This window comes from Neovison vison, chromosome 12 (assembly GCF_020171115.1).
Source record: "Neovison vison isolate M4711 chromosome 12, ASM_NN_V1, whole genome shotgun sequence".
Classification (NCBI taxonomy): domain Eukaryota; kingdom Metazoa; phylum Chordata; class Mammalia; order Carnivora; family Mustelidae; genus Neogale; species Neogale vison.
In genome coordinates, this window is record NC_058102.1 from 6189564 (window position 1) to 6328500 (window position 138937).

Consider the following 138937-nt stretch of genomic DNA (forward strand, 5'->3'; position numbering starts at 1 on the left):
CTTAACCCACTGAGCCACCCAGATGCCCCAGGTGTCATGTATCTTAATTGGCAGACTTTGAGTCAGTTCAAACATCCCAGACATCATGAGGGTTTAGTATTATTTTTAGTATGTGTTTTAAGTGCTTTATTTGGGACATTCTTATACTCAAATCATTATTCATGGTTTAGCTGAAATTCACATTTAATCAGGCCTCCTGTATTTTTATTTGCTAAATCTGGCAACCTAGGTCCTGCACAGGTCACAGGGACCAGGGTACTGTCGGGGGTCAGAGAGTCCCAACCTGGACCCTGAAATTCTGCCCCGCTGTCAGCCTGAAAGCCTCATTTCCAAACTCCTACCCTGGTCTGTGGAAGGCGCTGGAAACTGCTGCCCACTTCTCTCCTCATTGTGGGCCTCAGTTTCCTCTTCTATAAAATGAAACTAAAGGTTTCTCCACCCTGTCTCTCAGCCCCTCCCCAGGATCAAACACCTGAGTGGGGTAGGGAATCCTCAGTGGACAGCACAGCGGACAGTGTGTGCCCAGAAGGCAAACCGGGCTGTGAGGAATTTCCTATTCTTCGGCTCCTTGGATCTTAAAGAATGATTAGGACAAAGGTCTTTTTTTTTTTTTTTTCCTTTCTTTCCAAGGCAACTAGGAAACCAGTTAAACCACCATGATGATCCTTGATTCAGGCAAGGAGCTTCGGCAGATGAGAAAACCAAGGTGGGGATGAAGACCTTCAGATCGCGCGGAAGTTACGGGATTGCTGGCGGACCCCGCAGCGCACACCAAGCGAACAGTCTGTCCCCTGCCCTCTGACCCAAAGGAGACTAAGAGATCTGCCGAGTAAACGCCACCCCGAACCTGGGATTAGAGCCTGAGCCAGAAAAAATAATAGCTGGAAAGGACATTATAGGGGCTGCTGGGGCAGTTGGACTGGGAACTGGGGACGACGAGGTCACAGTGTCGTGTCCGTGTTCAGTTTCCTGAATTGGATCATGTCACTGTGGTCTGTACAAGAATGGCGTTATTCTCAGGAGAAATGCGGTCAAGTGTTCAGAGGTGGAAGGTCATCTATCGGCGACTATAACTCTCCAAGGTGCTGCAAAAGAAAACAGCTTGGGGGGGCATCTGGGGGCTCAGTGGGTTAAGCCTCCGCCTCCAGCTCATGTCATGATCTCAGGGTCCTGGGATCGAGTCCCGCATCGGGCTCTCTGCTCAGCAGGGAGCCTGCTTCCTCCTCTCTCTCTGCCTCCTTGTGATCTCTTTGTCAAATAAATAAATAAAATCTTAAAAAAAAAAAACCAACAAAACAGCTGGGAAGGAAGGAGGAAGAAAGAGAGGGACAGAGAGGTCAAATGATGACAGTTGGTGAATCTGCTCGTTCATCCCACTGTTCTTTTTTTGGTAAAGATTTTGTGTGTGTGTGTGTGTGTGTGTGTGTTTATTTAGAGAGCATGAGGGGCTGCTCCCATGAGGGGCTGGGGCAGAGGGAGAAGGAGAGAGAGAAAACCTCAGGCAGACTCCCTGAGGAGCAGAGAGCCTGACGCAGGGCTCTTGCTCATGACCCCCACACCAGGACCTGAGCCGAAATCCAGAGGAAGCCACCCAGGTGTTCCCTCGTGGTACTATGCTTGCAATTTCTCTGAACATTGGGTATTTTTCCAAGTCTGAGGGCCCCCGAAAAGAAATATCAGAAGTAGAAGTGGTTTTGAAGGCACCGTGCCCTCCCCGACACCTGCAGCCCAAGGTTTCTCAGAGGAGGACCCTGAAAGGGGAAGGCCTGAGCCTGTCACACCGTGAATGGCAGTTAAACCTACCTTCTCGGTTTGAGTCTCAAGGGCAGGAGGGGGCCACCTAGTCAATGTCAACCCTGCTCTTTTCTGTGTGCCCCACATTCTCCCCAACACTATGGTCCCCCTTTAGACCTGAAGAGGTGAGCAGCTCCCACAGAGTCTATCCCTCTCTCTCCAAAGGAACAGAGCCATAGCTCCCTCAAACCGCATTGTCTACCACCCCTGAACGGACATCCCATCTCCCAAGATGCACGCAGGATCAGACAGGAGGGAGACGAGGGGAGCCCAGAGAAAAGGGGACAAGAGTCATAATGGTGGTCCCCTGGAAAGCAACAGGTACTTGGCCATTGTAAGTAGATCTAAAGGAAGGAAATCTTGGGAGTCGAGGCCCAGATTAATAACTGGGCAAGACAGGTGCACCCAGTCCCTTTTCTGGGCTGGGGCAGCCGGAGGACAGGATTGCTAGGCCTGGGGCCCAAGCCAGCTGGATGGTGTGGCTGCAACGGGTCTCTGGGGATATTGGAGTTGACACTACCTAGGGCTCAAACAAGTGTCCAGACCATATGGGTGTCCCAAGCAGACAAAATATGCCCCTAGTTTTGGCTTCAGCTTCAATTTTTGTCCACTTATGTACCAAGTCTGGCCTCCCCAAATTCATGTGTAGCCACGGACTGTGGTCTCACCGGCAAGCCGGAGCCAACACCCGTGTGAGGCCGGGCCTGGCAGGTGGGTCGCTTTCCAGAGACACTTACAGATGTAACTAGGAGTGGAATCTCTTTTTGTGCTTTACATACTGACGTGTGTTATTGAGTTGAGGTGTAAACACAGACAGGATTTATTACGGTGAAAGCAAAACGCTTCAACGATTTGTGTTGATTATGAACACTGTTAATTTTATATACAGAAAAAATGTAGAGGTTCCGAAAGATAAATAAAGAGAAGTGGAGAGTTAATAAAATCCTACGAAAGGCAGTAATAACGTGACGACTTCAGGAGGAAGGCTATTTCCTTCTTGAGTCTACAAAGACATCTAATAATTTAAATAATACTACAAGACAGAAAAATAGATTGTCTTAATTCTGATGTACCTCAATTTTTTTTTTAAGATTTTATTTATTTATTTGACAGAGAGAGATCACAAATAGGCAGAGAGGCAGGCAGAGAGAGAGAGGAGGAAGCAGGCTCCCTGCTGAGCAGAGAGCCCGATGCGGGACTCAATCCCAAAACCCTGAGATCATGACTTGAGCCAAAGGCAGTGGCTTAACCCACTGAGCCACCCAGGTGCCCACATTGTCTTAATTCTGATTTTGTGGGACCGTTTGCTGGACTAGCATTTATAGCCTTCGTCTAAATGGTACTTAAGTTTTGTTTGTGTATTGAATGCCATTTAAGGGATGAATCTTTCGAGGAAAATCCCTGTGTGGGAATTCTTCCTAGCTTGTGAGGATGGATGACCAAAAGGAGAAAGCCAAGTCAGTCACCTCCAGATTTCACAAGGAGAGCGAACTCCAACATCACATGTCCACATTTGTGATAATCATCGTCATTAAGGGATATGAAGAAAACCAGAGGTGACTGGGGAAAACAAGGAGGTCAGGGGTGATCTGCTCCTGGGCCTCAGTGGAAGGCGTCTGTGCACAAGGGCGCTTATCCTAAGAAGGACCTACCAGTGGGAAGTTACTGGCTGCACACTCTGAAGGCAAGCTTTCTGATTTGATTACTTCCTTCATAATATTAAAATTGTGTTCAGTAAGGGGGCACTGGCCTGGCTCAGTGAGGGGAGTATGCAACTTTTGATCTCAGGGTCCCGAGTTTGAGCCCCATGCTGGGCATAGATTACTAAAAAAAAAAAAAAAAAAAAAAAAAAGGAAAAAGAAGAAGAAGAAAATTGAGATCAGTAAAAATGAAATTATACCTGACTGGTCTTCTGTGACATTCACCCTTAGATCTTTCTCTGTCCTTCCCTCCATGCTGTCCCGTTGCCTTTCAAAACCAGCCCTTCCCTCCCCCACATGCCTAAGTCCTCCCCACATTTCCCCCCATCGCTGTGCCCTCCACCCAGGTCCCCACACTGCCTCATCCTGGCTTTACATAATCTCATTGTGCCCCCTGGTCCAGCTCCGGGCACAGTGAGCCTCTGGTGTTTGCGACCCGGTGTCTGTCCACCTTGCTTCTACCTCCAGGTTCTGTCCAGCTCCTTCTGCCTGGAAGGCTGAGTTCTTCTCTGCCTGGACAGCATCACATTGCAAGGACATGGGGCCGGCAGCCTGAGCAGTCAGACTAACAGAAGCTCACATCCCACAGAAGCTCACATCAGAGTCCAAGGCCGTTCCAGGAGGCCAAGGCCAGAGAGCCTCCCTGGAGCCAGCATGGGCTGTTCAGCTCACTCTTCCAACAAGTATTTACTGAGCAACCACTATACCCCTGGGGACTCCTGATTTTGGCTCAGGTCGTGATGGCAGGATTCTGGGATTGAGCCCCATCAGGCTGTGCGCTCAGCGAGGGGCGGGGCAGGCCAGAGGATCCGGCTTGAGAATTCTCTCCCTCTCCCTTTCTAATAAATAAATCTTAAAATAACAATAAGTCTTGCCCTCAGGGAGCCCACAGTCCCCTGGGATGCAGTGGGCCTGGGGACAGGCCACCCAGGAGGGAACACAGTGGAATGACTTCAGCGGCAGGAAGAGCTATTTGGCCTGCAGCCAAACAGTGAGCCGGGGGGGCGGCCCTGAGGCAGCTGGGGACAGTGTCCCGTTGAGAGGGAACAGCGGGTTCAAAGGCCTGGAGGGGGACGCAGCTAAGCAATGTCAGGACCGGGAAGGCCCGTGAGGCCCAGCGCCGCGCTAGGTGCCCCCGTCCGACTTTAGGCCAGGGTGGCCTGGCCGCTTCCGGATTTTCTGTTCCGGATCCCGTCGAGGAGGGGCGCCACCTTCCCTCTTTCTGGTGACAAAAGGGACCCAGAGAAGGCCGACGTGCGACCCCAGGCCGCCCCGCGGGCCGGAGCCCGGCTGCGCGCTCGCACGGAGACCCCAACGCCGCCGCCGGCCGCGGGCCACCTGCAGCGCGCGGGCAACTCCCCGGTCGCCCCTGCCCTGCGGCGGCGTGCGGGGCGGGGCCGCCTGGGTCCGCGCGGCCCCGCCCCTCCGCCGAGGTGACGCGACCGGGGGCGGGGCCTGGGCGCGGCGGCCCGACTGTCTCGGCAGCGGCGGAGGAGCACCGTGCGGCGCCACGATGGGGGCCCAGCTGAGCACGGTAGGCGGGGAGGGGCGCGGGGGCCCGCGGGGACGGGGGGCACGGGGACCCCACCCGGCCTACCCCGCCCCGCGCGTGTCCCGCGGGAGCCGCGACTCACGCCACGGCCCTCCGTCCCCGGGACCCAGCTCTCCCGACCCGGGTGGGGGGCGTGCGGGCGGCGGGCTCCGAGGGCGGGCACCCGGCTGTCGGACACTGGGCGCCCCGCCCGCTCGCCCGCATCCCACCCCGCCTCCATCCCTCCCGGTCCCGCCCGGTCCCGCCCTGTGGAGGGAGGGGCTGCGCCCGAGCCCTGCGGGTGCGGGTGGGAGAGGGTGTGGCGGGGAAGTTGGAGTGTGAGCGAGTGTGCCGGTGAGCGAGTGTGAGTGTGAAGGGGAATGAGTTTGAGAGCGCACGTGTGTGGCTGAGTGTGAATAAATGACACGAGGGGTGACGTGTGGGTGTGCACGAGAGTGCGTGGCAGTGTGAACGCACACGCGTTTGTGCGTGCAAATAGGCGGCTGGTTGAATAAATGAAGTGACTGGGTGTGAAGTGTGAGTGTGCACGAGAGTGAGCGTGAATGGGCATACGTTCGAGAGGGCAGATGTGTGGCTGGGTGTGAATCTATGGGCCGGGCGTGGTGGCCAGTGTGCGTGTGGACGTGTGCGGCCGAGTGAGCAGGCCGGAGTGAATGTGTGTGAGAGCGTCTGAGAGCACGTGGGCGTGGGAGTGCCGTCCGTGTGCACTCTGGCCTGGTGGCAGGGTCTGTGGCTTCTTGGGGCCTCAGTGACTCCGGGGCACCCTAGTCTGGCTGGAAGGGGCCCTGCGGGGCTGCCGGGCTGGGCTCGCCTCCCGCTCTCCGGGGAAGGCTAGAAGCTCACTGACTTGTGAGCCGCATTTCACACATGAAGAAATGCAGCTCACACTTGGTCACCTGCCGATGCCTGGCAGGGCCTGGATTTGTGGGCTCCAAAGTCCACCATCCTGCTGTCCCTTTTGGACTGGCTCAGGGCCTCCCCAGCCCCCCACACCTCTGCCCTTGGATTTCTCAAAAGCCCCCACGGTGGGGCTGGGACCCTGTGCTCCTTGAGGAGGCTGTAGCCAGAGGGCAGCTGCCCAGATCCCTGCACACACTGTGGTCCCGGGTGCTGGCTGGACACGGGGAGCAGGCCACAGGGCTGGCACTGAGGACGAGGCCCAGGGCCGCTTGCCTCCACTGCCGTCCCCACCCCAGGCACCCAGGGTTTGGAGGGCGCCTGCCTCCTCCCTCTGGCTCTGTGAGGCTCCTCCTCACGAGGCCAAAAGGCCTCTTGGCCTGGGTACTTGCTCATGAAGTTGTGGCCCAGCCCAGGACTCTGAGGGACATTTAGACCGAGCAGCAGCCTTGCCCAGGGTGAACCCGTGGGCATTACTCAGCTGCAGAGGAACGTGTTCCTCGACCCCTGACCCCCACCCCGGCTGTTTCCCTGCGATGCTTCTCACCTTCTGGCTGCCGGTGGTAGGATTTGTCACTGCGTCCCCAGCGTGTGGCTGCTCCATCCATTTTTGCCAAAGAGCCAAGGCTCCCTGGCAACCGCCTTGTGAGGGGCAGAGCCCTGTCTGGGGATCAGGAGACTCAGTAACTCCTCGGCCTCCTCTGCCCAAGGAGCCCGCTGAGCATTTAGCTGTGCTGGGGACAGGGGAGCCACTATCCCGGATGGCAGGCCAGTCCCCCTACATGCCCCCCCCCCGAGGTGGCTGGGCAGGAATGGCCCCTTCCTTTTGTGCCCTGCTGGGATTCCTGCTTAGCCCGAAATACCCACAGCAGACCTTAGCTAGGCCTCCTGGGCTCAGGCTCTACAGGGTCTGCAGGGGGCTGGCTCCAGCTCTGCCCACCAGACTGCTCTGGGGCGCCTTATCTGGGACATGCAGGCTCTGCAGGAGGCCTCCTCCCATGCTCCAGGGGGCCCCCCTGGTTCAGGGGTTGGCTCCGGAGTCTGTCAGCCACCTGGGGGGAACACTGGGGGACTGGCCAACCATCTAGGACTGTGGCTCCCTTGTCCCCAGCTCAGCCATTGAGTGCTCAGGGGGCCCTGACAGGCCGACAGGCTGCCATCACAGGTAGAGTCCCAGGCTTTCCACTGCTCCCTCCCCGCCCCACCCCCTCTCTGCCTAGTCGGTGGCCTTCATCCCTGGCCCCAGGAGAGCAGGGCTGTGTCTTCTCTGCTGAGAGCCCCATTGCTGTCCCCCTGCCCCTCCTCCTGAGTCCCCTTCCCCCACAGTTGCAAGCCAGGAGCCCCCCCTGCAGAACTTCCTCCACTCCCTCCCACTTCCTTCCACTTCCTGAGAAGGGGGCCAGGAGGGAGGTGGACACCCAGATCCCTGCAGGACAGCTGGTGGGCGACAAGGCAGGTAAGCCTCGGCACAGGGAGCTGGCGCCTGGGGTGGGCTCACCCTGCTCCCTCAGACCTAACCCGGGTAGAGTGGATGGCACATCCGGTCCCAGTAGGGAATTCCAGGGGCTGAGCAGCAGGGTGGGCTGCCCTGGGGAGGGTGGCAGAGTGGGGGCTGCCCAGCCCCTCAGCAGTGGTGGGTGTGCTGGGCGCTCCCTGGAGACATCCTGGGACTTTGGCTGCTGATTCCCCGAGGGGCAGAGCATGGCCTGGAGGGGCATCAGGTCAAGGTCTGGGAGGCAGGCACCTGTCTCCCAGACCCCCCCCCCCCCCCGTCCCCCAGTGGCTGCGGTGACCTGGTTGTACGTGTGGGTACGTGTGTGTGTCTGTGTAGGAGCAGCTCGGCTGAGCTGGAACTGGGGTGGGGCCTTGGGCTCAGCCATCTGCCTTCTGTTTCCTCTGGCCACCGCGTGCAGGGGTGGGAGTAGTGCCCTGGGCTGGGTGTGGGGGGCCGTGCAGAGCTCATTCCACTCCCAAGTTGCGGGAACAGAGCATGCCTACCCCTTGTGAATCTGGCGAAGTCTTCCATTTTTGGGAGCTGAAGCCTTTACCTTTCCACTGTACCCTTTCCCCTGGCTGTGTCTGTCTTCCCACTGGCTTGAGTTCCTCAGGGGCAGGGTCCCGTGGCTTGCGTCCCCCGAATCCGGCACGATCCTGGTGTGAAGTGTGCTTCCTAGGGTTTATGGCCTGAAGGACTGACAGCCCACAGCTGCCTGCCCGGATAGGAAGGTGTAGGCTTGCAGAAGTCCACCTCTGCTCTCCCCCGGGGCCCGCGGGCACAGAGAGACTGTTGTACAGTGACTCAGGGCGTGGACTTGAGTCAGATGCCTGGGTTCTGGCCCTTGGGCCAGGTCTGTCGTCCGGGCCTCTGCTTCCTTGCCTGGTTGGGAGTGGTAATAGCTCCCGTCTGTGGGCTTACAGGGTTATGAGAGATAATTAGGTGCTCTGTGTAGCCCAGTCACGGGGAGTGGGGACTAGAAGGAAGGCGGATGACATTTGTCAACTGCCCATGGGAGCAGCTCCTTCCGGGGCCGGGGCACTGATCCTTCCGGACCTCTGGAAGGCGGCCGTGCCCAGGGTGGGAGCAAGGGTCCTAGCCACCTTGGCCTGTGCTCCGTGAAGGGCTGTGGGTTTTTCAAAGGGACAGGGTAAACGGGTGCCCCGAGCTTGCCCAGGAGGGACCTGGCCTCTTGCCCTGGTTCCTGAAACTTCCAGACAAAATAAAGGGAGTCAGAGAACGGCCTGGGGTGGGGGAGGGGCCTGGATTTTTCCACAAATATTTTTCCACAAATATTTACCAAGTGTCTCTGAGGGGGGGCGTGTGCCGTGGTGAGGAGACACCCAGATGTCTTCCTCCTGGGGTTCCTGCTCTGGGGTCTGCTGTGGCACATCAGCTGTGACCGCACACGGGCCGTTTGAGCGCAGGCTGGCATCCGCGGTCCCCGAGGCTGGTACCTGGCCCCTGGAAGGACTCTGTGAGGGCTGCAGCCCGTGTTCAGGACTTGCCTTCAGAGCTGTTGACCTGGGAATCTTTGTCACAGCCAGTGTTTGTGGGCTTGGGGCAGGTGAGAGATAAGTGATAGAGGATTGGGGACCCAAGCCCAGACTCCACCCCGGGCCTTGATGCCTCAGTTTCCTCATTTGTCAAATGAATGCAGTGGGCCTGACTCTCACTGACTGCTGTGGGTCAGTGAGGAAATGCAAGGGAAGGCCTTTTGCTAATTGCAGAGCGAGCTGCAGGCCCAGGGGGTCTTATGTTATCAAACTTGGCCAAGGTCTGGGGAAAATAAAACTCCAGGGAGCACCAGACACAACTCCAGCTGGCCCTTACCGCCATTTCAGTCCATCTGCGGGGCTCCTTCCAATGGTGATTTCCTGCAAATGTAAGTTCACTCCACTCTCTCCCTAAACAGTGCTCCCAAAAGATAGGGCTTCTCTGATTGACTGGGAGGGGCTTGCGGCTTCTCCTCACCCCCACCGAGTTTGCAGAGGGGAGCAGGGGCTGTGGAAGTCCACTGAGGGCCAGGTTAGCTAGGGAGGGCCAGTCAAGGAAGATTTGATCTTTGACCTGGGCTCGGAGGGATCAGTAGGAGTTTCCTGTCTGGATGAGGGAAGAAGAAGGGCCGTTGGGGCAGAAGGAAGACTGTGCAAAGGCCTGAGGCAAGAAGGGCTTTTGGCCAGAGCTGTAGCCATACAGGAGGAATGTAGGCAGTGGGAGCCATCGTGGGTGTTTGAGGAGGGAGTGGGGGCCCCATTGGCTTGGCAATTGGGGCCTCATTGTGGGAGGCAGGACATGGGACAGTGGTGGGTGGGATTCGGGCCTCGGGCTCTGTGGCCAAGGCACCGAGAGCGCCCCTGTCCAGGGAGGTGGCCTGGGAAGAGCTAGTCGGGCCTGGTGCTGAGTCCTGGCTTCTCCCCTGACTTGCTGTAGGACGGACCACAGGCAAGTCACTTGAGGAACAGGGACAGTAATATCCCTTGTGAGTGTGGTTCTGAGAATTGGCTTTGGTGCATTAGGGGTGAGATACGGCCCTTCTCTGGGTTTGTTTCCTTATCTGTGACCTGGTGATGAACACGGTGCCTGCTGCCTGAGGCGGAAAGGAGGATTAGCGCAGGTTGCTCATTCACTGGGCAGTCCCAGCTTGGGATCGGTTGCCCTACCCGCCCTGTGTGAGGCCTTTTCCATCATCCCCCCATCCCCCCTACCTCCCCCGGCAATCCCCCCCAATCCCCCCCCAGCCCTAGATAGGACGTCCTCTTGCACTTGAAGAGGGCGGGGCCTAGAAAGGCTGAGGTTCTCCCCTTGAGGTCCTGAGCTGGGGTTTCAGACCTGGGCCTCCTGACCCCCGAGTCCAGGGCTGCCAGTCAGGCCCCTTAATGAGACCCAGGATGGGCGAAACACTGTGTGCTGTCTGGGATATGGTGGGGGCTGGGTAAATTGGCAGTGGCCAGAGACCCCTGCTGGGTGGCCCCAACCCCTGCTGTGATGGGCGGGGGGGGGGGGGGGTGTTGGGGAAGGGAGCCCTGGCTGGCTCTAGAGAGCCTTTCCTTCAGACCCATTAGTCACAGACCAGGGACTCTGTGGGGTGGGGCCTAGGCTGTACCCAGCCTGGAGGCCCTGCCTGGGAGAGAGGCCCATTGTTCTAAGCCCAACAAAGGGCCTGAAACCGGAGCAGCCACAAGGTAACTTGAAGCTGCTGGGCTGGTTCTGGGAACAGGGGCCATGGTGCTTCTGCCCTTCCTTCACGGGGGTATTCCATCTCCCCGCTGGCAGAGGCCCACTGAGGGCGGCAGGACAAAGTTCCTGTGTGTGCACCCACATTCCTCTGTGACCTGGACACCCCCATCTCAGCTCATGTCCTGGCTCTCCCAGAAGGTGGACAGAGCAGTCAGTCTTTCTTCTACAGATGAGAACACTGAGGCTCCGAGAGGCCTCAGCTACTCATCCAGAGCACCCTCCCTGGGTCGATAGAAAGTGGAGAATCCTGGCAAGGCTTCTAGGAAGCCAGGGAGCAGTGGGGTGGGCCTTGAGAGGCGAGGGTCCTCTCTCACCAGCCACTTCAGGTCTACGCTCTGCAGAATATGCTACCTCAAGAAGCTGTGTAATCGAAGAACTTGGCCCTGAGCTTCCTGGCAGTCAAGGCAAAAAGGGGAACTTGTATGGTGATGATAAGGAGAACACATGATCATTTGCTGAGAGAACTAAAGTTAGGGGGGTGTGTCCATGATGGCTAGAGAACAAAAATGTGAGCCAGCTTTCTGGAGAAGCAGTGTGGACTTTGGGATCTCAGCCTCACTGTTCGAACCACCAGTGTGGGCTCCTCCCCACCCCACACCCACTTTTTATTTTGAAATAATTTCAAACTTACAGTAAAGTTGCAATAATGTGTGAAGAATTCCTGTATACTTTTTGCTCAGACGGACCTTGTCACTAATGTAGTTAACGTTTACTGTATTTGCGTTATTGTGGGTGTGCGTATATTTCATTATTATTTAACTATATAAGAGTAAGGTATAGGTACAAAGCCCCTTTGTCCCTAAATACTTGAGTGTGTATCTCCTAAGGACAAAGGCCATTCTGTTGCCTTATTACAGGACAGTGATCAATTCAGGAAAGTGACATTGATGCGGTGCTCTTTTACCTTTTTTTTTTTTTTTTAAGATTTAAGATTTTATTTATTTATTTGACAGAAGAGAGAGAGAACACGAGCACAAGCAGTGGGAGTGGCAGGCAGAGGGAGAGGGAGAAGCAGGCTCCCCACCTAGACCACATCGTAGGACTGGATCCCAGGACTCTGGGATCATGACCTGAGCTGAAGGCAGATGCTTAACCGACTGAACCACTTAGGCGCCCCTGCAATGCCCTTATCTAATCCATGGGCCTTAATTCAGATTTCACCAGTTGTCTCAATATTGCCCTTTGTAGGGGCGCCTGGGTGGTTCAGTGGTCGAGCATCCCGATTCTTGATTTCAGCTCAGGTCATGGTCACGGAATGGGTCATGTCAGGCTCTGTGCTCTACAGGGAGCCTGCTTGAGATTCTCTCCTTTCCTCTCAGCCTCTCCCCTGCTTGTGCGCGCTCTCTCTCTCTGTCTCTCTTTGCTTCAAATAATAAATAAATCTTAAAAAAATATTGCCCATTATAGCTATTTTATTTCTGGCCCAAGATTATAATCCAAAGCCATGCATCACGTTCCAGTGCTCTGTCTCTTTGGCCTCTCTCTCGGCTTCCTAGAACTAACTGTAAGAGTCACCGAAAACTGGCATAAGACAGCAGACATTATTCTCTCACACTTCCTGAGGCCAGAAGTCTGAAATCAGTGTGCCGGCAGGGCCCCCTCTCTGGAAGTCTAGGGGAGGGTTCTTCTTGTCTCTTCCTACTTCCGGTGGTTGTCAAGAACGTTTAGCTTCCTTGGCTGTTGGCCCCTCCCTCCAGTCTTTGTCTCCGTCTTCAAGTTCACTCTGAGTCTTCTTTCTCTTATATGGACACTTGTCATGGGGTTGGGGACCCACCGGGATAATCCCTGATACTTACCCCCACATCCTTAGCTGGGTTGCATCAACAAAGGTCCATTATCGGTCAGGTCGCGTTCCCAGGATCCGGGTGGGTATGTCTTTGGGGGCCTCTGTTTAACCCACAAGAGCTTCCTTTAATGAGGACCGGTTCTCTGACCTTCCTTTGGTTTTTTTGTGCCATTTTTGAGTTATCCTGGGGAATGGCCCTTACTGTGTCCCTCGTGGTTAGAGGCGGATGAAATGATCCTATTTCACAGTTGGAGAAACAGCTCTGAGAGGCCGAGTGATTTGCCCTGGGACAAAACCTGCTAGAAAGGATGGGTGACCAGTGACCAGTTGTTAGCTTCTGCAAGGCTCTTCTCTCCAAGTAAACTGAAGTGCAGTGAGCTATCTGGCCAGGGAATTTGGGTTTTGTGTTTTTTAACCGGCGCTGGGTGGCACAGTCAGTTGAGTGTCCGACTCTTGGTTTTGGCTTGGGTCGTGATCTCGGGGTTGTGGGATCGAGCCCCGTGTAGGGCTCTGTGCTCAGCATAGAGTCTGCTTGGGCCTTCCTCTCCCTCTCCCTCTGCTGCTCCACCGCGTGCTCAAGTCTCTCCCCACCATAAATAAATAAATCTTAAAAGTAAGTCTACTTAAAAGATAGATAAAAATCTAAGCCATCTTTTAGGGTGTTGGTGAGGTTGATTGTGGGGGGTGGGGGACTGGCAAGGGGGAGCCTCTCAAGGTCACGTAGGAGAGGGAGCATGGGCCAGATGTTTAAGAGTGTGACTGGGGAAGCCAGTGGACTCAGGTTCACATTGCAGCTCCCCACCCGCCTGCTGTGTGACTCTGGGCAAGTAGGTTCACCTCTCTGAGCTGCTTGCTCATCTCTAAAGTGGTGCTGAACGACCATGTGGGGCTCATCACGGTTCTGGGCAGTAGACTCTCTGAGTTTCAGGGGTCCTTGCAAATCATCTGGTCCAATTCATTTCAGAGAGGGCAAGGGAATTAGCCAGGATCACACAGCCAACAAGGAGCAGAGAGCTCTCCATGCCCAGTTCAGTGCCTCAGCTGTCCCTCAAACCTGAAGGCAGAACTTCCAGGCTCAGGACGAGGGAGCAGGGAAGTTGACTAAAGGAAGGGAAAGAGGGAGGGAGCACAGATACTCAGTGCCCAAGATTAAGCACAATTACTTGAGAACTTTACTCTGAGCTTCCTGGCAGCCAAGTGAAAAGGGACACATGCTCTGTTATGTAGCTTTCTTTGTCCTGGTTCCTCTGGGAAATGGAGCTTTGCCAGTGACTTAGAAATACAACAACAGGTTTCAAGTGCCTGGGTTTTGTAACTTCTCCCAGCCGGCACCGAAGTGGATGCCGGGGTTCCCTGGATGAGGGTGGTGGGGAGAGGGTGCTCCTGGCAGAAGGGACAGCATGAGCAGAGGCCTGGAGGTGTGAACCAACTGTTGTGTTTGCGGGAAGGGCAGGTGGCAGGCCAGCTGACCTCGTGGCTCTCTCCCTGTCATTTCAGTTGGGCCACGTGGTCCTGTCCCCAGTCTGGTTCCTCTACAACCTGCTCATGAAGCTGTTCCAGCGCTCAGCCCCGGCCATCACCCTTGAGAGCCCGGACATCAAGTACCCGCTGCGGCTCATCGACAAGGAGGTGAGGGCCTGACACCCCGGGCTTGCAGCATCCGGGCCCACGGATGCTCCTCGCCCTCCCTGCCGACCCCGCAGAGCTTCTCGGCACCTGCCGTGTGCTCAGGGAACAAGTTCCTCTCCCCCCGAAATAGATCCTGTTGTCTGCCCATCTTTCAGATAGGGAAATTGAAGTGATGTCCCCTTCTAGGGCTACCAGTAAACAGGCGGAGGGGTTCGAACCCAGTTCTCTGACCACAGAGCCTGCTCTGCAAACCACACTCTATCCCACAGAAGTCCAGAGCAAGGGGACCCCTCAGGACTTTGGGATCTAAGCGCCCATTTAACAGATGGGAATACAGAGGGCAAGAGAGGAGCGGGGGGCATTGGAGGTCACACTGTTGAGTTAGGAGTAGAACGAGGACTCGGGCCTGCCCCTGCCTTGGTCCCAGGTGCTTCCCATCCCAGTGCCCCTTTCCTTAAAGCAAACGACTCCCCCCCTGCCTCCAGGGTCGCCTTCTCTGGGCTTGTGGGACCCTGGTACCTTCTGCCTCTGCAGATTCATGATCTTGTGGTCATCCGCCCCCTCTGGAAGGCTCACTCTTGCCCTCCTGTTTGACCCTTTCCCTTTTCAAAGATCTGATCATGATTTAAAACCATCCTCTCCTGCCTTTGCCCTGCCTCCCTACAGCAGCTGCTTTTCTCCCTGCTCTCCCTCCTCAGAGCCCCTCCCTGTTGCTATTTCTGGCCACCGCAGCTGCCTCGGAAGGGTGTGACAGGGAGAACTGAGTCATGGAGCGGAGAAAGTCACCTGCCAGGCCCTGGGCCCTGCCCCGTCTCCACCCTGAGCTCCGCACCCGTCTGAGGCCCCTTGAGGCTCAGAACCGGCAGGTCACAGACAAGTCAAAGAGAGGAAAAAGAAAAAAAAATCACCACTTCCCAGAAACTTTTATGAGGCTTTATCTTTTCAATATGTTTTATATATATTATATCCATTTTAATTCCAGAAGGAACGTGTGGCTTATATGTGCCCACTATAAACATTCTTTGTTAAGTATTCACATCCCCCCCATGCCGCCTCCGTATGGAGGGTCCCCTTCGCGGGCCGTGCGAGCCTTTTCCTGGGCATCCCGTTCATACACGTGTGATGTGTGCAGTTTTAGGCGTGTGTATACTTACTGTCACTTTTTTAAGAATCTGATTTTTTTCACCCAGCCATATAACACGGACACCTTACCACATCTCATCCAAATTATTTTTGACAACTGTCTAGCATTTCCCCATAGGGCAGTCATACAGTCGACCCGCCAGTCCCTTTTGATTGTCCGAAGCAGTTAAATCTGCTCCTTCCCCCACTAGAGCCTAGTGGTGGCTTTTGGGGGTCAGCGGCCGGGTCCGCTTTTTTTTTTTCTTTTTCTTTTTTCTTTTTTTGACAGAGAGAAATCACAAGTAGATGGAGAGGCAGGCAGAGAGAGAGAGAGGAGAGAGAGGGAAGCAGGCTCCCTGCTGAGCAGAGAGCCCGATGCGGGACTCGATCCCAGGACCCTGAGATCATGACCCGAGCGGAAGGCAGTGGCTTAACCCACTGAGCCACCCAGGCGCCCTGGGTCCGCTTTTTGATACGTTCGCTAAGCTCTCCCAGTGGTGCAGGGAGGCCCCCTGCCCCCACTGCTTGCCCTTCCTGGACCTGCTGACCCTCAAGGTCTCCCTGGAGCTCTGGGGGGTGGACGGGTCGGCTCACCCTGGCCATCAGCCCCATGCTGAGCCCTGCACAGACGTTAGCCTCATGACTTTGCTGGGCCCCGCCTCTGTCATCCAGCCCAGGAATTATCAGTGTTTTTCCCTGTTCCTCTTCTTCCCAAAGTTGTCTGGTGTGTGGGCTTCTGACCTTGAGCCCAGGACCAGTTGATAATCCTGGACTCTGCTCCCAGGAGGCCTGGGGGCTTAGTTTGCATGGAGCGCAAGGTTCACGGGGGAGGCCGCCTCGGGCTTGGGCTGGGGGTGCAGAGACCTCTGGGGCTGTCCTAGGGGGTGGCCGGGCTCTGGCTTTCTGCGATCCGGGCCTCCTGCCTCTGCTTGTCCGCTTCAGGAACGCTCAGAATGGTGCTCTGCTCCTTTGGAGGAGTCTGCTGTCCTCCCTCCAAGTGATGACGCTGTCCATCAGTGGACCTTGCCACGTCGCCTAGCCTCGTGTGTGCGCAGACCCGTGCTGGATAGTGGCCGGGTGCAGGAGAGACCCCCGCAGAGGCCTCAGGGAGCTGGGGCTCTGGGCTTATTCCCAGCTCTGACCACAGCTTACTGTGGGAGACTTGCCTCCCCGGCCTTGGGTTAAGTCTGCTTAACGGGGAGTGGGGGGCTTTGGTTCTGGCTCCTTGCTTGGCTGAGCCTGGCTCTTAACCAGCCTCTGCCCCACTCTGGGGGGGAAAACGGCCGTCGCCTGCCCACCCTGCGCAGGGTGGAGGTCTGGCTTAGGTCCCTTAGCTGTGGCTGTGACCTCGTGGGCAGTGGGGCTGGTGCACTTCTGCCCTGTGCAGCCCGCTGCCGTCATGGCCGTCCCACTTCTCGGGACTTTAAGCATCATCTGGAGCCCCTCTCTTGTGTCCCCGGCCCTAGCATACGGGCCTTGTCTCAGCCCTGCCCTTAGTTTGCCAGCCCAGAGCCCGAGGTCTTCCTGCCACCCCAGGACCCTGCCCAAGCTGATGGCAGGGTTGGATCCTCCCTCTTGCCCTCAGAATTTTCTGGGCCATCTGGCAGCCTCCCGTTGGGATCCTGAGTTCATTCCCTACCCTAATCCCCTTGCTGGGGGGTCCTGCCCTTCTCTGGGCCAGTGAGAGCAGAGGCACACGTGGTGCGTGTTTGACTCCGTGCCTATGCACACGTGCGTGCACACGTTGTACGTCCACACGTGACATCAGCGTCCCTTCTGGATGACGCGAGACGCGTCCAGAATGAGGGCTGGGGGCCGCTCTGCCGCACGTGCTAACAGCTCGGGCCTCTTCGCAGGTGATCAGCCACGACACCCGGCGGTTCCGCTTCGCCCTGCCGTCGCCCCAGCACATCCTGGGCCTCCCCGTCGGTGAGTGGAGCTGGGGGCTAGGTCAGAGAACTGGGAGCTTTGCACTTGAGTTAGGGAGAGTGGGGAAGTCTTCAAGGACCAAGGACAGCCACAAGGGCCCTTCAACGAGTGTGCGAATGAGAGGGGACATCCGTGGTGTCCCTGACAGCGTCTCTGGCCGGAGCAGAGCTGTGACAGCAGGAAGCTGGGACATGATGGGAAAGCCCTGTGGGGGCGGGAAGGGGGCCTGAGCTGAGGCCAGGCTGGCCTCTTGAGGACAGGGCAGGGCGCAGGGTGATGACTGACTAGACCCAGCACACCCTGCAGAGGTGGTCCGCAGACCCTCCGGGACCAGAAACCCCCATCTCGTCCTGCAGGCCAGCACATCTACCTCTCAGCTCGGATCGATGGAAACCTGGTCATTCGGCCCTACACGCCCGTCTCCAGTGATGACGACAAGGGCTTTGTGGACCTGGTCATCAAGGTGAGGTCTTGGGGCCGTGGCCTTGTGGGGGCCGGGGGGACCACATCCCCTATAACCCGGTCTCTGAGGGCCCGGTGCTCCCTCGTGCCGGGTTCTAAATGAAAGTGAACTGGAGTTTCCCAGCACAGGCAGGGGCAGCGGGCAGGGGCTGGGGTCCGGGAGGAGCAGCTTCAGCGAGGGTCAGCTGCAGAAGGGAAACCGGGAAGGTTGACCAGCTTGTGCAGAGCTCACTTGCCTGCCCTTGGACCGCCAAGGCCTGCACCGGGTGTCCGGCTGTGGCCGCAGGGGGCCCGCTCCGATGCGCTCAGTCACATGGTGTCGGTGACCAGCCGGTCCTTTCCCGAGCACGTTTTCCTAAGGGACAGCCCAAAGCCCCCTCAGGAGTGGTGTGAGGAGCTCGGTCGTCGTCTGGGGAGCTTGGCTCCCTCACGGGCGGAGTGGGTGCACGCTGTAGGGCAGAGGCAGCCGTGAGACCAGAGACAGCCAGCGAGGCTCTGAAGAATCACCGCACTGAGGGCCATCTGGGGGGCTCGGTCGGTCAAGCACCGACTGTGGGTTTCAGCTCAGGTCATGAGCTCAGGATTGTGCGACCGAGCCCTGAGTCGGGCCCCACGCGGAACGTGGGGTCTGCTTGGGAGTCTCTCTCCCGCTGCCCCTTCCCCACACTTGCACGTATGTGCTCTGTCTCTCACGTGCTCTCTCTTAAAAAAAAAAAAAAAAATCACATTTGAGTGGAAAGAGAAATGACAGTCGTAGGACAGTATACTTCTGTGAAATTAGAAGCAGAAGCTTTGCGGAACGACCCATGTTCCCAGACGGCCCGTCTGACACATGCTACCAGCCCAGGCCAGTGGGGGTGCGGTGTTGGAGACCCTCCCTGGAGAGGCCCAAACCCCCATGGCCACCCTGACCCCACACTCCTGGGGGCCGGGCTTACTCCTAACTGCACCGTGCAGGCCCCTCCCTGGGCCCATCATGGGTGGACGGACAGAGGCAGAGGCCCCTCCCGCTGGGCCACAGCTGAGGCCCTGGGCCTGTGAAGGCAGGAGGGGAGCTGGGCCCGGGCCCTCCTTAGCTTGGTGTCATTTCGACGATACTGGAGGCGCAGGCCCAGGCCCGGGAGCCTGTCTTTGCCTGGAGAGAGGACACCCTTGCTCCTGTCACACAGGAGACCGGGCACCGGGCATGGCACAGTGGGTCAGATGGGGTGATGGGAGCTGCTCCCCTGGGCTGAGACGTGGAGGCCAAGGACAGAGAGGAGGGAGAAGGACCTTCCCGGTGCCAAGGCCCTGAGGTCGGGAGGAGATGAAGATGCTTCATAGGACAAGAGGAGGGATGGCAGGGCGGTGGGGGGAGGGCAGTAGGGTTTGGGGGTTTGTCCAGAAGGAAGGGAAGCTGTTGAGGGTTCAAGCATCTGTTCTTGTTGGAATCATTCTAGCCGGATGTGGAGAAGGTATTAGGGAGTTGGGGGGGTGGCATCCAGGTAGAGGATGGGAAACTCAGGAAGACCGGGCCCCTCTGGCTCAGAGACCTTGCTCCCTGCTCCCCACTGGCCCTGGACAAAAGCCAGAGGGCTGGCCCGCACGTGGCTCTGCCTCTCCCTCCCTGTCCCTGCGCTTCCCCATGTGGACACCCCCTGTGCCCCGGGGGCCCAGGCCTTTTGGGCTGCCGGTCCCTCCCCAGCCGTCCCCTCGAGGCCCGGCACCCCAGCCCTGGGCGGGGCGAGCTGTGCACCGTCTCCCCATCTCTTTCTTGTAGAACTTCCTTTCTTTCAACGGGGAAGTCCCACAGGGCACAGGGAGGGAAGTTGTTCCAGAAACACTGTTTTTATGACAGCACAGAATGGAACAACAGAACAGGCAAGGGAGGGGTGGGGCTAAGCCTGCTTCCCGGAGCCTTGTCTGTGCTAAATTCCCAGCGTGGGAATCTCCCATCGGGAGGGGGCACGGAGACCGTTCTTGGCAGGACGTTAATACATCGAGCCCTCGGGTTGGGGCCTTGTTCCCCAGGCGGATGCTTGGTGTTCAGGGAGGGTGTTAGGGAAAGGCAGACTCCTGGGGGGCGGGCCTGCAGATGGGTGAGTTGAGATTGGTGGATGGGCTCTTACGTGAGAGAGCCACACACGGGCCACAGAGATCCCTAGAAGCCTCCTTCCCCCTGCGGCCCAGAGCTCAGCCCGGTGACCCTGAGAACAGGGCCCAGGACTGTGGGTGTGTCTTGTAGGTTTACTTCAAAGACACCCATCCCAAGTTCCCTGCTGGAGGGAAGATGTCCCAGTACCTGGAAAACATGAAGATTGGCGACACCATTGAGTTCCGGGGCCCGAACGGGCTGCTGGTCTACCAGGGCAAAGGTGATTTGGGTTGGAGTGCCCAGCCCCGGTGGGCTTGCTGAATGCTGGGTCTGCTGCTGTCTGGGTGGGGGACCCCTGTTGGGGGACCGGTTTCCTCGGCCGTCTCGGAGGGGAATCGGTCACCCCGGGGGTTGCAGACTGGCAGCCCACAGATCGGCTTTGTTTGCCTGAAACCCAGTAAGCGGAAGCATCCAGCCAGAGCACGTCTGGGTCCCCAGGCCCACCTCCTACCCCCGCACCGTCTGCGGTGGGAACGAAAGGCTCGTCCTCTGGCTTCTCTCGGCTGGCTCTGCCCCCATCCTGTCCGGCCCCAGGCGTGGCATGTTTGAGAGCTGGGGTCTCCCCTTCTCCCTTTTCTCCGCAGGAAAGTTTGCCATCCGTCCAGACAAGAAGTCCAGCCCCGTCATCAAGACAGTGAAGTCGGTCGGCATGATCGCTGGCGGGACGGGTCTGTGGTCCCAGAGCCCCTTGCTGAGCCCCTGGCAGGCGATGGCATGGGTGGGGGTCAGGGTCAGGGTCAGACCATGGGACGAGGCACAGATTATAAGCAGTTGTGAGCTCCCCGAGGGCAGGCCCCCAGGCCCGGTTGTCCTGGCACTTCCCCTCCATGCCGCCCCCTGCCTGTCTGACACTGGGCACTGGCACTGGGCCTGGGGGTACGTATACAGCAGGTGCTCACTCAGTGCGTGGGGGGTGCTGCTGTTTTGTAGGCATCACCCCGATGCTGCAGGTGATCCGCGCCATCATGAAAGACCCACATGACCCCACTGTGTGCCACCTTCTGTTTGCCAACCAGGTCAGTGGGTGAGCCTGAGACGCGCAAGCCAGGCTCCCGTGGGGAGGGGGTGCTGCTCAGGGGGTCTGGGCGGCTCCGGGGCTGGACTGTGAGGGTGCTCTGAGCACCCGGTGCGTGGGCAGCCTTCCCGCGGCCGGTGGGGGCCCGGCTTTTCAGTCTGGGGCCCGGTGTCTGATCTCAGTGGGGCTGCTTCAGGGGCCAAGGGCGCGAGGCACCTGGAGCCCTCCCCAACCTGGGATTTGCTCCCTGGCTGCTTCCTCCGAACCTCAGCACTCGCTCCACAGGCAGAGTCAGGGGCCTGCAGTGGAGTGGAAGACCGCCGGCCGGGCTGGGGGTTGGCCTGGAGCCCGAGGGGCCGAGAGCATAGCCACAGGCAAGGCCCTGGGCTGGGGCTGTTGGGGCTGGGCTTGGACCTGGTCTGTCTGACTCCCGAGCGCGTGTCCTCCCCACACCTGCCGGCTCTCTGCCCTGGCCTCTGGTGTGGCCTCGGATGGACCACGTGCCATCTCTGAGCTCCGCTCCCTCTCTGTAGAATTAGCTGATGAAGCAGGGTCACCCCAGGAGTCTTCGTAGATTCAGTGTTTTATGACTGAATATGTGGGTTTTGCAAAGTGGTCCCTGTTGGGGGAATGCCAAGGTGAGACACCTGTCCCCCAACAGTGTGGGGGCCACACCCAGGCCCACGGTGCCTCTCAGATACGTTTCTGGTCAGCTTATCCCAGGGCACCTCGGGCCCAGGCTCTGTCCTGTCCATCTGTAAGGTCCTTGGATTCCCACAGCTGCAGTAAACCGCCCTGAGGCCAACCAAGGTGGCTTTGATCGAGGCGGGTGGTGCATGGGAAGGGCCATTAATTCCAAACTGGTGGGTGTGGGAGGACCATGGTTCCACTCAGTGCTGCTGGACTAGTCTCCGGGGCCGTCAGCCCTGTGTTGCCCATACAGGGCATTCTGCGGCCCACTGGCCCACTAGCCAGGGTCTTGAAATTGCTCACTTTCTAGCTCGGATACCCAGAGAGGGACTTGACTGACCCGTCTCCCAGGAGGTAGTGGGACCAGGACATGAGCCAGAGCACATTTTATGAAAAATCACTGTATTTTAGAAAATTCTGTCCCGTTTTACATGTTTGCAAACCTTTCTAATGTTTGGTGTACTAGAAGCCGCTGGATTCCATACCTGTGTTTGCACGGGGTTGGGGTGATGTGGGAAGTCACATAGCCTTTGGAAGCTGCAGTGTGTGTCCGTGATGGCAGGAAAGTGCCAGAAAGCAAAGAAGTTGTTAGTATTATGTGAGGACAAAGTGTCTGTGCACAGCAGAGAAAGTTTTGAGAAGAAAGAAGGAAGAATCCAGCTCACTGGATGGGGCTTAGTAAAGCATCAATACCGGGAACCGTGGTTCCTGACCCGCACGTGACAGCCAGGCTTACTGGACCTAAAGCATTTCTGGTAACATATGGAGAGTCTGGACTGTGCTGGAACATGCTAGAACATGTAGGTATTTACATTTCAGTTAATGAGGATTAATTAAAATTTACAGCTTGCTTTCCTGATCTTCATAGCCACATTTCATGGGTTCTGTGGCTTGTGGTTACTGTGTGGGATAACAGATCTAGAACATTCCCATCCCCGTCACTGCAGGAAGTTCCACTGAACAGCTCTGGCCTAGAAACAGGCCTCGGTACATGCAAGACTTCACAGGTGGCACGTGTGGCATTTCAGACCTGAGGGAAGAGATGAAAGGAGTTTGGGGTTAGTTGCTATGAGTTTGGGAAACGCAGAATAGATCACCCTGCTTTAAGGTTTAGGTTAAGGAATGTACACGTAGAAAAGTGAAGCTTCAGGGGTGCTGGGTGAGCATTTTTATGGGTATCGAGTGAATGAATGGGGACAGGCCGTCTCAGTGAGAAGGGAGAGCCCGTCTGCTTACCAGTGAGATCGGTAAACAGCTGGGCAAAGTCCACGCTGCGTCACCAGTATGGAGAGAGTCTTTTCAGACTAGGATACAACTAGAGCCAGTGACAATCGTATCTTTTAATTTTTTAAAAATTTAATCATTTATTTATTTTAAAGATTTTTACTTATTCATTTGACAAGGAGAGACGCAGAGAGGGAACACAAGCAGGAGGAGTGAGAGAGGGAGAAGCAGGCGAACCGCTGAGCAGGGAGCCCGATGCGGGGCTCGATCCCAGGACCCCGGGATCATGACCTGAGCCGAAGGCAGAGGCTTTAACCCACTGAGCCACTCAGGTGCCCCGCGAAGGCAGAGTCTTAACGACTGAGGCACCCAGGCACCCCTTATCTTTTTTTTTAAATAATAGAAAATACAGGTGCCTGGCTGGCTCCTTTGGAGAGCACGGGACTCTTGATGTTAGGGCCATGGGCTCGAGTTCCACATTGGGCGTACAGATTACTTAAAAAAATGAATGAATGAATAAACTTTAAAATAAATGTGTAGAGGGGTGCCTGGGTGGCTCAGTGGGTTAAAGCCTCTTTCTTCGGCTCGGGTCGTGATCCTGGGGTCCTGGGATCAGGCCCCACATCAGGCTCTCTGCTCATCAGGGAGCCTGCTTCCCCCTCTCTCTCTGCCTTCTTCTCTGCCTACTTGTGATCTCTCTCTGTCAAATAAATAAATAAAATCTTTAAAAAAAATCTTTTTAAAAATAAATAAATAAAATAAATGTGTGGATACATAAAACGTGAGGGTTACTTCCCATCTGTCCTGCTGGCCAATATTAAATGGTTATTACCCGGAGCCGGTGAAGGCGTGGGAGAAGGGTCAGGTCTGGGCAGGCTGCTGCTGTGTGCGTTGCTGAAACCTGCGTGTTGGAATGCCTTACCCACGTGGAGATTTCTGCCTGCACTCCACTTTCCAAGATGTATCTAAGGAATGGGTAGGGCAGGGAGGATGGGCAGAGAGACGTTGTTTATGAAGGAGGGTGTTCCAGATGATTAAATGCCCTTCGGTGGGGAACCGGCAGTAGCTTTGTCCAGCGGGGGCTGGGCCGCCGGAAAAGGAGATGCGGGCGCTCAGAGGCCGATGCCACGTGGCGGGTCCGCAGAGTGTTCTGACCTTAGGAGAGCAGGCAGCAAGGTGGCATGCATGCTCTGATCCCATTTTTGTTAAAAAGAAAGTACAGGTACTTACTAGAAAGCGCAGTCTAAAAGATACACAGAAGATCCTAACACTCGTTATCTCTGAAGGCCATCCCGGGATTTTTCTTTAGCTCCATTTATTGGCATTTTTTACGCAGAGCTTGTCCAGCCTGAGCCCTGGCCCTGTCCTCACTCGATCAGGGCAGGAGGGCCCCACTGTACCCCTGAGAAATGGGAGAAACGAGGGGCGCCTGGGTGGTTCAGTCGATGAAGAGTCTGACTCTTGATTTCAGCTCAGGTCTTGATCTTGGGGTTGTGAGTTCAAGCCTGGTATTGGGCTTCACACTGGGCATGGAAAAATTAAAATTAAATTAAATTAAATATAAATAAATAAATAAAGAGAAAAGAATGGAAAAAACAGTCACTATCCTCCTCCCTGGGACCCGCAGAGGCTCGTGCCTTCTGCCTACAGCCCATTTCCTGGAGGGGAACACTGAGGACCGGGTACAGGTGTACCTTAAGCTGGGTTGGTCCTACCTGTTGGCAAGAGCCCTTCCATGCAGGCTCAGGCTCAGGAAACACTAATTGCTGTGGCTTCAAATGATCTGTCCTTTCCTGCCCGGTCCCTGCTGTGATCGGCGCCCCCAGTAGTCCCGTTTGCTGAGCACTTCCCGGTGCTGTTGGTCGTGTGGGGCGGAGAAAACGCTTCCCTGGATCTCCCGTGGTCTGCCTCCCTGGGGAGGGCCCTTCTGCTCCAGCCCAGGGCCTCAGGAGTGGTTCGTGAGTGGACAGAACCCTTTGGCGCCCAGTGTATCACAGTGCCTTGAGGTCAGTCAGGCCACCCCCCGGCCCTGAGGAGCCCCGTCTGTCTGGGAGTGACCTTGAGATGCACGAGGCAGAGAGGCCTGTGATCAGAGGGGCTGTGTGAGGAGTAGGTCGCTGATGCCCCTGGAGAGTCCAGGAAGGCTTCCTGGAAGAGGTGACACCAGGCTGAAGGACAAGGGCCACGTGGTGCCAACTGGACAAAGCCAGTGGGAGCAGAGAGTGGGGTGCTGTAGGCCACAGTGTGGGCGAGGCTGTGGAAGGAGCAGGAGTGATTTGGGGAATAGTTGTCTGCATTTCCCGATTTAAGACTATGCAGCCTGAGACACCAGAACATAAAGAGACTTATCGGAAGGATGAGGGACAGGTCACCGCTGTTTTAAGTGGGACAGTCGTGGTGCAGGTTTTGGCTTGTTTCCTCCCGGTCCTTCCCTGTTCTGTATTTGACTGCACCTGTGTTCAGCTCTTTGCTTCCTCCACTCCCTGTTATGTCAGGGCACATGTCCCCACAGCGGCAGGAAACATCTGGAATGAACATTGTCTGCAGCGTCGAGGTGTTCGGGCGAGATGGGGAGAACGGGGTGTGCGTTTCAGGGAGTCTGGGTCGGCTCCGCCAGGCTGCCGTCCTGCAAGCCTTGCCATGCGTGTGGCCCACGGTGGGTGGGATGGTGAGCCATCCGGGTGACAAGTGTCTCAGAGGCAGTCCTCCCTGACCTCTGGGCCCTGTTCCCCCCACCCCCAGACTGAGAAGGACATCCTGCTGCGGCCCGAGCTAGAGGAACTGAGGAACGAACATTCTGCTCGCTTCAAGCTCTGGTACACTGTGGACAAAGCCCCTGAAGGTGAGTGACGGAAGCCCTGAGTGGGCTGGGCTGGGTGGGGGGTGCCGGGCCTTCGATTCACCTGGTCTCCGGTGGTGCTCAGGGTGGCTTGGTGAGAGGGAGGTGGTGTGACCCCATCTCACAGATGAGGGACGGATCAGAGAGGGCAAGTAAGTGTCCCACGGCACCCAGCTAGGAAACACCGGCAGTGGGGCTTGAACTCACATCCTCCTCCAGAGCCTGAGGCCTTCTGCCCTTGGTGGGGGGCTTACTCTGGGGCAGGTCAGCAGGGTTACTGCAGTGGGTAGGGGCAGCTGCTCCTGCTGTGCCGTTTGTACCCTGTAAGGCATGTCACCATTTTCTCCCCAGGCCCTGGGCTGGGCTGATGTACAGTGACCCTCCTTCTGCCCCTCCGGTATGCCAAAGTCACGCAGGAGGCAGCAAAGGAGGGCTGCCTACAAAACCCAAAACAAGGCTGCCCCCTGGAAGTTAAGTTCGGCTTCATTCTCTGGCGGTGGGTAGAGATGTGGGTACAGGAAACACCTCAGTTTCGTTGCTGGGAGAAGGGCAGTATCTCAGGCTTCTTGGTCTGTGACGCTGGTGGTATTTGGCTCCAGGGTTGGGACACTGTGGGGAGTACTGTGACCGCAGCCCTGTAGATCAGCTCCTCTACTTTTCAAGAGAAGCAAGGACCTGCAGCTTCACTGGAAACTTCTAGATGTTGGAAACTGGACATTTTTGTAGCCTCCTCATGAGCCCCAGTGTGTGATCGGCCACCCTGCCCTTGCTTTGCCTCCCCCTTCCCCTGGGGCCCATGGTTCGCCGGGCTCAACCGTGGTGTGGGGAATGGCCCACCTCCGCTTCACCCAGAACCAAGCAGATGGGCTCTAGGGGCAGGTGCCCATCTCTTGAGCTGGGTCATCTGGGTCCATCTGGGAGAGAGGACCCCTCCTGGGGTAATCAAGCCGGGTCCCGGGCCTCCTGGCCAACAGCTAGGCGTAGGCGTGGATGGATTGAGGACCTGGCAGCAGTGCCCCCAGATCGGTTGCTGGCCGGCCAGCCTGGACCCGCCCATCGGAACCAGGCTCCTTGTCCGCTCTGTTCCTGAAACCGGCTTGGCCTGTGAGCTGATGTTCTAGCAGGGGAGGGGTAGGCAGCCAGGAAACAGATTTATTAGCAAAGTTACAGAGCCAAGTAGCAGCTGGTTAGTGAGACCGACAAAGTACTGTTGCCCTTGGGCAGCACCAGAATTCGGGGCACTGACCCCCATGTGCCGTCAAAATTCCACATGGAACTTTGACTCCCCCAAAATGTAACCACCCATAGCCTTACAAATCGCCCGTTAACGCTGATCTTGTTAGGTATGCATGGTGTTCTTACGGTACACTGGCATAGAGAGAAGCAAATGTTAACAAGAAAATCATAAGGAAAATCTGTCGATGGTACCGCACTAATGGCCAAAAGTACACATGTGAGTGGACCCTTGCAGGGGTGTGTGTGTGTGTGTGTCTGTTTCCCATCCCTGCTGTTCACGGGTCAGCTGTAGGGTCAGGCAGGGACGTCTGGCCAGGGCACCTGGTCCTGGAGTTGCTTCTTTTTCTAAAAAAGGAACGCGTTTCTCTCCTATCAGGGGTGGGATGTTTCCTCCCTGCTCCTCCTGGGGTAGGCTAGGCTTAGCACTCCTGGTCACGGAGGAGGGGGCCAGTGCTGACCCCTGGTGGTGACACATGGCAGTGCCACCCCCTGAGTGCCCCCTGCTGGGGACCATTGGAACAGTTACCCATTAGCAGGTGGGCAGTGGAGTTAACGTTTATTATTACCGTGACCCAACGCTCCAGAGGAGCTGAGATATGGCTACTGAGTTAGGTATCACCCAGTTCTGGGTGCTGAGAGAGGGCACAGTGGCCGGCGGGCTGGACTGGCGTGGACGTGAAGGAACAGGGAGTGGGGCGAGCTCATGTGGCAAATACAGCTGACCTGTGTTTCCCCACGAAAACACCTTCAGCATGCGTATAAAGAAAAATATACTCTTAAAAATAATCGTGGTAAAATTGAGCTAGCTTCTATGCCTGCACATTTTATACAATAGCAAGTAGAACTTCATCCCATGCAAGTTCTTAAAAACAGACTTAAACCTCCTCCACCTGATTCTTTCTTCCCCTACCCCTGCCTCTGGCAACCAGCAAAATCTCTTCTCTGTGTCTGTGAGCTTGGGGTTTCTTGCTTTTGGTGTTTTTTTTTTTTTGTCTTTGTTTTTATTTTTTTAGATTTTTGTTTTTGACAAAGGGAGACACACCAAGAGAGGGAACACAAGCAGGGGGAGTGGGAGAGGGGGAAACAGGCTTCCTTCTGAGCAGGGAGCCCAATCCGGAGCTCGATCCCAGGACCCTGCGATCATGACCTGAGCCGAAGGCTGATGATTAAAGACTGAGTCACTTAGGCTCCCCTTTATTTTTGTTTTTGTTTTTATTAATTATTTTTATTTTGTTTTTGTTTTTAAAGGAGTCCTCATAGAAGTGAGATCATACAGTATTTTGTCTTTCTGTTGGACTCATTTCTCTTAGCATAATGCCCCCGAAATCATCAGTGTCACCACAAACAGCAAATCGTTATTTTTTTTTTTTTTTAAGATTTTATTTATTTATTTGACAGAGAGAGATCACAAGTAGGCAGAGAGGCAGGCAGAGAGAGAGGAGGAAGCAGGCTCCCCGCCGAGCAGAGAGCCCGATGCGGGGCTCGATCCCAGGACCCTGGGATCATGACCCGAGCCGAAGGTAGAGGCTTTAACCCACTGAGCCACCCAGGCGCCCCTCGTTATTCTTTTCTGTGGCTGAGTTATATTCCATTGTATGGAAGGGCTTCAGGACAACCTCCCCCCCAACCCCCAAATGTGCCACTTAGGCATGTGGATTATTTTGAGCCGAAGGCACTTGAGACCCTGCTGGGCTCGAGAGAAACTTTTATCCTTTCCGTAACTGTACAGAAGAATCTAAATTGGGGGTCCTTCCCAGAATAAGGGCTGTTAATGGAGGTAGATTTTATCTGAATGACCCGTCTGGTACCACAGACATCAGATTACTGGACATCTGCTCTTCTTCTCGCCCTGTGAAATGCATTCCTTCCTTCCGAAATCGCAGACCCTTACCCCATCTCCTTCGTTCACGATGACATGTGTACCTCATTGTACCTGCCTTTGGACTGTCCGTGTTTGTGTGGATTCCCTGTGTATATGCTGTTAAATTCAATTTTCTCCTGTTAATCTCTCTCCTGTCCACTTGGTTCTTAGCCCAGCTCGAAGGCCCTTTGCAGGGACAGGATTTCCTTTCCCTGACAGTATGTATTTATTTAGTTATTTATAGATTTTATTTATTCATTTGACAGACAGAGATCACAAGTAGGAAGAGAGGCAGGCAGAGAGTGAGGAAGGGAAACAGGCTCCCTGCTGAGCAGAGAGCCCAATGTGGGGCTCGATCCCAGGACCCTGGGATCATGACCCGAGCCGAAGGTAGAGGCTTTAACCCACTGAGCCACCCAGGTGCCCCTATAACACACTTTCTTTACCCCTGTATCCATTGATGGACATTTCAGCTGCCTCCGTATCTTGGGTGCCGTAAAGAGTGCCGCAGGGAAGCTGGGGTGCAGATGTCTTTCTGAGTTAGTTTTCATTTTCTTCAGATAAATATCCAGAAGTGGAACTGCTGGATCCTATGGTGATTTTAGTTTTAATTTTTTTTTTAAAGATTTTATTTATTTATTTCACAGACAGAGATCACAAGTAGACAGAGAGGCAGGCAGAGAGGGAGGAAGCAGGCTCCCTGCTGAGCAGAGAGCCCGATGCGGGACTCGATCCAGGACCCTGAGATCATGACCCGAGCCGAAGGCAGCGGCCCAACCCACTGAGCCACCCAGGCACCCCTTTAGTTTTAATTTTTTGAGGGACCCTCTGCAGTGCTTTCTGCAGCAGCTACATGGGTTTGCCTTCCCAAACCCACAGTGCGCGAGGGTTCCTTCTCCTCCACATCCTCGTTGACACTTGTTTCCTGTCTTCTTGCTGACAGCTTCTGGCTGCTGGGAGGTGTGCACACAAGCAGGATATATGTGTGCTTTTGGATGGAATGTTCTATAAGTGTCTTAGGTCCATCTGGTCTGACATGTTCTTTAAGGCCAGTGTTTCCTTATTGATTTTCTGTCTGGGTGATCTATCCATTGACAAAAGCGGGGTATTAAAGTCCCTTGCTATTGGGGTGCCTGGGTGGCTCAGTCGGTTAAGCGTCCAACTCTAGATTTCGGCTCAGGTCACGATCTTGTGGTCTCTTGCAGTTGTGGGATCGAGCCCCACAGACTCAGGGCAGAGTCTGCTTCAGATTCTCTCTCCCTCTCCCTCCTGCTCACTCACTCTCTCAGATATATAAGTAAATAAATAATATTTTTTTAAAAATCCCTTATTATTGGGGCGCCTGGGTGGCTCAGTGGGTTAAGCCTCTGCCTTCGGCTCAGGTCATGATCCCAGGGTCCTGGGATCGAGGCCCACATCGGGCTCTCTGCTCAGCGGGGAGCCTGTTTCCCTCCCTCTCTCTCTGCCTGCCTCTCTGCCTACTTGTGATCTCTGTCTGTCAAATAAATAAATAAAATCTTAAAAAAAAAAAATCCCTTACTGGGCGCCTGGGTGGCTCAGTGGGTTAAGCCTCTGCCTTCAGCTCAGGTCATGATCTCAGGGTCTTGGGATCAAGCCCCGCTTCGGGCTCTCTGCTCAGCGGGGAGCCTGCTTCCCTTCCTCTCTCTCTCCGCCTGCCTCTCTGCCTACTTGTGATCTCTGTCTGTCAAGTAAATAAATAAAAATCTAAAAAAAAAAAAATCCCTTACTATTATTGTGTTGCTGTTCCTCTCTTTAGATCTATTAGTGTTCGCCTCATGTGATCCCGTCCTTCCGTGTGTGCACAGACACTGGCCGGTGTCCCATCCTGGCCGGCACGCCGCCTTTGTCTCTTCCTTACTCCAACATTCGTCGCGTTTCCGTACGCATAGAGTAGGTTTTTCCGGCCCTTCACTCTCCATCTGTGTGTGTCCTTACAAATACCTAGAGTGAGTGCAGATACCTAGAGTGAGTGTCTGGTAGGCCGTGTACGGATGGGTCTTGTTTTCTTCTAATTTTGTGCCGGTAACTTACGGTGTTACGTTTCAGGTGTGCAGGGAAGTGACTCAGCAGTTCTGTAGGGTCCTTCGTGCTCATCGGGATCCGTCCGATCCGTCCTCTTACCACCGGCACCTGCTGTTGGCCGATCCCCCACCCACTCCCCTCTGATAAACGTCTCTTTATTCTCCACAGTCCATTTTCTGGTTTGTGTCTGTTGTTGTTGTTGTTGTTGTTGTTTTCCTGTTTGTTTTGTTTCTTGAGTTCCATGTATGAGCCACATCATCCGGCATTTGTCTTTCTCTGACTGACTTCACTTAGCAAATTCTCTAGATCGTTCCACGTTGCAAGATCTCGTGCGTTTTATGGCTAATATTCCATTGTATGTACATACCACGTCTTCTTTACTCATTCAGCGGACGGACACTTGGGCTGCTTCCAGAATTTGGCTTTGTAAATAATGTGGCTATAAACACCAGGCTGCGTGTCTCCCTTGGAATGTTTTTGTATTCTCTGGGTAAATAACCAGTTGCGTGATTCTTGGATCATTTTTTAATTTTTTGCGGCACCTCCATACTGTTTTTCATAGTGGTCACCCCCGTGTGCCTTCCCACCCGCAGCGGCGAGGGTTCCTTTTTCTCTGCGTCCTCGCCGATGCCTCGTTTCCTTGTTTTTGATTTTAGAGTTTGTGACAGGTGTGAGGTCGTATCTCATTGCAGTTGTTTTTTTTGTTTTTTTTTAAAGATTTTTATTTATTTATTTGACAGACAGAGATCACAAGTAGGCAGAGAGGCAGGCAGAGAGAGGAGGAAACAGGCTCCCCGCTGAGCAGAGAGCCCAATGCGGGCCTCGATCCCAGGACCCTGAGATCATGACCCGAGCCGAAGGCAGAGGCTTTAACCCACTGAGCCACCCAGGCGCCCTCTCATTGCAGTTTTGATTTGCATGTCCCCGATGATGAGTGATGTGGGGCATCTTTTCATGTGTCTGTTGACCGTCTGGATGTCTCTGGAGATACGTCTGTTCATGTCTCCTGCCTATTTTTTAATTGGATTATTTGGTTTTGGATGTTGAGTTGTATCCGTTCTTTATATATTTTGGATACTAACCCTCTATCGGATAGGTCATTTGCAAATATCTGCTTCCATTCCGTACGTTGTCTTTTCGTTTTGTTGGTTGTTTCCTTTGCTGTGTAGGAGACTTCCATTTTGATGTAGTCCCAATAGTTTATTTTATTTTATTTTTTTTAAAAGATTTTTTTTTTTTTAATTTATTTGAGAGAGAGAGACAGTGAGAGAGAGCATGAGCGAGGAGAAGGTCAGAGAGCGAAGCAGACTCCCCATGGAGCTGGGAGCCCGATGTGGGACTCGATCCCGGGACTCCAGGATCACGCCCTGAGCCGAAGGCAGTCGTCCAACCAACTGAGCCACCCAGGCGTCCCACAAAGAGTTTATTTTTGCTTTAACTTCCCGTGCCTCAGGTCCCCTATCTAGAAAAGTGTTGCTGTGGCTGATGTCAGAGAAATTACTGCCTATGTTCTCTTTTAGGGTTTTTATGGTTTCAGGTCTCACATTTAGATCCTTAACCCATTTTAAGGGTTTGTGTCTGTGTGTGTGTGTGTGTGTGTGTGTGTGTTGAACAGAAATGGTCTGGCTTCATCCTTTTGCATGTAGCTGTCTGGTTTTCCCAACACCATTGGTTGAAGAGACTGTCCTTTTCCCCATTGGGTATTCTTGCCACCTTTGTTGAAGATTTATTGACCATATAACCTGTGTCTATTTCTGGGCTTTCTGTTGTGTTCCATTGATTTATGTGTCTGTCTTTGTGTCTGTATAGATAGGTCTTGTTTCTTCTGCACTCAGCCACTTTTGATTGGAGAATTTAGCCCATTTACAGTTAATGTAGATAGTGACAGACATGCACTTATTGCCATGTTGTTCATTGTTCACTGGCTGTTTTGTTCTGGGGGACCAGGCTGGGGCGGGGGGCCAGCACGAGCATTCGCTCTGGATCAGCCTCTTCATTCTTCAGTGTTTGTTGAAAGAAGGGAGAAATTCACAGCACACGAGAGTGACGGTCACGGGGAGGGGACTTGGGGCAGGTGGGCAGTCATGGGTCTGTCACACGGCCACACTAGGACTCACCTGGTCTTCTGCCTGCAGCCTGGGACTACAGCCAGGGCTTCGTAAATGAAGAGATGATCCGGGACCACCTTCCGCCCCCGGAGGCGGAGCCGCTGATACTGATGTGCGGCCCTCCGCCCATGATCCAGTATGCCTGCCTGCCCAACCTGGACCGCGTGGGCCACCCCAAGGAGCGCTGCTTCGCCTTCTGAGGGCCGGGCCCTGGCTGCTTGCACGCCCGTCCCGCGTACTCACTGTGCCCTGTCCACACTCACGCCTGCCACTGTTCTGTAACATCACTTCCTTCTCCCACATCTCATGCTGTGGCCCCGGGCTCAGCCTAGCCTGCCTGTGCTGGGCTGGGTATCCCGCTGAGCTCCCCCAGGGACCCCTTTGGGAGCAGGGTTCTCCTACACGTGGGCCGCCGCTGGCCACGTTCTGGGGCGGGTTCCTGTCTGGCCCTCATCGTTCTCACCAGGGATGCTGGGCGGGGCCCCGGCCCTCCCCTCCCTCCACCTCACCCACCCACACACTACTAGGCCAAGAAAGGGCTGCCAGCGCCATGCTCCGCCCACCCCTCCCAGGGCCGACCACAGTCTGCAAATAAACACAAACGTACAGGCAGCCCAGAGCGGCAGGTGCCAGGGATGCCCCAGCCACTGCCTCCGGACCCTCACCAGCCACCCCTCACTGCCTGCTCAGGGCCGTGGCCAGGCCTCAGCACCTGACACTACATGACAGGTAACACCCAAAAGTCCTCTGGGCAGGGGCCGTGGGGTTGGGAGTCTGCACCTCTACCCCAGGACCCAGGCAGGCCCCAGCCAGCAAGGAGCTGGTCCCCCTACCATCCCACCCCACCCCCGCAGGATGGAGTAGGAGGCGGGGCCTGGCCAAGGGCTCCTCTGGTGGGCACGAGGGCCCTCTGGAAGCCTCTGCATCTTCCCCAAAACACCGGAGCGTTCAGGCAGCTCTGGGCGTTCCCAGCTGTCAGGCCAGCAGTCTGGTGGCCCGCCTCGGGCCCTGGGCCGCCAGCGCTGATGGAGGAGCTAAGACATGTGTATTTATTCCTCTGTCCCAGAGCCACGCCTCCTGCTGCCTGCACCCCGGCAGAGGGGAGGTCTCGTCTGAGCAGCATTCTCAGTGACCTCGATGTTGCCTTTAGACAAGGGTGGGTTTGCCTCTTGCGTATGGGCTTTTTCAGAACCATTTATGAGCAGAAAAAAACGTTAAAATAAAACTTTGCTACTACTAACCCTTCTGCAGTTCCTGAGGCTCTGTGATTTGTGTCATTGTTGAGGGGGCAGCGGGAGAGGACACAGGAAGGGGCCCGGCGCTTATTTCTAATGTGTGTTGGTGTTTGTCCTGTATGGTTTGGACTGTACAGAAAACTATGCACAGGAAGAAAAAACTGGACATCCAGAGGCAGACGCCGGTTGCTCTGATGAAATCACATGGCCCATCGCGGCCTGCTGCTTCCCCCCTCATCAGGTGGGCTTTTCCCTGGGTTCACACATTCTCCATAAGCTCACGTGGATCATGATTTATTTGTAGCAAATCCCCTACCCTGGGACATTAGGCTGTTTCCAGTGGGTGGACTTTGTAACTAACAGTAGCCCTCTTCATCTCCTTCCAGACGATTTAAAAAATTTTTTAAAGATTTTACTTATTTATTTGACAGAGACACAGTGAGAGAGGGAACACATGCAGGGGGAGTGGGAGAGGGAGAAGCAGGCTTCCTGCCGAGCAGGGAGCCCGATGTGAGGCTCCATCCCAGGACCTCGGGATCATAACCCGAGTGGAAGACAGACACTTAACAATGGAAAAACCTGGGCGCCCTGATTTTTTTAAATGTTTTTTTAAAGGAGGCTCCACATCCAATGTTGGGCTTGAACTCACAAACTTGAGATCAAGAGTAGCGTGCTCTGCCAACTGAGCCAGCCAAGTGCCCGTCAGATGATTTTTTTGAGGCTAGATTCCTGAGACCGAAAGCCGGGTCAGGGCGTGTGGACCCTGGGAGTCCAACCTTGAGACCCTCCCTTTGGGCCCAGCCTCATTCGCATCATCTCAGCAGTGTGAAAAGCTCTCTCCAGCCCTGGGTGGTACAACTCTGTATGTCCCCCATTGTTTTCCCCTCTGGCCAGCCCTGAAAAGCAGGGAGAAATCACTGGCTTCCGTTTCTGCTGGAGACAACGGCCTTCAGGTTGGAGGTGGGTCCCCAGGTAAGGCAGGCATCAGTCTCTGTGGGAGGCTGCAAGGGGGACGCTAGCTTCCTTGTTCCTTCATGCACTGTTCCAAAGGCCGGAGACTCGGCTGCAGCTGCCCCAGCACGCCCTCTCCTACTCCTGGGGTGCCCGTGAGAAAGGTTTAAGACAGATGCTGGACGGTGTTGTGAGATGGTAAATGCCAAGACAGAAATCAGGCCACAGGGCAGCGTGGGAGTGAGGACTGCTCTCTTTTTAAAGAGACAATGAAGCTGGCCCTGCTGGGGTAGGTGTTCAAAGTGGGGGGAACAGCAAGCGCAGACGCCTTGTGTTTGGAACAAGCTTGTGGAATTACCTTCCCCAGAGCTTGCTGGTCACTCCCCAGAAACAGGTGGAAGAAAGCAGGTCGCTTACGGGACAGTGGAAATGAGGCTGGAACTGAAGCACACTAGATGTGCTCTAGAGGGAGTGGCCAGCAAGCGCAAAGGCCCTGTGGCAGAGACCTGCTGGACATCTCCAGGAACATCGTGAAGGCCAGCGTGGCTGGACTGGGGAAGAGAAGAGGATGGGCAAGAAGCTGAGCCTCAGACCAAGGAGTCCCTTTCTCCTCTCCTCTTACCTTCCATTCTGGCCTGGGCCCCAGGAGCAGGGCTGGGACTCCTCACTGGGCAGGAAAGGGCTTGGTCTGGTAATCCCTTCACACCTACTGTGTGCTGGGGACTGCAGAATACTGGGCTCACATTAGGTCTCCTCATCTGGGTCCCCTCCTAGAGGATGACAAAACAGGCTTGCGTGTCTGGCTTTGAATGCACACCTGTCCAAGCTCACAAGGAGCTGTCCCTGAGCTTAGAAGGGCAGGGATTGGACGTGGTCCCTACCCTCTCTCCTAGTCTCATGACCTTCCACCCTTTCAGACCTGACATCCTTTTAGAATAATATTTATAACCGCCTCTTTAGTATCCTGAAGTGGATTCACAGGTAACATCGCCAGCCTACACAGAGAATTTTTAAAAATCAGGGCGCCTGAGTGGCACAGTTGGTTAAGCCCCTGATTCTTGGGTTTGGTTCAGGTCTGATCTCAGGGTTGTGAGATCGAGCCCCGAGTCTGGCTTCATGCTCAGGGCAGTCTGCTTGGGTTCCTCTCCCTCGGCCCCGCCCCCTGCTCGCTCTCTCTCCAATAAATAAATCTTTAAACAAAAAATCAACACAAAGCTCCAACTCTATTATAAAAGAGCAAGAAAGGAAAGGAATTTAAAAATGATGCCCATTGCAGGGTGTAAATACTGCCCCAAGTCCCCCAGAAGGGGGGGTGGCTAGAGGTTTGCCCAGATGCCTAGTCCCTGGACCCTCAGCCCCAAATGCAGCCAGACGCCCAGTCTCTGGTGAAAGGCAGGTGGTTTTCCCAAGTGGGGCACGTTTCTTGGTCTGTTTCCAAAGAAAGCAGGACCAGACCCTTCAGCTACGGCGCAGCCGTGCTCCTGGCCATTCCATGTATGTTCATGCCCGGCAAAACGGCCCCGTGTCCTACGAGAAACGAAGCCCCACCTGGGAGAACTGTAACGGGTCTCTTTCCTCCTGGATCGTCCCAGGCCTGTAATGTCCCAGGCGCAGGCATTGGGAGGGCCCCTGTCCCCAGTCCCCCAACCTCCACCTGACCAGATTCCGAATCCCTGTCCTTGGGATAACCAGACACAAGCCCTGCAAAACTTTACACCCTGCGACATGCCTCCAGGGGAGGGCCACTGGGCAGGCAGCTGATGTCTGTTAACGACCTTATTGAACTGGCTTTAAAAATAACCTTTCACTTAATTACAGTTCACTTAAGGCGTGACAGGAACGTAAATCCCGCGGTCGTCCGCCCCCTCCCTTGTTCCTCTGCACCTGCGCTCCTCGGTCCAGCACCGGGAGGGTTGCCGAGGCCGAGCCGCGGCCCTGCCTTCCTCGTACCCGGTCCCAGCGTCCCTCCCATTCACTTCCAGGGAGAAAGTGAGGACGGAGGGAGGGATTAGCGGTCCCCTAGTACAGCTGAGAAGAGGAGGGCGAGCGAGCACCAGATCGCGGCGCAGGTGGGACCTGGCTTCCCTTCCTCCGTCTGGTGCCCAACCCCGACCCGCTGGCTTGACCAGCTCTTGCTACAGAGCGCCCGATGCGAGTTTTTTTTTTTTTTTTAAGATTTTATTTATTTATTTGACAGACAGAGATCACAAGTAGGCAGAGAGGCGGGCAGAGAGAGAGGGAAGCAGGCTCCCTGCTGAGCAGAGAGCCCGATGTGGGGCTTGATTCCAGGACCCTGGGATCATGACCTGAGTCGAAAGCAGAGGCCTCAACCCACTGAGCCACCCAGGCGCCCCCCGATGCGAGTTTTATGTGTGTTCTGACAACACAGGAACGCCCCTGGCATCGGTGCACTTAGAAATTAATAATAACAACTCGACAGAGTACAGTATATGCTCTTTGTTGCTCTAAAGACGTTGCGTGTATTTTTTTTTTTTTTTAACCGATTGATGCAACAAACATGTATGGAACACCTACCTCGTGCGGAGCTTGGCGCTGGGGTCCTGGGGCTTCTGCGTCTGGAAGGTTTTAACGATCGGCCCGTTTAAGCCTCGCAGCGACCTGTCCCTTGCCCCACTGTGTAGCTCGGGAAGACCGAAGCGCAGAGAGATGAGACGATTCGCTCGGGAAAGTGCTGCCGCGAGAAGGGCCGCTCGTGGGACGGGACGTCTCACCTCGTGAGCCACGAAGTGAGCACGCGGGCCCCCGCAAATAAGCAGCTGGCCAGACACCAGGCAGAAATTTCAGAGAACTGGGGGAAATGGCCAATCTAAGGTTCATGAGCCGTGCGTGAAAACGGATTTTGTCTGATCAAAAATAAAATGCGCCCGGGCGCCAGGGTGGCTCAGTGGGTTAAGCCGCTGCCTTCGGCTGGGGTCATGATCTCAGGGTCCTGGGATCGAGTCCCGCATGGGGCTCTCTGCTCAGCAGGGGGGGCCTGCTTCCCTTCCTCTCTCTCTGTCAAATAAAAAAAATGCGCCCATAAGTTGAGAAGATCAGGAAAACGCTGGGTGTCGGGGCAAGTCAGTACTAGGCCCTGTTTTGCGCCGCTAAAAAAACCCACAAAACTACAAGTTACTTAAAGTTCAACTCGCTCCCATCTCTCTACTTTTCCATGTTAAAAAGGGGACGGGCAGATCGCGACACCCAGGCATCCCGCAAAGTAGGCGGGTCACCTTAGGGGCAACCTTTACCCGCTCAAAAATTCGTCTCACATTAGCAGTGAGGATTCGGGCGTCACCCCGAATCGTTATTTTCCTTACTCATAAGTTTAAGGCATAAAGCGATACACGTGTTCCTCGCTGGGTAACGAATTCCATTCTCATTTGCCCTACGGTGAGCCTCAGAGTGGCCCGTTGAACGAAGAGCCCAGCTCCTTTCCAGTTTATCTTATTCATTTAGTTCATTGTTTCTGTCCCTTTCCATTTTATTTGTTCGCCGGGGAGGACCACCAGCGGTAGGGACTCCGACTACCGTATGCAGATAATCAGCTGGCGTCGCAAAGGCTCACGGAAGTTCTCCGCCCCTTCCGGTTTTTGCCCGGTGTGAGCTGTCGCGAGAGTTCATCCGCCGTACGCCGGAAGCAGCTCTGTGCTCCGTAGCAGGCGAAGGGGCGGGCTCGAGGGCCGAGGGCGTCTAAGCAGCTCGCGGGTCGCTCGGCGGTGCAAGATGGCGGACATCTCCCTGGACGAGCTCATCCGGAAGCGCGGGGCTGCGACGAAGGGGCGGTGAGTGGCCTTTTCTCCCTCCGGTGCTCGGGGCCAGTAGCCTAGCGGGGCTCGGGGCGGGGAGGGAGCGGCCCGGGAACGACGCGAAGCGCCGTCTGCGCCCGCCCCCTGCCGCAGCCGCGCTCCTCATTGGCCCTGCCCGGCCGCCGCCGCGGGCCCGGCCGCTCGGCGGTCCACACTGGTTGGAAGCGCCGTCGCTCGGGGGAGAACGGCGAGGCCGCTGGCGGCGGCGGCGGCGAGGCCGGGGCTCCCCACTCGTGGGAGCGGCCCGGGCGGGGGGAGGGGCTGGCTCCCGGGGGGAGGGCTCCAGAAGGTCTCCCCAGCGCAGCCCTCTCCCCTGCGAAGACTGAGGCGCTCGGGTCCCGCTGCTCCCCGATCTCCGCCGGACTTAGAGTTAGGACGAGTGAAGTTTAGCGGGGAAGTGACTTGCTCAGACTCTGTTACCGCCGAAGCTGAGACCTAGACCTTAACTTCAGACCCTGAGTGCGCTTCCCCGCCCCGCCTCTCAACACTCGCCTCCTTTGCGCGGCGTTTCAAGTTCTCCAAGCGCTTTCACGTAGCTCCTGTTCCATCTGCTCTTTTCCTAACCGTACCGGCCAGATACTGGTACCTTCCCCATTTTGCAGACGGAGAGCTTGAGGCCAGGAAAAGAAGTAGAGTGAGTGACTTGCCCGAGGCCACCAAGTGCTGAGAGTGGGGGCTGAGTGCAGTTTCGGAGCTGGCTGAGTTGGCCTCAGGCTGGGGCAGAACAAAACAAAACCAAAACAAAACGGGCGGGGGTGGAGGTTAGAGGTCATTGGTGGTTGTAGCTCCCCGTGGTCGGAGAAGACTCTTCTGGATCTGAGTGGGGAGATGATTTGCGGTGATGTGCCCCAGATTTCCTCTGGACCTTTAAATATTATTTGTCATTTGCAGCCTTTATGAGCTCTGGTTCACGTGCATGCAGAAGTGGGAAGGCGGCCGGTAGTTCTCCAGCGCACGTTGCACTAGTTCAGGTGTCTCTGTAAGCAGGCTGTAGAGATGTTAGATGGTGTTTTCTCAGACCTCATTCACTTAGCAGATGTTGACTAATACATCCCCAGTGCGGGGGGGCGGGCTAGAAAATAGATACTATCTGTTGCTAACTGAAATGTATCCCCCCGCCAGCCCCCAACCCCACATATCCACTGCACTTGCCCGCTGCCGCATACTTCACCAGCCCCCGCTTCACCTGGTTTCTGGTTCATAGCAGGCACACGGGAAGCATTAATTTGCTCAGCCATTCTCCGTGAGTGGTTCTTTCCTAGGTTTTCCCTCTAATAACTGGTGTGCAGTTGGTGCTGCGTCTTCTGGCCACGTCTGAGTCTGTCTGGGTTTCATAGGTTTGCTGCAGGGGGGCTGAATGAACCAGCTTCCCAGGATGTGCTCTTTCTGCCGTCACTCCCCTGGGTTCCCAACTGCAGGCTGGCTGTACTGTCTGTTGGGTCTGTAGTTTCTTGGCTCCCTTGTGTCCAGAGTCTGGTGTTGGGCGTTGGGTGGGGATCTGTGGGATGAATGGGGACTCTGCAGCCAGGCACACGTGGTGCCCTGGTGGGCCTGTTGTTGGGTTCTGTGCCTCCCTGGCAATATGCCTTCTGAGCCGGGCCAGTAGTGGTTTCTGGCAGGTAGTTGAGGAGATGGAAGTATGAGAATATAAAAATGTGTTTTATTTATTATTTTTAATCTTTTTTTAAGATTTTACTTATTTGACAGAGCGCCGGTAGGCAGAGTGGCAGGCAGAGGGAGGGAGAAGCAGGCTCCCCACTGAGCAGGGACCTCCCCTCCCCCACCTCTCAATGAGGGCCTCCATCCCAGGACCCTGGCGTCATGACCTGTGCCAAAGGCAGCTGCTTAACTGACTGAGCCACCCAGGGGCCCCAAAAATATAGATTTTAAAGTTTGTACCAAGTAGTGAGTGTTAAGGAAATGATGGCAGTTATCGTGGATCTTTCCTTTAAAGGGGTAGAAGCCTAAGCCCCTCCCCCGATGGGGGCCAGTAGGTACCTAGCCCTAGAGAGTGAGACTATGAAGTTTTGATTTCCTTCTCTCGCTTTCCACGTGGCTTTTTTTTTTTTTTTTAAAGATTTATTTGAGAGACAGTGAAATTTGTTTGAGAGACACACAAGAGCGGGGAGGGTCAGAGGGCGACAGGCAGACACCGTGCTGAACTGGGAGCCCAATGTGCCCGGCTTGATCCCAGGACCCTGAGATCATGACCTGAGCGAAAGGCAAATGCTTAACCCACTGAGCCACCCAGGCGCTCCTCCACATGATCTTATGCAAATTATTTAACTATTCCCTACCACTCTCATTTATAAAATGTAGACAATGTTTATTTTGTTAGGTGATTGTTAAGACTATAGTTGTTAGCTCTCATCATCATTATTGAAGGATTGTAAATAAGTGACATTTGAGTTTTCTGTGAGAGTATGTGAGAATATTGCCTTGCTGTTACCTGGAGACCGGATTGGAGGAATGTCGGGAGACTCTGCATGCTAGTTTGGCCTGTGCGCTGTGTTTGGATTAAACCTGGTGGAAACTTCATTTTTATTTTACTTGCACAGCCAGTGAAAACTACATCCAAGTCAAGAGCTGAAAGGTTGGGACGCCTGGGTGGCTCTGTTGTGAAGAGTCCTGGGATCAAGATCTGCATTGGGCTCCCTGCTCAGCAGGAAGCCTGCTTCTCCCTCCCCCACTTCCCCCTGCTTGTGTTCCTTCTCTTGCTGTCTCCTTCTCTTTCTGTCAAATGAATAAATATTCTTTTTTTTTTTTTAAAGATTTTATTTATTTGACAGAGATCTCAAGCAGGCAGAGAGGCAGGCAGAGAGAGAAGGGAGGAAACAGGCTCCCTGCTGAGCAGAGGATTCTGGGATCATGACCCAGAAGGCAGAAGCTTTAACCCCCTGAGCCATCCAGCCCCCCATAAATAAATAATCTTAAAAAACAAAACAGAACAAACAACTGAAAGGTCTAAGCTGATTTCAGTGAACAGCTTTCCTTTCCTACAGTAAGCCTGTTTCATCTTACCTGCTTCCTGGAAGAACTTTCCCCTTCCTGGGAGCTGTGGAATGGCATGGCGTAGAGGTCCCATGAAGAACGTTGTGCTTGGTCATTTAAGTAGAACCAGCGATGATCTCCAAAAACTTTCTTCCTGTTCGGGAACATAGCAGAAGAACCTGTGGCAGTGTGAATAACCCGTTTCCCCGCTGGTCACGGAATTGCTTGTTCTCTAGGTGGCCGTTCTGTGTTCATCGCACCTTGTAGGTCAAGAAAGGGGTCGTTGTCATTATGATTACCTGGGGCCCCAGTTAATTGTCAGAAGATTTCTGTGATTAATGTGAAGACGGAGAAGCGGAGAGTTTTGAGTGATACATCACTCAGCAGGTGAGACGCGGTCCTTCCCGGGGCCTAGCGTGGCTTTGGTGACTCTGTTGCTGCCCAAGACCCATGGATGATTCTCCCCAGGACAGCACGGGGTACCAGCTGCAGTGAGGGCCTGTTTTTTGTTTTGTTTTGTTTTAAGATATTTATTTATTCATTTATTTGAGAGAGAGAGCATGAGAGGGGAGAAGGTCAGAGGGAGAAACAGACTCCGCATGGAGCTGGGAGCCCGATGTGGGACTCGATCCTGGGACTCCAGGATCATGACCTGAGCGGAAGGCAGTTGCTCAACCAACTGAGCCACTCAGGCGCCCTGTGGGCCTGCTTTTGTCGTGTTTTTTTTTTTTTTTTTTTTTTTTCCTGAAGCTGCAAGTGTATTGCTGGTCAGGTTTGCAGAGTCGCCCAGTCTGGTTTGATTTGTTGAGCTCTCAGAAGATTGCTGTCTGTCCGTCCACTGCCGCCTCCTAGTTAGAGAAGGCTCATCTGAGGTGTCAGACAGCCTTGCTGGGAAGGTCGGACGTTGACTGTGGTGGGGTTGAGCACCTCCGGCCCCCCCGCCCTGTCTGGGGAGTCCTTGGAGCCGTGCGGAAGGGGGTTGGTCGGCTTTTCAGTTCAGGCCGGAGCTCTGGTCCTGGTGCTCATTGCTTGTTTCCTTGTTGAAATAAAATAAGGGAAATGTAGACCCAAACTAAAAAGAAGGAAGATTAGTTGTTATGTAACTTGGAGGGGAAGAAATAGAAATAGGATTTAACAAAACACCTGCACAAGACTCTCTTGGAGGGCTAGGGGATGGTGTCTTATTTCTCTGTGTCTGTGAAGCACCTAATCCAGGATCAACTCTCCATAATAGAATTAAACCGTTTTCTCCTTGTAAAGGTGACCTCAGCACACATAACTAACTCAGAGACCCCATGGATTAAAATCCACTTTATAATAATAATCCGGGGTCCCCGCCCCCCCACCAAGGGCCTGACTCTTTCGGAGTGCACAGCTGTCCAGCGCCAGCTCTGGGTGGAGTCTGGAGGAGAGTGCAGGTTCTGGGGGGGGCCCTGGCCCTCTCACCCAGAGCGCTCTTCCCAGCACCCCAGGAGCCTCCAGTGGGGCCCTGGAAGCGGGGCGGAGGTGCATTGTGTCCGTGTGGGGCAGTGCAGAGCCTCGTTCCAAATCTCCCCCACTCCTCTCCCCGACATTGACTGAGGCCCCAAGTGCAGAATGTGTTCGGGAACATCAGATAGCGTGTGCAGTGGGAGGTGAGGCTGCAGGCAGAAGCTGGGGCCAGACCAGAGGCTCCGCTGAGGGGCTGGGCTTTGTTAGGGAGCCCTCAGCAGTTCTTGGAGCAGGAGGGGAACACCACGAACTCTGTGTTTTGGAGACCCACTCCTAGCAGGAGTGTTTATTTGAAACATTCCTGATGACTAATGCCCGCCTTGTACCGGCGCTGCCGCCTGCTGGGATGAATAGGCGCCTTTTCATGCAAGAGGAGGAGCAGCGATGATTAAAAGCCTGAACACTGAAGCCCCTGAAGCTGGTCGTGAAAGGAGCTGAAAGGGTTGGCGGAGCCAGCGGACTGAATGGCTCAGATTGCCGGGAAGTAGCTTCCTCACGCTCCTGCGTCCCCAGCCATGTCCCCTCCCCGCCCCAGATGGCCCTCTTGTGCCTCTCACATAGAGAAAAAAGACCAGCACAAGGCATCTGGGCCATGTTCTGGGACCTGAATGGGCACGCTGGGCCATCCTGGGTGTGTGCACGCTCCCCCTCGGGTCCCTAGAGCCTGTGCGGTGGCCCAGGAGTCCTAAGCTGTTCTTAGCCTGGGGACAGCTGACCCCCTCTTTAACCCTTTAAGTTCTGGTCGTCACTTTTGCCCCATGCTGCATTTATTGGTGCTCTAACTGGGTGCGGGCAAGTCTGGTTGGACCTCTCGTCTGTTGAATGTGTGTAACAGCCGCATTCTCACAGTTGGAGGATGAAAGGAGGTTGGCGGGGCAGGGCAGGGGCTGTAGGATCCCTACACTTTGCAGGCGCTCAGGACCAGAAAGCTCTTTGAGCCTTTCTTTCATCTGCCTGGTGCAGGGTTGCCCCAGGCAAGGAGACGCAGGGTGCCGCCACCCCCAAGAGGCTTCTCATCCCGCAGGAGATGTGGCCTTGGCCTCGCATCCTTCAATTCCGCACAGTAAGAGCCTCCGCGGCAGTTGTGTCTTGGGTTCAACTGCCGAGGGAGGGCGCCCTGGACTGTGGAAGTGCCAAGGGAGAAGGTGGGGAACACTCTTGAGGGCAGGGGGCCCAGGGCGGGGTGCCCAGCAGGGCTGCGAGAGCCGGAGACTGCACGCCGTGGCCTGTGGGGGGCATCGTTCGCATGATCTGTGGCGTCATGCTTGGCTCTTCCCGCGCCCTCTCACAGCCTCGCGGTGCCTGGTTGTGTGTGGTGTCCCTGGAGACTTCCTTCCTTCTGCTCCTGGAGTAGGTGTCTTCCTGCCTCGCTCTTTTTGGTGACTTGATTTCCCAGCCCAAAGCCTCTGGCTTCAGAGTGGGAAGTGAAACAGTTTTATCCGGAGTACTTTCCGCTAACCCTGATTTTGTCGGGATCTGGGTAGTAAATGTTGATTAAAATCCTTTTCCCCATTTTATGAGTAGGCTTTCAGTAGTAGCTCCTGGTGTGAACTGAGAGCCTGTTGCATTTCTTCGATGGGCATCATCAACGATTGTAGGGAGCTGAAAGCATTTAAAAAAAAAAAAACTGTGGGTTTAATTTTTTTATTTTTATTTTATTAGTAAGTTCACGTGCCCTCCGCAAATTCCAGCGGCCCCTCAAGTAGCTGTAGGTTTCAGCGACGCTGCGAAGCGTAGCCCCACTCTTGTCAAGGCCTTGCAGACCATGAAACCGAGGCCGGGCCGCTCCAGGGGCGGATGGGCGCTGTCTGCACAAGCGCCGATTTCTTTCTCCCTATTTGTGCTTAGTGAACTCCCTAAACACCCCATTCCTTTTGGCCTTTTTTTTAACCCACTCCTTTGCAGGAGAAAACAGGACGGGGACCAACAAGTAGGGCAGCCCCCAGCCCCACCTTAAACCTAATCTGACCAATTCTGTAAATGACCCTTTCGCTCCCTCTTCCATCTGGTTCTTGTGTAGACCCCCTGGAAAGTATTTAAATCCTAAAGTAATGTTTCATTTCTGAAAGAGAAATGGAATGTGCATCACGGCCTTAGGTGATCTGGCGTACTGGAGGCAGCAGGTGTTTCCTCTGGTCAAAGGATAACAAGGTGAAGGTCCATATTGCCTTTCCTGGTACCTTGGGTGTGCTCCTGCGGTTGGCACAGGAGCTGGAGGACAGTCTCCTTCCAGTCGGGGGGGGGAACGGTGAGGTACTTGGAGCGCCCTCTGAGTTGCCCAGTGCGCAAGAGGGCCCGGGGGACCCCCGACACAGATGTGGGAAACCGTGAACTTGTTTGTTCAGTCGAGCTTTGCCTTCTGACACCAGGTCAGAGATTCTGAACGCTTCTGTCATCCATGATCACCTGTGGAGTCAAAATGCAGATGCCCACGCCTCAGTCCAGACTTGAGATTCAGCTGCAGGTGGGGTGTGGACAGCCGTGTTTTTAAGCAGTTCCACGGGAGTCTCCAGTGCCCAGCCGGCGTTCAGCACCACTTACAGAGCACTGTGCCCGTTCTCCAAGTCCAGTGGGGAGGAGAAAACAAGCAGATGTAGTTAGAGGCACAAAGGAGGCTTGTCTTAGAGGAATCAGGGAGGGAGGGTTTCCCTAAGAGGAGGTGTTGCCTTGGGAGCAGGAGTCCCCCAGGCAGGGCCCCCGCTGTGTGAGCGGTGGCGAGTGAGGGAGCAGCCTGCGGACCCCAGGAGGGGCGCTCCGGATTTACCTGGAGTGGTCTTTGCTTTCCTCACAAGCCACTAAAGGACCAGCAGAGGAGCCCCACAAGCAAATGGGGCCTATTGAATGGAGTGGGGTTTTTTTTCTATTAAGATTTTATTTATTTATTTGACAGAGCTCGCACGTAGGCAGAGAGGCAAGCAGAGAGAGAGAGAGAGAGAGAGAGGAGGAAGCAGGCAGGCTCCCTGCTGAGCCGAGAGCTGAGGACTCTGAGATCCTGACCGGAGTCTGAGGCAGAGGTTTTAACCCACTGAGCCACCCAGGCACCCCTGTTTAATGGAGTTTAGTTCATTTCCAATCTTAACAGTTTCTGAATTTGACATTCTTTTTGTTGGTAGCGTGCTAAATACAAAGGTGGTTTTATCCCTGATTCCTGGCACACTGTTCCTAAAACTCGTGGGAGTTCCCGAGTTCACGCGTAGTAGGAGCATCTTATGTTCTAATGAGGTGACGCCTGATGGGCCCCCGCATGGGGGCTTGGTTGCCAGAAAGACCTTGGCATCATTAGCTGGAACTTGGAGCCCTACCCCACTCCCCGGTCCCCAACCACCAGGGAGGGGAGAGGGGCTGGAAATTGAGTCAGTCATCATTGGCCAATGATTCAGTCAACCTTGCCTACATAACACCCCCCCATGGAATTGGGGGGAGCTTCTGGGTTGGTGAGCACAGCTATGTGCTGGAGGGTGGTGCACCCAGAGAGGATGTGGAAACTCACACCCTCCCCGCTCTCCCTGTACCTTATGCCTCTCTTCCATTTGACTCTGAATTGTAGCCTTTATAATAAACTGATAATAGTAAGTGTACTGTTTCAGCTGTATTCTATTAGCCATTCTAGCAAATTCTTGAACTTGAGGAGGGGGGGGGTGTCCCCTCGATTTTAGCTAGTCTGTCAAAAGTATGGGAAGCCCAGGACTTGGAACTGGCATCTGAAGTGCGGGGACTCCCGCGGGATAGCCTGTAGCCTGTGGGGTGTGTGCGGACTCTGGGTGGGTAGTGTCAGAATTGAATGGTAGGACACCCGGTTGGTGTCCAGAGAGTTCGAGAACAGTTGATGTGGGGGAAACACCTACATGTTTGGTGTTTGGAAACAATGGAGACAGTGGCTGGTTTTCTTTGCTACCAAGTCCTTGTGTCTTCAGTCTGCCCGTGGGCTTGCTCCTGCTTCCAGCCCCTGGGCAGGGGGCGTCCGCTGGCACTGGAGGCCTGGGCTGCTGAGGGAGGCTGGGGAATCCGTCATTAATCATTTTTTCTCCAAGGTGTTCATGCCACCTCACAGGGCGCTGACTGAGAGCACGGCCGGGGAAGAGCTTTGGAAATGGATGTTGCTCTTCAGGGGTATGGGGTTAGGATATTTGGGGGATGTGCTTTTTTTTCTTTTTTCTTTTTTTTCACTAGCATGATTTGTAGGTTATTGTCCCTAATGGTGTCTCAGAATACTTGGTCTGGGGAGAAAAACCGTCTTTTTTTTTTTTTAATAATTTTAATCCTTTTTTTTTTTTTTAAGATTTTATTTATTTATTTGACAGAAATCACAAGTAGGCAGAGAAGCAGTCCAAGAGAGAGGAGGAAGTGGGCTCCCTGATGAGCAGAGAGCCCGATGCGGGCCTCGATCCCAGGACCCTGGGTCCATGACCTGAGCCAAAGGCAGAGGCTTTAACTCACTGAGCCACCCAGGTGCCCAAAACCAGTTTTTGTTGTTGTTTTGGGTTTTTTTGGTAATTTATTTGACAGACAGAGATCACAGGTAGGCAGGGAAGCAGGTTCCCCGCTGAGCAGAGAGCCTGATGCGGGACTCGATCCCAGGACCCTGGGATCATGACCTGAGCTGAAGGCAGAGGCTTTAACCCACTAAGCCACCCAGGAGGCCCAGAACCGTCTTATCTAAGTGATAGAAACCACCAGGCCCTTCTTCCTAGTTTTCTTTGCAAGGCAAAGTTAAAGGCAATAAACCAGGAAAGAAGTTTCAGTGTAGGTTTAATTGTTTCCTGAGACAGCGAGCAGATGTCTGGGTTCTCCAGGAACTGCCCCCTGCACCCAAGATGACGACAGCCCTGCTTTCAGGGGCTGCTGGTGAGGACCCAGATCCGCTTCATACCCCCTCTGTTGCTTGCAGTTTGCATGCCAGACCGGGAGTTGGAGGTGTCCGATCGCGTGTGGGGGTCCAGCAGAGCCTCCTCAGCCCGCCCGCCCGCTCCGCCACCTTCCAGCAGAGGTTTGACGCCCGGCAGAAGATTGGCCTCTCAGACGCCAGGCTCAAGCTGGGAGTCAAGGATGCCCGGGAAAAGCTTTTGCAGAAAGACGCTCGGTTCCGGATCAAAGGGAAAGTACAGGATGCCCGAGAGATGCTGAACTCGCGGAAGCAGCAGAGCACGGCGCCCCCGAAGCCCCGCCAGGTGGCCGATGCCAGGGAGAAGATCAGCTTGAAGCGTAGTTCCCCAGCCACCTTCCTGAGCCCACCCATCGGGACGGTGACCCCCGCCCTGAAGCTCACCAAAACCATCCAGGTGGGTGCGGCTCTTGCCAGACATTCCTGGGGAGCCGGGAACAACTGTGGGTTCAGGCAGGGGGCGGGGGCCGAGTATTGGAGCCGAATGACAGTTCTCCCAGGTGTTTGTACAGTAACTGTATGAGGGAGGCAAGGATCTAGTCTCGTTTTGCAGCACTGACTTTCTGCAGTGAGCTAGCGATGCAGGGAAGCGGGGGAAAGGACAGACGCTCGTGGGGCGTGTGCTGTGTGGCGGGCATTTCACACATAGGACCGAATTTCTCTCACCATGACTCTGGGACCATTCCCGCAGTTTTATAAACGGCTGTCCTTCTCAGAATATGGGTCTTTGTGCCCAGAGTTAACACAGCCGTCAGTGGGAGGCCCAAGGGAGGAGCCTAGGCAGACCCAGCCCCTGGTCCGGCGTACCGGACGCTTGCACAGCTGCGGACAGAATGGAAACAGTATTTAACGTTCACAGTGACTTTGGGAACAGGAACAGCAGCAGCAGCTACGAACATTCACTGAGCCAGGCTCATGGAGCAAGACGACGCGGTGCCCTCCTTTGGCCACGTGGCTCGCTGGAGGTTACTGCGGGCCACAGCTGAGTGGCACCGTATTTCAAGTGCAGCGATTCCTTTCTCATGGAGAACTTGTGTGGCCCCCCAGGGATGAATCACGGTCTCTCTGTGTTTCTAGGTTCCCCAGCAGAAGGCCATGGCACCCCTCCACGCCCATCCTGCTGGAATGAGGATCAACGTTGTCAATAACCACCCGGCCAAACAGGTGCGAGAGCGTGTGGCCATGGCCGTGAGCGTGTGGCCATGGCCGTGAGCGTGTGCCGTGTGCGTGCGTGGGTGTTCTTTGAGGAGCTCCGCTGGGTGGATTCGCTGCGGCCTGGCCCGAGGCTCCCAGTGTGAAGAATTGGAGGAATTGCGTTTGGCTTTTGACAGTTTGAGTTTTACTTACTCTTATTTTTATTTTTTCAAAAATTATTTATTACAGAGAATGTGTTCAAGGGACGGGGAGGGGCAGAAGGAGAGGGAGGGAGAGAACCCAAGCAGAGTCCCTGCCAGGCACGGAGCCCATGACCCTGAGATCACAACCTGAGCCAAAACCATGAGTCGGACGCTCAGCTGACCGCACCCACCGGGAGTCCCTGCAGTTCATGAGTCGTCGTTGTCGTTGTTTTTAAACTTCTTACAGTGGTGAGGGGCAGGTGGATATGTAATGGGCAGAGAGGCAAATTGAAAGTCTTCTATTTTTTATTATTAAAGTAGCATGTGCAAAAGAATTACTATGTACTTAATACATACTTAGTATAGAACATTTGCAAAATAGAGAAAGATTACACAGGAAGAAAGAGTTCCGTGCTCCTGCTCTCCAGAGCCAACAGCTGTTGAAATTCTGCCCTGGCTCCTTCTGTTTCTTCGGTTTTTTATTTTTAGGTGTCATTGCTGTCTAGTTACTGCCTCGCTGTGGTTGTGTGTTCGCTGTTACATTATTACCCAGCTTTGTGTCCTCCTGTTTTCACTTTACAACACAAGTGCGTCTGTGAGTCCCAGCACTCGAAACGTTTGTAATAATTGCATAATCCATTGAGTTGGTCTTCGGGTTTACTTAAGCCGTCTTTCTCTAATTCTCACGGTTAGAAGTCCTTCTGTGAGCATCTTTGTGGCTAAAGCTCTTTCTGGGGTTTGGATTTCTATCTGTAGGCCAGACTGCCGAGGATGGACTTTCTAGGTAATATTATCTATTATCTAGGTAATAGTATCTATTTCTAGATAATAAACACATGTTCTAGGTGGTTCTAGGTGTTGCCTGCTGTGGAAAGGTAATTCTCACGTACCTGGAGGTTGCAGCACTTTGCTGGGCCCTGGTGGGTGGAGAGCCGGCCTGTGAGGATTGGACGCCCAGGCCAGTCTCCCCCGGGCCCCCATGCGCCTGCTCCTCCCTCCAGCCGGCTCCACATCTCTTCCTGTTCTTGCTCCAGGTGTCATTTCAGGACCTGCAGGCCCCATTAGCTTTTCTTTCTTTCTTCTCAGAATTTATATGATTTGGAGGAAGATGATGACTCTGTAGCTCCCATTCCTAGTAAACAGATGAAATATGCAGCCTCTGGCAGCTTTCTGCACCACGTGGTAAGGCATTTACGTTTTTCCTGCGCCCTGCGTGTGTTTGATCAGTGGATGGGAGTGGCGGTGGAGGATGTGGCCTTTCAGTTCAGAAATGTTTCTCCCTGCGGGTCTTGAGGTTTTCAGAGCTGATGCAGTCCCTGGTTTACAGATGCAGAGAGCAGGGTGTCCAGTGCTGTGCTGGCGGCCCCACGGCTAGTGGGGTGCAAAGCCGCAGCTTCCGCTTGCTGTTTCCCTGCAGGGGAAATGGGAGATCCCTGAGGATGGCATCGTGTTTTCCTTTGTGGCAGGACGTTCTGCATGTTCCCCTTCCCTCTAGAGTGGTCAGCGCCTCTGGCCATGTTTTTTTTTGTTTGTTCTACAATTTCATTTGTTTGACAGAGCCACAGAGCATAAGTGGAGGGAGTGGCAGAGGGAGAAGCAGGCTCTGCCCTGAGCAGGGAGTCGACGGGGGCTTGATCTCAGGACCGTGGGTTCATGACCTGAGCTGAAGGCAGAGGCTTAACCATCTGGGCCCCCCAGGTGCCCCTTTAGCCAGATTCTTTTTTTTTTTTTTTTTTTTTAAGATTTTATTTATTTATTTGACAGAGAGAGATCACAAGTAGGCAGAGAGACAGACAGAGGGGTGGGGGAAGCAGGCTCCCTGCTGAGCAGAGTCCGATGTGGGACTTGATCCCAGGAGTCTGGGATCATGACCCGAGCTGAAGGCAGAGACTTAACCCACGAGCAACCAAGCGCCTGTTCAGCCGCATTCTTGACACCAGGTTCCCTCAGTTGGTGTGTTAGCAGGAATAAGCTCTATTTGGCCTGTGTACTCCACCGGTGCAGCCTGCACGCGGGCGAGCTTGCTAGACTAGGCTGCTGGGCGGATCCCACGTAGAGAAGGAACGAGAGCAGCATCTGGGACCTTTAGGGTGGCCAGCAGCAATGGGTATAGCCCATGTCAGGGACGGCAGTCTGGAGGCACCCAAGCCAAGCTTGGCCTTAGGCCTTCAGAGACCCGAAGACTCCATTTTTGCCGCTGCATTGAGCGTGTGGACCAATTTCGTGGTTGCCGCTGAAGTTCTTAGAGTGCTGTGCGCAGCTGAACCGTGCTGACTTGTTACTAGGGGCTGGGCTTTTGCACTGGTTGAACTGCTAAGGTCCGCTGCCCAGGGAGTGGTCAGCAGGCTCAGGTCCTGGCTCACCCTACTTGGAAGAATGTGGTGTCTGTGAACTAGGATTTCCCTTCCCTCCTGCCCAGTAAGGTGGGTGCTGTTACTAGTCCTATTTTACAGGCGAGGGATCAGGCCCAGAGAGGTGAAAATATGTTCAGTATCATCCCGCGTATAAATAGCGGATCTAGGAGTCAAGCTTCCACAGTTGGCCTCCCAGGCCTCGTGTGTCGTACCGTACTGGTCGTCGGTAATCAGAAAGCAGCTTGAGAAGTGTGGGATCCAGCACAAGGAAGACATTTTGATTCAGAGAAGCCAGTGAATCACCCCGGCCCCAGGCTCTGCCTCTGGCAGCTGCATCCGGCCCTTCTTCCTGAGCCCGTAGCTGGCGGTGGGGGGCTTAAAGCAGCAGGACCACCTGCTGCTTCTGCCTCATACATCTTTTTCCTCAGACTCATTTCTAGCAAGGAGTTTCCTAGTTTATGTTTTCAAGGGACCACATCCCCGGTTAGGGGGAGCAGGGGAGGGAGGGAACAGTATCTGTTGGTCTGCACGACTGAGTGCCAGCGTGTCCCTCACGGTCTGGGAGCCGATCGGGCCGGGGCTGCCCATGGTGCCTCTGCGTATAGAAACAGGGACCGAGAAGTTGGGAGTCTGGACCTTCTGAAGAGTGGGTTCCTCTGCCAGGCCAGCTCAGAGCTGATGGGCGGCCAGTTTTGGTAGGAACGTATCTGGGAGCAAACTTGACTCTAAGCTTTTGGCCTTGTCATTCGCTCCAAATTGCAGAATTTCATAAAATTTCCATGGTCTGGGTAGGCCTGTGGCTGCATGGAAGGGTCTCACCAGGGGCTTCCTGCACTGGAGGGAGGCTTCTGTAAGCACGTGGGCAGACTGTGTTTCTCCGCTCCAGCCCCTTCCCTGGGGGAGGTCACTGGCAGCCTTTCTTGGCTCCAGATCTCTGATGGGGTTGGGGAGCTGGGAGCCCCTGGGGGCGAGGGTTGTCCGCTCCGTAGTGCTTCTCTCTCGTCTCCTTCTGTAGCTTCTCAGACTCCTCTCTGCCCGTTTGTCTAGGCCGGACTGAGCAGTTCCAAGTTCTCCGTGTCCAAGGCCCTCCCTCTCACCAAAGTGGTCCAGAATGACGCGTACACAGCTCCGGCCCTCCCCTCCTCTGTTCGAACAAAAGCCTTGACCAGCATGTCCCGGACACTCGTGAACAAGGAGGAGCCCCCGAAGGAGCTGCCGCCCACCGAGGTGAGGGAAAGGCGAGGAGAGGGAGCGCGTGCGCCCGTCGGGAGGCAGCCTGTGCGGGGGGCGCCGCGTGGCCTGCGTACCCTGGCGAGCCCGCACAGCACCTCCGTGAGGTGGGCGTCGCCACCTCCATTTTACAAAAGAACAAAGCAAGCCTCAGTGAGCCCTGCCCTCGGCGTGCTTGCGGGCAGCGGGGGGAAACGGAGCTGCACATGGAGCAGCCTTTGTGCTAGAACAGAGGCCTGCCCGGGGGAGAGCTGCTGGGAGCACTGGGGACAGAGCATCTGACTATGCAGGGCTGGTCAGAAAGGCTCTGAGGAGGAAGGGTCACCTGAGCTGGGTGGGTCGTGACACATGACTAGCGCGTCCTGAGTGTCGTGGTGGGGACGTGACTGTGACAGGCTCTCTGGGGGGGGCTTTCCTCTGGGCCTTCCTGGTCACTTGCCGGGCGGATGTGCCGCTGCTGAGCGCACAGCCGTTGTCTGATTCTGGTCACTGTCTTGTCTGGCAGCCTGTCCTCAGCCCCTTGGAAGGCACCAAGATGACCGTCAACAATCTGCACCCGCGAGTCACTGAGGAAGACATTGTGGTGAGTACCGCGTCCCGCCGGGGCTCTGGCCCTCAAACCGTGTCTGTGTCCAGGGACCCCGGGACCACCGCCAGTTCACTAATGCCCCGAGACTCCCAGGACTCCTCAGAGAGTGCTGTCAGGGCTAAGGTTTATTCCGGGATACGGAGCAAATTCAGCAAAGGGGAAGGCTCACGGTGCAGAGGCCGGGGGAATCCAGGTGCAAGTTTCTGGATTCCTCCCCGAGTGCAGTCAAACAGAATGCACTTTATTTCCCCAGCAACGAACCGTGATGCTTGAAACCAGGGAGCTCCGCACAGACTCAGCGCCCAGGGTCTTGACCCGCAGCTAGTCGTAGGCTCGCTCTGCCCCTGTGCGCCAGCAGTCCGGACTCCGGGGGCGAAAGCAGGTGTTCAGCGTAAACCACATTGTTTGCATAGATTAAGCTCAGTGAGTCACTCTTATCAGTTAGGGTGGTGGGAACCCTCCGCAATTCCAAGTTGCCCGACACCAACCAAGATCCGGCCTTGGAAGCAGGTCTTTCAAAAGCGAGCAGCTGGGCTGGCGGTGGGATCTCTGCGCTTCACAGCGTCGGCACTGGGGCCTGAATGGGATCCTCTAATCCTCTAGTTCACAGCCTTCTGGTTATTTTCCTGTGAGTCTTTGGAACTTGTGCCTCCTCTAGGGGTTTTCATGATGATTCCAGAGTAAAAGGGATGAGGTAGATTGGGGTTATGTGGTGGTTGGCCCCCTTGGATTGCCCTGGTCTGTCCTGTCCTGTCCCGCCCTTAGTCATGGGCAGAGCCTAAACGTGGCAAGGAAAGGGCCTGATGCAGCCAGGACTTCTCTTCCCGCTTCTTTTCTATCAGGCACCAAAAAAAACCCCACTATTAATTCGAAAGTCCAGTTGCCCTTTGAACTCTGAATTGTCAGGTCCCAGGAGGAAGCACCCGGACTCCGGGCTCTCTGCAGTGGAGTTTGAAGTGCTGTAACAGCCCGTAATGGCCACCACGTTTGACAGGGGTTTGAGTGTGAAACACGAGTGCCGTGTGATAGCTTGAAGTGAGCAGGCTCACCAGCAAATAACAAGTTCACAGAGAGTTGAAACAGATCTTCTTCCTGGTTTGAAAAGTAGTGATAGCTGCTGTTTATTGAGCATATGGTATGTGGCAGGTAGTCTGTGGGCAGCTCTTTGAAAATATGGAGTAGTGGGACCTGCCGGCCTGTGGTGGTCGCCGCCCCGCGTGAGTGGCAGCAACAGCCGCCCTCCCTTCTTCGCCCACGGGTGATGTTTGGAGAACAACAGTAGTGAAATTGGGATCGCACTTAGTATTCGGTTTTCCTGTCTTAGTTTTGGTATTTGACATTTTCCACTTTATCGTGAAAAACAGATCATTTCAGTGACCCCTTCAGAAAGCTTTTCTGTCCTCATGACAGCATTGAGAAGGGAGTCGCAGGCAAAGCCGTGGCCTGGGTGCCGGCTGGCCTCCGCGGTCTGTCTCCACGTTGTCTTCCTTCTCTGCACCCCCCACGCCCCCTGTAAGAGGAGGCGGAGGCATCAGGGGACATGATGGCGGAAGTGACACCTGCTTACAGAGCACTACCCTAAAAGTGCCTCCATTTGAGCTTTCAGCGGCGCTGGGGAGAGGGCGAGCCCATTCCTTTTCTTTTTTTCCAAAGAGAAGATGTCAGTGAAGTTAGATAACTTGCAGGTTCCGTGGTGACCTGTTTACCACGGCTTCCGACGAGCCTGCCCGTTCCTTTTCGGGACGGGGCCCTCAGAGCAATTCTGTAACGCCTGTCTCTGTTGAGAATGTACGTGCTGCAGCAGGAAGAAATTGGGGTGCCTTCCTGAAGGACGCAGGGACTCCAGGGCTTGTAAGCCCAGACCTGTTTGTGGCTGCCAGCTCGGCTCATCCTCTCATCTGGTCCCGCGTCGGGAGGCCTGCGGATGTCCCGGGGACACCGCCTGAAAGGTGCCTCCCGACGTCCTGGGCGCTGGGCGGATCCGGCTGGAGCGCGGCCGGCCGCCGTCTCCCCCAGAGCTCTGGCCTGTGTGACTGACAGGCAGGACGGCCCCGGACTCTCTGCAGCCCTGACCCTCCTGTTGTTTGCAGGAGCTTTTCTGTGTATGTGGAGCCCTCAAAAGGGCTCGCCTGGTCCATCCTGGGGTGGCAGAGGTGGTCTTTGTGAAGAAGGACGACGCCATTACTGCGTACAAGAAGTACAACAACAGGTGTTTGGACGGTAAGTCGGGGAGGGAGCGGCCGCCTCACCTTCCTGCCGCTCGCTGCTCCCTCTCGGGCAGCAGCCTTCAGAGCGAGCCTGCCTCTGGGGTGGCCGGGAGGACTCTGGCGCGCTCAGCCCTCTGGACAGAAGGTTTCCTGGGCACCAAGAACACACAGGGCCCTGGGTTTGCACGCAACCCTAGGACTTCGGTCTAGTGAGCGTAGGAACACCATTTCTCCGTGGAGGCTTCTCTTACGAGGTCTGGCCGGGGAAGCCAGAAGTCCGAGCCGCCTCTTCCAGATGTTGGGCTGATGACTGCTAGGACACAGCTTCCTCAGACGCCGCAGCCTTGTGTCAGCGGTTAACTCCTGGGCGGGCGCCGCTCCTAGAGGCGGGCTCCTGGTTTCCTGAGCCCGCAGTCCCGATGTTTCTCTCAGGACGGCCTGTGGAGCGAAACTGCCTACCATGGCCCTGTTGTCCGCTGACTACTTCTTTCTGTGTGTACCAAGTACCCTTGTGGACCAGGGACATGTGCTGGAGAGGCAGACGCTGGTGGGCCACGGCGGCTGTATTTCCCTGTTGGTGAATGATGTTGGTTGTGTCTGCTTGTGTGGGGTCGTCATTTGTGTCTCTTGGAGAAGTGTCTTTTCGGATTCTTCGGTTGAGTTTAAATGAATTTTTTTTTTTTAAAGATTTTATTTATTTATTTGACAGACAGAGATCACAAGTAGGCAGAGACAGGCAGAGAGAGAGGAGGAAGCAGGCTCCCTGCTGAGCAGAGAGCCCGATGCGGGGCTCGGTCCCAGGACCCTGAGATCATGACCCGAGCCGAAGGCAGCGGCTTAACCCACTGAGCCACCCAGGTGCCCCTTAAATGAATTCTTTAAAAAAAAAAAAAAAAAGAATTCTTTATATATGACTTCTTCTCCTACCAGGTAACTGACTTGCCAGTATTTGCCCCGTCCTGTAGGTTGTCTCGCCCTCTTCTTGCTCTGTGCGTTTACAGCTGTGTACTGTTGTCTAAGCAGTGCCTTAGCTGTGTCCCATAAATTTTGGTGTACTGTGTCTTTATTTTCATTCATCTCAAAGTATTGTCTGAATTCCTTGTGATTCTTCTTTGACCCATTCGTTACTTAGAATTGTTTTAATTTCCATGTATTTGTGACTTTGCCGGATTTCCTCTGTCCCATGAGTGTTGAAGGAGAATCTGCATGTATTTTGCTGCTGGTAGATGTCTGGTAGGTCTAGTCAGTTTGTAATGTTACTGGAATCTTCTCTCTCCTTGTTGGTCTCCTGCCTGGTTCTGGCCGTTCCTGAAAGTGAAGGGTCACCAGCTGTGATCATCTGCTTCTTCCAGTTGTGTTTTGCTTTGTGTACTTGAGGGTCTGATGTTAGCCATATACATGTTTGTGTATGGTAGTTGTAGATAAGTTTATCATCGCTTTCTTTCCTGGTGCATTGACCCTTTGATCATTTCAAAATGACCTTTTTTTGTCTCGGGGCACTGGGGTGGCTCAGTCAGTTAAGCCTCCGACTTTTGTTTTCGGCTCAAGTCATGATCTCAGGCCCTGGGATCAAGCTTCTTGAGCTCCAGGCTCTGTGTGGAGTCTGCTTGGGATTCTTACGCCCTCTCCCTCCTGCCCCTTTCTGCTCACTTGTGTGAATATTTCTAATGTGACCATTTAGGTCCTTTAAAGACTTTTTCACCATATATATGTGTATATATATATTTTTAAACATTTTATGTACTCGAAAGAGGGAGAGAGTATGAGAGACAGAGCACGAGGCGGGGGAGGGTCAGAGGGAGCCGCAGGCCCCCCACTGAGCAGGGAGCCTGATGCGGGGCTCAGTCCCAGGACTCTGGCATCATGACCTGAGCCAGAAGCAGATGCTTCACTGATTGAGCCACCCGCACCCCCCATTTTTCACTATATTTTTTAGTTGCCACCTTAACGGTTGCTCAAGAATTCACAGTATATGTTGTAGCTTACCCGAATCTATTTCAGATAAATATTAATTCCAGTGAGATGTCAGGAACGTTGCCCTGTATGGCTCTGTCCCCTCTCCCCAATTTGTGGCGCTGGGGCGGCCACACGTCTCTCCTAGTGTGTAGAGCAGCCGCACCGGCAGAAGCTGGAGCCGTCGGTCCTTCGTAGACCGAGTAGAAGCCCGCATGTTCACTTTCCAGTTCTTTTTCCACTCAGTTTCATTGCATTAACCTTTTCCTCCACGGCCTCACGAACAAGCTTAGACCGAGTCCCCTGCGTTCAGGCTCTCCCGTCCCGCGGCTCTCCTCGGCTGCTCGAGGGGAGAAGGGAGAAGGGAGGTCTGTTGCCCTTCGCTGTTCGGGGCCGTCCTTGCTGAGGTTTCGTGGGCCTCACACCTGGGGCTCCCCGTCGCCCATCGTGGAGCCAGAGCTGCCAGCAGCGGGGGCCCCGGGGAGGAGGTGGAGCCCTTGTCCTGTTGTCCGGAGCCGAGCCTCGTCGCAGAGCCTTTTCCTTTCTGGTTTTTCAGGGCAGCCCATGAAGTGCAACCTTCACATGAATGGGAACGTCATCACCTCAGACCAGCCCATCCTGCTGTAAGTCCCACAGGCAGCGGGGCTGGGGGCGGGCGAGCTTTCCTCCCGGTTTCCGCTGTGCGAGTCTCTTCCTGCTGTGAGCTAACCTGCCTGCGTCCGCGCTTTGCCTCGCCTCCGCGTCCTCTGCGCCGGTGGCAGCTGGGCCATCGGGGTGCGGGATGGTGTACGAGTGACCGAGCCGCAGGGCTGCTGCAGGGCCTGCCCCTCGGGGCTGGTGTTCTCAGCTTTAGAATTTAGAAAGGCCTGAGAAGAGAGGGGAGAGCGGGCCAGTTGCGTCTTTGTCCCACTGTGAGTTCCATCCAAGCGGAGGGAAAAGGCCGCCTCCTCGCCCCGGACTCTGATGGAGACAGAACCCACTGGTAGCGCTTGTTTTGTGCCTTTTTTGAAGACTGACACGCATGAAATGTAGATTGGCAGGACATCCTTTTATAGATGAGAGGACCAAACCTCAGGAAGATCCCAGATTTGCCAAGGTCGGTGGTGCAGACAGACTTAGAAATTTAGAAAGACCAGAATTTGAACCTCAGATAATGAATTGTGTGACTTGGACAAGTGTTTTAAGCTGCACTCCAGGAATAAGTTGTATTCTGGAAAATGTGGATTTTATGACCTAATAAGTTTGGGAGCCATTAGGCTAATAAACAAGAGTGAAGCCGATTTCTTGACTTCCTGACTTCTCCAAATATGTAATAAGCTGGTGTGGGTGTCCGTCTCTGGAGGGCATACAGCATTTCCTGAAGTTAAAGCCTCAGATCCCCAGGGGCTGCAGTTCAGTCTTGTCATCTGTAAATTAAAAAATGATAGATTTGCTATAAAGTGTCGTGAGATCAGGGGGTACAGAAAGCAGTGTGCTCAGCACCTAGCTTTCCTCCCAGACTTAGTAAATGGCGGGTTCCCTCCCCGTCTGAGGGAAAACTGACAAGGGTTTTGACTCTGCTCTCCGCAGACGGCTGAGCGATAGCCCCTCGGTGAAGAAGGAGAGCGAGCTGCCTCGCAGGGTGAATTCTGCCGCCGCCTCTAACCCTCCAGCCGAAGTGGACCCGGACACCATCCTGAAAGCGCTCTTCAAGTCTTCGGGGGCCTCTGTGACTACACAGCCCACAGAATTCAAAATCAAACTTTGAGCGAGGGCGTGGGGGGGTAGGGGTGGGGGCGGGCAGCCAGGAGCAGGGGCAGAGGAGAGGAGAGGGGCTGTTTCCTAAAGCAAAGCCTGTGACCAATGGGCCGTCGGACTGGAGGCCCCTGAGCGTGGGACGGGTCGCCGGGGTAGAGCGCTTCCTCACCGGACGGGACCCACTTTTCTGTGTTGTGTTCTCCCCCGCGCCCTTCTGTACGTTAACGTTTGCCGTAGTCTGTTCTTCTCCCTCCACCTCATCACCGAGGTAGGCCCGTGCTGCCCGGCATCCCTGTCTCTCGTCTCCGCCCCACACTGATGTATCTGAAAATGGTACCGTGAGCTGTCTGGAAGGCAGCTGGTGGCCTCGTGGAGGGCAGGGCCGGGGCCTCTCTGAAGGACACATTTTTCTCCAGGAGGCGACGAGTTGCCTCCCCTTTCTCTTTTTTAAGCTTTCAAAGTGGAGAGTGGGTGCCCCTGCCCCCCGCGGGGCAGCCAGGTCCGCTTGAGGGCTGTGAGCTGTGCCACTCGCCTGCCTGGTCATTGTGTGTGGCCTGGGCGGGGGTCAGGCCATAGCCCTCTGGTTCTCTCTCCCCGATTGGCCTGGAGAGGGCCGTGTGTCGGGGCGGGTGAGCCTGTTGCTCTGCTGGGAAGAGCATCCCCGGCCCTTGCTGTGCTGTCTCTGGTGCCTCCGGTGGCTCAGGGGCCCCTCTCCTTGCCTCCTGCCTTGTGCTGCCTCATCCCCACTCTCCTGGGGTCTCATGGCCAGGAGGAGAGGGCATCGTCGGCCCTCCCAGTTCCACCTGACATGGTGCTTGTCGCACCTGGTTTGGATGCAGATGTCAGCTCTCTGCTAGTTGGTTTCTCTCTCTCTCTCTTTTTTTTTTAAGATCCGCCTCTTGTTCTTTGACACTGAGGGTCTGAGGGATTGTTTGAATGGGAGATGTTGGCTTGCTCCTGGCCTCGCTTCTGGCCTCAGATTCCCACAGGACAGTAGGGATGCTGAGAGAGGCACACATCCAGCTGCCACGGAGGGGCACCGTTCCCAGTGTTGTGACCGACCCATCCTTCCGTGACCAGAGGGGTCTTTCCCTGCCTTCCAGTGAAGGGCAGGGGGAATGCTGGGTGGTCGGGAGGGTGTAGGGAGACGAGAGCAGCCCTTCCAGGTGTGTGGGGGCAGCCCTTGAACCCTAGGACAGCGGGGCTCCACAGGCTGCCTCCATCTCCTGCTGCTTTGTGGGGACCACGGAGGGAATGGGGCAGCAGAGCCGGGGCGAGTTGGGCAGCAGCTGCAGAATCCGTAGCAAGCAAGCGCTGCAAAAGGCACGCGCCTAGGAAGCAGAGGGGACCTGAGACACTAAAAGCTCTCCGTGGCCTGCTTGGGAACAGCCCAGTGAAGAAAAATCTGGAAACTCCTGTTTCCAGAGTTCTGTCTGTAAGCGGGGAGGACCTAGGCTCTGAACAGCACTCGGTCCTCCTGCTCTAAGGCTGCTCAGGCCTTGGGAGTCCATGGAAAGTACCTGATGGTGCTTCACCCTCTGATCCAGAGAGAATGCTGCTTTTGTTCCCATGTTCCCTTTTCCCCTTTTGAACGGGTGCAAACTTCGTTCTCAGCAGCTGGAAGACATTCCTCCTCCACTTTCCCCTTCCTGATCCTTGAGAGCGCCTACAAGGCAGTGGGACCAGGTTTCTCGGGTCCTGGGGACAGTTGGATCACTGCTTGGACTCGGCTTCAAGTAGGGATGGTAAATATCCTGCCTGCGTGGCATTACCCCCCTCCCCTTCTCCCCCCCACCCCCAGTCCCGTGCCAGGCTGCCCTGGCTGTCACAGAGTTGATGGCGTCCAGCTGCCGCGTCCTGGCCCTCTGGACCCTGTCCTGGGTAGCTGTGTGGTACACGGCCGGGTGGAGCTCGCTTGCCTCCCCTGCTCTACTGGGTGTCGTCATGGGAAATGGAAGAGACGGTGGTGGGCCAGTCCTCGTGTCCCTCTCCACCTGCCGCCCCTCCACATTCCTTGTGTGTATCTCTTGTTCAAAAGGAGAGGAAGAGACATTAAGGGATGGAGGAGACCGTATGTTACTCACCCATTTCTGAATAAATAGTTGTTATTCCTACCTTTGAGCTGTTCTTTCTTGAAGGATTCTAAGTGGCCTTGTGGGACTTGGCACTAGAAAACAGGAGTTTGCCTCTGCTTTCCTACTCACCAGCTACGATCCTAGGGCAGTTCCTCCCAGGGCTTGCTGAACCCGTCTCCATCATGGAGGGTGGGAGTATTAGCAACCGGGAAGCATGGTCAGCTCCGACACAGAATTAGGTCTGTTCATAGGGAACAGGAGATCCTGACTTTTGCCGTGGTTTGAAGACCTCAGATGCGTGGGTGAAATTTCTCTTAGATCAATTAAGCATTAGAAAAAAATAAATTTTTTTTTAAAGAATTCATTTATTCTTTTGACAGAGATCACAAGTAGACAGAGAGGCAGGCAGAGAGAAAAGGAGGAAGCAGGCTCCCCGCAGAGCAGAGTCCGATGTGGGGCTTGATCCCAGGACCCCGAGATCATGACTTGAGCCAAAGGCAGAGGCTTTAACCCGCTGAGCCACCCAGGCGCCCCTAGAAAAAAATGTGTTGATTGGTTTTGTGTGTGTGGTAAAACACACATGAAATTTACCATCTTTGTACATTCCGGTGGCATTACATACAGTCCTGGTGTGCAGCCCACCACCAGCCATCCCTAGAACCCTTCATCTTGTAGAACTGAAACACTATTTCCGTTCAACAGTAACTGCCATTTTCCCCTCCTCCAGACCCTGGCAACCATCATTATATGTTCTAAGATTTTGATTACGCATTCAAGATTTGTGCGGCATTTGTGTTTCTTTGGCTTACTTCATTCAGCGTCATGTCCTCAAGCTTCTTCCATGTAGCATATATGAGAATTTTTATTTTTATTTTTTAAGATTTTATTTATTTGACAGGGAGAGCACAAGCAGGCAGAGTGGCAGGGAGAGGGAGAGGGAGAAGCATGCTCCCCGCGGAGCAAGGAACCTGATGCAGGACTTGATCCTGGCATCCTGGGATCATGACCTGAGCCAAAGGCTTCATGACTAAGCCACCCAGGCATCCCATGAGAATTTTTAAAGTTGAACACTGTTGTATGTGTCTGTATACCACATTTTGCTTATTTATCTGTGGCAGTTGGATCGTTTCCATGTTTTAGCTGTTGTGAATAATGCTGATGTGAACACGGCTGTACAGATCTCTCTCTAAGACCCTGCTTTCAGGGGCGCCTGGGTGGCTCAGTGGGTTAAAGCTTCTGCCTTCGGCTCAGGTCATGGTCCCAGGGTCCTGGGATCGAGCCCCACGTCGGGCTCTCTGCTCAGCGGGGAGCCTGCTTCTTCCTCTCTCTCTCTCTCTCTCTCTCTGCCTGCCTCTCCCCCTACTTGAGATCTCTGTCTGTCAAATAAAATCTTAAAAAAAAAAACAACCCTGCTTTCAGGGGCACCAGGATGGCTCCGTCGGTTAAGCATCCCACTCTTGAGTTCAGCTGAGGTTGTGCTCTCAGAGTTGTGAGATCAAGCCCAGCATCAAGTTCCACGCTGGGCATGGAGCCCGTTTAAGATCCGCACCCTCCCCACCTCTGCCTCTCTCTAAAAAAGAAGGACCTTGCTTTCAATTTTTGGGGATCCATACCCAGAAGTGGAACTGCTAAATCCTATGGCAATTCGATTATTAATTTGAGGAGTTGCTATCCAGTCTGCACAGTGGCTGTACCATTTTATATCTTAATACTGGTTTTATTGTGGTGTAAGTGGAACAGCCCCTCTTCTGGGAAAGTAGAATGGAAGTACTTCATCCCTGTCCTTTCCACTAAATCGAGCCCTGGAGATTTTATAGAAAACAGACATAAGCCTGAAAGGTGGAGAGAAAGACTAACTGAGGACTTTGGGACCCTGGGACCCAAGGAATTAACTGGCACTGTTTTTTCCTTCACATCTCAAAACAGTTCTGAAAAAGCAGACACACACCCCCCCCAAATAAGCTTCACAAGACTACAGCCTCACCCCAGAAGAAACCACCCTGACGCTACCAACATAAGCCAACTTGGGATCTTAAGCTTCTAGCCTCACGAGGCTGTACTGGGGGCACCTCCAAATTCCTGTTGGGGTGGTATAGAGAAGGCCAGGCAGGGAGCTGGAACTTGAAATTGGTTTTGGTGGAGGCCATATGAGGAGAAATGAGGCCCCTTGACCCCTCCCAACCAGGGTGTTCTAAGTAGAAGTGGAACAGGATGATGGAGCTGACCCCAGCTGACCCCTGCAAGGCAGTAACTAGGAGGCACTCCCCACCCCCGGGTGTCCGACATCAATCAAGGAACCTGAGCTCCAGCCACACCTGGCAGTGATTAAGTGGTGCCTTTCCATCCGCATCAGAGGAGGTGTGCGTGCTGTAACAGAAAATCGAAAGATAACAGTGTTTGTAACGACCCAAAATGTCCATGTTTCAGTCAAAAATAGACTGAAGAGGCCAGGGAAACAGAAAAGGGGGTAGGGAGACAACACCGAGATAAAAGATGTTAGAATTACCTGCCAAGGATTTAAAAGCAGCCATCATAAAAGTGTAACAAAAAATTAACACACTTGAAACAAGTGAAAAAAATACAAAGTCTCAGCAAAGAATATAAAGAATCATTTAGAGCTGAAAAACACAATTAACCAAAAAAGCAAGGAAGAATCCTTGAAGTTGAAGGTAAAGCAATAGAAATTAACAAATTGAACAGAAAGGAAATTTAAAAAAAAAGAAAAAAAAGGACCTCGGGGACCTATGACAAAAAAACTAAAATTAAAAAATCATCAGAGTACTAGAAGGAGAGAAGAAAAATTGAGTCTGAAATAGTTGAAGTAATAGCCATATACTTCCCAGAAATGGTGGAAGATCTAAACCTATAGATTCAAGAGGCTCTAAGAATCCCAAACAAATCCGAAGAAATAAACACCAAGACACGTCACAGCCAAACTTAAGAAAACTAGACAAAGATTTTAAAAGCAAAAGAAGGGCGCCTGGGTGGCTCAGTGGGTTAAAGCCTCTGCCTTCGGCTCAGGTCATGATCCCAGGGTCCTGGGATGGAGCCCAACATGGGGCTCTCTGCTCAGCAGGGAGCCTGCTTCCTGCTCTCTCTCTCTGCCTGCCTCTGCCTACTTGTGATCGCGGTCTGCCAAATAAATAAAATAAAATTGTTTAAAAAAAAATAAAAGCAAAAGAAAAAGTGACATCTTTTAAGGGAAAAACAATATGACAGGTCCCTCATCAGAAACCAAGCGGCCAAAGGGAAGTGGCACATTTTTAACATAAGGTTGGGTGAGAATTCTACATCCAGCAAAAAATATCTGTCAGGGATCAAGATTATTTCAGACAGGGGCGCCTGGGTGGCTCAGTGGGTTAAGGCCTCTGCCTTCAGCTCTGGTCATGATCTCAGGGTCCTGGGATCGAGCCCCACATTGGGCTCTCTGCTTCGCAGGGAGCCTGCTTCCTCTTCTCTCTCTCTCTCTGCCTGTCACTCTGCCTACTTGTGATCTCTATCTGTCAAATAAAATCTTAAAAAAAAAGATTTTAAAAAATTATTTCAGACATTCTCAGATAAAAGAAAATTAGAAATGCGTTGCCTGAAATAATGGCTAAAAAAGCTCCCTAACCTTGAAGGAAAAAATAAAAGAAGGAAACTTGTGTATCAGAAAGGAACGTAAGACAGTAGAAATAGGGGCGACTGGGTGGCTCAGTGAGTTAAAGCCTCTGCGTTTGGCTCAGGTCATGATCCTGAAGTCCTAAGATTGGGCCCCGTGTCTGGCTCTCTGCTCGGTGGGGGACCTGCTATCCCCTCTCTGCCTGCCTCTCTGCCTACTTGTGATCTCTGTCAAATAAATAAAATTTTTTTTAAAAAGTAAAACTATAGGTAAAATACTTCTCTTGAATTTTCTAAATTGTTAATGGTTGAAACCAAAATTATAACACTGATGTGGTTCTCAATGTACATAGAATAAATATTTAAAACAATTACTTTATAAATAGGAGAGGACAAAGGGAAATGGAAGTTTTCTACATTTCACCCAAACTGGTAGATGTCAGCAGGGCTATACGGTAGTGACAAGTATATATGATGAGACTCTTCGAGCAATCACTAAAAAAGGTAACACAACCCGAAACACTACAGAAAAATAAAAATGAATCTGAAAAAAAAAATGTTCAGGTAACTCACAGGATGGCAGGAAAAAAAAATTTTTTAAAAAAGATTCATTTATTTGACAGAGATCACAAGTAGGCAGAGAGAGAGAAGCAGGCTCCCCGTTGAGCAGAGAGCCCGATGCGGGGCTGGATCCCAGGACCCCGGGACCATGACCTGAGCCAAAGGCAGAGGTTTAACCCACTGAGCCACCCAGGCACCCCGGAAAAAACAAAATTAATAAAATGTGAGATTAAACTATATCACTAAGATCACTGTATCAAATATAAATAGTCTATATATACATCCACTGAAAGATTGGCAAAGTGAGTGGAAAAAACATGCCCTTACATGCTCTCTGCAAGAGACACATCCAATATGACAATATAAGGCTGAAAGCAAAATGATTGAAAATAATATATATCATGCCAACAACCCCCCCCAAAGTAGCTATGTTAGTATCGGATATATTAGACTTCAGAGCAAAGAAAGTTACCAGAGATAGAGGAACATTGTATAATGGGGGGGAAAAAAAAAACAAGGTTGATCCACCAAGAAGACAGAATCCTAAATATGTATGCCAAGTAACAGAGCTACAAATCATGTGATGCAAAACCTGATAGAATTGGAATAGCAAATCCACACTTAAACGCTCGAAGACTTCAACATCCCTTGCAACAATAGGTAGAACTAGACAGAACATCAAGGATGTAGAACTTATTACCACCAACCAACAGGATGCAACCAACAAAAAATTCCACCCAACAACAGAACACACATTCTTTTCAAATACCATGGGACATATACCCATATCCTGCCCAAAAAAACAAATCTCAACAAGTGCAAAAGAATTAAGTTCATACTGTGTGTTCTTGGTGACAGTGAAATCAGTAATCCCTGGGTTAAATATCAAAAGCTTTCCCTCTAAGATCTGAGACAAGACAAGGATGTCTGCTTTTACCACTTGTGTTCCACAGTGAACTGGAGGCTCTAGCCAAGGGGTTTTGGTTTGGGAAGGAGTCGGGGAGTTGCAGAGAAAAGCATGCAGATTGGAAAGAAAAAAGTAAAATTATTTCTATTTGTAGATGACATGGTCTTTATACAGAAAATGCTAAGGAATCCACTGAAAGACTACCAGAACTAACGTACACAGCACAGTTGCAGAATGCTAGGTCAATTGATACAATGAGTAATCTAAAAGTCATATTAGAAAACAATTCTGAAACTCAGGATAGAGTCAAACAATAAAATAGGATAAAATTAATACTTAAGTGTACTTAAAATAAGCGTAAAACTTATATCCTGAAAACTACAAAACATTATTGAAAGAATTTAAAGGGGTCCTGTGGAGCCAAAACCATCTTGAAAAAGAAGAGAGTTGAAGAACTCACACTTCCAGATTTCAAAACTTAAGTCAAACGCTACAGTAATTAAGACAGTGTGAGACTGGCATAAGGAGAGACAGACAGACCAGTGGAATAGAATGGAGAGTCCAAAACGAAAGCCTCGTGTATCTGGTCCATTAATTTTCAGCAAAGGTACCAAGACAATTAATTCAGTGGGGGAAAGAATAGTCTAACAAATGGTGCAGACAACTAGATACCCTCCAAAAGTAAATTTAACTTCAAAAATTTAAAAACTTTTGTACCTTTAAGAAAGTGAAAAGACAACCCACAGATTAGAAGAGAGTATTTGCAAATCACGTATTTGATGAGGGAATGGCACCCAGGAAAGATGAAGAACTCTTACAGCACAACGATAAAAGTAAAAATAACCCAACAGAAAATGAGCAGACTCTGAGTAAACATTTCTCAAAAAACAAAAGCCCACACGAATGGCCAATGAGCACATGAAAAGATGCTCAGCATCACTCATGATCAGGGAAATGCAAATCAAAACCCAAGCAAGGAGCTATCACTATACGATCATTAGGATGGCTATAGCCAAAATATTAGATATAAATAATGGTGAGGATGTGGAGAATTTTAGACCCTCAAACTTTGCTGGTGAGACATTAAAATGATGCAGCCACTTTGGAAAACAGGCAGTTCTCAAAAAGTGAAACACAGTTACTGTAATGATCAAGAAATTCTCCTAGAGGGGCACCTGGGTTACTCAGTGGGTTAAAGCCTCTGCCTTTGGCTCAGGTTATGATCTCAGGGTCCTGGGATCGAGTCCCACCTGGGCTCTCTGCTCAGCAGCGAGCCTCCTTCCTCTTCTCTCTCTGCCTGCCTCTCTGCCTACTTGTGATTTCTGTCTGTCAAGTAAATACATAAAATCTTAAAAAAAAAATTCTCCTAGATATGTATCCAAGAGAGATCAAAACATGTCTGCCCAAAAGTTGTAGAGAATATTTATAGCAACGTTATTCACAATAGCCAAAAGTAGAAACAACCCAAATGTCCACAGACATATGGATAAGCAAAATGGGATCTACACCTAAGTGAAATATTACTCAGCTCTAAAAAGGAAGGAAATTCTGAGACCTGCTGCTACGTGGATTAACATGAACACACGCAAAGTGGAATAAGCCAGACACAGAAGGACACATACTGTATGATTGCATTGCATGCGGTATCCAGCGGAGTCAGATTCACAGGAGCGAAGTAACATGGTGGTTACCAGGGGCTGGGGGAAGGGGGAAACAAGTACAGAGTTTCAGCTCGGGAGGATGAAACATTCTGGAGATGGGCAAGGAGGTTGGTCGCAGAATACTGAGAAAACACTTAATGCCACTGAATTGTACACTTAGAAATGGCTGGAATGGTCAGCTTCAATGCGGTCTTCACTGCTACCTGCGCACTGCAAGACTGGAAGGCTGAGTTCCCTCCACGCCGACATTTACCCACACATCCACGGGCTGACTACGCGGAGCAAACGAAGGTTGAGCGGCGAAGGTACCCGGGCCCGGAGGCGGGCCTGGAACCGAGAAGGCGGGCCCCACGCCGCCCCGCCGTGGTCATGGAAACGCGCACGCTCCCAGCGCCGACTGCAACTCCCAGCGGCCCCCGCGGCTTCCGGCTGGCAAGATGGTGGCGCGCAGGAGGAAACGTGGGTCGCGGGACCCGGAGCAGGGGATTCCAAGCCCGCCGGGTTACTCAGGTGAGGGGCCGCGGGGTCGGGGCGGTCAGGCTTCCCCGGGGGGGCGGCTCGGGCGGCGGCGCTGGCTCGGGGACCCCCGCGCGATTGGGTATGAGGCCTGGTGGCCCGGAAGCCCCCAAGACGCCCTGCTCGCGTCTGGCGGCACTTTTCCGGGACGAGCCCATTTTGGCCACCGCTTCCCTTGGGGAAACCCGTCTCTGTCCACCCTCTAACCCCGGACGAGGGAGCCCACCCGCTTCTTATCACCTCTGGCACTCCTAGTCTGGCCCCTATTATCGCCCCTAACCCGGCTGTGCCTTCCCAGCTGGTTCTGCTGCCCCTGCTTTCTGTTCGCCCAGGTGCCGGAATGTGCTTTCCAAAGTCAGATTTAAATCAGATCTTGCCTCACAGCCTGCCTGTATAGCCCCATACCCACTGAATTCCCTCCCGTGGCTTTACAAGTTAGCACCTCAAACGAAAGCCAAACTTACTGACTTGTGTGGCCCCACATGTTCTGCCTCAGCCGCCCTGGAGCTCTCTCTGTTCCTCTGGAGCAACAAGCTCTTTACGCCCTCAGGGTTTTTGCACTTGAGGTGCCCTTTTCACACAGCTGTGCCTTATGACTTTGATACTACTTCCTCAAAGAGGCCGTTCAGATACCCATCTGAAGACCTCCGCCATGCAACCATCCCGCAGTTTCCCCCTTTCTTTCATATTTGATAGGATCTTCTTACGTGCTGCCTTGTTCGTTGTCTTGTGCTACTCTTGTGGGAACTTCCTGAGCACAGGTGCTGCAGCGGTATCCCCACGGTGCTCTGAAGGAGGCCGGGAGAAACAGAAAACAGCCCCTAGCATTACGGGAATGTCAGAGATTAACCCCAAATGATTACGCAGATAGAGACTTAGAGACATGGAGAGACATTGTCAAGGCACAGAGCAGGTGGCCCTGACTTGGCGTGGAAGGCTCTCAGAGGAAGTAAAGTTAAACCTGAGGAGTGGGTGGAAGAAGAAGGTTGGTGTTTCAGGTAAAGGAAACATGTGAGCTTGAGTGAGGCCTGGACTTACTGGAGGAATGGAGAGAAGGCAGAGGGGCAGGCCCGCACAGTGGTGGGGGGCGGACTCTGCAAAAGGATGCGAAAGGTGGGCAGGGTCTGGCAAGGCTTCCAGCCGATGTCAGGATTTTGGTGTTGACCCCAAGAGCAGTGGGGTTTGGGCTGCCGTCTCATGGTGCTCCCCACCTGTCGTAATTGCCCGTTTACATTCTCTCCCCCACCTGCTTGGGTGTCCCTCCTAGGCAGGTTCTCTGTTCCTTCACTCTCACAGCCTGCACAGTACTCCGCACAGGCCTTGCCTAGGGGAAGGGCTCAGTGATGGAACGGACAGACAGATGGCCAGAAAGGGACAGCCTGAGCTTGATGTTCACGCTGTCCCTCCCTGCCCCCATTTCCTGTCCAGTCATCCCAATCAAGTTCTCGGAAAAGCAGCAGGCTTCTCACTACCTCTATGTGAGAGAGCACAGAGTTCGAGAAGGCACCAAGTCTTCCTGGCCTCAGAAGCGGACCCTTTTTGTCCTCAATGTGCCCCCATACTGCACAGAGGTGAGCGGGTGTCCGGGAGGGAACCTCTAGGGCGGGCCAGGAGCTACGGGTAGGGTTGGGTTTCCTCTGGCCTCCTTCCGCTGGTCCTTGCTGGTTAGGTGGAAGCATCCAACTGAAGCCCCAAGGCAGGGCATCTAGAAGACTGCTGCATCTGTCTCTTGTGAGAGGAAATAGCTTATTATTATTATTTTTTTTAAGTACTCTCTACATCCTTTATCGACTGAACCAGCTAGGGGCCCTGGAAATGTCTTTTTTTTTTTTTTTAAAGATTTTATTTATTTATTTGACAGACAAGAGATCACAAGTAGGCAGAGAGAGAGAAGCAGGCTCCCTGCTGAGCAGAGAGCCCGATGCAGGGCTCGATCCCAGGACCTTGGGATCATGACCTGAGCCAAAGGCAGAGGCTTTAACCCACTGAGCCACCCAGGCGCCCCGGAAATGTCTTTTTATTTTTATTTTTTTTTTTTTTTTAAAGATTTTATTTATTTATTTGACAGACAGATCACATAGGCAGAGAGGCAGGCAGAGAGAGAGGAGGAAGCAGGCTCCCGGCTGAGCAGAGAGCCCGATGTGGGGCTCGATCCCAGGACCTGGGATCATGACCTGAGCCGAAGGCAAGATAGATTTATATTTTTATTTGAGAGAGAGAGAGAGAGAGAGAAATAGCATGAGCACGCACAACGTGGGGGCAGAGGCTGAGAGGGAGAATCTCAAGCATCCTCCACACCCAGCACAGAGCCAGACACAGGGTTTGATCCCAGACCCTGAGATCATGACTTGAGCCGAAAGCAAGCATCAGACACTTAACCAATTAAGCCACCCAGGGACCTTGGAAATGATTACTTATTTATTTACTTATTTATTTTAAATTTTAATTTAATACTATTTTTTTGGAAATTTTTTTTAAAGCTATGCTTTTTTTTTTTTTTTTTTTAAAGATTTTATTTATTTATTTGAGAGAGAGAGTGTGAGAGAGAGAATGAGCGAGGAGAAGGTCAGAGAGCGAAGCAGACTCCCCATGGAGCTGGGAGCCCGATGTGGGACTCGATCCCGGGACTCCAGGATCACGCCCTGAGCCGAAGGCAGTCATCCAACCAACTGCGCCACCCAGGCGTCCCTAAAGCTATGCTTTGAAAAGTAAAGTTTTGGGGCCCCTGGGTGGCTCAGTTGGTTAAGATCTGCCTCTGGCACAGGTCACAGTCCCAGGGTCCGGGGACTGGTTCCCACATCAGGCTCCCTGCTCAGTAGGGGGCCCTCTTCTCCCTTTCCCTCTGCCTGCCACTCCCCCTGCTTGTGCTCTCTCTCTCTTTCAAATAAAATCTTTAAAAAATAAAAAAATATAAAGTACATTTCTAAGAAGCTCAAAGCTTTTTTATTATTTCCCAGAATTCTTTGAATTACATGTTTTCCCTGATGATAAAAGTGATACATCTCCATAGGTAAAAATAGAAGATACGGGGTGCCTGGGTGGCTCAGTCGTTAAGCATCTGCCTTCGGCTCAGGTCATGATCCCAGGGTCTTGGGATCGAGCCCCACATCAAGCTCCCTGCTCGGTGGGAAGCCTCTTTCTCCCTCTCCCTCTCCCCCTGCTTTGTTTCCTCTCTCGCTGTCGAATAAATAAGTATTTTTTTTTAAAAATAGAAGATAAGCTTATCCTCTAAATCTGTCCAGGCATTAATGTATTTTCACAAAAATGGTTGTTTTGCTGGGGCGCCTGGGTGGCTCATTGGGTTAAGCCTCTGCCTTCGGCTCAGGTCATGATCCCAGGGTCCTGGGATCGAGTCCCACATCGGGCTCTCTGCTCGGCAGGGAGCCTGTTTCTTCCTCTTCTCTCTTTCAGCCTGCCTCTCTGCCTATTTGTGATCTCTGTCAAATAAATAAATAAAATCTTTTAAAAAAAGAAAGGAATATTAATTTCTAAAGATATGTTTATTTTAGGGAGAGTGAGTGGGGGCAGGACAGAGGCAGAGGGAGAGAATCCTCAAGATAGGAACTAATTTCAAAAACACTTTTCTGCAGTCCGAGAAAAGCAGGAGAGAGGCTGTCATGTTTTACGCTTCCTGAAGCGTGTGTGTGTGCAGAGAAAGGCCTGGCCACAGGGTATATAGCTCGCTGTGTTTCACAGACTGAACAGGCCTGCATACTCAGCCCCCAGAACCAGAATGTGACCCGAGCCCAAGAAGTCCCTTCACGGCTCTCCCCTCCCAAGGATCACCGCCGGTCTGAGTCCCAAAAACACAGTGTTGACTCCAGGTTTAAATGGCTGCTGCAGGAAGGAAAACTTAGTTGTTTGGCTCCTGAAATCCAGAATCCTCTGCATAACCCCGGAAACGTCCGCTCCTAGTCTCCTGATAGAACCTAATCCTCCTCCGGGGATCGTTCAACCAGAGAAAGGGGCAGCGACGGACGACTGACCTTTCAAAGCGAGAAATCCCTTTTCAGGGACCAAGCAAATAACCTGGGCACATGTTTCAAGCAGTTTCCTTCAAGCAGTCATAAAGTCAAAAAGTTTATACCTGAATTCTGTCTCACGCTGTGTCTGCTCCCTCCCATGTCCCATGGCCAGTGGAGGTGTGGGTTTTTTTACTCAACAGTTTTGAACTTGGAAATTCACAGGGTTGTGGGCTCGGGCTGTGGGAGGGCAGGACAGTGACGGTACAGAGGAGGATATGGCTGGCTCTCGGCCTGTGTGTGTGCCCTGCAGGTGGGCAGACACGGGCTCCGAGACCTTTGGGGGCCCTGGTCCCCTGGCGGTGCCACCCTGGGCGGAGGGAGGCTCCCCGAGGCCCCGCAGCCCCTCACGCTGTGCTTTCTGCGGCAGGAGTGCCTGTCCCGCCTCTTCTCCCCCTGCGGCCCCGTCCAGTCCGTGCAGTTACAGGAGAAGCCAGACCTCACTGACAGCGCAGAGGAGCCAAAGTCCAAGTTTTTTCACCCCACGCCCGTTCCGGTAAGCGTCCAAGTGCTGCCATCTGCTCACCTGGGGGCGCAGGCGGCGGCCAGGGTGGCACTGGTAGGCCAGTCCCTGCCACATGTGGCCGAGGACGCCGGCCAGTAAGCAGTGCCTCTGCTCCTTTCCCTGGATTTGCCACGTCCTTTAGCTTCTTGTCCAGCTCTCTCCATTGTCCTGGGTGGGAGCTCAGAGACCATCTTGCTCGCTGCCCTGAAGGGCCTCCCAGAGCTCCCCTCCTGCTCCCCAGCCAAAGTCCCTTCTTCCTGAGGCCTCCCGGCCTGGCCTCCTCTCCCTGTCCTGAGCTCCCACCTTCCCCTGGCGTCACGCGGTCTGACCTAGTGCGTGCTCTGTCCGCTCCCAGGACGCGGCGAGCTGGTTTGTCACCGCGTCCCTCCCATCACCGGAAGGGAAGTCCCGAGTGTCTCACCTCACCTGGGTCGCTTCTAGCGGGAGTTGGAAAACCAGGAGCGTGGCTGTCCCTCCCCAGGATAACAGAGAACTTTCTGGTTATCTTCCTGGTTCAGGAACATACCAGCACGTGTCCCCTAGCCCAGCGAGGGGTCTGGGAGCCCTGGGAGCCAGTTGCTGGGCGGGTGGGACGGGTGCTGACCTTCTGACACCTCTCCTTCCCCCAGGGCTTCCAGGTGGCCTACGTGGTGTTCCAGAAGCCAGGCGGGGTGTCTGCTGCCTTAGTCCTCAAGGGCCCTTTACTGGCCTCGACAGAGAGTCACCCTGTGAAGAGCGGCATCCACAGTCCGTACCACGGCAGCGTCGCGCCCCCACCCCACTTCCTGGGCCCTGGGTTGGCGGGGGGAGCACTGTGGGCAGTGCCTGCTGTGTCCACGCACCCCCAGAGCGGCAGTCAGGGCGGGTGGAGGGGCGGGCCCAGCTTGCCGCCCCTAGAACCTTCCTTGAGCCGCAAGTCTCCATCCTCGTGGCCTGCGTGAGAAGATCCTGCCAGGCTGGGCACTCAGGGCCCTGAGGATTAGGTCTGAGGAGGTCCCGTTTCCCTCCCCACTTTCTCCTCAGAGTGGATCAGCAGCTACGCAGACTCCGTGCCAGACCCTGAGGCCTTGAGGGCCGAAGTGGACACGTTCATGGAGGCGTATGACAAGAGGATAGCTGAGGTGGGGCTTCCGTGCGGACGGCATCACAGGTGTCGTGTCGCTCTGCAGGGGGATGAGGGTTGCCACCCTGTCTTGGTCACTGTGTAGAGTTTGGGCTCCCTTTTTCCCTGCTGAGTCCTGTGTCCCCTCCCTGGGTGATGCCTGGTCTCTAAGTGGCCTGTGGGAAACAGTCTGAGGGACGAGGAGGCAGTGTCAGTACCTCTGTGCCCCCCGCTCCCCCAAGACTTAGCTCCTGGGAGGGAGAGGGCGCAGCAGGTGGTGGGTGCGGGGAGGTGGCAAGAAGGTTCTGGGTGCCGGAGAGAGAGCTTCGAAGGTGGGGGGGGGCACCCCAGGCTGCAGGGCGGGTCCCGGGGTCCGCCGGGCACAGCGTCCTCTCCTTGCAGGAGGAGGCCAAGGCCAAGGAGGAGGAAGGGGTTCCGGACGAGGAGGGCTGGGTGAAGGTGACCCGTCGGGGCCGGCGGCCCGTGCTGCCGCGGACGGAGGCGGCCAGCCTGCGGGTGCTGGACAGGGAGAGGCGGAAGCGCGCCCGCAAGGAGCTGCTCAACTTCTACGCCTGGCAGCACCGAGAGAGCAAGATGGAGCGTAAGGGAGGGGCCAGAGTGTCGTGCTTCAGCCCCGTCCGGAGCGCAGGGCTCCCACGGGCGCCACTGGGACGTGGGTGTGGAGTTGGGGGGGGGGTTCCCTGGACACAGACGTCCCAACAGGCTCTGGAATCAGGGTCCCAGCCTGCAGCATCCCCTGCGGCGGTGCCCCTGTTGCTCCCTGCGACAGCTGTGGGGGCCCTGAGTTGTTGAGACGCTTGGGACACACCCGGGACGTGGGACCACCCCGAGCGGTTGGCGCTGGAACCTGTCGGGCTGCAGCAGGGCCACAGAGAGGGCCTCAGGGAGCCGCCGCTGCTGTGTGAGAGTGTGTGCATGTGACGGTGCGTGTGACGGTGCGTGTGACGGTGCGTGTGACGGTGGGTGTGAGTGACTACAGGGCGGGCGCCCTCGCACGGAGCGTGTCGGCAGGAGCGCCCGCTCGCCCCGGCTCACTCCTGCTCCTGATGACGCGGAGCGTGTGCCGCAGGCCACTCCTTGTTTGCGGGGTGGCTTCCCCGTGGGCAGAGGGTGCTGGCCCTGGCCTTGGCAGGGGGACAGGCTCAGCAGTGGATGGTGACCTGCCATCCAGGCCCGTCACCCTCTCGCCTGTCTTGCTGCTGCTTCCCACTCTGGCGTCTCTCTTTGGGCACCGTAGCTCCTGCTCGTCTCTCTAGAACCGCCGACAGCACGTCTACATCGGCTCTCCCTCTGGGCCCGCCCCTCTGTATTCCTGACTTGGTCCCCTGGTGACCAGAGCCGCCATCCGAATTCTGCAGAATTCCGGGGCCCAAGTCCCTTTACTCCCTGATGTTCTCCCCAGGCTGGCTGCTGCAGTGGGGAAGGGCAGGACAGGTGCCCCTGGGGGGGCTCCCCATACCCCAGAGCCGCCTGCCTTAACCCCGGATGTGTGGGGGGGTGGTAAGGGAGCGGGCATCTTGCTTTCGCTGCGCTCGTTCTTCTGCTGAGTCTTCCAGAAAGCTCAGGCGTGTGGCCGCCCTGGCTCCCGTGCCCTGCCCTCTGGGCCTGCAGGCTCATCTTTCCCTGCAGCGTCTGGACAGTATCAGAGAGGAGGGCGGAGGGGGGGCACAGTCCCCACAGGGTACACTGACCATTTTCCCATCCCCTTCCCCAGATCTAGCCCAGCTGCGTAAGAAGTTCGAGGAAGACAAGCAGAGGATCGAGCTGATGCGGGCACAGCGCAAGTTCCGACCCTACTGAGCCGAGCTGGTCCCGGGGCCCCCCGGAGAGGGGCACTGAGCGGTGGCGGTGTGTGGCCAGGCAGGACGTGAAGGCCTGGGACACTTGTCCCAGACTGCCCAGGCCCAGGGGCTGCCACATCAAACCCCCCCCCCGCCCGATCTGAGCGCACACGGTGTGGGGAAGGACAGGACCCTCCCCCTGGTTCTGAGGCCACAGCAGTGGGGGGGGGGCGCAGTGCTGGTGAGGCCTGCCTGGTGGAGGGGGGCCCACAGGCCGCAGAGAGCCACCAGCCCAGGCCATGGTTACTTCCTTCTCCCGGTTTGTCTGTTCCCAGTCTGCCCCGGGCCTTTGGTCTCCATCTGAGTGTCCACTGTATTCTCCCTTCCCCTCCTGGAAGAGCCCCCGCGCAGACGGGACAGCCTCAGAAGCACACAAGAACCGTTTTATTTTTTGTCTGGCTGGGCGGCCGCCTGGCTGCTCCTTCCCTCCCCCGCTCCCTGCAGACCGCCAGCCACAGAACAGCGCCCCCAGATCCAAACAGGGTCTCCCCCTTGAAGTCACAGATGTTGAAAGAATCTTGCCCCGTGTCCCCCAAACTCCCCAGGATTCTCCATTCAAGACCAGTGAGGCCAGTCTCTACCACACTGCCCTGGCTGGAGGGCCTGGAACTAGGAATCTGGGTGGTGAGTGGTGGGCATCGGGTCTCCAAAGGCCTGGGCCCAGGCTACATATGGTGTGGTATCGTCTCCTTGCTCTGCAGAAAGGCACTGATGATACCAGCCACGTTCTCGGGCTGGTTCAAGTGGACGTAGTGGCAGCCCGGGACTTGGATGTACTGGTACCGCTGGAGAGGGGCGGGAATGGTTGGTGAGTGTGGCCCCTCTGCTGTGCTGGGGCCTTCCCAGGGTCTGCTACCTCCCAGGGGTTCCAAAGAGTCCCCCATGGTGAACCACGGGGCAAGACTGACCCACAGCTCCCCAGTTACATGCTGGTTAAGTCAGAGCCTGACTCAGAGTCAGAAAGGCCTGATTTGGGAATGGGGGGGATGTCCGGATTTCTGGGTCATTCTGGCCTGTGAGGTGGTAGAGCTAGGCTAGGGAGGGCCCAGTAGTCAAGGGTGACCCTCCCTGGGAGAGGGAGGGCACTGCGGGCCGGCCACACAGGCTCCCCTTCGGTGGTGGTGCTGAGGTCACCCGAGCTGAGCTCATGCCCCTACCTCCTTTAGGATCAATTTCAGCGTGTCTGTCACAAAAGTTATGATGTTCTTGTTGGTGTCATCCTCCCTTCTCACGTTAAAATATCCTTGCATTGCTCTGGAAAGTGAGAGGAAAATCAAGGTTCACCCTGGGGACACCCTGTTGCCTCCCCCAGCCCGGCTTCCAGGCTGAGCGGAGACCAGCCTAGGCTTGCCTCTGATTTTCCTGCAGTTCAGGGCCCACTGTGGCCAAGGTGCTGCGGGGTTTACCTCGGCAGGGTCATGGGACCCGCCCGCGGCCGGGGCCTCTGCATGGCGCAGCCGGGATGGGACGGGCCCGAGTCCATGCTCGCTCTCCACATCCTTCCTGAGATTTTGCCCATTTCTCCTGTATACTTAAGAGTTCTGCAGGGCGCCTGGGTGGCTCAGTGGGTTGAGCCGCTGCCTTCGGCTCAGGTCATGATCTCAGGGTCCTGGGATCGAGTCCCGCATCGGGCTCTCTGCTCAGCAGGGAGCCTGCTTCCTCCTCTCTCTCTCTCTGCCTGCCTCTCTGCCTACTTGTGATCTCTCTCTGTCAAATAAATAAATAAAGTCTTAAGTCGATTTGAGGACACTGTCATCGTCTCAAAAAACCCCAAACCGGAGCTTCTGGTTCTCACCCAGCTCCTGGGTTTACGCCAACACTGACCGCAGAGACTCTGCGCTCCGCACTGGTGTGTGGGTCGAACCACAGAACGCGTGCACTCGGGACTGGCTTTCACTTTCTGTCCTGTTCTCCCGAGTCACCCGTGTAGCCTGCACCAGTTCGTTCCCTTCTGGCTGAAATGTAGCCCCCCGCGTGGACACGCCGCATTCGGCCTGTCTGCTGGCGCTCGCCTGGGTGGCCTCTGCCTCCGGGCTGTTGTGACGAGCACCGCTCTGGACGGTCCTGCACGAGCTGCCGTGTGGACCTAGGTCGGGCCTGTAGGTCCCTGGGAGGGTGACTGTGGGGCCCTGTGGTAACTTAGTGGCTCCAGAAACTGCCAGACTGTTCCAAGTGACTGTGCCGCTTTACAGCCCCACAGTGGGAGGCTCTGGTTTCTCCACATCCTTGCCAGTGCCTGTCCCCTGCCATGTAGGGTTCCGCCGTCCCCAGGTGTCGGGGGTTGCTGCGTATCTCACTGTGGTTTGGATCTGCAACTCCAGTTCGTGCTTCCTAGACCCCTATGCTCAGCACCAGAGACACACGTCCCTAGAAGTCACAGCTGTGGCCACAGGGAGTGGCTGGGGGACTGCGGCTGGCAGCTGGGGGCGGTTGGAAGGCCGGGGAGCAGCAAAGGGCCAGGGGACCTGGCAGGGGACAGTCGGCTGGTGCCTGCCCAGCCCTGCTGCCTGCGCCCTCCCCGGCCCTGCCCTCCACGCCCTGGTGCCAGGGGCAGCCCAGCCTCAAGCAGGAGAACCCGGAACCTCACACGAGGGAGACCTGGGGGTTCCTGGCAGCTGAGGGTCTTTGGAGGCGCGGGGCTTGCACTTACTTGATGAGCAGAACGCGGGCCTGCAGCTGCTTGGTGAAGTTCATGAACTGCTCCCTGCTGACGAAATCCATGCTGTGCTCCGGCTGCGGGGGGACAGACCACGGTGAGTTTGCTATAAAAGGCAGCAGGTGTTGGTGCCGGTGTGAGGCCTCTGTCCTGGGGTGGGGGGGGCTTGGGGGGCCACTGTGGCCATTGACCCCGGGACCAGGTCCAGCTCCCAACCACATCACCCCCAGAGGCCTCTAACCTGCAGGCCAGAGGCTTGATTCCTCCCTTAATCCGTTCTCCCTCTTCCTGGGCTCATGGCTGTCCCACCAGACACTGTGCAGGTCCCTTTACATCCTGGTGTGGTTGTACAGCTAAATGCTGGGAAGTGACCTGGGTGGCTTCTGGATCTAGATTAAGGACGAGACATGACCCCTCGTCCCGATCTTCCTTCCCCCACCTGCAGGCGGCCCAGGCGGCCCAGGCTCAAGACTCCACCACGAGCAGCCTTCCGACCTGCACCGAACGTGTCCTCGTCTGCTTAAGCCACTGCGGAGTGAGGATGCGTTGACACTCCCACAGCCCCGCTGGCCTCCATCAGGGCCAGGGCCACCCTGTTTTAGGACCACATAGACACCACAAGTGGCTACCAAGTGCTTGGTATGAGGCTAGCCCAAGTGGTGCTGTGGGGGAAACTGCACAGTGGATGTCGAAGACTTAACAGAAAGAATGCCAGATGCCTCACATTTTTATACTAGTTACATCTTGGATATATGGAGTTAAAAATACTAAATTTGGGGTGCTTGGGTGCCTCAATCATTAAACATCTACCTTTGGCTTGGGGGGTCCCTACTCAGTGGGGAGACTGCTTCTCCCAACCCCGCCCCTGCTTCTGTTCCCTCTCTGTCAAATAAATGAAATCTTAAAAAAAAAATTTTAAAGTATTAAGTTTGGGGGCATCTGGGTGGCTCAGCGGGTTAAGCCTCTGCCTTCAGCTCAGGTCATGATCTCAGGGTCCTGGGATGGAGCCCTGGCAACGGGTTCTCTGCTCAGCGGGGAGCCTGCTTCCCCCTCTCTCTCTGCCTGCCTCTCTGCCTACTTGTGATCTCTTGTCAAAAAAAAAAAAAGAATACTCTCCTCTTTAAAAAAAATATATATATTTTTTTGATTTCCTCTATTTCTTCTCGGAGCATGGCTACCACAACATGTAGAACCGCACGAGACTCACGTTCTACCAGACGGCGCTGGAGCCCCGGAACTCCGGGTGGGGTGGGAGACGCCCGACAGGTGTGTGTGGAGGGGGTTAATTCAGGGAAGCTCCCATGAGGACTGACTGTTGTGCCCAACACTCCTCCACCTTTGTGATAAATCTAAAATTCTCACGAAACACACGTGTGCACACACACACCTGGTCACAGCCTCCAGAGCACACTGCCCTTGATCTGCCCTGACCTCCTCCCGGCCATTTCCTGCTCCTTGGGCGAAAATGATCGTGGGTGCTTTTCCAGAAATAGACCTTTCCAGATCACCCACGAGGCCCGATGAACGATCTATCGAGAACCCAGACACGCTTACACGTTAGCTCCTGCTGGCAGGGTGCCCAGCTTAAGGAAGAGCGGGGAGCTGGTCCGTGCCTGCACAGGGGCCCCCCTGACCGGAGTCAACGCGCACACTGAAGCAGGCCTCTACGGAGGATCACAAAGGCGCAAGTGGCACAAGGGTGAACAGGAGATGGCACCAGGACTGGGCTCACGAGTCTGCCCCCTCCCCCAGCCTGTGCTCCTCTGGCCGGGGCGGGGGTGGGGGGTTGTCTCAGGCCTGGGGGCCCCGTCAGGGGCCCAAGGCAGAGACTGAGGTATGTGACCTCTATTCTGGTCTCCGGATATGAAAATGTAAGTCTGGGGTTTTGCAGCACTTTCCTCTCAGGCCACCCAGTCTGAGGACATCTCTCCAAGAAAGCCTTTAAGAACAAAGGCTGCTGGGTATGCCTTGTCTCTTTTTTCTTTGCTTCCACCCGCCCCCCCCCCCCACCTTCTTTCCCTAGTCCACTTTCATTCCCTGGTCTATGTTCTTCTTCTGCACATCTAGTGTAACTTACAGTAAAGTCCCTGGATCTGCGTGGCAGCTCGTGATGGCTCCGTGCGACCCAGCTCGAAGCCTTGACCACCAGCAGCCGCAGGCTCCCTCTCAGGGTAATCTCCGAGGACACCACTATTCAGACCGCTAGCCCCATAGATCAATTTCCCTCTTTTTGAACTTCGGGTTAAGTGGAATCATGCAGAGTGCTCTCTGTTTCTGGTTTCTTTTGGTCTGTAAGTATGTTTTTTTCCCCCTGTGCGGTGCTCCTGCATATGAATACATAACGATGTACGCATTCTGTCGTTGGAGCACATGCGGGGGACTTTCCGGTTTGGGACTATTATGAACGAAGCTGCTACGAATGTCCTCGTACACGTCTTCTGTGCACACGGCACACGTATTTGCTAGGGACACAACTAGGAATGGAAGGACTGGCTCACAGGATCTGACTGTGTTTTGCTTAAGCAGTTTCTGCCAAACCATTTTCCAAAGTGTTTGTGTTAATTATGCTTCCTCCCGCAGGACATCAGAGTTCTGGTCTATGTCTCCATTAAGACTTGGTGTTGTCAGGTCTTTCAATTCTGACACCAATTTCTACCCATCTGGTGGAGGTGGGAAGTGTATTTCATTGACTGCCCTAATTACTGATGATAACGATCACCTTTCATGGGCTGACGGGGCACTTGGATAGCCTCTTTCATGAAGTGCCTGTTAAAATCTTTTGCCTGTTTTTAGAAATGAGAGTGTTAGACTTTATCTTATTGATTTGTAGGAGCTCTTTACATATGCTGGATAGGACTCCTTTAGCAGGCCTATGCCTTTAAGTATCTTCTTTTAGTCTGTGGCTGGACTCTTCTCTCTCTTAATTTATCTTTTGATGAACAGAAATTCTAAATTTTAATTAAGCTCTATTTATCAATATTTTCACTGATTCATGTATGTGTTCTATTTTAAAATATATTGTTGGGCGCCTGGGTGGCTCAGTGGGTTAAGCCTCTGCCTTTAGCTCAGGTTATGATCTCAGGGTCTTGGGATCGAGTCCCGCATCGGGCTCTCTGCTTGGCAGTGAGCCTGCTTCCTCCTCTCTCTCTCTCTGCGCCTGCCTCTCTGCCTACTTGTGATCTTTCTCTGTCAAATAAATAAAATCTTAAAAAACATACATATTGTCTACTTCAAGGTCATAAGGCTATTCCCTGTTTTCATTAGAAACTTTCCTGTTCTACCTTTCATATTTTGATCTATGATCCATCTTGAATTAATTTTTGTGTATTGGGTGAGGCAAGGGTCTAGGATCATACTTTTCCCTAAACCCATTATCTGGCTCGACTTTATTGTAAAGCAGGTGGTACCCATTCATAATGTTAACAGTTACTAAATTCCCAAAGTATTCTGCAAATTCAATGTCCTCTCAGTATTTTTTTTTTTTTTAAGTAAGCTCTGCCCCATGTGGGGTTTGAACTCAACAACCCCAAGGTCAAGAGTTGCATACTCTACCAAGGAAGCCAGTCAGGCTCCCCAACCCAATGTAATTTTTAAAAAAAGGTTTATTTATTTGAGAGAGTGAGAGAGATCTGGCAATAAGCTCCCAGCCTGAGGACCGGCACACAGAAGACAGACCACGGTGAGTGAGCCTTGGTGGCTAGGAGCCCCCCCGCTCCAATAACTGGCAATGGACCAAACTGGCTGTTCATCTGGGGAAAAAGTGAAAATGGATCCCTACCTCACACCATCCTTGAGAACAGATCCCAGCTGGATCAAAATCAAAACTCAAACATTCCCATCCCCTTGGCTGATGCCCCGGTCCGGGCCTCATGTCCACACCTGGGCCTGGGCACCAGCTCTCGGTGGCGTCCCTGAGGCCAGAGCTTCCCACCTCTAACTACAGCATCTCATATGTGCGAAGCATCTTACCCTCTTGAACCAGCTCATTAAGAGCACCCCCTGAGAGCCCCTAACCTGAGAGCAGCTTGCTACGGCACTCGACCCATGGGCCTTCGCTAGTCTTCGCAGCAACCCCACAAAGACGGGCATGGGGGCTGGTACCTCCTGGCTGCTCATTAGCCAACTGCACGGATGAACAAACAAAGGAACGTACTTCCTTTCTGCACGTAGGACAACCTGAGGCACAGAGCAGGTAAGCGGCTTGCCCGAGGTCACACAGCCTCTGGGCCTGAGTTTCTGCAAGAGCTCACATAGCTCCACACTGGTCCCTCTCTCCCCTTCTGGTCTTCAGACCCTCCATCAGGACCCCCAACTCAGCACTTGCAGTGAGCCGATGCCAAGCCTCTGTGCAGCAGCCCGGACCTGGAAAGTCTTTCCCTTCTCCACCCACATCGACCCCAGCACGGGGCTCCTCCCACCTCCTCCAGGCAAGTCCGCTGTCCACACCCATCCCTCGGCAGGCCTTCCCTGCACTCCCATGCAGGTAACCCCGGTAAGGTAAACAAGTACAGTCATTTCCGTGAGAACCTAAACAAACACCAAAACCCAAGAGCCCTAAAATACGTTGGTGTCTTCCTACCCTGTTGTGCAAACACACAGATGGGCCTGCAAGCCTGCCCTTGACAGTGGGCCTCGGCGCTCACCGTGGGCTCAGTGGGCAGCTGTGTGTCGGTAATGGTTTGTGTGCTCGGTTGTTTGTGGGTGAGAAGCCCCCACCAATGGTACTGCTTGACTGCGGGCGGGTCGCTCGGCTGACTTAGTTTCCCAGCCTGGGAAGTGGGGGTGGCAGCAGTTCCCTCCTCCAGGCCTGCAGTGACAATGACTCCCACACACACAGGTGAGGCAGGGGGAAGAATGAGAAGCAGAATGAGCGCCCCCTGCTGGCAATAACCTCCCCCAATCAGGTGCAGGGCAGACCCAAGCAAACCCCTCAGGCCTGCCAGCCCTGCAGGGGAGACATCTTCCACTCAGGACTCCGCGGGGCGGGGCACCCTCTCCCTTGCCCTCAGCCCTTGCCCTGCAGAGACCCGTGACTGGAAAGCAGCTGCACACCACCTCACACCCACGAGGGTGGCTAAAATTTCAAAAAACTAGAAAACACAAGTGTTGGTGAGGAGATGCAGAAACTGGAACCCTGTGCATTGCCGGGAGTGACAGCGATGCTGCGGCCGAGCGGAAACAATCTGGCCGTTTCTCGAGAGGTTCAGCGTAGGATCCTCAAGCGATCCAGCAATTCCGCTCCTAGGTGTGTGTCCAGAAACACTGAAAGCCAGGACTTGAACTGATATTCATCACTCATGTTCACAGCAGGATTCACAATAACCAAAAGGCGGAAACAACCCAAGGGTCTTTCTATGGACAGATGGACAGATCCACGCAAACGGAATATTATTCAGTCGTAAAAGGAGAGACGTTCGGGCACCCCGCTGAGACATGGATGAGCCTTGAAAACCTTCTCTAAGTGATTGAAGTCCCTGGAGCAGCCAAGCTCACAGACAGAAGACAGAACGGTGGCCTCCAGGGGCTGTGGGAGGATGGGGACCTGGTGTTCAGTGGGTACGCGGTTTTTATGGAGGAGGACGGAAAATGTGGGGGCAACGACGGTTGTACAACGTTGCGAATGGACTGAGTCACTGAATTGGACACTTAACAAATGATTTTAAAATGGTAACTATTATGCTATGTATAATGTCCCACAACAACAAAAGAAAAAGCAGCACTCACCAAAGCTATCCTCCGGTCTCTGTTCAGCGTTAGGCCTGGAACGGAAGCACAAAGATGGGGCCTCAGAGCTGCCTGTCAGGATAAGGGACCCCACAGGGCTTCCCTGAGGACCCGGGGCCCTTCTGGCCAGAGTGCTCTTCTTCAGCCTGGAATGGCCTCTTCCTGGGGCCGAGCTGGAGCAGCAGAACTCGGCCACTGGCGCCTGGCCACGGACTGGTGTGGCCCACAGAGGTGCCTCCCGCCACCCTGGAGAACAGTGCAGGAGGACGGCGGTTTCCCTGTCTGGCAGAGCCGCTGTCGTGGTCACCTCCTCTTCAGGCCCCAGGAAGCATCCCATGGCTAAACTGTGGGAAACACCTGCTCTGCAGGAGAGCAGAGAAACACCTTCCCCCTTACGGGTACCAAGGCGTTTTCCGTGCCCAGAGCCCCTGCTTTTGTTTCCAACTCCCGACTCCAGCCCCACCTGGCCTCCTGTCCCCCTTCCAGAACCTTTGCAACCTTCGCCTTCACCACCTGCTGCTCAGCGTGCCCATGGGGTCATTCCCCCCAGGCCCCCTCACAGCTCCCACTCCGGCTGCCACCACCCTGTCACCCTCCTGCCTCGGGCCTCTGAGCCATGTTTGGTCCAGAATGACCTTCTCCACCCTGTAACCGCCCCACCCCACCCTCCACCTTCCCGCGCTGCCCCAGGCTGGGCGCTCACCAACGGGTGTGTTTGCGATGCAGGTGCTGGAGAATGATCCCACAGGAGACAATGATCTGCTTTCTAGAAATTAGCCCTCCCTCTTTTTACAGTGGGGATATTTGCCCCTCAGGCTAAGAACCCTCAGGAAGAAGATGCCCCTCAGACTTAAGGAGCTGCCAGATAGTCCCCTCTCTGCTCCCAGTGGGGGAAAAACCAAATGCCAAACACTGCTGGCATTTTCCCAAAGGAACACGTACTTTTCCGGCCTCCCCGGCTGCAGTCCTGTCCTACCAAGTCCTGGTGGTCCCTTCAAAACCTTCGGCCAATAGCAGCAAGAGAGCAAAAAGCCAAACAGCACGTGCCCTTGGCCCCCTGACCCTGGCCAGGACCCGGACCCGGGACCCACACTGCGGCCAGTGCCACCTTAGAAATGCAAATTCGGACCCACCTCCTTACTCTCCAGGTAAAACCCTGCAAGAGCTTCCCTTTGGTTGAAAAGAAAACAATAATGAAGGAACTTTTCAACTTTGAATGTTCATCCACATCCCCCACCCCCACCCTGGGTCGCCGGGGAAGCTCTACTGCCTTCCACCAAGGTCAAAATGACTTTACCGAACTTCAAAGCATGGGCTCTCTTTCCACCCTGAGCATGCATGGTACACCTGCTTTCTTAGCAAATGACCTCAAAGAAAAAGTCTATGTTTGTTCATTTTGTGTCAACAGTTCTTGGCAGTGTAGGCGGGATCTCAGAGCCACTGGCGGAGAACAGCCGGGGGTCACCTCTATGGTCGGTACCAGCTCGGGTCCTCCAAGCCCCACCGTCTGTCTGGTGAGTTCTCCTGATGATGTCCAGACCTCCTCGATTTGGGTTGGCCGTCCTGACTTTTATTTACGAGCTGTTAAAAGTTACTGGTTATTTCTCAAGGTGGGAATTGAGAAGCTTAGGGAATAAAATTATGACCATTATACACCTAACCGCTATTTCTGCTTCTGTACCTTCGCTTGCTAACCCATGAGGAGATGGAAAAATACCAGCAGACTTTCTATGGACACTCTGTAACCACACATTCCCCCGCCCAGAATTGAACCTGACAGAATGGCCGCTCCCAGACCCCCCACCCAGCTCTGGGTGCAAGAGATAACAGCCATCTGGCGCCCCGCGGCTTGACAGGGAGACCCCGGCCAATCCTGAGGTGACACACACCCTAGCGGTGCCAACTCAGCAGTTTGAAGAACGACAGCCCTTTGACCGAACCAATAATCTGTTCCCAGCCTTTTCCCGCTCTGTAGTGCGCCAGTCGTATTAGAGAGTTGCTGTTTGATTTTCCCGTGCTACGTGGCGATTTGTTACAAGATACTATGATGTATGCTAAGTCCCTGCCTCCCCAAAAATAGTGTATAAAAGATGTTGTGGTCCCGAGCACGGGACCTCTTAGCGTCACCGGTAATGAGTGCGCGGAGGTCCGGGTTCGAACTCATAATAAACGACCCTTGCAGTTTGGCTTTGACTCTGGACTCTGGTGGTCGTCTTTGGGCGGGGGGGTCTCGGAATTTGGGCATTTCAGAATCACCTAGAGGAGGGGATGGATGGGCTGGTGGTCTTAATTTGGCATTATGCTAACCGATGTCATTAATATAAGGTTTGAGTCAGTTTTCTGGCTAGAAATACGAGACTGAATTGCTCGGCTCCGAAGAGAAGGGACACTGGCTCCTTCTGGCCAAACATCGCTTTCAGGTGACCGAAAGGCCAGTGGAAGCGGCTGAGGCTCTTTCTCAAGACCTGTAGTGGTCCCGTTGGCATTGCCATGTCCTAAGATCATGGGTGATCGGCTTGTCTGGGGCTGCACACCGGGAAAGCACACGGAAGGACCAACCGCCGGCGCTCCGAGCTCCCTGGGTGGTCTCAGACCTCGCTGGGAGAAACCGAGATGCATAAGAGGGTGTCCCATGGCTGTTTCTGGAAGGGATCCTTTGTAAGTAGCATCCTCCTGGTCCGCCACACTTACTGTCCTTAGATCTTATCTAAGCCTTAGTCTAAAACCGAAGCTGAAACTAAAAGGACTGGGGACCCGGGCTTCAAAGGAGGGCACAGTCCCCCAAAACCAGTAATCACCGAGAGAAAGCTCTGGGAGATCATTTGTAAGGGACTCGTGCGAGGCCTTACCTAACGGGGGAACCTAAGGATAACCAGAGTCTCAGGTGGCCGAATGGGGGCTCCTAACAGGTCTGAATTAGTTTCTCGTGCGCACAGTTAGGGGAAGTGGGCTAGCAGACCAAGCAACCAGAAACCAGGGAGCTCTCCCACCCCTGCCCCCGCCTCTGGGAGGAACCAGCGCCACTTAGAGGTACTCTGGGCTTCTCGCGGTTTCTTCGTTGTAGCGTTTGGCATCTCTGCGCAAAACTGGCCCTGCCCTAACCGGAACTCACTCACTCAAGGAATCATAATAAATTACGAGGCTGTGTTACAATTAGATTCGTTTCAATAAAAGGGGGTATCTGGAAGTTGGGTCTTTAATGTCCTCTGCATAAATATTGGTGAAACAAAGACTAAATCCCGTCGGCACCCTGTTCGTGGACAGGCGTCCACCTGTGACATACAGGTGAGAGCTTTTCTCTCCCGCGGGGTGGTACTGCTAAAACTAATTTGTAGGGGAGCTCTGTTTAACTGGTTTAGAGGCAAGCGCTTATAGAAACTGGGCATTCTAGGGGTGTCAGGGTGGCTCAGTCGGTTAAGCCTCTGCCTTCGGCTCAGGTCATGGTTTCAGGGTCCTGGGATCGAGTCCCTCATCGGGATCCCTGCTCAGCAGGGAGCCTGCTATCTTCTCTCTCTCTCTGCCTGCTGCCCTGCCTCCTTGTGATCTCTCTCTCCATCAAATAAATAAATAAAATCTTTTTTAAAAAAGGGGGGCTGGAGGCGCCTGGGTGGCTCAGTGGGTTAAACCCTCTGCCTTCAGCTCAGGTCATAATCCCAGGGTCCTGGGATCGAGCCCCACATCGGTCTCTCTGCTCAGCAGGGAGCCTGCTTCTCCCTCTCTCTCTGCCTACCTGTGATCTCTCTCTCTGTCAAATAAATAAAATCTTAAAAAAAAAAAAAAAAGAGGAAACGGGGCATTCTAAAGCTCAAAAAGTGAAAAACGAACTCAACTATTGTTTCAAGTTCATTTGATGGGTGGTGACCGTCCCTACCTTCCGACTTCCGTGTAACTCCCTAACGAAGACGCCTCACAGGAAGGGACGCAGTAGATGGTCCAAAGAGATAAAGATGAACACAAATTTAAAACACCTGACCCCCCCCCTCCCTAACAGAATAATGAGACAAAGGAGGAGGAAGACAGGCAGACACCAGCAATCCTACAGTTCCCGCAGGTCTCCAAGCCCAGCCCCGGTGCCCAGCCTATTCCCCACTTCTCCACATCCTCCAGAAGGCTGGAAAGCACCCAGAGAAAATGCCTGTTTTGCAAGAGGAAAAGCCAGGAGACAGAAAAAAAAGTTAGCCCACGACTTCCAATCTGCCCTTGGCCTTGCCCGCCGTACCTCTGCAGCCTGAGCCTCCGGCGCCTGCTCCTCCCACCCTCACTATCAAGGGGCCCAGAAGCGCCCCAGGCTGTGGGGCAAACTGCTTATGAGGGTCACACGGAAGCACGTCTCACATCAGTGTGCAGGGGCCCACGGGCTCCCCGGACTCAAACCGCCCACTTCAGATGTCCCCCCGGGAGCCCCACATACAGCTGACAGTGGGGACAAACTGATTAGCTTTCAGTGGACACAGGTGCAACATACAGTAAAGCTAATTCAAAGTTGTTGGTTTAATTCAAATAAGCACTTCTTTGGAGATGTCGATATTAAACAGAAATCTTTTACTCTACCAACATGTACCAGGGGTCAAAGGAGCTCTGTTATCTCTGTCGCAATATCTCGGCAAAGAGGACTTGATGGGTGCTTCTGTCCGCCTCATGAAGTATTCGTGGGTAATTATTCTTTTTTCAAAGACTGATTGGTTGATTGATTTTAGAGACCGACAGCGCACCAGGGATTGATTGGTTGATTGAGTGATTTTAGAGACAGAGAGAGCGCACCCGCAAGAGGGAATGGAGGAGGGGCAGAGGGAGTGCGAGAGAAGCAGAGTCCCTGCCAAGCCCGGGGGCCGGATGACCCAAGGCTTGGCTCAGTCTCATGACCCTGAGATCACGACCTGAGCCAAACTCAAGAGCTGGAAGCTCAACGGACTGAACCATCCAGGTGCTCCCTCGTGGGTAATTATTCAGAACAAGCTGGCTAAGGCGCGCCTGGGTGGCTCAGTGGGTTAAAGCCTCTGCCTTTGGCTCAGGTCATGATTCCAGGGTCCTGGGATTAAGCCCCGCATTGGGCTCCCTGCTCAGTGGGGAGCCTGCTTCCCCCTCTCCCTCTGCCTGCTGCTCCCCCTGCTTGGACACTCTCTCTCTGTCGAATAAATACATATATAAAATCTTTTTAAAAAATCTTCTCACTGGCAGCACCAGGGACTCAAAATTTGCTCTGACCATTGACCTGTGTTTTCTTTCGTTTCTGTAGAAATGTCTCTTACTGATTCCCTGACAGCTTGCTAACTAAGGCAGAGTCTATGAGGGCCGACATCACTTACAACACTGTATTAACTCCTCCTGGGAAATATGACCCCGTATCGATAAAATCAGGCAGAAAGCCACTGGGCTCCAAGAAGCCCTTGACCTCCACATTCCAAGCTGGCTGGGACTGGCTGACTGACCTATTCTCTTGGATACGCATCGATGTCAGATCAGCTTTAGAGGGAATGACGGGTTTGACTCGATACTGTTACTTTTCCATAGAATATACTTGGGGTGAAGATTCATGATAGCACGTGGTCCCAACCTATGTCGGAAAATATCCAAGTTCTCGGAGAAGGAACCATGTGACGGTTCCCCTCCATCAGCACAAGGGACCAAAAGTTGTGTCTTGGACCGAGTCAAATCCTTCCATTCCAAAGCTCCCCTACTGCCCCCCGATTCAGCCTGAAGCAGTTACAGAAGAGGCACCTCCCGCCATGTTCCATAGAAATGGAATGTCAAGACTGACAACGGGAAATTAAGGCAGGAAAAATCTCAGCACATCTGACTCGTTACTTCTACCTCCCTTGCTGCAGTGACCTGTAAAGTGAAACCTTCTGCTTAGTCTCGCCCATAGACACGACGCAGCTGAGATTTGCAAAAACTGCTCTTTACCCCAAACCTACCTCGCCCAAGGAGATAAAGAAGTAGCCAGAGGGGTCACCGTTTCAATTCTTCGAGATTGAAGAATGACTGTGACTCCAGGGGTGGGGTGGGGGGTGGGGGCCTGAAACAGGGCCCTAAACTAGCAAAAAGCTTAAAATGTGTTTTTCAGGCAATGGTTACCCCAATCAGCTATTGCGTCTTTTCTGACCCCATTAACAAACGCACTAGGAGTCTCTGCAGAAGCCTGGACTCCAGATCCGCTGATAGGGTTCAAGCCTTCCTTACTGGAGACCAGGAGCTAAGACCCCATGTTGGAGCACGCCCACAGCCCCTCCTATAACCTCCTGATGTCACGGACTGAATTTCACCTCCTTCCCAGGTGACGTCTCCGCCCCACACCCCCACGGGACACACATTATGTATATGTTTGCTCAGTGTGCAGGTTCCTTCTTTCCTGGTAAATCATCAATTTCCCTACCCTTTAATCAAGACCCTTTTATCCCTAACCTTTTATCAAGTGAAGGATTCATTGGATTTTTTTTTTCTTTGGAGTCTAGCCCGGCATCACATTGGTTCCTCAGAACTGTACTTCCTGGAATTCTCTCACTGTCCTTGTGTCTTTAGGATAAATGTGGCGTCAGATGAAAAGCCAGACAATCTAAGCCAAGCACATGTACCATGTTTGCTCATCGACTGAACTTAAATAGAGAATATATATCACTTTTAAGTTTCCCACTATTTGCAGTACAGCAAGTTCCCCCAGTGAGGAACTCTAGGTACACACACACACACGCACACACACATACACACACACAGGGGACTTGGACCCAGAGGAGACAAGCCAGTCACCCTAGCACTGAGGGACATAAAATCAGGGTTGAACATCAAGGCTGAGGGAAGATTGGTGATCCAAAGGCAGAAACGATAAAGGAACTTTCCAGCTCTGAATGCTCGTGAGCCCTGCTCCTGGGCTCCCAGGGAAACTATAACTTTAATTTTTACCAAGCTCAGAGTGACCTTACCACACTCCAAAGCGTGGGCTCTATTCGGCCCTGAGCACACACTGTCCATCAGCTTCGTTAGCAAATAGCCCAAGAGAAACATTTTGAGTAAAAATCTAAGTTCTGTCTCCACACCTCTGAAGCCTGCAACCTTGTGCTCCTCTTTTTTTTTTAATGAAATCCTAAAGTTTGTTTGTTTTGTGTTGACAGTGACAAGCCCAAGACGGAGTCACTTCTGTGTAGGGCGCCCGTCTGCCAACTAAGACTTAACACCTGACAGGGCAGTTGGAGCCCTGGTGGGGGAGGCAGCCTCTGACCAGGAAACATGGGACTTCCTGGTCATCACCAGCAAGCTGACTGAACGATCCTTTCTGCTCCCCTTAGGAGGGCGACCTCATCTGAAAGAATGCATTCTTTGCAAGTAATTTCCTTCCTCCACTCTCCCTCTGCCTTAAGATTTTATTTATTTGACAGAGATCACAAGGAGGCAGAGGCAGGCAGAGAGAGGCGGAAGCAAGCTCCCTGCTGAGCAGAGAGCCCCATGTGGGGCTCGATCCCAGGACCCTGAGATCATGACCCGAGGCGAAGGCAGAGGCTTAACCCACTGAGCCACCCAGGCGCCCCTCCATGAGTCATTTAATAAAACCAATTAGATCTTCAGATTTCCTCAACTTAATTTTTGTGATTTAACACTGTGTTCTTGGAATAAACACCACTGCCGGCCGCCAGCCAGTAGTTAGCATCCTGGAGCCATCCTATCCCGTCCAGTAGCCAATTCCCCCATCCCCCACGGCAGCCGTTCTGCTCCTCTTTCAATGCTCTTGGCATTCTGACGGGTCCCAGGACCCGGAGGTATCCCTCCTGCCGTGGGCAAGGCCTCTGCTCATGGTACCTCTGCTCCAGGTCTGGAATGTTCACTGCCTCATCCTTTTCACCTTTTCTGGGCACTACCCTCAGTCTTCATGACCCTCAAGTCTCCTGGGCAGGGGCCCTATAGGTGCAGCTCCCCTCCCCTGCATGGGTAACCTCCGTGTGGAGTGACATCTGTCCCCTGACCCCTGCTCTCTACTCTAGGACTACAGGGCAGGGCAGGACCTGCTTCTGCTTGTATCCCCAGCTACGTACACAGCTAGCCGGGGACAGGAGTCAGGGGTTGACCTATTGAAGTGCTGAGTGATCGGAATGGGTGGATGGTATCAGCCCTGGGATGGGCATAGGAAATGGGGCAGAATGCCGTGGGTCCTCCCTCTCTGGCCTTAGTTTCCTCATCGGCAAACAAAGGGGCCCTGAACCCTGAGAGTCCTAACTTCAACCCTTGGGACAACAGAGCCAGGTGGATGGGGTAGAGGGGGAAGGTGCAGGGGGAGGGCGCACAGGACCTCAGCCCAGCTGGCTGGGGGGCCTGAGCCCGGGGCTTTCCCAGGACCACAGAGGAAGCCAATATACAAAGGTTAAGAGTCAGCTCAGAAACACTTTCAACCCACTCCCTCCCCCTTCCTGTGCTGGGACCCGGGAGCAGAGGCCGGGCTGAGTGTGCCCAGGGCCCGCGGACGCGGCAGCCCTGGGAGTCTGTTCTGACAGTGGTCATTGCTTGTGGGGCACGGAATGTGCTTCCAGCTCTTCCTGCTTTTCTTTTCTTTCTTTCTTTCTTTTTTTTTTTTAAGATTTTGTTTAGCTGAGAGGGGGTGTGTAAGAGCCTGCTGGCTCCAGAGCAGGGGGAGAGGCAGAGAGGGAGAATCTCAAGCAGACTCTGGGTGGAGCATGAACTGAGCCACTCAGGCGCCCCTCCTCCCACTTTTCCAAAAGAAAGGGTTAATTTTCAGGGCCCCTGGGTGTCTCAGCGGTTAAGCGTCTGCTTTTGGCTCAAATCATGATCCCACGGTTCTGGGATCAGGTCCGGCATCGGGTTCCCTGCTCAGTGGGGAGTCTGTTTCTCCCTCTGCCAGCTGCTCCCCCTGCTTGTGTGCTCTCTGACAAATAAATACATAAAATCTTAAAAAAAAAAAAAAGGAACTGGAAATCTTCATTTTTACATAAAAACTTCTATTTGAAATATGAGCACATATTCAAAATCCCCCTCATGAGATATTTCTGTCATCGACTGTACAAATCAAAAAAATCAGGCCAAGCGGCCCCGACAGCAGGCCGGATGTGGGGGCCAGACAGTGACAGAGGACTGTGCTTTGTCATTAGGGAACCCCAACCAGTGCTGGGCTCACCCTCCCTCATGCCAACACCTCAAGCCTGTCTCACGACCTAAGCCGGTATTACGATAAGAACACAGTTAAGATGGTAGATGAGAACCTGGCCCTCTCTCCCAGCCCTGGCTTACTGCTTCCTGGTTTTTCCCATGAGCCAGGTTGAGCTCATACATGCCACCCCAAAATGTATCTCCGGCATATTTTAGGCTGATATATATATATTTTTTAAGATTTACTTATTTGACAGAGAGAGGGAGATCACAAGTAGGCAGAGAGGCAGGCAGAGAGAAGAGGGGGAACCAGGCTCCCCGCCGAGCAGAGAGCCCGATGCGGGGCTCGATCCCAGGACCCTGAGATCATGACCTGAGCCAAAGGCAGAGGCTTAACCCACTGAGCCACCCAGGCACCCCTGGGCTGATTATTTTTAAGAACCAGAAGATTCAAGAAGTTTTTCTTTTTGACCTTCCCTGTAACTGCCTAAAAGGATTCAGATACAGTTCCTGCTCCAGGAAGAAGCACTCACCATAGATCACTATGTCATACTCCAAACTGGGTGCAGTAGATAGGGAGGAACTTAGCAAAGTCTTTTAAAATTCCTCTTTATGTCTCATTGTTTCCGATGGCGCAGCAAACACTTGCTTACCAAACATTTACTCTTTCCACTCTTTCTATGAATTGCCTTCCTTCCCTTTGAAGCCTAAGAGCCCTTACCCGCTTCTCCTTAGTCCAGAGTGGCCTGTATACCTCATTTTACCTGTCTTTGGAATCTCTCATGTTTGTGTGAACTCCCTGCATGTACGTAATTAGATGTTATTTTCTCCTGTTAACTTACCAATTTAATTCTTAGACCGGCTGGAAGAAACTTGAAGGATGGGGTAAAATTTTTTCTCCCCAACACCTCAAAGCCTTTCCTGGCAGCTCCCCTGCCCAGATCATCTTCTTCCGGGATTATCTGTGTGACGAGCTCCCTCACCTGTGTCACTTTTGCTCAAAAGTCACTTCTCCATGAGACCAACCAGACCATTCTATTTAAAAGAGCAAACTGCAAGTTCTGCTGCACGTCCTGATCCCATCACACTACTCTGCCTTTCCCCGCACACTCTCCCCAACACACACCGTGAAGGGCAGGGAGAGTGCCACACGCAAACCAAGGGATGCCTGAGGCTACCAGACCTAGGAGAGACATATACAGAGGCTGTTGATACTCTGACTGCGTTTCTAGCTCCAAACTGTGAGACAGTAAATAAATATTTATCCAGCCATCCAGTCTGGGGAAACTTTGTAATGGCAACTCCAGGAAACGAATACAGATTTTGGAGGGTATTTTTAGGACCTCCAGAAGAGAGGAATTCACCCAAATCTGTCGGTATTGACATGAATCTGACTGCAATTATTTGGCCTGGCTTCTTAGCCTCAAAAGGCTTCTAAAAGTTCAATCTAAATTATTATTATTATTGTTTTTAAAGAGTTTATTTATTTGTCAGACAGAGATAACAAGTAGACAGAGAGAGATCCCAGGACCCTGAGATCACGACCCGAGCCAAAGGCAGAGGTTCAACCCACTGAGCCACCCAGGGACCCCTCAATCTGAAATTATATGAAAAGTTCCAGCAAAGCACATTTTTTAAGAAACCTATACGGACATCACTCTTTTCTCTGCACTTGAGTATACAGTCAGGCCAAGCTAGTTAAAACTGGACTCATTTTACAAATGAGTTAATCTCAACTTGGCTATCTCTGAGGCAAATAAGGGTGATTTTTGTGAGAAAGATTATGTTTCAATAACACACCTTTGTGGATGTTACATTCTAGTTCTTTTTTTTTTTTTTTAAGATTTTTTATTTATTTATTTGACAGAGAGAGATCACAAGTAGGCAGAGAGGCAGGCAGAGAGAGAGAGAGAAGAGGAAGCAGGCTCCCTGCTGAGCAGAGAGCCCGATGCGGGACTTGATCTCAGGATCCTGAGATCATGACCTGAGCCGAAGGCAGCGGCTTAACCCACTGAGCCACCCAGGCGCCCTAGATTCTAGTTCTTATGAATTATCTCTGAGTGTCTGTTGTTTGCCTATAAAACTGGGCTCGATCCTGAATTTTTCTGGTTTCTTCAAATACCTGGTTCTGACTCTCAGAACAAAAGTTTCCCATTTCCTCCCATACGTCAACATGAAACCACTGAGAGTTAAAACCATCTTTTTAATTTTTTTAATTTAATTTTAATTTAATTTTTTTCACGAAGCCTTGAAGACCAAAGCTAGATGGCTTGAGGGAAGTAAACTCCCGAGAAATTGCCTCAACAGCTCATTTTTTTTTTTAAGATTTTATTTATTTATTTATTTATTTTTAAAAGATTTTATTTATTTATTTGACAGAGAGAAATCACAAGTAAGCAGAGAGGCAGGCAGAGAGAGGAGGAAGCAGGCTCCCCGCGGAGCAGAGTGCCCGATGCGGGGCTCGATCCCAGGACCCTGGGATCATGACCTGAGCTGAAGGCAGAGGCTTTAACCCACTGAGCCACCCAGGCGCCCCTATTTATTTATTTGACAGAGATCACAAATAGGCAGAGAGAAAGAGAGAGGAGGAGGCAGGCTTCCCACTGAGCAGAGAGCCCGATGTGGGGCTTGATCCCAGAACCCCGGGATCATGACCCAAGCCGAAGGCAGAGGCTTTAACCTACTGAGCCACCCAGGTGCCCCTCAACAGCTCATGTTTAAACAATCTTCATGTCTGTTGCTGTGGGGGCTGCTCAGGAAGATAACAGAGACATGCAAACTGTAGGCCAGGGCGATGTGTCAGCCCTCACTCCATCTGAACATGCTTCAAGCCCAACAGCTAGAAATCTCACCAACGGCACTCAGGACTCAAGACACTGGGTTTACAACTTGCGCTAACCATTAACCTGTTTTTCTTTTGTTTCCGCAAAATCCCTCTCGTTGATGACTTGGCGGCTCTGCACAGTACAGATCTAACTGAGCGCCCACCTGCCGTGCCTCCTGCAATGAGACGACTAAGATTAACCAAAGTAACCTATTTTCAAGACTAAGACTGGTTCACCGAATCTGGAGCAAACTTCTTACAACAAAACAACAGAGTAGTTAGACTTCAGCCAAGAGGAAAAATGTTGGTCTGTGATGTTTTTCTAAGGGAAAAAAAAAAAAAAGACAAACGCGAAGACAGAAAATATTAATTCATCACCACACCTCGGGACTTTCCCTATGGTGTGATGACCCATTAACAAATCTTTCCAGTACTTGCTCATGAGGCTGCTTGGAAGGAAAGGAGGCTCTGACCTTGGAGAAAGGAAGACCAAAACCAAAGAAAACAAAACAAAACAAAACAAAAATACCATCACCACGATCACCAACAAAAATAATACAAAAAACACACAAGAGCCAGAATCCCCCAAAGCTTGGAAGATGGCACACCCCCAGAGCACAGACTTCACCCCACTGCTTTTGGAGAAGGAATCTGCTAACTGTTCTTGTGAGCCCGTGACGGACCTCAAGGTATTACTCAGGAGACAGACACACTAGCAACTCCTTGGGGCTGTTGGTTTTGCTCCATAATCCCCACCTCTTTTTCTTGGAAAGATAATCCCATGGTCAGAATTTCATAAACTTTAGCATCTTCAGGTGACTTGTCTGACTGCTGAATATGGTACCTGAAGCCCTTCCCCATACGTGACCACGCCAACCCCACAGCTATGCCCACAACCTTTCTCTAATGAGCCCAACTTCATGGTAACTTATGGAAAAGCAACTATAGTTGCAACATACCAGATCAAAATTACTTATCAGAAAGTATTTTACTCACTGGAGGACTCTATGTACCCTGCTTCTTTTTAACACCCTCAACAGTGTCCCCTGTAATGACCTCTGGAAGCTCATGAAGGATGTGAGAACATAAATTCATAAAAACCAAATACTCTCTAACAGAAAGACTGTGACTACTTGTTTCACGTAACCCGTGTTCTGGGCCACCATCTCCTTGTTTTAGTTCAGCAAAGCTGGATTAATCAGTCTTCAGGTTATACTACCTCTTGCTACGTACAAATCGGAGGTCACAAAATAGTGCGTACCTTAAGGGAATCTCTTCCCCTTTCTAGGCAAATTCACATTCACATAATGTGAATTTCAGTGGAGGGTCACTTGGATGGCTCAGTGGGTTAAGCCTCTGCCTTCGGCTCAGGTCATGATCTCAGGGTCCTGGGATCGATCCCCGCATCAGGCTCTCTGATCAGTGGGGAGCCTGCTTCTCCCTCTCTCTCTGCCTGCCTCTCTGCCTACTTGTGATCTCTGTCTGTCAAATAAATAAATAAAATCTTTATTTTTTTTAAGATTTTATTTATTTGACACAGAGAGAGAGACAGCAAGAGAGGGAATGCAAGCAGGGGGAGTGGGAGAGGGAAAAGCACTAAAGCTAAACTAAGCACTGCTCTGGGTGGAACAAGGATGCGTCTATACAGTACATTCATCAGGCTGCACACATATTCATACTTCCTCAGAAGCGGCCCTTCCTCGCTGCACACACATTAACGCTCCCTCTGAAACGGATGTTCCCCTTGACAAAATAAAGACAATAAGCTACTTGGTTGCAACAAATCTCTAAAGTCCCAGACTCCGATTTGGACGGTTTTCCCAGATTATTTTCTTGGATTTCCCAAGGATTTAGGTCCATTTGACTCAGAACATTTCCTCAAATGTGGAATTTTCTGTATTCCTAATTCTCCTGTGCTCCTTAATCACAACACGTGGTACAAAACATTGTACAAAACTATTAACCGAAGTACAAAAATTCTAGTCATGCAGAGTGTAGGGTTTTAAGCCAGAACTGAGGACTGTCTATGATTAAGCACAAAAAGGATCCCTTCCTCTCCCCCCTCCCCCCATCTCTGCCCCACTGCAGCAGGAAGTAGCCAGAGCAATCATCAGCCCCTTGCACTCAAGAATGAGGGATGATCAAAGGCCCAGGGGACCAAAGCCGGTAACCAGCAAGTAACAGGGCCACTGAGGCTGCTGTAGGGTCCTTACCCAAACCTGCTTAGTCTGGGAACGCCGCCTGCCGCCCTGTTTCTGTGAGATAATACTCAAGCCCAATGCCAGGATAACCAAGTGTTAATTCGTTTTGCAGAGATGCAAGGAGTCAGCCAGAACTGCTCAGATCACTGACCTCCCCGTAGACCCTCCCCTATTTTACTAACTTCCTTTATCTGGTTTTAAGTCACATAGCTCTTCTCCCCTTTACCCAGACCCCTTCCCATTTGCCTTTAAAAAAAAAAAAAACAAACACCAAAAAACAAAACCCCTTGGTTCCCCTACAGGGAGGTCTTCCCCGTTCTCCTCGCCTCCTGAGTGTTTGGTTCTGCTGTGCATCGGGCTGATGAACTTGGGTTCAGTTATAGGACCCGGCTGGGCTCGTGGAGCGGTCCCTGCACTCTGCTCATTCCAGAGTGGAATGGGGACTGTCAGAGGCTCTGGGACCTGAGGACAAGGACTCACGAACAGTCTGGAACACCGGCTCTCCCCGTGTCACAAACCCCGATGGGGGCTCAGAGCCTGCTCGGTCTTGTTTTGGGTTAAGCTCCGGCCCCAAAGGGCCATAGCTGCTGCACAGGGGCTGGGCCTGACAAAGCGACCCGGCTGCCTTACCCAGCCCCCTCCCTTCTCTCCTCACCCTCCCTGACAACTGCTTCGGTGCCCGTGCTCACCCCTTCATGGGACCCGGGCTTGGCCTAATCAGCTTCCCCTGCCTGGCTGGGAACATGTCTTATTCCAGATTAGCCCACTTCTGTGCTGGGCCATCTGTGTGGGCCCGCTGGGAAGCCCGGGCCCATGGGCCTCTGCCTTGACCTCCCCTCTCCATGGCAGATTTGCCAAGGTTCAGAGATGATAACAGACATTCCCTCACAACAAGTCACAGACCGGAAACCCAAGGCCACAACATCCCTTAAGCATATTCTACCTGACCTCATGGTGTGTTGGCAACTTCTGGCAACTTCTGCAACTTCTGGCCACACAGCAGATCTTTGGCTTCTTGGGAGCAACTAGAAATTCCAGCCACACAAGGCCCAGAGTTCCCAGTGATAACCACTGGCCAGGCTGTCCTGCTTCCAGGACCACAATGCCCGCCACTCCCTGCTGACTCCCAGTGGCCCAGTTAATGCCACATCTTGGTCACATCTGGCAAGCCCTTGGGGTTTTGACCCCTGCCTCCTTTGCTACTTTATAAGCTGAAGCCACATTCACCTCCTTGCTTGATCCTCTCAGACCATTAGCACGAAGATCCTAAGACATTATCTATCACCCAAGAGAAAGAGGGGAGAAGTGTCTAAATGGGGAAAGGGAACTTGCCCAAGATCTCTGAGCTGCAGAGCCAGGAATCAGCCCAGGGCTTTGGACCAAATTTAATGCCTGGTCCATTTTATCACACTGTCTCCCCTGGGCTTCACCTCTGGGAGCCGCCTCTAGGACCCCCTCTGAGGGGTTTCTTCCAGAACACCCTCCATGTTTCTTTTACTACACTTACAAGAAAATGTCTCTTGCTTGCCTGTTCTCCTCCTAGAATGGACATCCCTGACTTGGCCTCATCCTGGCTCAACCCCTGGCAGAGTCAGTTCCAGGCAGGGCCCTTGTGAAGGGCGCCGTCGGGTCGCATCAGCTGGCGGGACCGGCCCACCCAGGAAGGGGCAGTGTGTGCTGCTACTCACCGCAGCTCCGTGGCCACACATGGGGCTGGCACTGATCGGGACCTTGGTAAAGTTTTCCCGAATGGACATAGCAGAAAACAAAGTGCAGAAAACACAGGCCCGAGGCTGTCCTGAAACCAAGGTGCCTCCTGTGCTATGTGTCCCATTTCAAAAAACCCCCTTCAAGTCACCCTGCCCCATCGGACGGCCTCAAACCCTAGCCTGGGACACCGGCACCCACCGCACAGGGTCAGCAGATCACGGCTGGGACGCTCCCCAACATTCACCCCCGACACACCGGACGGGGCTCTCCACAGGCCTTTCTGGGAGGCGCAGCAGCTGTCTGACCTGGTATGTGTCCCTTGGCCTAGCAGAGCCTCAGTTTCCCCTGCTGTGCACAGAGTGAGAATAGGGCAGCGGGAGGAGGATGACACGAGACACTGCTTGCTAAGCCCTCGGGGCTATGTCTGGTCCGGAGAGCAAGGAGCCGCGAGACTTCGCGGTTTTCCTCCTCAGTAAGAGCAGGGCCGATCAGCCACTGCCAGAGCCGGGTAGGCCCTACCTGTGGCCACCTTGGTGGTTCCTCTCTGCAGGAGGAGTCGCGCGCTCTCCTCATTCACGTGACTGTTGTTCTTCATGAACCTGGGGAGGAGAGAGGGACACTGGATGACTGGGGGCAGGGGAGGCCCGAGGGAAAGAAGAGGAGGCCCCCCACAAGGGACACAGGCATGTGGCAGTGGGGACATTCACACCGGCAGTGTGTGTGTGTGTGTGTGTGCACATGCGCGCATGTGTGCCCACTTACAGGGAGAGGAAGAGGGGTAGAGAGTAGGTGGAAAGGGGTCTTGGGAGACGAAGGGCGTGGCTACGGAGCGGGAGGACCCGAGGCAGGGGAGTCCCAGCTGCGGTGTCTGGAGAGAGCCAGGAAGCCTGACACCTCCGGTGAGCGCAGAGAGAAACAGGCTCCGTGTGATTTGTGTGTAGAAGCCTGAGGCTTCCTCAGTGCCCCAGAGATGTCCTCCCTTGGTATCCCACTGCTTGCCCAGGTCTTGCACCAGCCGGCCCCTCCCGCCCCCCCCCAGCACTGACCTCTGCAGCATCTCCTCTGGGCTGACCACCTGCCGAGGCTTCTGGGAGGCCTCCACCTGCAGCAAGTGCTCAATGGCCCCCCGCCGGTAGGTCGGCACGCACTCTATTCCCTGGGACAGGAGGGCTCTGCTGGGTGGCGGGAGTCTGGCTGCAGACAGAAGGGCTCAGCCCCCGCCCGCACCCTCGGGCCTCCACAGCCCCTCAGCCTGGATCCCTTCTGACACAGCGAAGGGCGGCACCAGATCAGCCCCTGAAGGTTAGCCCGGGGATCTGTCAGCCCAGTCAGCCCGGCCTGGGGTCCGGACGGCTGGAGGGGTCAGGATGGGTGATGGAGGGGAAAGGAAATCTCTGCCAACGGCCAGCGCTTTGCAACGGTTCAGTGTTCGGTCCTTAAGACCCAGGCCACCCAGGCTTGGAGTTTCAGCTGGCTTAGCGAATGCCGGACTCCAGCTGGTAGAGAGGAGACGGCAGAAGGCATGCAGTCCAGGCGCTCCCGGTCCCCCTTCTTGTACACCTGTTTCCACGCCTGGCTCCCTCCCACAGCCCAGCCCTGGTCACAGGCCGCTGCCTGGAGAAGCAGCAGCTGGAAGGGACACGACCATCCAGGCCCCCCCACCCGCCCCGAGAGTACGCCACAGGGACGACCAAACACCGAGATTCTCTGTCGGGAGAGGCTGGGGCACTGCGCTGGGTAACTCAGTGGCTGAGACAGATCAAGGGAGAGTAGCCCGGAGTCTCACCGGAGCCTCACAGTCAGCCACAGAGCTCTCCATTCATGAGACCAGCACTTACTGGGCGCTTACTGTGTGCTGGGGATTGGGCAGGTGGTGGGAAAAAGACAGCCTGCTTTGCGCCCTTTTGGCATTTGTGGCCATTTTACAGAGAGAAGAAACCCAAACTGGTGATGAAGCGGTGTCATAATTGAGAGGCTGAGCTCCTGGGAACCAAGTGACAGAAGGTGGCAGCGGGCAGGCAACTCCAAGGTCACCTAGTCCAACCTCCTGGTTTTACAGGTGAGGAAACTGAGGCCCAGGTAGGCCAAGTGACTGCCCCAGGGTCACCCAGCAGATCAGCGGCAGAAGCCAGGCCTCCTGCAGGGACAGCACTGTCTGTTGTTACTGGTGGTGGTGGCGGCGGCAGGAGAGATCCACACGTTCCCATCTGTCCACCCTCGGCTGCTGTGTGCTGTTGTGCGATGTGCACACAGCACAAAGGCACACAGCTGAACGTGAAGGGGGGGGCTCATCATGCAGTGCTCCCAGAGCTTCCTCCATCCCCTGTCCTGACCCTCGCCCACCCCTGCCACTTCATGATACACTTGGCATTCTGTAGATCCCAGGCCACATACAGCGTTTCCAAGGATGACAAAGGCTTCTGCACCCCTTTTCTCTGCTCACTCTTAGGGGTACAGGCTGCATACCCTGTCCTCTCTGGGGGCCCCTTGATCCCTCTTTGTCTACCTTCTGCCACCTCCTCCCACCTCCCTGCCAAAAGAGGCAGGGCTGAGGACACCACCCGGGGCCTGGGTCTCCCCCGTGATAGCAAGCATGAAAGGCCCCATTCTTACTTTAGGGTCCAGGGGAAATGGCCATGTGTCCAGCAAGATAAGTTTATTCACCATCTCGGGGAAGATACTGGAAAACTACGATGTGATCCAAAAAGGGAAGAATGAGTATGAGAGGAAGAAGGCAAAGGGACTCAAACTTTTCCCTGGGGATGCTAACGTTTCCAAGGGTCTGAGACAAGATTGTCTTTATTCCCTTCAGGGCAGCCTCCCCTCTCCCTGACCTGTAGATCCACACGCAGGCCAAAGTTCACACCCTGGTGAATGGCTGGATTCCAGGGTTCTCTGAGGATGGGGAATGTGGAAACTCTGAACTCTGCCAGGAATCTCCAGTTTCACCAGCCTCCCTGTAGTAAGGATTATTACTGCCATCTATAAAGCAGACTGGCACTAGGCCATCAAATACTGGGTTCAAATTCGTGAAATGAGGAGGCACTTCCTTTCCCAGAAACTTCTCCCACCGCCCTCCCCCCACCTCCTGCCCCATCTGCAGGAATGCCCAACGTGGCCAGAGGTAGTCACTGCAAAGCCACCTACTCACCATTCCGCCCACCGCGCCACCTGGGGGAAAAAAGAGTCCTGGGCTGGTATTCCACCAATCCTACCAAAACTTCCTCCCAGGGGCTGCCCCACCCCAGGCTAAGGGGCCTCGCCCTCTCCCACCAGGGACCAGGGCCCTTTATTCCCTATCAAACTTGGGGTTCCCTCCCCGGGGGCCACATAACCCCTTCATCAGACCTAGCCACTCGAAAAGTCATATTTCCCTTGTCACATGGGAAGACAGCCACCTCTGGGGCCCTATGTCCCTTGGGGAGGTGCCTCAGGCCAAAGGTACCCAGTGCCCACAGACTCCCTCATCTCTCTTACGTCTCTCTGCATTGCCCAGAAGGGCCGGGTCCCTGTGTATCAATTCCTCCCCCTCCCTCGCAGCCCCTCAGCCCAGTCAGCCCCCTGCCCACCCACGTGTAAACTGTACTCACCAAAACTATGGCCCAAGATGGAGAAATGCTTCCACTTCAAGGCTGAAACACAGAGGGCAAGGTTTTAGTGGGCCCAGCCTCCCCCGACCCTCTGTCCTGCAGTCCTTGTGCTCAGGACATCTTTCCCCAGCATCTGTGGTTGCCCATTCAGGAAACTAGCTTAGAGGGATTGCAGCTTCTTTACAGGGGTGGAACCCCTGAAGGAAAAGCTCTTCTTGGTAGCCCTCTCCCAACTTTCCCAAAGTCGCCCATGAATTTCTGGATGACCCCAGATCACTCCCAGTCCAACATTGTTTCCTGGCTACCACACCCCACTCAACGAACAGAAGCGATGTCCCAATGCACCCTTACACACACACACACACACACTCTCTCTCTCTCTCTCGTTCTGCCTCTTACCTCCTACAACTCTCCGGATCTCACTCACAAAGCTTTCCTGGTAATACGGGAGACCAGGGCTGTGATGGGACGAGAGCCCATGTCCCCCGAAATCCATGGCAACATAACAAAAGTCTGAGACAAGAGATGGGAAGGGAGAAGGCATCTAGGTCAGCGGTGTCCCCCACCCCTCATTCTCCTGCAGTCTGTGTCACCTTGTCCCTTGGCTTCCCTTCAGTCCCACCTTTTGGAAGAAGAGGGATGAGTCTGTCAAAAGAGCTGGCATTGTCCAGCCAGCCATGCAGGCAAAGAACTGGGAGGGCCTGCTGGGAGCCCCAGACTTTGGCAGCGATGTGGCCCCAGGGCACAGGCAGCTTCAGCTCTGAGAGCATACCTGGAACACAACCACACACTCATTCATGAAGGTACTTTCTGAGCCCCTCATCCGTTACCCCAGTGTGTTCAGGGCAAAAGCCCAGGGGGCTCAGGTTCCCACTTGCCCCCAGGGGTTACAGGGAGAGAGCCTGACGTGGGTTTGGGGATACCCAGAGGAAGGAAATTTAAACTGGGTCCGCAGAGTGAGGAAAACCAGGAAAAGCAGGGGAGGGTTTCATAGCAGAACTTTGTGGAATTGGCTAGTCCTGGGCTCTGACACTTGCTGGGTGTGCGACCTTGGGCCGCTTAGTAAAACCTCCTGAGCTCCAGTTTCCTTTTTTGTAAAACGGGGATTAAACAGTCCTGGCAATAACCAACACAGTCTAAACTTTCAGAGGGCAGATGGGGTGGTCCCTCTCACTTCCTGACAGCAAGTCGGATCATTATCACTCTCCCTTCGCAGACCAGCACCCCGAGGCATGAGGAGGTGCAGTCTGAGCCCAGAGATCCCCAGGGAGAATGAAGTGGAGCGAGGACTTGGTGCCGGACCCCCGTCCGGACCACCCGGCACCACGCTGTCTCCGGCCTAATCGGATCAGGGCTGCCTTCTCCGGGGTCCGGCACTGACCTGTTCTGCGGGCCCACCCGGGCCGGCTGGAAACCTTGCCGCCCCAGATCCCCCCGCTTGCTCCTCTAACTTGGAGCTCCCGGAACCCTTAGAAGCCACGTGCAGCCCTCTCCCGGGGTCCCCACCCTCCCGCGGGTCCAATCAACCCGCTCCCACTTCCGCTCCGGGGGTGTGGGGGGCAGCAAGGAGGTGGGGGGGCGGCGGGAAGAGCGTGGCGTCCCCCGTCCCACTCCGTTCTAAGCGTCCTGCGGCGCAGCGTCCTCACCCTTTACAGCCATTCCGCCGTCGCGCAGCGGTCCTGACGCCGACGTGAGGTCGCGGCCGGTGGAATAAATGTCACAGCTTCGGGCCCCGCCCCCGCCGGCCGGCCCGCCCACCCCGCCGGCCCGGCCCCGCCCCGCCCGCCCACCCCGCCGGCCCGGTCCCTCCCGTCCGCCAGCCCCGGCAGTCGCGCGAGACTTCCCGCCGACCAGGGTCCTTGACTTGGCTCTCAACTCCGTCCCTGAAGTCCCCGAGCGCCCAGAGACGCCCACCTGGCGGCTACAGAGCACTGGGCGGTGGCCAAACCACCTCCAAAATTTTGAGCCACACGTGGGATGGTATTAGGGTGAGTGAAGGCCTTGCTTGACACGTGGGTGACGGGACCCAGGCCCTGGGCAGTCTCCACGGCTGGCCTCGTTCCCGCGCTGGACCAGGAGCCGGTGAAGGCGCAGGGAGCAGCCACAGCCAACGGGCCACCACCTGGGTCCTCAGTGGCTGGCACCATTGGAATAAAGTAGTGATGACTCCGTAATGGGTAAATGTTCGCCTGGAAGGCCGGGCTGTGTCCGCCTTGTTCTGGTTGTGTCCTGGGCCATCAGTAGTGCCTGCCACGAACCGGCCTTAATATTTGTTGCACGAGTGAATGAATGTGTAAATTGGGGACATGGAGGAACCCCCCCGCCCCCAGGGTGAGGAAGGATTATGGACAATAACATTGAGCCTGGAAAGAAAAAGTTTGGGGTACTAAATCTTATAACAAAGGCACTACAGCACATCCTCGAGTCAGTGGCAAGTCTAGGACCAATAAGGCAAAGGGCATCTCGTTCATTCACCACCATTTGCTAATTAGAAGGCCTGGGAGTGACCCCTCAGAGGTCCCAGTCCAACAGAGCCCCTAAATGGTGAAGTGGAATCCAGCAGGTCCGGGACTGGAGAGAGAGCTGCACAGTGAATTCTCCCTGGCGGGTGACAGGAGACCTAGGCCCTGAAGGGGGGGGCAGGCAGAGATGTGCCACCATGAGGGCAAGTTGGTCGTGGTTGGAAAATGTGGGGAAGGGGGAGCATGGGGACTGAGTGTGGGGGATAAGGAATCTGGACCTCAGGTAGGGGTCTTCAGGGGCTTGGAGCTAGGAGTGATCAGACCATTTCTGTGATGGTACATGCACAGTGGTGTCCCTTACTTAGTTCCAGAAATACTTTGTCTTCCTTGACAAGTTAGGCAGGGGTGACGGACCGTGGGGTGACAGACACAATGGGACATGACCCCTTCGAAGGGGCTCTTTCCTCCTCTGCCTTGGGGACCCACTGCCACCTCTTCACGGGTGATGCCGCATTTTTACCTGGCACCAGGCTCCAGTCTGACCTCTAGGTGGGGGCCTCTAGCACATCAGACCTCAGTTTCCCTCGGCCCAATCGGCCAGCGTCTCCTCCCTCGTCCCTGTCTTCAGGCTCACCTCATCACCCCCACCCCCTTTCTCATTCCCCTGAGACTTTCCCTGCTGTTCCAGCGACCTTCTGTTCCCGTGACCCTCGGGCTGGATGTTCATCAGCCCCGGAAGACAAGAGAAATCCCTTGTCCTGCCCCACAACCCCTCCTACGACCACTCCCCCTACAGCCCGATGGCAGCTCTGATCTTACTTCCCTGCAGGGATCAGAGAGGTCGCTACTCTACACCTGGTCTCAGGGGCCCTGACAAAGTGTGACCTGCACTGGCCCCACCTCAGAGCAGTCGCCCTCGCATCCCCAGACCAGACTGGGCTTGGAGCAATGTCCTGCACGGCGGGCGTGAGGGAGCGAGCGGGCGTGCCCTCCTGAGGCCTTCAGACGGCGCAGACTGTCTTTTGTTTGGGCACGGATTCGAGAATGCTGCAGATGAGTTGGGGGACAGGGTGCACAGTGACCAGTGATGGCCCAGCCTGCATGACGGAGGGGCTGGTGAGCCGGGCACCTCAGCAGCCCGAGGTTCCAGAGGGAACGTGAATGCGGGCAGCCTGGGGCGCACAGAAATGCTGGGTCAGGAGGACGAGCGGAGTCCTGGCACTGGTCATTTTGGAGCAAGCCACATACTCCAGGGCGTCTTGGCTAACTCTGGAGCTATTAAAACTTCTCTGCTACCACGTGGTCCCTGGGGCTGGTGACCCGGTCTTGGGCAGTTGACCACAGTCACAAGATCTCTCATGCTGAGCTGACTGCCAGCTGGCCACCCTGCCCTGTCCCTCTGCCCTGCGGCACAGTGGCGTAGGTACTCTTTGCCAGGTCGGCGTGTCTCCCCGCTCCCCTCTCCTTTGTGCCCCCAGATACGGCTTGATATGTCCCCCGAGAGCCTGAAGGGGACTGATAACAGTGGAGGGAGAGGACTCTCTTATTTCTTTTAAACAAAAGCCAAACCAGCAACAACAACACGCAGATAGGAAGCCCTTCCTGAGAATACCCACAGCGTCTCCCTTTCACTCATCTCCCTCTGATTTCACTTAGAGCTTAAAAGTCACAAAATAGGGCACCTGGGTGGCTCAGTTGGTTGGGCGGCTGCCTTCGGCTCGGGTCATGATCCCAGCATCCTGGGCTCGAGTCCCCCATCAGGCTCCTTGCTCAGTGGGAGCCGGCTTCTCCCTCTGCCTCTGCCTGCCATTCTGTCTGCCTGTGCTCGCTCTCTCTCTCTGACAAATAAATAAAAAATCTTAAAAAAAAAAAAAAAAAAGACATCTTGGGGCGCCTGGGTGGCTCAGTGGATTAAGCCGCTGCCTTCGGCTCAGGTCATGATCTCAGTGTCCTGGGATCGAGCCCCGCATCGGGCTCTTTGCTTGGCGGGAGCCTGCTTCTCTCTCTCTCTCTCTCTGCCTGACTCTCCGCCTGCTTGTGATCTCTCTCTCTGTCAAATAAATAAATAAAATCTTTAAAAAAAAAAAAAGAAGACATCTTAATTCAGACATGTCACATTTGAAAGCTTGAGAGCCACACTGGACACCAGTCTGTGGTCCACAGATCACAGTATCTGTCTCACCGGGAAGCTTGCTTGCAATGCAGATTTTCAGACCCACTCGATCAGAATCTGTCTTTTATTTTTTTTATTTTTATTTTTTTTTTAAAGATTTTTATTTATTTATCAGAGAGAGAGAGAGAGGGAGAGAGAGCGAGCACAGGCAGACAGAATGGCAGGCAGAGGCAGAGGGAGAAGCAGGCTCCCTGCTGAGCAAGGAGTCCGATGTGGGACTCGATCCCACGACGCTGGGATCATGACCTGAGCCGAAGGCAGCTGCTTAACCAACTGAGCCACCCAGGCGTCCCCAGAATCTGTCTTTTAACAAGATGTTGAATGATTCGAGTGCGTGTTGAAGTTTGAGAAGCATTGGGGGCCATTGTGGGTTTTGTTCCTGGAAGTACACTTGCATTTTTCAGACTGACACGTCTTCGTTTCTGGCTCTGAAAGCGAGACCCCTCTCCTGTGATGGCATCCTTGTCCACCCTTACAGGAAGGGGCATTCTTTGATCTCACCAGTGTAGATGCATCCTTTCAGTTTTGTTTTTTTTTTAAAGATTTTATTTATTTATTTGACAGAGAGAAATCACAAGTAGATGGAGAGGCAGGCAGAGAGAGAGAGAGAGGGAAGCAGGCTCCCTGCTGAGCAGAGAGCCCGATGCGGGACTCGATCCCAGGACCCTGAGATCATGACCTGAGCCGAAGGCAGCGGCCCAACCCACTGAGCCACCCAGGCGCCCCCATCCTTTCAGTTTTTGACACGCCTTGATCTCCTGCCTCTTCTGAGACTCTGGACCATCTTTCCCCCCTTCTTTCCATCTTCGGAGCACCTAGATCTTCAGCAAACAAACCCAACTCCTTTGGCCCACTTTCCTCTCAAGCCATTACATGCTCTTTCCCCTTCTCTTTGATCCGCTTTATTTTTTACAGTTATGCAAACGTGATTGATTTTTCCGCTTCTTCACCGTCCATTCATCACTCAGGCCACTGAGCTGCTTCCACCTCGACCACTAAAAGGACTCACGCTGGGAACGCCTGGGCGGCTCAGTCAGTTCATCGTCGTTGGCCTTCAACTCAGCTTGTGATCCCGGGGTCCTGGGATTGGGTCCCGCACTGGGCTCCCTGCTGAGCAGGGAGCCTGCTTCTCCCTCTGCCCCTGCCCTTTGGCGCCCCCCTCGTGCTCCCACTCCCCTCTCTCCCTTAAATAAATAAATAAAATCTTAAAAAAAAAAAAAAAAAGTAAAACGACTCATGCTAAGGTGACCAAGGACCTCATGCAAGGCTTCCTTCTTTCAATCCCTTCTTCCCTGATGAACTTGAAGTGGCAGTGGCCCTGGACATCATTCATCACCTGCTGACCCTTCTCAGTGGCCGCATGATGCCTCTCCTGGCTCCCCTCCCTTCTTCCTACTTTTGCGTCCCCAGCTGTTCCTTTTACACCTCTTGCTAGCTCCGCTTCTCTTCTTCCTTCTTCCTGCTCCCCTGTAGTCCTTACAAGTAAATATTTGCTGCACTTTAGTCTTTGGTCTTGCTTTCTTGCTGTGTGATCCGCCTGGGTGAACTTGGCCTTAAGACTCTAGCTCCAAAGAGAGCGGCTCAACTTCACATGACCATCACCAGCCCTGACCTCTTCCTGAGTTCCAGACTCTTTTATTGCCTGCTCTGTGTGTGTGTGTGTGTGTGTGTAAATGTACATAGCACAGGGTGCCTGGGTGGCTCAGTGGTTGAAGCCTCTGCCTTCGGCTCAGGTCATGATCTCAGGGTCCTGGGATGGAGCCCTGCATTGGGCTCTCTGCTCAGCTGGGAGCCTGCTTCTTCCTCTCTCTCTGCCTGCCTCTCTGCCTACTTGTGATCTCTTTCTGTCTGTCAAATAAATTTAAAAAAATCTTTAAAAAAATAAAATACACATAGCACATCTATCACTTTAACCATTTGTAAATGTACAATGAGAGGTATTAAGCACATTTAGAATGCTGTACAACCATCATCACTATCGACATACAAAAGTTTTCATCATACTCAACAAAAGCTCTATCCGTTAATTAATAACTCCCCAATCCTTTTCCCCCTCAGGCCCTCAGAACCTCAAATCTACTTTCTGTCTCTATGAATTTGCCGAGTCTAGGGACCTCCTCTAAGTGGAATCATATAATGGTTGACCTGTAGCTGACTTATTTCGCTAAGCATGTTTTCAAGGTCCCTTCACACTGTAGCATGTATGAAAATGTCATTCCTTTTTATGCTGAATGACATACACACATACACATATGCATTTTGTTTATGTGTTCATTTGTTGATGGACGCCTGGGTTCTTTTCACCGTGTGATTGTTGTGAATAATGCTTCTGTGGACATGGGTGTACAAGTCCATCTGTTTAAGTTCTTCTTTTGGATATACACCTAGGAGTGGAATTGCTGGGTCACATGGTAGCTGTGTGTTTAACCTTCTGAGAAAGGGCCAAACTGTTTCACATGGTGACTACCACCATTTTACAGTTCACCAGCAAGGCACAAGGGTTCCGATTTCTCTACATACTTGACCATCTTTTCTGTATTTTCGGTTATAGCCATCCTAGTACATGGGAAATGGAATCTCATTGTGGTTTTGGTTTGTATTTCTTTTGATTTTTTTAATTTATTTTTTTAACAGACGGAGATCACAAGTAGGCAGAGAGGCAGACAGAGAGAGAGGAAGGGAAGCAGGCTCCCTGCTGAGCAGAGAGCGGGATGCAGGGCTGATCCCAGGACCCTGGGATCATGACCTGAGCCGAAGGCAGAGGCTTCAACCCACTGAGCCACCCAGGCGCCCCATGGTTTGTATTTCTCTAAAGACTAATGTTGTTGAGGACCTTTTCATGGGCTTATTGGCCATTTGTATATATTCTTTGGAGAAATGTCCAAGTCCTTTGTCCATATTTGAATCGGGTTGTTTGGTGTTTTATTGTTAAGTTTTAGGCGTTCTTTATATATTCTAGACACTAACCCCATAAATACACAGTCAGCAGGTTGTCTTTTCTTGTTCTTGATACCTATCCTTCGATGCCTAAAAGTTCTCAGTTGTAAGGAAGTTCGATTTTATTTTTTCTCTTGTTGCCTCTGCATGGGGCATCATGTCCATGCAGTCATCAAATGCAATGTCATGAAGACTTTTTTTTTTTTAAGGATTTTATTTATTTATTTGTCAGAGAGAGAGGGAGAGAGAGCGAGCACAGGCAGAGAGGCAGGCAGAGACAGAGGGAGAAGCAGGCTCCCTGCCGAGCAAGGAGCCTGATGGGGGACTCGATCCCAGGACGCTGGGATCATGACCTGAGCCGAAGGCAGCTGCTTAACCAACTGAGCCACCCAGGCGTCCCTCATGAAGACTTTTTTCCCCAGTGCTTTCTTCTGAGACTTTTAAAGTTTTAGTCCTGAAGTTTTTGTCTTTGACCCCTCCCAACCCACTTTACCAACTGCCTCCTGGACAAATACTCTTGTATGATTTAGCAGGTACTTAACGTGTGACACGCCTGTGATGAAATTTAATACCTCCCTCAATGGGTTTCTCCTTTATTTTCTGTCTCAAGTAACAGCGTCACCATCTTCCAGGTTCCCAAGCAAAGAGAAATTCAATCACCCTCAAACCCAAATTGCCAACAAGTCCCATTGATTCTAAGTTGAGACATCATCTCCCCAGCCCTGCCTCACCCTCCCACGGTCACCACCACATCATGAAGACTGCCATTGTCCTTGTATGGACTTACTTCTTCCCCGGCCAACCTACTTCGTACATAGACCAGTAAGGTCCAACTCCAGTTCACATAAAGATGATGTAGAAAGATTTCAAAAGGCAAGTCAATTGCGTTTCCAGAAAGGTCATGCATCCTGTAATCATGACTACTTCTCCTTTCTGGCATAATAGCCTCACTTGCAAAATAACAAGTTGGCAGGGGCATGTGGGTGGCTCAGTCGGTTAAGTGTCTGCCTTCAGCTCAAGTCATGATCCCGGGTCCTGGGATTGAGCCCCACATCAGTGTTCCTGCTCAGTGGGGAGCCTGCTTTTCCCTCTCCCTCTGCTTCTCTGCCTGCTCGTGCACTCTCTCTCTCTGTCAAATAAATAAATAAAATCTTAAAAAAAAAAAATCTGGCAATTCTAGGTCTAGGTGCAAACATTTGTTTTGTTTTGTTTTCAGTAGCCTCCATGCCCTTGTGGAGCCCAATGTGGGACTTGAATTATGACCCCAAGATCAAGACTTGAACTGAGATCAAGAGTCAGATGCTTTCCTTCCTTCCTTCCTTCCTTTCTTTCTTTCTTTTTAAAATATTTATATTTATTTTAGAGGGCGGGGCACAGGGAGAGGGAGAGAGAGTCCTAAGTCGACTCTGTGCTGAACGTGGAGTCGATGTAGGACTCAATCTCATGACTCTGAGATCATGACCTGAGCTAAAATCAAGAGTTGGGTTCTCAACCGACCGTGCTACCCAGGTGTCCCCGCAAAGTATTTTTAAGTTAATTTTTTGGAAGTAGAACATGATACAGAAAAGTCCACGTACTCCTCAATGTACAGCTCGATGAATGTTCACAAACTCAACACACCCTTGTACGATACATGGGTTACGAAGTGCAAAAGTCCCAGCACCCCATGAAGCCTCTGGTGTTTCCAGCCTCCAGGCTCCCCTCCGGAGTTACTAATAACCCGACTCTAACAGCAGTTGACCTCTGTCAGGGCTGACCTCTGTCTCTACCTCATACAGATGGAGTCATACAGCAAGGACTCCGTAGTGTCTGGCTTCTTTTGTTCTTCATTATGTTTGGTGAGTTTCTGTGATCTGAGATATCACAGTACGAATGTTGTATGACGTCTTTATCATTCTACCTCAGACGAACATAACTGGTTTCCCGTTTGGAGCTATCGTAGTCTACTGCTAAGAACATTCTTGTCGTGTCTTTTTTTTTTTTTTTTTTTTGACACAGAGCGAGATCACAAGTAGGCAGAGAGGCAGGCAGAGAGAGAGGGGGAAGGAAGCAGGCTCCCCGCTGAGCAGAGAGCCTGATGCGGGGCTTGATCCCAGGACCCTGAGACCATGACTTGAACCAAAGGCAGAGGCTTAACCCACTGAGCCACCCAGGCACTCCTCTTGTCATGTCTTATGGTGAATATATATATGGATTTCTGGAGGGTAGATACCAAGGGATGGAATTGATAAGCTATAGCATGTATGTGTGTTTAGCTTTTAAAGAATTTTTGGTGTTCTCGTTGTTGCTGTTTTATTGGTCTCTGCAGTCCTAAATCTGGGGATGATTACAGAGGAGTTTCTGTAAAACAATAATCTTGTGACATCATTCCCTGGCCCAGAGAAAGTCTTGACCGCCCCCCGTGGGCATGGAGGAAACTTCACAGGCGGGACCTGACGTAGTTTTTCTCCGTGTGGTGAGTCCGGAGTGGAAGGTCAGGAAGGAATTCTTGAGACATCTCCAGTGCAAAAAGGTGATTTTATTAAAGCTCAGAGATGGGACCCATGGGTGGGAAGAGCTGTTGCCCTGGGAACGTGAGGAGTGGCTGATTAAATGCTTGGGCGTTGGGGGAGGTTTGAGAAAAGGGACATTAAGATAGTTGGGAGTTTCCTTCTGGAAGTTAGGCTATTGAAAAGAATTTTTTTTTTTTCATGTCAATTGCTAAGACAATTTGTAGACTAGGGAAGACTCAAGTCTTGCTGGATATGATCTCTATCAGTGAACCATTTGGTGTTTTTGGTTTTTTTCCGTCCCTTAGTTTTAAGGCAGCCGGGGGTGCCTGAGGAGTGTCACACAGATCCCACCTGGGATTACGGCCGGGGGTGGGTGGGGGACTGCTGGGTGTCGGCTTCTGCTCTGTCCTCCACTTGCCTTCTGCTCAGGGTCCATCCACCATATTTCTTTAGTCTCTTCTGCAACAACTCCTGGCCTGACGTAGGAAAGACATCGGAGTTTGGAGCCGACGGTCGAGAAAGAATTCCTGGGATGCCTTGGATGTAAAGACGCGGTTTGCGGACAGGACTGGTGGGCAGAAAGAGCCGCACAGGCGTTGTGAGGAGGGGCTAATGATCCGCTTTCAGGTTGGGAGGGGGTAGGGAGAGCTTAAGTCTCTAAGGAATTTGGAAGCAAGGTTTCCAGGACCTTGAGGGGTGAGATGTTATTAGGAAAAGATCATTTACTGCTGTAAAACCCCAGTCCAAGAGACCCTTCAGAAATATATCAGTGGGTCATATGCTTGGGGGATGATGGCCAACAGATCTCTTGCGTGAGGGGAGCTAGAGATAAAGGTCGTTTCCAAAGGGAATTCTACCTGTTAAAGGAGACTCCTAGGATCCCGGAGGTTGGAAGGTTGAGTCAAGGTCAAGTTGCCCTTTCCCTTAGCAAAGTGTTAATATCGAGGTAGCTGAACTCCCAGAGGAAGGTCACTCTGCCTGTTTCAAGGACTTGTCAGGGGGCTGTAGGCAATAAGGAAACTTAAATTTTTTTCTTTTGCTTTTATTTCCCACTTCCCAGCCCACCCTCCTATCCCACAGAAAGCCCAAGGGCTCCCCACAGCTCTCAAGGTCACGTGGGATCTGGCCCTGCCCCTTGGTGACACCATTCCTCCCCTCCAGCCCCACTCCCAGTGTGGCGGGCGCTTCTGCCCCACGTCAGGCACACCAGGGCGACTCCCTGCCCCTCGCTCCAGTCTTTGTTCAAAAGTGAAGGCGACACCCGTAGAAAGAGCAGCCCCCATGCTCACCTGCCCTGGCCAGTGATCTCTTTCTGGCTTTGCGTATCTCTGTGGGACTTCTTTTTTTTTTTTTTTTAAGATTTTATTTATTTATTTGACAGAGAGAGAGATCATAAGTAGGCAGAGAGGCAGGCAGAGAGGGAGAGAGGAGGGGAAGCAGGCGCCCCGCGGAGTAGAGAGCCCGATGCGGGGCTCCACCTGAGCCGAAGGCAGAGGCTTAACCCACTGAGCCACCCAGGCGCCCCTCTGTGGGACTTCTTACCACCTCAGGCACCTGCATGTTTGTTCAGGGCCTGTCCTCTTCCCTCAGAATGTCAGCCCCATCATGGCGGGAGCTGCTTTCCTCACAGTTGTAACTAGCAGGTGCTTAGTCAATATTTAGTGAATAAATAAGTGTGCGAATTTCCACGAATGTCACACTTTCGCCCTCCCAAGCCCGAACCTCTGTTATGACATCAGTGCAAAGGCTCTTACTCATTGTAGGACCTCCTAATTTTAGGCCTGACATAGTAATTCTCCTTGGGGGGAATCTGTCCTCTCTCCCCACCATGCAGTCACAAGGGGAGGCTGTTGGCAACTATATTTGTATTTTGGACTCTGTCCCCAGGCCAGAATCAATAACTGGTCTGGGCAATCTGACCCAAGTGGGGCCAGGGTCTCTACTCCAGAAATTCGGAATTACATTTGACATTTTAGCCTTACTCTGGGCTCGTCTTTAGAATGCAACGTTATTATTACTATTGTTGTTGTCGTTTTAAATTAGGAGCTGTGGTATGACCATCACCCACCCCTGCAGCCTAGGTAGTGGGAGAAAGAGAAGAGGTACAGAGAGCAGGGGGAGTCCATCAGGCTGCCCTCAGGGAGGGTAGCGGGTGTTATGGTGCACCACCCACAATCCCACGGGCGCAGAGGCACCAACCTCCACCTGCTCGAGTCCCGTGTTGGCTGTGATGGCTCAGCTAGCTGAGTTCTTCTCTGAGACTTGCCCTCCCCAGGGCAGTTCAGGGCCAGTGACTGGTCCACACAGGGTTACAAAGGGCACCCCCCACCCTTACCTTGATTTAGGACCAGCTCTCAAGGACTATCTTGGCTCCTGAGTTCCTACAGAATTGGGTAAGCCCCGCCCCCCTCCCGCTGCAGAACAGCTCCACTTCTGCCCAGGCCCTGCCCCGCCTCCTGGGAGCACTGCCCCATAGGGCTTGCTGGGTGCACTTCTCAGACATGCAGATTCCGTTTCCCAGGGAGCCTATAGCCCAAGACAAGAGGCGCAGGGCAGGAAGGTGCTGGTGGTTTGACAGCCATGGTCGTCGTGGATGTGGTTTGAGGGGGTGGGGTTCGCAACAAATGGTCAAGACGTCTTTGGTGCAGAAAAGTGGTTTTATTAAAGTACTGGGACAGGACCCATGGGCAGGAAAAGTGGCACTGGGGTCATGAGTAGTGGCCCATTATATACTTCCAAGTTGGCAGGGGGTTAGGGAGAGCCTAAGTCTCTAAGGAACTTTGGAAGCAAGGTTTCTAGGACCTTGAAGGACCTAGCTATTGTTAGGAAAAGGTCATTCATTATTGTCTTAAAAAACCTTAGTTAGGGGATGCCTGGGTGGCTCAGTTGGTTGGGCAGCTGCCTTTGGCTCGGGTCATGATCCTAGCATCCTGGGATCGAGTCCCACATCGGGCTCCTTGCTCGGCAGGGAGCCTGCTTCTCCCTCTGCCTCTGCCTGCCCCTCTGTCTGCCTGTGCTCGCTCTCTCTCCCTCTCTCTCTGACAAATAAATAAATAAAATCTTTAAAAAATTAAAAAAAAAAAACCTTAGTTAGGACACCCTTCAGATGTGTATTGGTGGGGCGTATGATTTCCAACATATATCTTGGGAGGTTTAGAGATAAATTTTCTAAAGGAATTTTTATATTTTCATTTTTTTTTTAAGATTTTACTTATTTCACAGAGAGCAAGGGAGCACAAGCAGGGGGAGCTGCAGAGGGAGAGGGAGAAGTAGGCTCCCCGCTAAGCAGGGAACCTGATGTGGGGCTCAATCCCAGGATGCCGGGATCATGACCTGAGCTAAGGCAGACACTTTACCGACTGAGCCACCCAGCTGCCCTCCAAAGGAGTTGTTTGTTTGTTTGTTTGTTTGTTTTTAAGATTTATTTAACAGAGAAACAGATCACAAGTAGGCAGAGAGGCAGAGAGAGAGGGGGAAGCAGGCTCCCCACTGAGCAGAGAGCCCCACACGGGACTCGATCCCAGGACCCCGGGATCACGACCCGAGCCAAAGGCAGAGGCTTTAACCCACTGAGCCACCCAGGCGCCCTCCAAAGGAGTTTTTATATGTTGAAGTGGACTCACAGGATCCTGGGGGCTGGGCTAAGGTTGCCTTTTGCCCTTAAACTTTATTATTACGGTCAGTTAGCCAACCTATAGTACATCCTAGGTCATTGTTGTAATGTTCACTGAGTCATTAGTTATGAGACCCAGTGCTCATTCCAACATATGACCTCCTTAATACCCCTCACCCAGTTACCCCAGCTCCCCACCCACCTCCCTTCGGTAACTCTCAGTCTGTCTCCCTCTCTGATTTCTTCCCATTCACTTTTCCCTCCCTTCCCCTGTGGTCTTCCATGCTATTCCTTATGTTCCACACACGAGTGAAACCATATGAGAACTGTCTTTCTCTGCTTAACTTACTTCATTTAGCATAATCCCCTCTAGCTCTGTTCATGCCGATGCAAATGGGTGGGCATTCATCCTTTCTGATGGCTGAGTCATATTCCATTGTATATATTGATGAAGTTCTAGAACCTAGGTGAGGTTCAGTGGGCTGAGGTCCAGACCGATGACCAAGAAAGAATTCTTGAGACATCTTTGGTGCAAAATGGTGGTTTATTAAAGCACGGGGACAGGACCCGTGGGCAGGCAGAGCTGCTGCCCCGGGTTGTGAGGGATGGCAGGTTATGTACCCTGCACTTAGGGAAGGAGAGAGGAAGGGAGGTTTCAACGGAGTTTTCATATGTTAAGGAGGGCCTACAAGGTGCCAAGATATCGAAGGCCTTGCCGGTGTGGCTTGATCAATGTTGTCTTTAGACCAGCCATTAACATGAAGATAGTTGGGAGATTTTTGGTGGGATGTCACAATCTCTTATCAATTGTCTTGGTTAGTGAGATTTAGGTTTAGAAGACATTTAACTTTATTTAGGGCTGAAAAACAGAGTTTATTTGCCTCTAGAAATTTGTGCTATTGATAAGGTCAGGGTGCCTGAGGAATGCTACACATATTACTGAGGGGGAGCGGATGGAGAGGGGGTGCAAGGTACCAGCTTTTGCTTTGTCCTCAGTCAGCCTCCTGCTCCCTCATCATTCCCCCCTGAACAATTTTGACCCTTAAATCTTTAAGGTGGTTGAAGGTGGAAGGTATCAAGGTATCATCTTCTGTAACTTCTTTCTGCTAAATAGGGGCGTAGAGCTGTCCCTACCTACTGGGGTCAACATTGATCAGTTGAGGAACATATAGGGGAGTTACAAAAGGTGGAGGCAGCTGAATCCAGCGCTTGACAGTGAAGAAGTGTCTCTGTGTGGTCAGGATCATCTGTCGTGGTGAAAGTCATTGCAGCAATGGAGTCTTGGCACCAAGTAGAGAAACACTGAACAAAGCAACATATTAAGATTAATAAGGCGATAAGAGGGCGCCTGGGTGGCTCAGTGGGTTAAGCCGCTGCCTTCGGCTCAGGTCATGATCTCAGTGTCCTGGGATCGAGCCCCGCATCGGGCTCTTTGCTTGGCGGGAGCCTGCTTCTCTCTCTCTCTCTCTCTGCCTGACTCTCCGCCTGCTTGTGATCTCTCTCTCTGTCAAATAAATAAATAAAATCTTTAAAAAAAAAAAAGAAGACATCTTAATTCAGACATGTCACATTTGAAAGCTTGAGAGCCACACTGGACACCAGTCTGTGGTCCACAGATCACAGTATCTGTCTCACCGGGAAGCTTGCTTGCAATGCAGATTTTCAGACCCACTCGATCAGAATCTGTCTTTTATTTTTTTTATTTTTATTTTTTTTTTTAAGATTTTTATTTATTTATCAGAGAGAGAGAGAGAGGGAGAGAGAGCGAGCACAGGCAGACAGAATGGCAGGCAGAGGCAGAAGGAGAAGCAGGCTCCCTGCTGAGCAAGGAGTCCGATGTGGGACTCGATCCCACGACGCTGGGATCATGACCTGAGCCGAAGGCAGCTGCTTAACCAACTGAGCCACCCAGGCGTCCCCAGAATCTGTCTTTTAACAAGATGTTGAATGATTCGAGTGCGTGTTGAAGTTTGAGAAGCATTGGGGGCCATTGTGGGTTTTGTTCCTGGAAGTACACTTGCATTTTTCAGACTGACACGTCTTCGTTTCTGGCTCTGAAAGCGAGACCCCTCTCCTGTGATGGCATCCTTGTCCACCCTTACAGGAAGGGGCATTCTTTGATCTCACCAGTGTAGATGCATCCTTTCAGTTTTGTTTTTTTTTTAAAGATTTTATTTATTTATTTGACAGAGAGAAATCACAAGTAGATGGAGAGGCAGGCAGAGAGAGAGAGAGAGGGAAGCAGGCTCCCTGCTGAGCAGAGAGCCCGATGCGGGACTCGATCCCAGGACCCTGAGATCATGACCTGAGCCGAAGGCAGCGGCCCAACCCACTGAGCCACCCAGGCGCCCCCATCCTTTCAGTTTTTGACACGCCTTGATCTCCTGCCTCTTCTGAGACTCTGGACCATCTTTCCCCCCTTCTTTCCATCTTCGGAGCACCTAGATCTTCAGCAAACAAACCCAACTCCTTTGGCCCACTTTCCTCTCAAGCCGTTACATGCTCTTTCCCCTTCTCTTTGATCCGCTTTATTTTTTACAGTTATGCAAACGTGATTGATTTTTCCGCTTCTTCACCGTCCATTCATCACTCAGGCCACTGAGCTGCTTCCACCTCGACCACTAAAAGGACTCACGCTGGGAACGCCTGGACGGCTCAGTCAGTTCATCGTCGTCGGCCTTCAACTCAGCTTGTGATCCCAGGGTCCTGGGATTGGGTCCCACACTGGGCTCCCTGCTGAGCAGGGAGCCTGCTTCTCCCTCTGCCCCTGCCCTTTGGCGCCCCCCTCGTGCTCCCACTCCCCCTCTCTCCCTTAAATAAATAAATAAAATCTTAAAAAAAAAAAAAAAAGTAAAACGACTCATGCTAAGGTGACCAAGGACCTCATGCAAGGCTTCCTTCTTTCAATCCCTTCTTCCCTGATGAACTTGAAGTGGCAGTGGCCCTGGACATCATTCATCACCTGCTGACCCTTCTCAGTGGCCGCATGATGCCTCTCCTGGCTCCCCTCCCTTCTTCCTACTTTTGCGTCCCCAGCTGTTCCTTTTACACCTCTTGCTAGCTCCGCTTCTCTTCTTCCTTCTTCCTGCTCCCCTGTAGTCCTTACAAGTAAATATTTGCTGCACTTTAGTCTTTGGTCTTGCTTTCTTGCTGTGTGATCCGCCTGGGTGAACTTGGCCTTAAGACTCTAGCTCCAAAGAGAGCGGCTCAACTTCACATGACCATCACCAGCCCTGACCTCTTCCTGAGTTCCAGACTCTTTTATTGCCTGCTCTGTGTGTGTGTGTGTGTGTGTGTGTGTGTAAATGTACATAGCACAGGGTGCCTGGGTGGCTCAGTGGTTGAAGCCTCTGCCTTCGGCTCAGGTCATGATCTCAGGGTCCTGGGATGGAGCCCTGCATTGGGCTCTCTGCTCAGCTGGGAGCCTGCTTCTTCCTCTCTCTCTGCCTGCCTCTCTGCCTACTTGTGATCTCTTTCTGTCTGTCAAATAAATTTAAAAAAATCTTTAAAAAAATAAAATACACATAGCACATCTATCACTTTAACCATTTGTAAATGTACAATGAGAGGTATTAAGCACATTTAGAATGCTGTACAACCATCATCACTATCGACATACAAAAGTTTTCATCATACTCAACAAAAGCTCTATCCGTTAATTAATAACTCCCCAATCCTTTTCCCCCTCAGGCCCTCAGAACCTCAAATCTACTTTCTGTCTCTATGAATTTGCCGAGTCTAGGGACCTCCTCTAAGTGGAATCATATAATGGTTGACCTGTAGCTGACTTATTTCGCTAAGCATGTTTTCAAGGTCCCTTCACACTGTAGCATGTATGAAAATGTCATTCCTTTTTATGCTGAATGACATACACACATACACATATGCATTTTGTTTATGTGTTCATTTGTTGATGGACGCCTGGGTTCTTTTCACCGTGTGATTGTTGTGAATAATGCTTCTGTGGACATGGGTGTACAAGTCCATCTGTTTAAGTTCTTCTTTTGGATATACACCTAGGAGTGGAATTGCTGGGTCACATGGTAGCTGTGTGTTTAACCTTCTGAGAAAGGGCCAAACTGTTTCACATGGTGACTACCACCATTTTACAGTTCACCAGCAAGGCACAAGGGTTCCGATTTCTCTACATACTTGACCATCTTTTCTGTATTTTCGGTTATAGCCATCCTAGTACATGGGAAATGGAATCTCATTGTGGTTTTGGTTTGTATTTCTTTTGATTTTTTTAATTTATTTTTTTAACAGACGGAGATCACAAGTAGGCAGAGAGGCAGACAGAGAGAGAGGAAGGGAAGCAGGCTCCCTGCTGAGCAGAGAGCGGGATGCAGGGCTGATCCCAGGACCCTGGGATCATGACCTGAGCCGAAGGCAGAGGCTTCAACCCACTGAGCCACCCAGGCGCCCCATGGTTTGTATTTCTCTAAAGACTAATGTTGTTGAGGACCTTTTCATGGGCTTACTGGCCATTTGTATATATTCTTTGGAGAAATGTCCAAGTCCTTTGTCCATATTTGAATCGGGTTGTTTGGTGTTTTATTGTTAAGTTTTAGGCGTTCTTTATATATTCTAGACACTAACCCCATAAATACACAGTCAGCAGGTTGTCTTTTCTTGTTCTTGATACCTATCCTTCGATGCCTAAAAGTTCTCAGTTGTAAGGAAGTTCGATTTTATTTTTTCTCTTGTTGCCTCTGCATGGGGCATCATGTCCATGCAGTCATCAAATGCAATGTCATGAAGACTTTTTTTTTTTTTTAAGGATTTTATTTATTTATTTGTCAGAGAGAGAGGGAGAGAGAGCGAGCACAGGCAGAGAGGCAGGCAGAGACAGAGGGAGAAGCAGGCTCCCTGCCGAGCAAGGAGCCTGATGGGGGACTCGATCCCAGGACACTGGGATCATGACCTGAGCCGAAGGCAGCTGCTTAACCAACTGAGCCACCCAGGCGTCCCTCATGAAGACTTTTTTCCCCAGTGCTTTCTTCTGAGACTTTTAAAGTTTTAGTCCTGAAGTTTTTGTCTTTGACCCCTCCCAACCCACTTTACCAACTGCCTCCTGGACAAATACTCTTGTATGATTTAGCAGGTACTTAACGTGTGACACGCCTGTGATGAAATTTAATACCTCCCTCAATGGGTTTCTCCTTTATTTTCTGTCTCAAGTAACAGCGTCACCATCTTCCAGGTTCCCAAGCAAAGAGAAATTCAATCACCCTCAAACCCAAATTGCCAACAAGTCCCATTGATTCTAAGTTGAGACATCATCTCCCCAGCCCTGCCTCACCCTCCCACGGTCACCACCACATCATGAAGACTGCCATTGTCCTTGTATGGACTTACTTCTTCCCCGGCCAACCTACTTCGTACATAGACCAGTAAGGTCCAACTCCAGTTCACATAAAGATGATGTAGAAAGATTTCAAAAGGCAAGTCAATTGCGTTTCCAGAAAGGTCATGCATCCTGTAATCATGACTACTTCTCCTTTCTGGCATAATAGCCTCACTTGCAAAATAACAAGTTGGCAGGGGCATGTGGGTGGCTCAGTCGGTTAAGTGTCTGCCTTCAGCTCAAGTCATGATCCCGGGTCCTGGGATTGAGCCCCACATCAGTGTTCCTGCTCAGTGGGGAGCCTGCTTTTCCCTCTCCCTCTGCTTCTCTGCCTGCTCGTGCACTCTCTCTCTCTGTCAAATAAATAAATAAAATCTTAAAAAAAAAAAATCTGGCAATTCTAGGTCTAGGTGCAAACATTTGTTTTGTTTTGTTTTCAGTAGCCTCCATGCCCTTGTGGAGCCCAATGTGGGACTTGAATTATGACCCCAAGATCAAGACTTGAACTGAGATCAAGAGTCAGATGCTTTCCTTCCTTCCTTCCTTCCTTTCTTTCTTTCTTTTTAAAATATTTATATTTATTTTAGAGGGCGGGGCACAGGGAGAGGGAGAGAGAGTCCTAAGTCGACTCTGTGCTGAACGTGGAGTCGATATAGGACTCAATCTCATGACTCTGAGATCATGACCTGAGCTAAAATCAAGAGTTGGGTTCTCAACCGACCGTGCTACCCAGGTGTCCCCGCAAAGTATTTTTAAGTTAATTTTTTGGAAGTAGAACATGATACAGAAAAGTCCACGTACTCCTCAATGTACAGCTCGATGAATGTTCACAAACTCAACACACCCTTGTACGATACATGGGTTACGAAGTGCAAAAGTCCCAGCACCCCATGAAGCCTCTGGTGTTTCCAGCCTCCAGGCTCCCCTCCAGAGTTACTAATAACCCGACTCTAACAGCAGTTGACCTCTGTCAGGGCTGACCTCTGTCTCTACCTCATACAGATGGAGTCATACAGCAAGGACTCCGTAGTGTCTGGCTTCTTTTGTTCTTCATTATGTTTGGTGAGTTTCTGTGATCTGAGATATCACAGTACGAATGTTGTATGACGTCTTTATCATTCTACCTCAGACGAACATAACTGGTTTCCCGTTTGGAGCTATCGTAGTCTACTGCTAAGAACATTCTTGTCGTGTCTTTTTTTTTTTTTTTTTTTTGACACAGAGCGAGATCACAAGTAGGCAGAGAGGCAGGCAGAGAGAGAGGGGGAAGGAAGTAGGCTCCCCGCTGAGCAGAGAGCCTGATGCGGGGCTTGATCCCAGGACCCTGAGACCATGACTTGAACCAAAGGCAGAGGCTTAACCCACTGAGCCACCCAGGCACTCCTCTTGTCATGTCTTATGGTGAATATATATATGGATTTCTGGAGGGTAGATACCAAGGGATGGAATTGATAAGCTATAGCATGTATGTGTGTTTAGCTTTTAAAGAATTTTTGGTGTTCTCGTTGTTGCTGTTTTATTGGTCTCTGCAGTCCTAAATCTGGGGATGATTACAGAGGAGTTTCTGTAAAACAATAATCTTGTGACATCATTCCCTGGCCCAGAGAAAGTCTTGACCGCCCCCCGTGGGCATGGAGGAAACTTCACAGGCGGGACCTGACGTAGTTTTTCTCCGTGTGGTGAGTCCGGAGTGGAAGGTCAGGAAGGAATTCTTGAGACATCTCCAGTGCAAAAAGGTGATTTTATTAAAGCTCAGAGATGGGACCCATGGGTGGGAAGAGCTGTTGCCCTGGGAACGTGAGGAGTGGCTGATTAAATGCTTGGGCGTTGGGGGAGGTTTGAGAAAAGGGACATTAAGATAGTTGGGAGTTTCCTTCTGGAAGTTAGGCTATTGAAAAGAATTTTTTTTTTTTCATGTCAATTGCTAAGACAATTTGTAGACTAGGGAAGACTCAAGTCTTGCTGGATATGATCTCTATCAGGGAACCATTTGGTGTTTTTGGTTTTTTTCCGTCCCTTAGTTTTAAGGCAGCCGGGGGTGCCTGAGGAGTGTCACACAGATCCCACCCGGGATTACGGCCGGGGGGGGGGGGGGACTGCTGGGTGTCAGCTTCTGCTCTGTCCTCCACTTGCCTTCTGCTCAGGGTCCATCCACCATATTTCTTTAGTCTCTTCTGCAACAACTCCTGGCCTGACGTAGGAAAGACATCGGAGTTTGGAGCCGACGGCCGAGAAAGAATTCCTGAGATGCCTTGGATGCAAAGACGCGGTTTGCGGACAGGACTGGTGGGCAGAAAGAGCCGCACAGGCGTTGTGAGGAGGGGCTAATGATCCGCTTTCAGGTTGGGAGGGGGTAGGGAGAGCCTAAGTCTCTAAGGAATTTGGAAGCAAGGTTTCCAGGACCTTGAGGGGTGAGATGTTATTAGGAAAAGATCATTTACTGCTGTAAAACCCCAGTCCAAGAGACCCTTCAGAAATATATCAGTGGGTCATATGCTTGGGGGATGATGGCCAACAGATCTCTTGCGTGAGGGGAGCTAGAGATAAAGGACGTTTCCAAAGGGAATTCTACCTGTTAAAGGAGACTCCTAGGATCCCGGAGGTTGGGAGGTTGAGTCAAGGTCAAGTTGCCCTTTCCCTTAGCAAAGTGTTAATATCGAGGTAGCTGAACTCCCAGAGGAAGGTCACTCTGCCTGTTTCAAGGACTTGTCAGGGGGCTGTAGGCAATAAGGAAACTTAAATTTTTTTCTTTTGCTTTTATTTCCCACTTCCCAGCCCACCCTCCTATCCCACAGAAAGCCCAAGGGCTCCCCACAGCTCTCAAGGTCACGTGGGATCTGGCCCTGCCCCTTGGTGACACCATTCCTCCCCTCCAGCCCCACTCCCAGTGTGGCGGGCGCTTCTGCCCCACGTCAGGCACACCAGGGCGACTCCCTGCCCCTCGCTCCAGTCTTTGTTCAAAAGTGAAGGCGACACCCGTAGAAAGAGCAGCCCCCATGCTCACCTGCCCTGGCCAGTGATCTCTTTCTGGCTTTGCGTATCTCTGTGGGACTTCTTTTTTTTTTTTTTTTAAGATTTTATTTATTTATTTGACAGAGAGAGAGATCATAAGTAGGCAGAGAGGCAGGCAGAGAGGGAGAGAGGAGGGGAAGCAGGCGCCCCGCGGAGTAGAGAGCCCGATGCGGGGCTCCACCTGAGCCGAAGGCAGAGGCTTAACCCACTGAGCCACCCAGGCGCCCCTCTGTGGGACTTCTTACCACCTCAGGCACCTGCATGTTTGTTCAGGGCCTGTCCTCTTCCCTCAGAATGTCAGCCCCATCATGGCGGGAGCTGCTTTCCTCACAGTTGTAACTAGCAGGTGCTTAGTCAATATTTAGTGAATAAATAAGTGTGCGAATTTCCACGAATGTCACACTTTCGCCCTCCCAAGCCCGAACCTCTGTTATGACATCAGTGCAAAGGCTCTTACTCATTGTAGGACCTCCTAATTTTAGGCCTGACATAGTAATTCTCCTTGGGGGGAATCTGTCCTCTCTCCCCACCATGCAGTCACAAGGGGAGGCTGTTGGCAACTATATTTGTATTTTGGACTCTGTCCCCAGGCCAGAATCAATAACTGGTCTGGGCAATCTGACCCAAGTGGGGCCAGGGTCTCTACTCCAGAAATTCGGAATTACATTTGACATTTTAGCCTTACTCTGGGCTCGTCTTTAGAATGCAACGTTATTATTACTATTGTTGTTGTCGTTTTAAATTAGGAGCTGTGGTATGACCATCACCCACCCCTGCAGCCTAGGTAGTGGGAGAAAGAGAAGAGGTACAGAGAGCAGGGGGAGTCCATCAGGCTGCCCTCAGGGAGGGTAGCGGGTGTTATGGTGCGCCACCCACAATCCCACGGGCGCAGAGGCACCAACCTCCACCTGCTCGAGTCCCGTGTTGGCTGTGATGGCTCAGCTAGCTGAGTTCTTCTCTGAGACTTGCCCTCCCCAGGGCAGTTCAGGGCCAGTGACTGGTCCACACAGGGTTACAAAGGGCACCCCCCACCCTTACCTTGATTTAGGACCAGCTCTCAAGGACTATCTTGGCTCCTGAGTTCCTACAGAATTGGGTAAGCCCCGCCCCCCTCCCGCTGCAGAACAGCTCCACTTCTGCCCAGGCCCTGCCCCGCCTCCTGGGAGCACTGCCCCATAGGGCTTGCTGGGTGCACTTCTCAGACATGCAGATTCCGTTTCCCAGGGAGCCTATAGCCCAAGACAAGAGGCGCAGGGCAGGAAGGTGCTGGTGGTTTGACAGCCATGGTCGTCGTGGATGTGGTTTGAGGGGGTGGGGTTCGCAACAAATGGTCAAGACGTCTTTGGTGCAGAAAAGTGGTTTTATTAAAGTACTGGGACAGGACCCATGGGCAGGAAAAGTGGCACTGGGGTCATGAGTAGTGGCCCATTATATACTTCCAAGTTGGCAGGGGGTTAGGGAGAGCCTAAGTCTCTAAGGAACTTTGGAAGCAAGGTTTCTAGGACCTTGAAGGACCTAGCTATTGTTAGGAAAAGGTCATTCATTATTGTCTTAAAAAACCTTAGTTAGGGGATGCCTGGGTGGCTCAGTTGGTTGGGCAGCTGCCTTTGGCTCGGGTCATGATCCTAGCATCCTGGGATCGAGTCCCACATCGGGCTCCTTGCTCGGCAGGGAGCCTGCTTCTCCCTCTGCCTCTGCCTGCCTCTCTGTCTGCCTGTGCTCGCTCTCTCTCCCTCTCTCTCTGACAAATAAATAAATAAAATCTTTAAAAAATTAAAAAAAAAAAAACCTTAGTTAGGACACCCTTCAGATGTGTATTGGTGGGGCGTATGATTTCCAACATATATCTTGGGAGGTTTAGAGATAAATTTTCTAAAGGAATTTTTATATTTTCATTTTTTTTTTTTAAGATTTTACTTATTTCACAGAGAGCAAGGGAGCACAAGCAGGGGGAGCTGCAGAGGGAGAGGGAGAAGTAGGCTCCCCGCTAAGCAGGGAACCTGATGTGGGGCTCAATCCCAGGATGCCGGGATCATGACCTGAGCTAAGGCAGACACTTTACCGACTGAGCCACCCAGCTGCCCTCCAAAGGAGTTGTTTGTTTGTTTGTTTGTTTGTTTTAAGATTTATTTAACAGAGAAACAGATCACAAGTAGGCAGAGAGGCAGAGAGAGAGGGGGAAGCAGGCTCCCCACTGAGCAGAGAGCCCCACACGGGACTCGATCCCAGGACCCCGGGATCACGACCCGAGCCAAAGGCAGAGGCTTTAACCCACTGAGCCACCCAGGCGCCCTCCAAAGGAGTTTTTATATGTTGAAGTGGACTCACAGGATCCTGGGGGCTGGGCTAAGGTTGCCTTTTGCCCTTAAACTTTATTATTACGGTCAGTTAGCCAACCTATAGTACATCCTAGGTCATTGTTGTAATGTTCACTGAGTCATTAGTTATGAGACCCAGTGCTCATTCCAACATATGACCTCCTTAATACCCCTCACCCAGTTACCCCAGCTCCCCACCCACCTCCCTTCGGTAACTCTCAGTCTGTCTCCCTCTCTGATTTCTTCCCATTCACTTTTCCCTCCCTTCCCCTGTGGTCTTCCATGCTATTCCTTATGTTCCACACACGAGTGAAACCATATGAGAACTGTCTTTCTCTGCTTAACTTACTTCATTTAGCATAATCCCCTCTAGCTCTGTTCATGCCGATGCAAATGGGTGGGCATTCATCCTTTCTGATGGCTGAGTCATATTCCATTGTATATATTGATGAAGTTCTAGAACCTAGGTGAGGTTCAGTGGGCTGAGGTCCAGACCGATGACCAAGAAAGAATTCTTGAGACATCTTTGGTGCAAAATGGTGGTTTATTAAAGCACGGGGACAGGACCCGTGGGCAGGCAGAGCTGCTGCCCCGGGTTGTGAGGGATGGCAGGTTATGTACCCTGCACTTAGGGAAGGAGAGAGGAAGGGAGGTTTCAACGGAGTTTTCATATGTTAAGGAGGGCCTACAAGGTGCCAAGATATCGAAGGCCTTGCCGGTGTGGCTTGATCAATGTTGTCTTTAGACCAGCCATTAACATGAAGATAGTTGGGAGATTTTTGGTGGGATGTCACAATCTCTTATCAATTGTCTTGGTTAGTGAGATTTAGGTTTAGAAGACATTTAACTTTATTTAGGGCTGAAAAACAGAGTTTATTTGCCTCTAGAAATTTGTGCTATTGATAAGGTCAGGGTGCCTGAGGAATGCTACACATATTACTGAGGGGGAGCGGATGGAGAGGGGGTGCAAGGTACCAGCTTTTGCTTTGTCCTCAGTCAGCCTCCTGCTCCCTCATCATTCCCCCCTGAACAATTTTGACCCTTAAATCTTTAAGGTGGTTGAAGGTGGAAGGTATCAAGGTATCATCTTCTGTAACTTCTTTCTGCTAAATAGGGGCGTAGAGCTGTCCCTACCTACTGGGGTCAACATTGATCAGTTGAGGAACATATAGGGGAGTTACAAAAGGTGGAGGCAGCTGAATCCAGCGCTTGACAGTGAAGAAGTGTCTCTGTGTGGTCAGGATCATCTGTCGTGGTGAAAGTCATTGCAGCAATGGAGTCTTGGCACCAAGTAGAGAAACACTGAACAAAGCAACATATTAAGATTAATAAGGCGATAAGAGGGCGCCTGGGTGGCTCAGTGGGTTAAGCCGCTGCCTTCGGCTCAGGTCATGATCTCAGTGTCCTGGGATCGAGCCCCGCATCGGGCTCTTTGCTTGGCGGGAGCCTGCTTCTCTCTCTCTCTCTCTCTGCCTGACTCTCCGCCTGCTTGTGATCTCTCTCTCTGTCAAATAAATAAATAAAATCTTTAAAAAAAAAAAAAAGAAGACATCTTAATTCAGACATGTCACATTTGAAAGCTTGAGAGCCACACTGGACACCAGTCTGTGGTCCACAGATCACAGTATCTGTCTCACCGGGAAGCTTGCTTGCAATGCAGATTTTCAGACCCACTCGATCAGAATCTGTCTTTTATTTTTTTTATTTTTATTTTTTTTTTTAAAGATTTTTATTTATTTATCAGAGAGAGAGAGAGAGGGAGAGAGAGCGAGCACAGGCAGACAGAATGGCAGGCAGAGGCAGAAGGAGAAGCAGGCTCCCTGCTGAGCAAGGAGTCCGATGTGGGACTCGATCCCACGACGCTGGGATCATGACCTGAGCCGAAGGCAGCTGCTTAACCAACTGAGCCACCCAGGCGTCCCCAGAATCTGTCTTTTAACAAGATGTTGAATGATTCGAGTGCGTGTTGAAGTTTGAGAAGCATTGGGGGCCATTGTGGGTTTTGTTCCTGGAAGTACACTTGCATTTTTCAGACTGACACGTCTTCGTTTCTGGCTCTGAAAGCGAGACCCCTCTCCTGTGATGGCATCCTTGTCCACCCTTACAGGAAGGGGCATTCTTTGATCTCACCAGTGTAGATGCATCCTTTCAGTTTTGTTTTTTTTTTAAAGATTTTATTTATTTATTTGACAGAGAGAAATCACAAGTAGATGTAGAGGCAGGCAGAGAGAGAGAGAGAGGGAAGCAGGCTCCCTGCTGAGCAGAGAGCCCGATGCGGGACTCGATCCCAGGACCCTGAGATCATGACCTGAGCCGAAGGCAGTGGCCCAACCCACTGAGCCACCCAGGCGCCCCCATCCTTTCAGTTTTTGACACGCCTTGATCTCCTGCCTCTTCTGAGACTCTGGACCATCTTTCCCCCCTTCTTTCCATCTTCGGAGCACCTAGATCTTCAGCAAACAAACCCAACTCCTTTGGCCCACTTTCCTCTCAAGCCGTTACATGCTCTTTCCCCTTCTCTTTGATCCGCTTTATTTTTTACAGTTATGCAAACGTGATTGATTTTTCCGCTTCTTCACCGTCCATTCATCACTCAGGCCACTGAGCTGCTTCCACCTCGACCACTAAAAGGACTCACGCTGGGAACGCCTGGGCGGCTCAGTCAGTTCATCGTCGTTGGCCTTCAACTCAGCTTGTGATCCCGGGGTCCTGGGATTGGGTCCCGCACTGGGCTCCCTGCTGAGCAGGGAGCCTGCTTCTCCCTCTGCCCCTGCCCTTTGGCGCCCCCCTCGTGCTCCCACTCCCCTCTCTCCCTTAAATAAATAAATAAAATCTTAAAAAAAAAAAAAAAAAAGTAAAACGACTCATGCTAAGGTGACCAAGGACCTCATGCAAGGCTTCCTTCTTTCAATCCCTTCTTCCCTGATGAACTTGAAGTGGCAGTGGCCCTGGACATCATTCATCACCTGCTGACCCTTCTCAGTGGCCGCATGATGCCTCTCCTGGCTCCCCTCCCTTCTTCCTACTTTTGCGTCCCCAGCTGTTCCTTTTACACCTCTTGCTAGCTCCGCTTCTCTTCTTCCTTCTTCCTGCTCCCCTGTAGTCCTTACAAGTAAATATTTGCTGCACTTTAGTCTTTGGTCTTGCTTTCTTGCTGTGTGATCCGCCTGGGTGAACTTGGCCTTAAGACTCTAGCTCCAAAGAGAGCGGCTCAACTTCACATGACCATCACCAGCCCTGACCTCTTCCTGAGTTCCAGACTCTTTTATTGCCTGCTCTGTGTGTGTGTGTGTGTGTGTGTAAATGTACATAGCACAGGGTGCCTGGGTGGCTCAGTGGTTGAAGCCTCTGCCTTCGGCTCAGGTCATGATCTCAGGGTCCTGGGATGGAGCCCTGCATTGGGCTCTCTGCTCAGCTGGGAGCCTGCTTCTTCCTCTCTCTCTGCCTGCCTCTCTGCCTACTTGTGATCTCTTTCTGTCTGTCAAATAAATTTAAAAAAATCTTTAAAAAAATAAAATACACATAGCACATCTATCACTTTAACCATTTGTAAATGTACAATGAGAGGTATTAAGCACATTTAGAATGCTGTACAACCATCATCACTATCGACATACAAAAGTTTTCATCATACTCAACAAAAGCTCTATCCGTTAATTAATAACTCCCCAATCCTTTTCCCCCTCAGGCCCTCAGAACCTCAAATCTACTTTCTGTCTCTATGAATTTGCCGAGTCTAGGGACCTCCTCTAAGTGGAATCATATAATGGTTGACCTGTAGCTGACTTATTTCGCTAAGCATGTTTTCAAGGTCCCTTCACACTGTAGCATGTATGAAAATGTCATTCCTTTTTATGCTGAATGACATACACACATACACATATGCATTTTGTTTATGTGTTCATTTGTTGATGGACGCCTGGGTTCTTTTCACCGTGTGATTGTTGTGAATAATGCTTCTGTGGACATGGGTGTACAAGTCCATCTGTTTAAGTTCTTCTTTTGGATATACACCTAGGAGTGGAATTGCTGGGTCACATGGTAGCTGTGTGTTTAACCTTCTGAGAAAGGGCCAAACTGTTTCACATGGTGACTACCACCATTTTACAGTTCACCAGCAAGGCACAAGGGTTCCGATTTCTCTACATACTTGACCATCTTTTCTGTATTTTCGGTTATAGCCATCCTAGTACATGGGAAATGGAATCTCATTGTGGTTTTGGTTTGTATTTCTTTTGATTTTTTTAATTTATTTTTTTAACAGACGGAGATCACAAGTAGGCAGAGAGGCAGACAGAGAGAGAGGAAGGGAAGCAGGCTCCCTGATGAGCAGAGAGCGGGATGCAGGGCTGATCCCAGGACCCTGGGATCATGACCTGAGCCGAAGGCAGAGGCTTCAACCCACTGAGCCACCCAGGCGCCCCATGGTTTGTATTTCTCTAAAGACTAATGTTGTTGAGGACCTTTTCATGGGCTTACTGGCCATTTGTATATATTCTTTGGAGAAATGTCCAAGTCCTTTGTCCATATTTGAATCGGGTTGTTTGGTGTTTTATTGTTAAGTTTTAGGCGTTCTTTATATATTCTAGACACTAACCCCATAAATACACAGTCAGCAGGTTGTCTTTTCTTGTTCTTGATACCTATCCTTCGATGCCTAAAAGTTCTCAGTTGTAAGGAAGTTCGATTTTATTTTTTCTCTTGTTGCCTCTGCATGGGGCATCATGTCCATGCAGTCATCAAATGCAATGTCATGAAGACTTTTTTTTTTTTTTAAGGATTTTATTTATTTATTTGTCAGAGAGAGAGGGAGAGAGAGCGAGCACAGGCAGAGAGGCAGGCAGAGACAGAGGGAGAAGCAGGCTCCCTGCCGAGCAAGGAGCCTGATGGGGGACTCGATCCCAGGACGCTGGGATCATGACCTGAGCCGAAGGCAGCTGCTTAACCAACTGAGCCACCCAGGCGTCCCTCATGAAGACTTTTTTCCCCAGTGCTTTCTTCTGAGACTTTTAAAGTTTTAGTCCTGAAGTTTTTGTCTTTGACCCCTCCCAACCCACTTTACCAACTGCCTCCTGGACAAATACTCTTGTATGATTTAGCAGGTACTTAACGTGTGACACGCCTGTGATGAAATTTAATACCTCCCTCAATGGGTTTCTCCTTTATTTTCTGTCTCAAGTAACAGCGTCACCATCTTCCAGGTTCCCAAGCAAAGAGAAATTCAATCACCCTCAAACCCAAATTGCCAACAAGTCCCACTGATTCTAAGTTGAGACATCATCTCCCCAGCCCTGCCTCACCCTCCCACGGTCACCACCACATCATGAAGACTGCCATTGTCCTTGTATGGACTTACTTCTTCCCCGGCCAACCTACTTCGTACATAGACCAGTAAGGTCCAACTCCAGTTCACATAAAGATGATGTAGAAAGATTTCAAAAGGCAAGTCAATTGCGTTTCCAGAAAGGTCATGCATCCTGTAATCATGACTACTTCTCCTTTCTGGCATAATAGCCTCACTTGCAAAATAACAAGTTGGCAGGGGCATGTGGGTGGCTCAGTCGGTTAAGTGTCTGCCTTCAGCTCAAGTCATGATCCCGGGTCCTGGGATTGAGCCCCACATCAGTGTTCCTGCTCAGTGGGGAGCCTGCTTTTCCCTCTCCCTCTGCTTCTCTGCCTGCTCGTGCACTCTCTCTCTCTGTCAAATAAATAAATAAAATCTTAAAAAAAAAAATCTGGCAATTCTAGGTCTAGGTGCAAACATTTGTTTTGTTTTGTTTTCAGTAGCCTCCATGCCCTTGTGGAGCCCAATGTGGGACTTGAATTATGACCCCAAGATCAAGACTTGAACTGAGATCAAGAGTCAGATGCTTTCCTTCCTTCCTTCCTTCCTTTCTTTCTTTCTTTTTAAAATATTTATATTTATTTTAGAGGGCGGGGCACAGGGAGAGGGAGAGAGAGTCCTAAGTCGACTCTGTGCTGAACGTGGAGTCGATGTAGGACTCAATCTCATGACTCTGAGATCATGACCTGAGCTAAAATCAAGAGTTGGGTTCTCAACCGACCGTGCTACCCAGGTGTCCCCGCAAAGTATTTTTAAGTTAATTTTTTGGAAGTAGAACATGATACAGAAAAGTCCACGTACTCCTCAATGTACAGCTCGATGAATGTTCACAAACTCAACACACCCTTGTACGATACATGGGTTACGAACTGCAAAAGTCCCAGCACCCCATGAAGCCTCTGGTGTTTCCAGCCTCCAGGCTCCCCTCCAGAGTTACTAATAACCCGACTCTAACAGCAGTTGACCTCTGTCAGGGCTGACCTCTGTCTCTACCTCATACAGATGGAGTCATACAGCAAGGACTCCGTAGTGTCTGGCTTCTTTTGTTCTTCATTATGTTTGGTGAGTTTCTGTGATCTGAGATATCACAGTACGAATGTTGTATGACGTCTTTATCATTCTACCTCAGACGAACATAACTGGTTTCCCGTTTGGAGCTATCGTAGTCTACTGCTAAGAACATTCTTGTCGTGTCTTTTTTTTTTTTTTTTTTTTGACACAGAGCGAGATCACAAGTAGGCAGAGAGGCAGGCAGAGAGAGAGGGGGAAGGAAGCAGGCTCCCCGCTGAGCAGAGAGCCTGATGCGGGGCTTGATCCCAGGACCCTGAGACCATGACTTGAACCAAAGGCAGAGGCTTAACCCACTGAGCCACCCAGGCACTCCTCTTGTCATGTCTTATGGTGAATATATATATGGATTTCTGGAGGGTAGATACCAAGGGATGGAATTGATAAGCTATAGCATGTATGTGTGTTTAGCTTTTAAAGAATTTTTGGTGTTCTCGTTGTTGCTGTTTTATTGGTCTCTGCAGTCCTAAATCTGGGGATGATTACAGAGGAGTTTCTGTAAAACAATAATCTTGTGACATCATTCCCTGGCCCAGAGAAAGTCTTGACCGCCCCCCGTGGGCATGGAGGAAACTTCACAGGCGGGACCTGACGTAGTTTTTCTCCGTGTGGTGAGTCCGGAGTGGAAGGTCAGGAAGGAATTCTTGAGACATCTCCAGTGCAAAAAGGTGATTTTATTAAAGCTCAGAGATGGGACCCATGGGTGGGAAGAGCTGTTGCCCTGGGAACGTGAGGAGTGGCTGATTAAATGCTTGGGCGTTGGGGGAGGTTTGAGAAAAGGGACATTAAGATAGTTGGGAGTTTCCTTCTGGAAGTTAGGCTATTGAAAAGAATTTTTTTTTTTTCATGTCAATTGCTAAGACAATTTGTAGACTAGGGAAGACTCAAGTCTTGCTGGATATGATCTCTATCAGTGAACCATTTGGTGTTTTTGGTTTTTTTTCCGTCCCTTAGTTTTAAGGCAGCCGGGGGTGCCTGAGGAGTGTCACACAGATCCCACCTGGGATTACGGCCGGGGGTGGGTGGGGGACTGCTGGGTGTCGGCTTCTGCTCTGTCCTCCACTTGCCTTCTGCTCAGGGTCCATCCACCATATTTCTTTAGTCTCTTCTGCAACAACTCCTGGCCTGACGTAGGAAAGACATCGGAGTTTGGAGCCGACGGTCGAGAAAGAATTCCTGGGATGCCTTGGATGTAAAGACGCGGTTTGCGGACAGGACTGGTGGGCAGAAAGAGCCGCACAGGCGTTGTGAGGAGGGGCTAATGATCCGCTTTCAGGTTGGGAGGGGGTAGGGAGAGCTTAAGTCTCTAAGGAATTTGGAAGCAAGGTTTCCAGGACCTTGAGGGGTGAGATGTTATTAGGAAAAGATCATTTACTGCTGTAAAACCCCAGTCCAAGAGACCCTTCAGAAATATATCAGTGGGTCATATGCTTGGGGGATGATGGCCAACAGATCTCTTGCGTGAGGGGAGCTAGAGATAAAGGTCGTTTCCAAAGGGAATTCTACCTGTTAAAGGAGACTCCTAGGATCCCGGAGGTTGGAAGGTTGAGTCAAGGTCAAGTTGCCCTTTCCCTTAGCAAAGTGTTAATATCGAGGTAGCTGAACTCCCAGAGGAAGGTCACTCTGCCTGTTTCAAGGACTTGTCAGGGGGCTGTAGGCAATAAGGAAACTTAAATTTTTTTCTTTTGCTTTTATTTCCCACTTCCCAGCCCACCCTCCTATCCCACAGAAAGCCCAAGGGCTCCCCACAGCTCTCAAGGTCACGTGGGATCTGGCCCTGCCCCTTGGTGACACCATTCCTCCCCTCCAGCCCCACTCCCAGTGTGGCGGGCGCTTCTGCCCCACGTCAGGCACACCAGGGCGACTCCCTGCCCCTCGCTCCAGTCTTTGTTCAAAAGTGAAGGCGACACCCGTAGAAAGAGCAGCCCCCATGCTCACCTGCCCTGGCCAGTGATCTCTTTCTGGCTTTGCGTATCTCTGTGGGACTTCTTTTTTTTTTTTTTTTAAGATTTTATTTATTTATTTGACAGAGAGAGAGATCATAAGTAGGCAGAGAGGCAGGCAGAGAGGGAGAGAGGAGGGGAAGCAGGCGCCCCGCGGAGTAGAGAGCCCGATGCGGGGCTCCACCTGAGCCGAAGGCAGAGGCTTAACCCACTGAGCCACCCAGGCGCCCCTCTGTGGGACTTCTTACCACCTCAGGCACCTGCATGTTTGTTCAGGGCCTGTCCTCTTCCCTCAGAATGTCAGCCCCATCATGGCGGGAGCTGCTTTCCTCACAGTTGTAACTAGCAGGTGCTTAGTCAATATTTAGTGAATAAATAAGTGTGCGAATTTCCACGAATGTCACACTTTCGCCCTCCCAAGCCCGAACCTCTGTTATGACATCAGTGCAAAGGCTCTTACTCATTGTAGGACCTCCTAATTTTAGGCCTGACATAGTAATTCTCCTTGGGGGGAATCTGTCCTCTCTCCCCACCATGCAGTCACAAGGGGAGGCTGTTGGCAACTATATTTGTATTTTGGACTCTGTCCCCAGGCCAGAATCAATAACTGGTCTGGGCAATCTGACCCAAGTGGGGCCAGGGTCTCTACTCCAGAAATTCGGAATTACATTTGACATTTTAGCCTTACTCTGGGCTCGTCTTTAGAATGCAACGTTATTATTACTATTGTTGTTGTCGTTTTAAATTAGGAGCTGTGGTATGACCATCACCCACCCCTGCAGCCTAGGTAGTGGGAGAAAGAGAAGAGGTACAGAGAGCAGGGGGAGTCCATCAGGCTGCCCTCAGGGAGGGTAGCGGGTGTTATGGTGCACCACCCACAATCCCACGGGCGCAGAGGCACCAACCTCCACCTGCTCGAGTCCCGTGTTGGCTGTGATGGCTCAGCTAGCTGAGTTCTTCTCTGAGACTTGCCCTCCCCAGGGCAGTTCAGGGCCAGTGACTGGTCCACACAGGGTTACAAAGGGCACCCCCCACCCTTACCTTGATTTAGGACCAGCTCTCAAGGACTATCTTGGCTCCTGAGTTCCTACAGAATTGGGTAAGCCCCGCCCCCCTCCCGCTGCAGAACAGCTCCACTTCTGCCCAGGCCCTGCCCCGCCTCCTGGGAGCACTGCCCCATAGGGCTTGCTGGGTGCACTTCTCAGACATGCAGATTCCGTTTCCCAGGGAGCCTATAGCCCAAGACAAGAGGCGCAGGGCAGGAAGGTGCTGGTGGTTTGACAGCCATGGTCGTCGTGGATGTGGTTTGAGGGGGTGGGGTTCGCAACAAATGGTCAAGACGTCTTTGGTGCAGAAAAGTGGTTTTATTAAAGTACTGGGACAGGACCCATGGGCAGGAAAAGTGGCACTGGGGTCATGAGTAGTGGCCCATTATATACTTCCAAGTTGGCAGGGGGTTAGGGAGAGCCTAAGTCTCTAAGGAACTTTGGAAGCAAGGTTTCTAGGACCTTGAAGGACCTAGCTATTGTTAGGAAAAGGTCATTCATTATTGTCTTAAAAAACCTTAGTTAGGGGATGCCTGGGTGGCTCAGTTGGTTGGGCAGCTGCCTTTGGCTCGGGTCATGATCCTAGCATCCTGGGATCGAGTCCCACATCGGGCTCCTTGCTCGGCAGGGAGCCTGCTTCTCCCTCTGCCTCTGCCTGCCCCTCTGTCTGCCTGTGCTCGCTCTCTCTCCCTCTCTCTCTGACAAATAAATAAATAAAATCTTTAAAAAATTAAAAAAAAAAAACCTTAGTTAGGACACCCTTCAGATGTGTATTGGTGGGGCGTATGATTTCCAACATATATCTTGGGAGGTTTAGAGATAAATTTTCTAAAGGAATTTTTATATTTTCATTTTTTTTTTAAGATTTTACTTATTTCACAGAGAGCAAGGGAGCACAAGCAGGGGGAGCTGCAGAGGGAGAGGGAGAAGTAGGCTCCCCGCTAAGCAGGGAACCTGATGTGGGGCTCAATCCCAGGATGCCGGGATCATGACCTGAGCTAAGGCAGACACTTTACCGACTGAGCCACCCAGCTGCCCTCCAAAGGAGTTGTTTGTT

General features: G+C 52.6%; 4 protein-coding genes, 1 long non-coding RNA gene and 1 other non-coding gene across 9 annotated transcripts; 4 read left to right on the forward strand and 2 right to left on the reverse strand.

The window, feature by feature from the left end:
• The first annotated feature begins 4950 nt into the window (after window positions 1–4950).
• LOC122891107 (NADH-cytochrome b5 reductase 3) lies at window positions 4951–33996 on the forward strand. The gene is made up of 9 exons (XM_044226543.1): window positions 4951–5028; window positions 13962–14093; window positions 17072–17144; window positions 17501–17607; window positions 19831–19960; window positions 20325–20408; window positions 20671–20756; window positions 25412–25511; window positions 32784–33996. Exons 1-9 carry the CDS (start codon window positions 5008–5010, stop codon window positions 32954–32956), a joined length of 906 nt encoding a protein of 301 aa, XP_044082478.1. The 5' UTR covers window positions 4951–5007; the 3' UTR covers window positions 32957–33996.
• Window positions 33997–38129: 4133 nt separating this feature from the next.
• LOC122892714 lies at window positions 38130–38279 on the reverse strand. Its single transcript, XR_006381449.1, has one exon. It is a non-coding gene; the product is annotated as a U12 minor spliceosomal RNA (small nuclear RNA).
• Window positions 38280–38589: 310 nt separating this feature from the next.
• Window positions 38590–61636, forward strand: POLDIP3 (DNA polymerase delta interacting protein 3). Of its 2 annotated transcripts, XM_044229405.1 has the most exons (9): window positions 38590–38727; window positions 48122–48512; window positions 49193–49279; window positions 50539–50634; window positions 52854–53033; window positions 53542–53619; window positions 55716–55845; window positions 58342–58408; window positions 59355–61636. In XM_044229405.1, exons 1-9 carry the CDS (start codon window positions 38669–38671, stop codon window positions 59530–59532), a joined length of 1266 nt encoding a protein of 421 aa, XP_044085340.1. In that variant the 5' UTR covers window positions 38590–38668; the 3' UTR covers window positions 59533–61636. The 2 variants fall into 2 exon arrangements, with proteins under 2 accessions (XP_044085340.1, XP_044085342.1); XM_044229407.1 differs by lacking the exon at window positions 50539–50634.
• A 7121-nt stretch (window positions 61637–68757) lies between these two features.
• Window positions 68758–76711, forward strand: RRP7A (ribosomal RNA processing 7 homolog A). 2 transcript variants are annotated; one of them, XM_044228374.1, is made up of 7 exons: window positions 68758–68836; window positions 70271–70413; window positions 73235–73360; window positions 73999–74116; window positions 74393–74490; window positions 74874–75072; window positions 76207–76711. In XM_044228374.1, exons 1-7 carry the CDS (start codon window positions 68764–68766, stop codon window positions 76290–76292), a joined length of 843 nt encoding a protein of 280 aa, XP_044084309.1. In that variant the 5' UTR covers window positions 68758–68763; the 3' UTR covers window positions 76293–76711. The 2 variants fall into 2 exon arrangements, with proteins under 2 accessions (XP_044084309.1, XP_044084310.1); XM_044228375.1 differs by lacking the exon at window positions 70271–70413 and having other exon boundaries at window positions 68759–68836.
• SERHL2 (serine hydrolase like 2) lies at window positions 76699–105846 on the reverse strand. The gene is made up of 12 exons (XM_044228373.1): window positions 105772–105846; window positions 104748–104897; window positions 104525–104638; window positions 104126–104167; window positions 103687–103706; window positions 103149–103223; window positions 101582–101691; window positions 101055–101134; window positions 84714–84748; window positions 78984–79066; window positions 77491–77587; window positions 76699–77118 (listed from the first exon to the last, which is right to left on the reverse strand). The coding sequence occupies exons 1-12, from the start codon at window positions 105782–105784 to the stop codon at window positions 76999–77001; spliced, it is 939 nt and encodes a 312-aa protein (XP_044084308.1). The 5' UTR covers window positions 105785–105846; the 3' UTR covers window positions 76699–76998.
• Window positions 105847–124534: 18688 nt separating this feature from the next.
• Window positions 124535–131235, forward strand: LOC122891632. 2 transcript variants are annotated; one of them, XR_006381301.1, is made up of 3 exons: window positions 124535–124885; window positions 125318–125462; window positions 131024–131235. It is a non-coding gene; the product is annotated as an uncharacterized LOC122891632 (long non-coding RNA). The 2 variants fall into 2 exon arrangements; XR_006381300.1 differs by having other exon boundaries at window positions 125318–125435.
• Window positions 131236–138937: the final 7702 nt, after the last annotated feature.

Bases quoted from the DNA above. Each gene is read 5' to 3' on its own strand.
- LOC122891107 (XM_044226543.1), top strand. From the start codon at position 5,008: ATGGGGGCCCAGCTGAGCACG. The intron at 17,608-19,830 runs GTGAGGTCTTGG...TGTGTCTTGTAG, and splicing joins TTGTGGACCTGGTCATCAAG to GTTTACTTCAAAGACACCCA. The intron at 19,961-20,324 runs GTGATTTGGGTT...TTTTCTCCGCAG, and splicing joins GCTGGTCTACCAGGGCAAAG to GAAAGTTTGCCATCCGTCCA.
- POLDIP3 (XM_044229405.1), top strand. From the start codon at position 38,669: ATGGCGGACATCTCCCTGGACGAGCTCATCCGGAAGCGCGGGGCTGCG. The intron at 50,635-52,853 runs GTAAGGCATTTA...CCGTTTGTCTAG, and splicing joins GCAGCTTTCTGCACCACGTG to GCCGGACTGAGCAGTTCCAA. The intron at 55,846-58,341 runs GTAAGTCGGGGA...CTGGTTTTTCAG, and splicing joins CAACAACAGGTGTTTGGACG to GGCAGCCCATGAAGTGCAAC.
- RRP7A (XM_044228374.1), top strand. From the start codon at position 68,764: ATGGTGGCGCGCAGGAGGAAACGTGGGTCGCGGGACCCGGAGCAGGGG. The intron at 68,837-70,270 runs GTGAGGGGCCGC...TTTCCTGTCCAG, and splicing joins AAGCCCGCCGGGTTACTCAG to TCATCCCAATCAAGTTCTCG. The intron at 74,491-74,873 runs GTGGGGCTTCCG...CTCTCCTTGCAG, and splicing joins ATGACAAGAGGATAGCTGAG to GAGGAGGCCAAGGCCAAGGA.
- SERHL2 (XM_044228373.1), bottom strand. The intron at 103,707-104,125 runs GTGAGTACAGTT...TTTTTCCCCCAG, and splicing joins CATCTTGGGCCATAGTTTTG to GTGGCGCGGTGGGCGGAATG. The intron at 77,588-78,983 runs GTAAGTGCAAGC...CTCACTTTCCAG, and splicing joins GCCCGCGTTCTGCTCATCAA to AGCAATGCAAGGATATTTTA.